This window comes from Martes martes, assembly GCF_963455335.1.
Source record: "Martes martes genome assembly, chromosome: 14".
NCBI lineage: Eukaryota > Metazoa > Chordata > Mammalia > Carnivora > Mustelidae > Martes > Martes martes.
Genome location: NC_137902.1, coordinates 84151395 through 84295573, shown reverse-complemented (window position 1 = coordinate 84295573; position 144179 = coordinate 84151395). Strand labels below are relative to the sequence as shown.

Genomic DNA, 144179 nt, shown 5'->3' with positions numbered 1-144179 from the left:
TGAGCCCAGTGGACCAGATTTCAGGCACTGAGGAGATACTGAGTCTGAGCTAAAATTGACTGGGCACCTAGACTTTTCTTTTTTTTTTAATTTCTCTCGAAAGACACAACCTAGGACTGTCTATCTCTTAGGTCATCCTAAAACTGTGTTCAGTGCTGTTTGGGGAACGCCCCCTTCTCCTCTGGCCGGTCCCCCACACCCACACGACTACGCCACCCCCAGCTCTTCCGTCTGCCACACCATACAGTCTGTGACACGAGCTGGAAGTCTCCCACTTTAACTGCATCGGACACCCTGTACCGAAGCGTGGCGTCAGAGCCCACAGTGAGGGGCTCAGTCCTGCAAGACTGCCCTCCTCTCTCCCTCCTCAGGCACCGATCGCAAGTCCAGGTTGTCACCTGTGCTTCTGAGCAATCAGCTGTCCATCCGAGATTCCCGCCACCGCCTCCTCAGGTCCCATTGATTTGCTAGAGCAGCTCACGTGACTCCAGAGAACTATTTACTTCATGTTTCCCAGTTTATTACAAAAGGATGTGGTAAAGGCTAGAGATGAGTGTCCGGATGGAAGAGGTGCAGAGGGCAAGGTATGTGGGGAAGGAGGCAGGACACACCATTCTCCCCACACCCCCCGAGGGGTTGCCTACCAGGAAACTCTCCAAACACTGTACTCTGGGGAATTTGGCGGAGGGTTCCTCAGGTAGGCATCATAGATTCTCAGCTCCATTTCCAGCCCCTCTCCCTTCTCTGGAGGATGGAGGGTATGGGAGATGAAAATTCCAAGCTTCTCATCATAGCTTGGTCTTTCCGGTGACCAGTCCTACCCCAGAGTCCACCCAGAGTCCCCTTCATTAGAACAAAGACACTGCTGTCCCCCAAGAAATCCCAAGGGATTTAGGAAATCTGTCAGAAGTCTGGGTCAAAGACCAAAGATTAGAACAAAAGATGCTCTTAGTGCTTTTATCGCTTAGGAAATTACCAGGGTCTTAAGAGCTCCATGCTAGAAACCAGAGGCAGAAACCAATATATATATTTTCTATTATTTTATAAATGCCATGTTCTCACTTTATGGAAAATGATTGTCTTTAAGCCAACCTTCCCACAAACCCACACAATTTCCTATTAGTAGCATTTGCAGAGTGTTTTTTTTTCCCTTTGCATACAATATCCTCCTAAATGTTATAATAAATCATCATGAATGATGACAACTCATCATTGGTGACTGTCTCGTGGAGTCACTCGGTAGGGGTGGGAGTGCCCAGCAGTGGATCCCCTGGATCGCAGTAGGGATACAAAGCTTCCAGGGAAAGAGACGGCCCTCCGAGACCGGAGCCTAACTCGTGGGAACACGCACATCCTGACATCATCGTGGAGGCGCGGGTTGTGGTTCCGGAGATGGGAGTCTTAACCACCCTGTGCTAAACGGGCTCACGAGACACATTGATGAATGTTGTGAATCCACAACATTTACAGCACTTCCTCACGTAGTCTGTACAACATAAATGCCATTGAAGTTTTACTAGCTGATGTTTCTATCTTGTCTGCGTCCTTCAGAATTGTTTCAGTATGACTCTCATTAGGCCTAGAGAGTGACCCATATCCATGTAGGAACTCACAGTGAGCACGGGGTTGGGGGGCAGGCTATGATGGGGAAGGGTGGGCAGTGGAAGAAGGACTGCTCTCAGATGATGCCAATAATTCTATCCTGAATCTTCCCAAAGAGGGCGGGCCTCTATGAATGAGAAAGAACGGAGGGGTCAGAAGGAGCCGGTTCACAATGGAGACTCACCTTCCCACAGATAGCCCTGCTGTGGCTGGACATACCAGATGGCCAGAGCCTGATAACCCTGAATACTCATATCATATAACAGGCATCCTTTGCTGGAAACGAAGGACACGAGGGCCCTGGGAGAGCGCGGAGCCGTAAAATAGGATGATCTCCAGCTTTAGTTGCTGCATCGAAAGCCACCCAGTCCACCCACATTGGGCAGTCACATCAGTAAAAATTAAACTCTACTGTTGCAAACCTCTGGCATCGGGGGTTTCTTTGTTTGTAGAGAAACTTGAATTATCTGAACCAATACAGGAAACTAGCAAACCCGTGCCTTCATAAGCTTAGCAACTTCTTACTGTTTTCCCATACCTGATCATTGGGGTTGGAAGGTTGGGAACCAGGAGAAAAGAAAGGATCCTATTATATTATTTCAAATGACACCGTTGCCAGATAACTCAAACATTATGTACGTGACTGTGGATGTCCTCAGCATGCTGTGTGATCGGCCAGAATATAGAAAATACAAGGCACTCTCAAAATTGGTCTATTACAGTTGAAAGCACATTGACATACGAGCTAAAAAATATTTATGTCAAACAATTTCAGCCTATGTAATATCCTTCACAAATCAAGGGTAATTTCTAGAATAGCGTAGTTATAGGACTCATAGATTGTATTTTGCTGCCAGCATATGAATCACTTCCTAAGCAGGTGACAGAATTTCTATTCATCACAGTCTACCACATGAAAATAACAGAATAAACTCTGCAGAGGAATTTAGAAATAGGCCATAATTAACCATGATATAACCCATGCAATAAAATAATAATGAATGCAATCAAACGTAATTTTGATCGTTTGAAGAAAAGGCAATTGAGAGCCAAAATGGTTAATAATGCTCCTTAAAGAAACGCTCCTTAAAAATAAGCATCCTAATGCTTGAGGAAAACAGAGTAAGGACGTTATTGAAAATATATTATTGCTGGGGACAAATACGGAAAGTGAAGAATGTTCAGAGCAGAATGATTGACAGTCAGCCTGTTTTCCTTTCCTTCCTTGACTGTGTTATAGGAACGGGGATCCAGGATGATGGAGTCTATTTTAGTAAGTGGGGAGGACGGTGGCCAAGGTCAAGTGTTCTGGAGGCAGACCGCCCTGGTTTCCATTACCTACTAATTAGATAGCCTTAAGTGGCTTCATTCTCTCCTTGCTAAGCTGCATCCATAAAATAAGGACCATCAGAGTATGTATCTCCCAGGTCTGTTGCAAATATTGAGTAAGATAGAATTTTAAAAGGAATTCCACAGCAAATTAGCAAAGAGTAAACTCAGAAAGAAATCAACATAAATACAAATCCTGGAGACTTGTAGCGCCCTGGGACCCACAGCAATGAGTCAAGTCTAGACTAATCTGAACACTGAAGGTGAAGATTGTAGCACTTGGGACTTCGGAACATTGCAAAGCAGTTTTTCCCCTTCGTCTTGTTCTTCAGTGTCGCTGTGTTAACCCCCTTTATTATGAATGAGAAAACAAAGTCATAGGCAAGTTAAGTGACTCCACAGATCCCAAGCCTTGTTAATAGCACAGGATTGGAAACCAGCTCTGCCGGTTCCTATTAGCCGTAGCAACACTAACAGGAAGTATAATTCTGTGTGGTTAGTCACACAGAGATTGTGTCACTGCAGAAATTCAGTAAAGCACCCACACTACACACTCCAGGAATAAGGCAAAGCTCATATACACAGGTTTTGGGGGACTGGTGCTTTGGAGGGGGTGTGGGCACAGAGCCTCAGAGTCTAGAGATTTTACTGGGATGTCATTACTTAGACAAGATTGATGGAACCACTGGTCATGTGATTGAGCTCAATCTCCTGGAGGACTTTCAAACGTCTAATCACCTGCCTGATCTTTCCGGTGACCAAACTGCGTCATGATCCTATTTGGGGCCCATCTCCAGTCAGGTCATGAGTGTAACAAGGATACTCCTTTGACTCAGGAAATTCTAGAGTTTTTGAAGCTGGGTCAGAACCAGAGACAAAGACCACACACATCCTTTGTCACAGCACACTGGATTTCTTTGGCCAACAGATGATCGCTCCTCCATATAATTCCCTCTCGAAGACCAACACCCCAAGTACCCTGAAGGAAATTAATTACTGATTAAGTCAAAGGAATGATTGGGGCGCCTGGGTGGCTCAGTGGGTTAAGCCGCTGCCTTCGGCTTGGGTCATGATCTCAGGGTCCTGGGATCGAGTCCCGCATCGGGCTCTCTGCTCAGCAGGGAGCCTGCTTCCCTCTCTCTCTCTCTCTGCCTGCCTCTCTGCCTACTTGTGATCTCTCTCTGTCGAATAAACAAATAAAATCTTTAAAAAAAAAAAAAAAAGGAATGATTGCCCCTGATAAGCCTTTTTAAAAAACCTTTTGACGTTCATCACTTAGACAGTCTGTACTGACATCAGAGGGTCCGTGTCATTTCATAGGTCCATCTGAGCCCTTGAGAAGAGCTCTCAGTAAGAATTCTCTCTCCTCGGGCTGGACAGTTGGTCTCCTCGGAGTCAGCTTTCCAAGGGCAGCCCTGCCAGGTAATCCCAAAGCACAGACACATCATGGTAGACAGATTTCATGTCCTTCATTACTCTAGCTTGTATTTTCCAAATTTTCAGTAATAGACACAAATGATTTTATAAACAGGAAATAACCCAGTAAATAAAAGAGGAGTAGCCCACACTAAGGAATAAGCATCCATACAATGATACTATGTAGCAATTATGAGGAAAGCAAAGAAGTCCAAAATACAGTTTTACATAAAAATGTCAAGCCTGGGATGCCTGGGTGGCTCAGTGGGTTAAGCCACTGCCTTCGGCTCAGGTCATGATCCCAGGGTCCTGGGATCGAGTCCCGCATGGGCTCCTTGCTCAGCGGGGAGCCTGCTTCTCTCTGCCTCTGCCTGCCTCTCTGCCTGCTTGTGTGCTCTCTCTCTCTCTCTCCTTCTCTCTGACAAATAAATAAATGAAATATTTTTAAAAAGCCAAGCCCATATATTAATAATTACTAGCTTTAAAATATGTATTTATCCTTACACATACATATAGAAATCTACATCTCTTTATTTATGTATTTATATACTTATATACACAAATAAAAGCTATCTTTACAGATATATACACAAATATATATCTAACCAATACCTATGTACACATATATATAAAATATATACACATAAATATATAAAGGTTAATAATGGTGCTTTTGGTAAGTGATCTTGAGAGAGCTGAGAGCATGGAGAAGGATTTGGGCTTTTCACAACATACCTCTCTATAGGTTTAGTTCTTAATATACATGCAAATATGCCTTTTCATAAAGTTTTCTGTGGGTCAACGGTAGGCAAACTTATGAAGAGGACAGAATTTAAGTTGCTTAGTTTGAGGACCTCAAGGGGCTTAGTAAAGTCATATTTTGCAATAAGAAGCAGGAGAATAAGAAAAAGGAAGAACTCAGGGAAGGGCAGGAAGAAGGGAGAGGACTGGAGGGAGGGTTGGAGGGAGAAGCGGCGGGCCTTCCTTGACTGAGTGTGTAAAGTACACCGTGTATAACCTGACAGCACTAGCGTTGCCCTCTAAAGATTTTATTTATTTATTTTGATGAGAGAGAGAGAACATGCACAAGTAGGGGAAGCAGCAGAGGGAGAGGGAGAAGTCGACTCCCCACTGAGCAGGGAGCCCTATGTGGGACTCCATCCCAGGACCCTGGGATCATGACCTGAGCCAAAGGCAGACGCTTAACCGACTGAGCCACCCAAGTGCCCAGCGTCAGCCCCGCCCAAACCAGTCTACCTCCCTGGACATTACACAGAAGTCACTAAGGTCATTTTTTTGCATCAAGTATTCTTGTAGTCAGGGAGACCAAGAAGTTACTAATCATTGTATAACAACTTCTCCTCTTTTTCTCTTTTTCAAAATCTTTAAACCCATTAGCATAGTAACATGGATTGAATCACAATGCAATGGCGAAATCTGGGGTCACAGAATGAAAGGTGGTTTAATATTGCCTCCTAGGCAGAGAATTTTGTCTTGATTAAAAACTGGTGATTTAAAGTTAGTTTTAACGTTAGAGGATTATCGTTATAGAGCTTTAGAACAGATAAATGTTCTTCAGTATTAAATGTTTTAAAGCATTATACCTAACTTTTATATAGAACACTGACCTTTGTACCCATCATCAATAAGTGAAAATTGGAGGACAATTTCACTTGATAGTAACAATTCCGAGAAGATGTCAGACGATTTCTTTAAAACCTACATCAGATGAAATTTTTTTTATCATGTGTGTTAATCTGAGTTTAAGACATGTTGAGAGTGGGGAGAAAGATTAACATTTGTTGCAACCGTTAAAAAAAATCCATTTTTTCAAAGAAGGGAACAACAGACACTTGAAAGAAGACAAAATGAATACGTACAAAGAAATAAAGGAAAGCTAAGCCTCATTAATTCACAAATCTAAGGAAGTATGGTAAGTAAGTTACATATCGAGGGAATAACACAGTTTGTTGGAACTGTTTTTAACCTCCAAGATGATGGACAGGATACAGACAGTGAATAATACAGTGGTAAAGCCCGACTTTAGAGATTCAGAGATTCTGGGCTGAAGAAAGAGTAAGAGGCTACATTCGAGGCTGATACAAAGTTGCCAGTTGACCCTACTCTGCATCCTCCGGGAGCTCTTTCTTCTTCTTACTGGGGGCTGAGCAAGGTGGTCATTGCTGGGCTTACAGAAATGAAAACATTGTAGCTCTTCAAGGAACTCAAGAGTGAAATGAGACAGACAACTAAGCGATTTCCATTTCACCGTGGGCTTGCTCTGGTCAGTGTTCGGCAGCAGACGACAGAATCCGCTAGTGCTCCCGTAAGCAGGAAGAGATCTATTGGGGGGCGTTCCCAGTCTACACACACTCACCCGCAGATGAGTAGAGTCTAGTGGAGCTTCTGTGAAGACGGTCCCCCGCCATATCAAGAAGGTGCAGAACCAGGAAGCCCTTTGAGGAATTGGGAGCTCCCCAACCACTCAACCTCCACCCGCCCCAACGAAATGCATATTCTGTATCTTGCTGTCGCCCCCATATACACTCTGGAACTGGGGCTCACTTCTCTCCATGAAGGCTTCGCAGAACATCTGAGGTCTGAAACAGGATATGACAAGAGAGTGTGCCCTACTCTCTTGGGGAGATGGTAGACATTCACACATACGTGTCTTGACCTTCTTCTCTCCAGGCTTTGGCCAGCAGTGTGTGTGTGTGTGTGTGTGTGTGTGTGTGTGTGCGTGTGTGTGTGTTAAGGGTGAAAGTTTTAGAATGATCAGCTCAGTCTAAATTTTTAAAAAAGTTAAAAATTTTTATTACCACTTGGTAAGTAAGGCCCAGTAGGAAGACCAAATTTTTATAGAGAGTCTGCCTATCTAAATCAGAGCCTTGGTGTAATGATGACCTCATACAAATGTCAGAATATCTCTTCTTCCCAGTGCCTGGCTCAGAGGGAATGCTCAAGAAGGCATTTTAAGGTGCCTCCCACATGTATGGGCCATCAAATGCAGTTCATTTTAGAAGTGAGTGAGTCCTTAGTCCCTGGGCTTATCTGCGGAGAGTAAGATTTTTTTTTTTTTTTTTTTTTTTTGGCTTAGTGAATGCATTAGTCCAGGTGCTGGGAGAAGTCAATGCCAAGATGGGATTAAACATTAAGGACTTTATTAGGGCCGCACCCATGAGAGGAAATGGGGAGGGAGCCCTGAAAGTCTAGGAAGGCTGTTTGACCACAGTGAATCCAACAGAGTGAAGCAGAGAAGAAGGGAAGGTGCCCAGGGCCATCTAAGGAAGGTTCAGTGTGCTACTGGAGGTCCTCAAGCCAAATCAGTATCTGGAATGTCTTAGCTCCTGGCAATGGGCCTGCTTGGTTGTTCTGGGGGCTCCAATGACTGGCTGAATCGGCAGCTTCAGGGCAAATGCAGTTGTCGGTTTCAGGGCAAGAGCAGCTGGGAGCTTTGATCGGTTAAAGCCCCAGTGGTCAGAGATCTGTGAGATGCCATCTCATGATCCATAGTGTATATAATCCCTCTGCCTCAACAGGTAGCACCAACAATTCCTATAGCATGGCTTTGCCAGGTATGACTATTTTATAAATATATTGTACTTAAGGTCGATAAAGGGGACACATTTCTTAGGAAGATTGGTACTATTTAAATACACACTCTAATCCTCCTGTTTTAACTGTTCTGTCTGAGCCCAGCCCCTAGAACGTCACAAATTTACCTTCTGTTGAGTAGTTTGACATTCTGATGCCCGTCTTTTTTTTAAGTCCAAGGTTCACTTCCTCAATTTATTTAATAAGCATCTCACATATTGTCTTGCCCCCGGCTAAGTACTTTTCGTGCTTCTCACGTAAACACGAAAATATGCGATTTCTCTCATAACCATAAGTACTTTTCCATGAGGAGAAAGGGTAGGAGAAGCAGGAATAATTCTTTGAAAGGAATCACCAGGATACCTCAAGTTCCTCATCTCTAAAATGGGGGACAGAACATCTGCTTTATCATATTATGGGAAGGATTCATTTTGTATTAGTCAGAGTGAGATACCAGAAGCCACCCCAGGTATTTTCATTGAAAGGGGTTTAATACAGGGAACACAGTGCTTACAGTATTGCTGGAAGGAGCCTCCGGACAAAGGGCTGGTAGTCCTCCCTGGTAGCTTCAGGATGACCCCACCTCGCTGTAATCCTGGGACAGATCAGAAACAGCCCGCACCGGGGCTATCGGCTCCAAGTGACACGGGACTCGTGGGGTCACAGAGGCACGACTGGGTTCCTTCTGCTGAACTGCACTCCAAATTCATGTCTTGCACAGGAAATAATTAATGTTCATAAGGAAAGTACCAACTTTGGAGGACTTCACTTCTTTTAAAAGATTTTATTTATTAATTAGAGAGAGAACAGAGAGCACAGAAGGAGAGGGAGCAGCAGGCAGAGGGAGAAGCAGACTCCCTGCTGAGCAGGGAGCCTGATGCAGGCTCGATCCCAGGACCCTGGGATCACGACCTGAGCCGAAGGCTGATGCTTCACCGACTGAGCCATCCAGGTGCCCCTTGAGGCTTCATTTAAATGTGTTTGCTTTTTCAGATCATGGGTTCTAGGAAATTTCTAAATCCCTCATGAACTTTGAGACACCAAGGTTATAATATCGAGGCACAATCATTTCAGTTTTCAACTTCAGTGAATTTTGTTTGAAGCGTTAATACTGAAGTATTATACAACTGGGAAGCACAGACTCCCCTCCTGCAAACAAAACACATTTGGGCTTTTGGGGGGGGGATCTAAATATATTATTAAATTGAAAGTAGAAATGTAAATTTTTGAAAATTGTAAATAAAGAATTAGAATAAGAAAAGTTTCCCTATTGAGCAGCTTGGTTGAAACCATTTTTATATTTTTTATTTAAAATCATGTTACAGGGACACCTGGCTGGCTCAGTTGGTCAAGCGTCTGCCTTCAGCTCAGGTCATGATCCCAGGGTCCTGGGATCGACCCCACATCGGGATCCTTGCTCAGCGGGGAGCCTGGTTCTCCCTCTCTCTCTGCCTGCCGCTCTGCCGACTTGTGTACTTTCTCTGTGTCAAATAAACAAATAAATAAAATCTTTTAAAAAAAAAATAAAATTATGTTACATTTCCTTATCAAACACTTTTCCCTACTTACGTAATCTGTTTCAGGGAAGAATTTTCCATTGGAACCAGATTTGAGCAAAAATGCCATTGTTAAAGCAAACGGCTGTTTCCAAAAATAGTATTGTTACATTGATACATCATTATTGGAAAACTTCCAATGATTTGTTTCCAAGCAGTGGAAAGTAATTTCTTTAGGACGGAGAGAAGCAGTCACCTCGTGTTGTATTTAATGTAAGAAACCCTGAAAGGATTTTTTTTTTTTTTTTTGCCCCTCTTCTCTGGACAGAGGGGAAATAATTTTCAGGAACTCCGTGCTCAGAAGGGAGACTGGATTTGTTATGCAAGCAAAGCCTTCCGCAACAGAGGCGCGCGGAAAGGTTTCCTGGGTGTCCAGGAGAACAAAGATCGTTGAGCATTGTTTTTGGCATTTGGGGCATCTGCTGGACTCCCGGTCTGCCCGAACATAGACACTGCTTTTGCCCCCCGGGGCAGAGGCCTCTGCATCCTGGTGTGCGAGCCCCACCGGGAGGCCAGGCCTGCCCTTGATGTTGCTGCACGAGGTGTCTGTGGTCGTGGGGGGAGTGGTGGCCAGGGGTGCGGAGGGTCCTGGGAGAAAAGCAGTGCAGATGAGGCCAGAGAGACAAGAGCCCTGCAAGCCGCCTGTGGCTGAGCAGGGAGGGGGGTGTGTGCAGATCTCATCAGAAAGACACTGCCCAGCCCCAGGGTTTTCTAAGCTGAAGAGCAATCTCTCAGAATGTGCATTTAGAAAGGTCAGCTGGTGGTCAGCAGGGCGAAGGTTGAGGGAGAGGCTGGGTGCAGACGGAAGTCCAGTTGTGGACGCTATGCCAGGTCTGGGGCGCAGGGGCCTGGGTCACTGGCTACTCGTGGACGGTCCCAAGGACAAAGATGGGGGTCCTCACTTGGGCTGAAGACTGCTAGAGGGCAGCTGGCCTGCACGTGGAGGTGGGGGTCCCCACGCAACAGGATGCCAGGTGGGCACAGCGTGAGGGCGTGAGATCTGCGGTCTGGAGGGCACGTGTGCCAGCCTCTGTGACCAGTCCCCTGCCAGCGGCCCTGCCCACCAGGGTCAGGATGGCTGGGCGCTCCCTGCCCTGTCCCTGTGTGACCGTGTCAGCCCTCCGCCCGTCCTCATCTCCGCCACTGTCAGAGGCAAGACCCGCCCCCCTTTACAGTCCACTGATTTCTTTACCCTCCCGGCCTCAGAGCCTACGTTAACGTGGAAAGCAAACAAGGAGGTGACGTGGGCTGATTCATTTGCTCATGGTTAGTACTTCCTTCTCCCCATGACACGGGATGTCTGGTGTTGGTGCCGGTGACCTTGACCCACTGCTCCTGCATGGTTGCTCCAAGGCCAGGGCACTCAGCAGGACACGCAGTGGGGACAGCCGTGGGGACGTGCAGGGCCGCGGTGACACGGCCAGGCCAGCAGGGCGGCGGGCTGTGGTTCTCACAGGTAAAGCTCCCTTAGTCATGAGACAAGTAGCGCCTTCCCAGACGGCACCGGGCGACCGTCCGGGCCCAGCCCCCTCCGGCTGTCTGCCGCGCTGACACAGGGGAGTGGTGAGGTTTGCAGAGGAGTGACTCACTCAGATACGACTTGATCTAAACCGCAAGTGTGTGATGCATTAACGTGCCACCAAGTCTTACACCAGCCGGAACACGCTCCTGTGGGCCTGTCTTCGGGAGCCCCCTTGGCCCCTGTGTCCTGTGCTTTACAACCGTCTGCTCACTGGCCCCTGGGTTTTGGGATCGCTGCGGCAATGGGTCTAGAACAGATTTTTCTGCCTGATGTCCCTGAATGATCTATCAGGGGCCACGGCGGTGCTGGCTCCTTCTGTGGGAAATCAGGAGAAGGTTCAGTGTCGGGTGTGTGCCGACGGGGCCAAGGGCAAAGGGCGCAGTCCACAGGAGTCAGCACAACCGTCCTCCCGGCACTGGGGAACTCTGAGCTCCTTCCGTCAGCAGCACCGGGATTCAGCGCAGGAAATGGGTCCTTCATTCAATTTTATAGAAAAAGCACAGCCTCAAGAGCTAGGACCCGGAGCAGCTGTCCCATCCATCACGCTGACCCTCAGGGGAAGCTGTGGGTCAAGGGGACCGCTTCAGTTTTCCATTCTGGGGCTCCGTTTGGTTTGACAGCAGCCTTAAATGTCAGAACAAAACAGGGGAGCGGGGGGACTGAATCAGAATAGCTCATGGGGTGGGAGAAAAGGTCATCACCTAAAAAAAAAAATAACCACAGACCTGAGCTGTCTCCTCCTACCCAGAGAGAGCAGGGCCGGCGTGTGGTCGTCAGGAAACTCTGAGAGCTGGGAGGCCTGAAGCCGGGTTCTGGGGTGGGCGGTGGTGAGAATCAGCACTTCGCAGCTCCAGGCCCCACTGGGTCGGGGACGAATGGACCAAATGGACGGCAAGCCAGCCTCCGAGTGTCCCCAGCATTGTAGACTCTGTCTTCCCACGTTGCTCACCAGGCTGGGCATGATCCGCTTGTCCTTACTTGTCACAATGATTTTCGGTGTTTTTGTTTCCAATGTGGGGCATATGTTCACATTTCATAGCACTCAAGAGTGACTCAGGGGAAAATAGGCCATCCAGCCTGGAATGTTCCAAGCTGTCCACGAGGGTCCCCGCAGACCGGTGCATGCAGAAGGCTGAGGACCAACTGCATAGGAACCTGGAGGAGCATCAGGGAGTGAGAGGAATGCGATCTCGTCTCCAGGGAGCACACACTCGAAGCAATATGGGAACCGATTTTTCTTTTGAGGAAGACTTTCTTAGGCATCTTTAAACAAAAAGATTCTATTTATTTGTTTGAGAGAGAGAGAGAGCACAACTAACGGGAGGGGCGGAAAGGGGGGGAAGCAGGCTCCCCACTAAGCAGGGATCCCGACTCGGGGCTCCATCCCAAGACCCTGAGATCATACCCTGAGCCGAAGGCAGGCACTTAACCGACTAAGCCACCCAGGCGTCCCTCTTACGCTCTTGAAGCAAGAACTCTTGCACCATCTTGACTTTACCTTTTTGGTGCACGGGAAGCAAAGCAACAGTGTAGCTTGCTGGTTTATAAAGAAGCCTCATTTCCACTTGTCTTGGCTCCCCCGCCTCCAGTGGAGATAGCAGGGATGCTCCCTCTCCTTTCTGGTCTTCCGCCGGCAGCCCCCGTCCACTCACTGAATGGTGGTCCCACTTGCCAGTTTCCAGACACGACTTTGCATCATAGCCAGGTCCCTGTAATGTCAGGAATTCTGGACGTGTTTGGCTGGAGTCAGGAGATTGGGGCAGGGGGCGGGGGGCAGGCGGGGGGACACAACTCCTGCTGACTGAATCTCCATCCTTGAACACCCACCTGGGTCTCTATCCATCAGCCTCCAAGAAACAGAACTTTCTTAGAGTAATTTGGACACTGTGGATACCTTTCTTACATCTGATTTATAAAACCAGCCAGCCTCAAGCTCACAGACCGCAAAGTTAGAGGAGACTTCTTCTCTGACTCTTCTGCCCAGCAATGGATTTAGGACTCCCTGACCCTTCAGCCCAGCAATGGATTTAAGGATAGAATTTTCTCAAATAGTACTTTTTTTTTTTTTTTTTTTTTTTGCCAAATGCCTTTCCCTGTAGGAATTCTATTTGTTATATTGTCCACTACACCACAAGTCTTGCTACATTTTACATGGTGGAGAATTTAAACAGCGATTGCTTGTGGTGGAGAGATGGGGGGAGGGCAATGGGGAAGGGGAGGGAGGTGCTCATCTCAGATACTGAGACAGTGGGAAGGAGCCACATAGTGTCCTACAGAAGAGACACCCTTGCTTTGAGTTTCCCTCAAGAAATACTCATTGATCACCCACTGGACCTGGGGAAGAAATGGAGAAGCCAAAGCCTTGCTTTGTGCAGCTCATGTGCCATAGGGAAGATGGAAAACAAACACGTAAACAACGATGCTTTTTTAAATTGCAAAAAAGCAATGAAAGGAAATGAACAGTATGATAAGATGGGAGTGGGAGGAGACCTTCAGGGAAGATGGTACCAGAGCGTCTGCGTGAGCAGGAGGTCAGTGGGCTGGAGCTGGGACAAGGAGGCCAGAACCGAGCCAGCCACACAAAGATCTGGGGGGTGAAGAGGGCTCTACTGGTTTTGGTTTTGTCTTTATTTTTTTCCCCCACCGGATTTAAGACACCACTAAGAAAGAAAAAAAAGCAATGTGATTATCATTGCAAATCACCATTGATTGCAAAACATGTTTTGATTCCAGAGATATTACAATGTGTTAAAATTTATGTCTTCTCATCAGGGTAATACACCAAAGCAAGAGCTCAGAAGTGAAAAAAGGCTTGGCTGGTTGGAGCGACTGAAAAAAATCTGATAGGTTTGTAGCTGGTGAACTGAAGGAGAAAAAGGTTTGAGGTTTCAGGAGGTAAAAGAACAAATCTTGAGTTTTTCGCTTAAGCATAAGGGTATGATGCTGATGCCCCCTGCTGAGACAGGAGAGACTTTGAACTTGTCCAGACGTACATTTTAGACTGATCTTCTATATCTTAAGTGGCAATTAAGACAAGGCAGGTTAGAAGGAGATTTAATACTCATTTAAACCTCAAGGCTTATAAAAAGGCTTTTGTTCCATGACTATCACGAAACCAGGGGTCCATGAAATTGTTAGCTGAAGAAATTGAATAAGGTTAATGCTGCTTTTTTAAATACATATTTTTATATCATCTGCATACTGTGTCACCATAATCAGTAAACTGGTAAAGGGCCAGAAAATGCTTCTACATTACTTTCCTTCTGATAGGAGGTAGATGGAATTGGTATGTCATCCAGAAAGCCGAGTTCCTCCAAGATTTACAGTCCAGTTTCTCTGACAAACTATTTAAAGTGGTGAATTTTTCATGGAGGCCGCTGACCGGCGCAATCATTGGGTCTATAGAGCTGTTTATAGCAAATGGCACGGCGTATCTTCTATCATTTTCACGCTATGACCTTCCCAAAAGGCACTTGGCGATGGGAAATGTTCCCTACAATTATATAGATGAAAAAAACTGAAGTCTGGTTCCTGACGACGTGTGCAGGTACTGGAAGGGCTGGAAAGTGAACCAGAGCTCTCCAGCTGCAGCAACGGCCTTCGGCCCCCGATACTGAAGCCCCTGGTTCTTGACCACCTGTTGGCATCATCCCACCCCCAGGCTCGTTTTGTGTTTCCTACAGTGAAATCCAGGGTAAGTCCCTCCCCATGCTGTACTTTCTTAAATAGATTTTGCTACCCTCATTTGCTCCCGCCACCACAAAATGACAAAATGCAACCAGGCTCAAGGTCGCCAAAGCCCCATTTTAGGTCAGAATGAAGGTTGCTACCCTGTCTTAGAAATTGATCAGTCTCGCCCTTTGAACGTTGTTTGTACAGAGGTTAACCGTCTTGCTCTCTGCTTCCAAGTACTCAGGCCAAGAATGTATTGTTTTCATCCCTAGGAAGTGTTACAGTGTTAATTTTCTGGGAAAGACGAAGAGAAAGTGCTTTTTCATCCGTTAATGTACATTCAGCCAATAGTTTTGAAGCTTGGATAATTATCAGACTTCCTTGGAGGATTTTAAAATAATGTCTGTTACTGCCTCTTTTTTTTTTAAAGATTTTATTTATTTATTGACAGAGAGAGAGAGAGATCACAAGTAGGCAGAGAGACAGGCAGAGAGAGAGGGGAAGCAGGCTCCCTGCTGAGCAGAGAGCCCGATGCAGGACTCGATCCCAGAACCCTGAGATCATGACCTGAGCCGAAGGCAGAGGCTTAACCCACTGAGCCACCCAGGTGCCCATACTGCCTTTTTATTATATTGAAATCTCTATATTTATTAAAGTGGATCCTGCAGGAGCGGGAAGAAGGGGAGAGATTTGATTTTTCTAAGCTCCCTAGTAATTCTGATGATTATGCATTTGGGAAATGCAGCCTTGAAGACTCCTCCTAAAACGATTTCAGCTGTTCTCCGGATTAAGCCCCTTGACCCTCATCCAGCTCTCCCCCCTTGGAGTCTTCTAGAGAACATACTATCCCATCCGTCTCATAAATTATACCCTCTTCCCCTCTTCTGGTTCCTTTGTAAGCATTCACCAGGTTCCAGTCTTCCATCTTTAAAAACAACAACAAAAAAGTCTTTCGACCCCACACTTCTCTCCAGCTAATCTCTTGTTTTCATCAGAAAAGGTTTGCTTTTCCACCCCATCTCCAGTCCTCTAACTCCTAGGTTCTGCTCACTGCCCCTTCTGAGCTCCACAAAGTCATAGTCACTACCCTTTGCTGGTAACTGGATGCACCCTTTTCAGTTTGTATCTTCCCGGGCTTCTTGGCGTCCATAGCCGTCAGCCTCTGCTTCCATTCTAGAACTCTACTTGCTTGGCTTTCACGAAGACACATCCCTCGGTTTGGTTTTGTTTTTATAGTTGTTGTTTTGGACACCGCTTCTCAGAGAATTGAACGTTCCCCTTCCTATGGCCCTTAAAATTGTGTTTCTTTTTTTTTTTTTTTTAAGATTTCATTTATTTATTTTAGAGAGAGAGAGAGAGGGGGGAGGAGCGGAGGCATAGGGAGAGAGAATTTCAAGCAGAATCCCCACTGAGCTCAGAGCCTGACGCGGGGCTTGATCCCACAACCCGGAGCTCATGACCTGAGCCAAAATCAAGAGTCTGACGCTTAACTGACTGAGCTGCCCAAGCGGCCCTAGAATTGTGTTTCTTAAAGGAAGTTCTTCAGCTTACCTGGATCAGAATCACTGCAGGTGCTAATGAAAAATCTGGAATCCTAGACTTACCAAAGCAGGATCACTGAGAATCTGAATTGTTAGCATACATTTTAGGTCAGAACCTCCCAAACAGCCTGCCACAAATGAATTAAACAAGATACAGATACCCACCCCCCAGCTTACTAGTGGCTGCTGACAAACGCCACAGGCCCTGGGCTGGTTGTGCTCCCGCATGAAGAGCTCCATTCACTGATCCCAGGTCTCTTACCAACAGGATCATTGCTGTGGGTGCCAAGACGTGCAAAAGTTTGGGAAGCACCGCCCTGGGCAATTTTTATGCACAGTCAAGTTTGAGGACCACTGCCTTTCATGTTGGTGTCCCTTGGGTTCTCCTGTCTGGACCAGCTTCTTTCTCTACTGCTCTACGCGCTAGTCCAGGACAATTCCATCCACGCCACAGCTCCAGCTCCCATGGCCACAGATTTGCCTGGATCTCTTGTCTGAGACCCACACGCCTAAATGCCTTTTGGCTGATACCTGGGAAATGTCCCAAGGGTCCCTCAAAAGCAGGCTGTGTCGGCCCGGGATGAAAAGCGAGCCTCCGTATGTCCTATATCAATGCATCTGGTCTCTAGTCTACGTTCCCAGGGCCTAGTAAAATGCTTCAATTGTTAACAGTTGAGATGAAACTGTGATCGTGAAGTCATTTATGGCAGGAACTTCATTTCTGCAGTTTCAATCTATCTGTCCTATTACACTTCACATAAAAGATACTCAATAAACAATAACTTCCACCGGAACCTTTTCTGAGTTAGCATAAGGAATCAGGCAAGAGATGGTTTGAGTTAATCTCTCCCACTTAGGAGCCATGTGACTTTAGATAAGTTATTCTATTGTTCTGATAACTGGGCTTTTTTAACTTGAAAATGGAGGCAAGAGCTTACAAAGCAGCCAGCAAACATGCCCGGCATATAGTAGGTGCCCAATAATGATTAGGGTCCTCTCCTAACATGTGCTTCAGGAGGCGGACATCAACCCCCTACCACGGAAGAGAGAAGGAAGAATCTGTCAAAAGAACATTCTCAAAGCCGTCTGGGAATCAGATAACATATGTAAATTATCTAAGCGGGGCCTGGCACATGGTAAGTATCTTTCCTAAATGTAAGCTTAAGGCATATTTGTTGCTGAAATAAAGTTATTTTAGAGTTGCTAAAAAAGTCACTATCCTCATTTCCACATTTCTAGACGTGAATACATCATTACAAGTTTTCCGCTCCCCACGTAGCTTGCTTGTCTTGGCCATGTATACAGGACGCTTTTCCCAGACACAAGAAATAAGGCGGGATCCGACCTGGCTTCTGTTCATAGCCTGACAAAATCACTTAATAGCAAAATATAAAAACCCACCGGGAGGAAAAAGAACAGTACAGTGTGAGATGCAGCCATACCACGTCGGGGAAGGGATTAGGGAAACAAAGGATTAGAAAACGTCGAGATTCAACAGCATTACTCGGAGCAGTTTTGAAACAGCAGAAGAGTCTAGAGACAGATATCACGTTGGACCTGGCGGGTGGTGGGGCGGAAAGAAGGAGGCAGGAAGAGAAAATGGGAAACAGCAGGGTCAGAGCTCTAACTGGCATCAGCAGAGACACAAAGGTGAAAGCTGGCACCGGGACCGCGTACCAGTAATGAGAACACCAGCTGACCGCCGTCAGAAGTGGGCGCCGAGTTAGTGCCAACGATGACAGCATAAAAGAAAGCGAGGGGAACCTGATGGGGCAGTAAAACTGAAGTCACGCAGGTGAGCGTGCAGCCGAAGACCCATTCATTCATTCACGCACACGCCATTTCCATAGGAATACGGTTAGTCCTTACTGTGCGGTGGGCGCTGGGCTAAGCGTGGCACCCGGGACTTTGCTGATAAGACACAGAGTTGAAGGGTTTACGTGGCATGTTCTTTTCCTCCTCCAGAGCAGGTCTGTTTTCCCCTAAATACCTAAAAGGAATAATAAACATAAAAGAAGAAGTTACAGAGTATGGCTCTTCTGAGATGCCACATGCAAAGCAGCTTCTAGAACACCAGGACCTCCTAAGAGGATGCTTCTGCTTCTGTAGCAGCCACAGGACTCTGCGTACGTCCTGATGTGTCCTGCGGCGAATCACAGACGAGCGTATCTGTGCTCTGAAGAAATGAGAGGAAGGTCGAAGGAGACCTGCAGGAGGTCGTCAGTGTTTGGTCAGTATAAGGTAAGTGGGAACTTGCAATGTGCTAGAAGGTTTTATACTGACCCGCAACTTTGAAAGAGAATGTAAAAATATAGTATTGCTCTCAGGAACACCTGCTTTGCAAGAGAACTTGTCTGTTAAGTGTTTATAGCTCTATGTACTTATGCATCCAGACGGGACACATGGGGTCTCTGGATCGCATGTCAGACTGTCGCTTGTAGAGCATCTTAATGGCATCGGTTCCCACGGCCTGATTTCTCATGGGCTGACATGACCGAGGTCTGATGTCCCCACATAAGCAGGTTTGCACCATAAGGGCAGAACCTTGAAACTAAGGCACTCTGAGCTCACGTGTAGGTGGCTGGCGCATCTGTTCTTACTTTCCTGTTCTGGTGGGATGGGGGAGGGTAGGTAGGCAGAGTGAGACAGAGGGAAAGTGAGAGAGAGAGAGAGAGAGAGACCTTTGCTCTGGAATGTATGCAAGCACTCTCTGGGAAAGGAGAGGAATGTTCCTACTTTTTTACTTACCCACTTTAATGTAAGCAAATGGCTCCGTAGGAGAAAACACCTTAAATTCTCCAGAACAATACACGATCTCTAACTTCCGAGGTACATTTGTCATTCAAGCATCCTTTAGTCCAAGTGGCCAGGAATTTTTGCGCAGAAGACTCTGACTGCGGATAAATAGGAAAATGTTCGTGGCGAGTGATTTCCCAGCACTAAAGAACTGATGTGTCTTAATGCTTGAATAAATTGTATTGATGATCTGTGATCACACCTATTTTCCAAATATTTCCATTTCTAATGCATCCGTACAACCTTCCCTTCATACCCTTTATTTACGTTGCTCCCTTCCCACACCGTGGTTCACCACCTGTTCTTCCTAGAGCTGGTGTTTCTGCAATGGACCCCACGGAACTCGAGGGAAGCTGGGATGTATAGTAAAGGAAGGGCTTCTCTCTTTGAATCCCACCCCATTTCATTACCCAAATATCTGTAGTTTCACTTTCATCGGTTCTATTTATAGGGTGATTCCACATTTTAAAGATACTTTTTATATAGGGTGCCAGGGTGGCTCAGTGGGTGAAGCCTCTGCCTTCAGCTCAGGTCACGATCTCGGGGTCCTGGGATTGAGCCCCACATTGGGCTCCTTGCTCAGCGGGGAGCCTGCTTCTCCCTCTGCCTGCCACTCTGCCTGCTTGTGCTCGTTCACTCACTCTCTCTCTGGCAAATAAATAAATAAATAAATAAATCTAACACACACACACACACACACACACACACACACACACACACCCCTTCTCACCTAGCTCTAGATTCTTTGCGTATTTTCTCCTTTTTTTCTAAGTGTCTCATAGTTTTGTGTTTTATCCTTAAGTCCACATTCCATTTTTAGTTAATCTTTGTGTAACTGTACAGTTATGAAACTTATATCAATATAGTTTTTTTGGCCTCAGGGTATCAATTGCCCCATTTGTATTTGTTCAAAAAGCTGTATTTCCTCAACTAAATTATTTCTATACCTTTGTCAAAAGTTAGTCATACTAGGGTCGGCCTGGGTTCTCTACTCTGTTTCATTGATTGATATGTCTGGCCTCTATCAGGACCACCCAATTCGACTGGCTGTGTCATAAATCTTAAAGAATCAGGAAGATTGATCCTTTCCATTTCATTATTTTTCAAAATTGGTTTAGCTTTTTAAGTTCCTTTTCATTTCCATATAAATTTTTTTTTAATTTTTTAGAGATCTTATTTATTTGGAAAGGGAGAGCCTGCACCGGTGAGCGGGGCAGGGTGGGGGTAAGAGTGGCAGAGGGTGGAGGGACAAGCAGACTCCGAGCCCAGTGTGGACACCAATGCAGGATTCCATCCCACCACCCTGAGACCAGACACTTTAACTGATGAGCCACCCAGGCGCCCCTCCATATAAATTTTAGAATGATTTCATCTGCATCTACAAAATGTTAGTTTGGGATTTGGTAAAAATTTGAATTAAACTTGGTTATCAGTTTGAGGAAAGTTGACATCTTTACTATGTTGATCTTCCAATCCATGAACATGACATATCTCTCCTTCTAGTTATATCATCTTTAATATCTTTCATTAGCTTTTGTAGTTTTCAAAATACAAGTTCTGTACATGTTTTGTTAGATTTACATCTAAATATTTCACTTTGAGTCAATTATAAATGGAATTGAATTTTAAATTTTGTTGTTTATGTGTTCATTGCTACTATATAGAAATACAATTGACGTTCATCTTATACCCTGTGACTTTGCTGAACTCATTAGTTCTAGATTTTTTTTATTGTGATAAAATATGCATAACATAAAATTTATCATTTTAACCACACTTATGTGAATAGCTCAGTGGCATTAAGTACATTCACCATCACCACTATCCATCTCCAGAAATTTTTCATCATGCCAAACTGAAACTGTAGCAATTAAATAATAACTCCCCATTCTCTGCCTCTGTGGGCAACCTCTTTCTATATCGATAAATTCAATCATTGTAGGTACAGCCTGTAAGTGGAATCATACACTATTTGTCTTTTTGTGTCTGAAGTATTTCACTTAGCACATCTTCAAGTTTCATCCGTGTTGTAGCATGTGTTTGACTTTCTCTCCCGTTTCCTTCTTTAAGCAACCTAGATGTCTGTATTATTTTATTATACAAAGACAAGTCCCCTATAATACCAGAACACATGGACATTTTCCTTCTGTCCTTAGGTTGAACTACATCATTGCCCAGAACTTTGAAGACAAACCAACCATTGGTTACTTTTTTTAAAAATTCAATTTCTTTTCTTATTTCTTTAAAGATTTTATTTACCTATTTATTATTTTAGAAAGAGAGAGAGGGAACACAACTGAGGAAGGGGAGGGACAGGAGAAGAGGGAGAGAGAAAATCTCAAGCAGATTATGGACTGAGCACAGATTTTCTTGAGCAACTACCCTACTGTATTTTACATCAATTATGCCATTTTGCATTCTCACCTCCAATTTACAAGGGCCGCAATTTCTCCACATCCTCACCAACTATGTTGTTTCCTATGAGTTTTTTGCTTTTTAAATAACTGCATCCCACTAGGTGTGAAATGGTATGTCATTGGGTTTTGCCTGCATCTTCCTAATGCCTAGTTATCATCTTTGCATGTGCTTGTTGTTCGTTGGCATATCTTCTCGGAGAAATGTCTAGTCAAGTCCTTTACCCATTTTTCAATTTTATTTATTTATTTATTTATTTTTAAAGATTTTATTTATTTATTTGACAGACAGAAATCACAAGTAGGCAGAGAGGCAGGCAGAGAGAGAGGAAAGCAGGCTCCCTGATGAGCAGAGAGCCCGATGCGGGGCTCGATCCCAGGACCCTGAGATCATGACCCGAGTCAAAGGCAGAGGCTTTAACCCACTGAGCCACCCAGGCGCCCCTACCCATTTTTTAAAAATTGGGTTGTTTGTTTTTTGTGATTGACTTGTAGTTCTTCGTATATTCTAGATATTTATCCCTTATCAGGTATGTCATATGCAAATATTTTCTCCATTCTCTGTGTTGCCTTTCCACTCTCTTGACAGTGTCTTTTGATGCACCCAAGTCTTTAATTTGAAGAAATTCAGTTTACCTATTTATTTTTTTGTTGCCTGTGTTTTTGGTGTTATAGCCAAGAAATAACTGCCAAGTCCAATGTCATGAAGCTTTTCCTGTTTTCTTCTAAGATTTGTATAGTTTTACCTCTTACATGTAAGTCTTTGATCCATTTTGAGTTAATTTTAGTATATGGTGTCAAGGTAAGGGTCCAACTTCCTTCTTTTGCTTTTGAGTTCTAGAAAGTATTTGTAGATTCCTTAGGATTTTCTATGTAGAACATATCATCTTCAAATAGAGACAGTTATGTTTTTTCATTTTAGATACTTAGGCATTTTATTTCTTTTTCTTGCCTTAGTGCACTGGACACCAGTATGTTGTCCAGAACTATGATGAATAAAAGTGGTGACAGCAAACATCCTGGTGTTGTTCTCAATCTTAGGAGGGAAGTATTTGGTTTTTCATTATTAAGCATACCATTAGCTGCAGGTTTTTTTTTATTTTTTTGTATATGCTTTTTTATCAAGTAGAGGAAGTTCTCTTGGCTGAGACTTTCTGTTTTTTCATTTGTTTCAAGTGTGTTCCTAATTGAGTTTTATGATGGCTGCTGTAACATCTTTTTCAGATAATTCTAACATCTGTGTCATGTTGTCATTGATGAATCTTTTTTCATTCAGTTTGAGATCTTCTGAGTTCTTGGTGTGAGTGTTTTTCAATTAAAACCTGTACATTTTTGTATTCTATAATATAAATTTTATTTAAACCTTCTGTTTTAGTTCACTTTCTCTGATACAGCTTAGGCAGGGGAAGGTGAGGGACACAGCCCTGTCACTCACAGGAGGGGGTACAAGTTCAGGTTTGCCATTTGGCTTCGCTGACACCTGAGAGGAGGAGGGCTCAAAGCTGCTTCTAGACGGGGCGGGAATTCTAGCTTTCCACGTGGTCTCCACTGACGCCTGTGCGAGTGGTCTGTTACCATGGGTGGTGATTAAAGTCCTGACCTTCTCCTAAGTCTCCTCTGACACCATCCCAGCAGTAGAGGGAGGGGCACCTGTCAGGTGGAAGTCAGGCTCTACTGATACTGTCGGAGGGGAAGGAAGAGGGTGGGAGAGAAGGCTCACTACTTCCTGGTACGCCGTCCCCAGCCCCTCTTCTTGCATTACCTGGGTGACAGCATTGGGGGTACCTCACGATAGCCTATGAGGAGTGAAGTCTAGGCTTCCCAATCTGCCTTTGCTGGTATAGATGAAATGGGACCGCAGTTCTTCTCTCCCCGGGATGTTTGCTTGCCGTGTCATCCTGGCTCCACTGTTCAGTCTCCTGTGTCACTTATATATAATGTCTAGTGTTGTAATTAGTGAGAAGAATAGGGAGAAAAAATATTCTATTCTATCTTCTTGGATACAAACTCTTTTTTTTTTTTTTTTTTTAGATTTTATTTATTTATTTGACAGAGAGAAAGCAAGCACAAGTGGGGTAGGGAGGGACCGAGGCAGAAGGGCAAGCAGACTCCCCACTGAGCAGGGAGCCCGACACGGGGCTCCATCCCCGGACCCCGGGATCCTGACCTGAGCCGAAGGCAGACGCTTAACTGACTGAGCCAGCCAGGAGCCCCCATGTCTTCCTGGATACAGAATTCTAATTTTACTTTTACTTCCTAAGAGATTAGATCTTAATTATTCCAACCACAGAAAAAGACATGATAATTACGTGGTGTGATAGAGGAGCTAGCTAACTCTTTAACAGCAGTAATATTGTAATAGGTAAAGGTGACACGTCAACACGTTGTACCCCTTAAACTTACACAATGTTTACATATCAAATACATTTCAATTAAAAAAAAAAAAAGACAAGAAGGGAAGGCAAAGCCGGGGACGAGAAAAATGGAGCTTTATTATAGACTTAATCTTCAGACCCCCCACAGAGCCTGTGGCAAAGCCTCCAAAGAGCTCCCACCGTCTGAAGATTCTGCCTCATTTTAAGTTATGTCACCCTGTGATTGTGAAAGTGTCAGACCTCCTCAGGAGGTTGTGAAACAGTCTAAACTTGAGAAAAGAAAGTCATGTCAGAGATGTTGAGGAAATGAGCTTCATCTGTTTAAAAAATCAAATTTGTGGGGGTATCTGGGTGGCACAGTCAGTTAAGCATCCCACTCTTGGTTTTGGCGCAGGTCATGATTTCCAGGTTGTGAGATCGAGCCCTGCGTCAGGTTCTGTGCTCCATGTGGAGTAACAGACTCTCACTCACCCTCTGCCCCTCACCCCTACACTCACTCTTTCTTCTTTCAAACAAATAAATAAATCTTAAGAAAGGAAGGAAGGAAGGGGTGACTGAATCAAATTTATGGCCAATTTAAGCAGAGGTCAGCATGGAAGGGCTGTGAGCAGAAGTCGTGAGGGGTCACCTCAGCATTTCAAAGGGCTCCAAATGTCCTTAGCGTCTCCCCTACATTTATCTTTTTGGCTTACCTTTATCTACAATACAAGCGTATCTCCTGCCCAGATACTGTCTACACATTGATCCTAAAATGTCTCTCTAGATTTTGATAATCACAATGAGATTCCCCCCCACTTTAGACTTCCTTTAGCTCAGGTCAGACACTGAGTTAAGGAAAGTGGGTGTGACAGTCCCAGCTCTGCCTCCCTAGGCTGCAGAGTGACCAGGCCACGTTGGACGTTCTTCCGTGTGTCAACAAAGTGAGTTCACGGCTCCCAGGGCTTTCAGGTTCCTAGGATAATGAGGAGGACATGTTACCGGCTCACCTTATCGAGCACCCTGAGGCAGATGCCACGGTCGTTCCAAATCTTGGCCTCGGATGGAACTGATGTGGTTTGAAGAGCTGACAGAAACCGCAGCCTTCCGTTCTGCCACGCTGGAGTTTTCTTCCGAAATAGAGCATGGTGACCCATCTTTGAACACCTCATGGAAGCACGTCTCAGCATTCTGCGGGGAGAGGCAGAGGGTGGTGATGAGGGGGACCCCTCCTCTCCCATGACAGGAAACTGGAATCACACAGAAGCCACTGTGGCTTGGAAGCCAACACGCTCCTCTCCATCGCAGCCACGAATCTGTAGACCTGATAACATACTTTGAGCTTCAAGTTACATGGGGAAAAAAAAAAAGATACCTGTATTTTGCTTTACCGAAGGAAGGCTTACATGTATTTATTTTTAAAGATGTATTTATTTATTATTTGGGAGGGGGAGCGGCAGAGGAAGAGGAAGAGAGAAACCCAAGCAGACTCCGCGCTGAGCGTGGAACCCGTCCCGGGGCTTGATCCCACCAACCTGAGATCAGGACCTGAGCCGAAACCAAGAGTCAGTCCCTCAACTGGCTGTGCCACCCAGGCGCCCCAAGGCTTACATTTCAATAGGTAAATTAGCATACTCTAAGGGTATTCGATGACAGTTTTATTGCCTTCTCTTGGAAAAAAACTTACTGTAATGAGAAGTACGAAGGGTACAGAGATCAGAGAGTTTTTCAGAAAACTGAGTAATGCCTCCCTTAGGGAGAAAAAGGTGACAGTTCTTTGATTCGGTTTCCAGGAAGTAGATGCGTTGGAAGAGCTCATCAGATCTAAAGATGGAATAAAGTAAACTCCAGTTTCTTCAGCCTGGAGATGGCCACGTCGTCATCAACACTAACGGAAAGAAGCCTTTAGGCAAAATATCACTTAACTCTAAATGTGTCAGCTCAGGGGCGCCTGGGTGGCTCAGAGGGTTAAAGCCTCTACCTTCGGCTCAGGTCATGATCTCAGGGTCCTGGGATCGAGCCCCACATCAGGCTCTCTGCTCCACGAGGAGCCTGCTTCCTCCTCTCTCTCTGCCTGCCTCTCTGCCTGCTTGTGATCTCTGTCTGTCAAAAAAAAAAAAAAAAAAAAATCTTTAAATGCGTCAGCTCAACCAACACCCCACCAGTGTCTACTTCTATGGATAAAGTTATCTTGGGATTTTTGGAACACCTTTACCTCCACCGAGACAGTGACATTGACCTATGACCTATCTCACGGAAATGCCGCGGGCGTTAATTACAATACAGTGCATGGACGCGCTCACCATCCATAAGGAGACTTAGATCTTGTCATTTTTCATGCAATGAACGCTGCGCTCTACTACGTAACATGATCGGACTCTACTTTTTCGGTTGCGATTTGGGCAACCAACAAACAGTTCTTGGTCTGCGTGTGCTTTTTCATCAGCCAGGGTCCCGTCCATGCTCTACATGGAGGAAGACCTCTGACGTCAATCAGAAAACGTGACCCAGTGTCCTGACGTCATTTATTGTACTTCGCACAACGCCAGCTAGAAAGAGAACAGCCTCCCGCGTCTGCATGCTCGCCGCCTCCCAGCCCGCTCCCAGCTCTCAGCTAAGCGAGTCTGACCTCCCGCGCTGGACGGGATCCTCCTATTCGCCAGCCTAGGACCCTTCAGTCCCCTTCAGTCGCCTCTCACTGTTCCTAGGCCACAGATGCCCCAACCCTGCCGTTACTGTCTCTGCTGGGGCCACACTCTCCTGGGATCAACTTTATTCTCCCTTCCATGGCTGGACCGTCAGCCCCTCCTCATCCACGTAAGTGAACTCCTGGTCCTTCTTGACCCCTGACTAGGTCAAATCTGTCTCAGAGGCTCCCAGAGCCCTCTGCATCTTTGTTCCCGATGACCCTGCCCAGTTGCCGCATTAGTCGCTGGTCCCCGGCCGGCTTCCCTGGGAGACTCGCTCGGACACCCTGGAGTCCATTTGTGAGCCCCTTGCTGGTGAGTGCTTGCAGGGGGCTTGCTGCGGCGACGATGGCCCTTGGAATGTGTCCCCAGTGGCACCAGAGTGCTGGGCCTTTGAACCTGGCATTGACTGTCATTGGGTAGACTTCAGCACAGAGATGCCACCTTGGGCAAGGCAGCGTTTTTCAGCAGAGGACAACAGGGGAAGGACTCAGCAGTGGGCCGTTAGCTGGTGACACTGCAGGCACAGGGTGGGGGGGGCAATGCCTCGGCCCTGGAAGGGGCCCTGGGTAGCCCAAGACAGTGTCCACTACAGCCAAGGTGTTGTTGGGTCCATGCCTCTCTGGGCCCCCATAGTGCAAGCTTCTGAGGATAGCGTCCTTTGGTTGTGCAAGTGTTTAGTGAAATATACTTGGTAGAGTCCAGGATCTCAGTGAACGCTTGTGAAAGAACAAACGAGTCCAGTCTGTGTGACCAACCTTCCAGGTTTGCTCAGGACTGTCCCGGTTTTGGCGATGAAAGTCCTACGTCTCAGGAAAACCATCAGTCCCAGGAAAACTGGGGCAACTGGTCACCCTACCCCTAATATTCCTGAGTACTTTTATTGACCCTATACAGAGATGACAACTTTGGGCTCACCTTGCCGACAGTCTGTTTGGTAGGGATTGGCTGGAATTCTGTCACTACTCCGTTTGCTCTTAAATGAGGAGAGAGACTTTGACTTTGCTTTAGGTTTTTCGCTCGTAAGACTTAAGTCCCACCATCCCTTTTCGACATCGAGCCTCTGGTTTCTGACCTACTTCTGGACAGCATTGGCTGTTCCTGTAACCCAGCAGGTCCGTCCAGATTCCTAACCTCAGGATGTGCTGGTTTAGTTCAACTCGTTGTCACTTCAACATCCCTCATTCTCTTTCCACTCTCTCTCCATTCATTTGAAAACTCAGGGTTGGCGTGATATGTTGTCTCACGTTAGGGGCTGCTTTCCGAAGGAACAACTCTGTCCTTTCAACACTGCGGGCTCAGTGGGAATCACAGGCTGGCCTGGATCAGGGAAAGAATGATCCAGGCCAAGACCTCGGAGAGGACAGCGTGGTTTGTGTCGCCCTGTTGGGTCTGATCCACTCAGAGACGTGAAGGGACAAAGGAAAGCTTGGGAATTTACTTGGAAAAAAAATTGCAAAGAACAGCATCAGACTCTCTCCCAGGTCGGTCCCCAGTTAGGACATCTGATCTCTGTAATCCTTTCCAATGCAGGCTCCTAGGATAAAATCTGAAATGCAGAGGTCTTGGGTTTCTCGGCAACTAGGATATTTGGCCTCGCTGGGACATTTCGTTTTCACACTAAAGATCAAAACAATTAAAATAAGAATATCCCCGCCTCACTTCAAGGCTGGGTCTCTGACCTAAATGTCACCACCTTTCAATAACCCCCTTTATCTGTGCACTTCACCAAATAACTTATTTTTCTATCAATTCCCACTCCTTAGGAACGTATCTGATGGGAATTTAATTCATTTTGATTGATGATGCTCCTGATGAATGTGGAGACCACTGGTCCTCGTTCCATTCTAAGGAGGGATAAATCCAAGTGCTACAGAGATGAGTAGCCAGTCCGGTATCACGCAACACACAGATCTAGAATTTTGAGAGGAACAAGACACCTCCTGATGTCTTGGTGTATCTACAGATGAAATACACTGTCTTCCTTTCAGGGATGTTCACCTACAGATATCCACTAAAAGAAAGAAACTCAGAAACATTGCCCTACCGACCAACTTTAAGGAGTGTTCGCCGGAGTGCATATTTGTACTACTGTTTTATGAAGACGCAGTTGGGAAATGGTATGTAAATTTAATGGAGTAATTAAGACTAGTCATTATCAAAGCATCAGTGTGCAGGAAGGTTCCTGCAAAACTACTCTAGCGCAGACAGTTTCGTCTTTCTTTGATGATTCAGACAGCACTAGCGTTTCTGCATAGTCCCAGCGTAACTGTATAAGCATTGATTATCATGGTGCAGCAAGAGCCAGTTTAAAAAAAAAAAAATCCTAGTTGCTAGCTTGTTTGTTATTACCTGGACAGAGCAGGTCATAAATGGCCGCATTTAAACAGACACAAGAGAATGTTGTTTCAGAATTACGTGGGACACTCTCTCCCTCGTGGTAACTGACTTGAAAATGATCTTTCCTGGGATCAGGTCTCACGCCACCTCTGAAGTCAGGACCTAGGTGGGGGAGAAACCTCTAAATCTGGGTTTACCCAGGCAGTCATAGCACTAACACTTAGCCTGTGGGGTCTCTTGGACAGAGACATGATTTTGGAATTGGATACATTTGACAAATAACCTTCACCAGTGAATGGGGTGAGATAAAAATAAAATGTGTCGTCTAATGTATTACTATAAAACAGCTGTAGATGCAATGGGTTCTGTAATTAGCCATCATTTTTACCGAATTAGCTTCCTAAAATTAAGACTCTAGCCACATCAAAATAAAATAAATTGGCATTAGATATCACGTGTATGTAAAACTTGAATTCTATGCAGGATACAAAAATATATTTAGATTATGGCTAAAAATTTCAGAAGATACAGGTAGACATATGTCTTTTGTTTCTGATTATTTATGTATACGATTTAAATAGGGCTCAGTCGGTTAAGTGTCTGCCTTCGGCTCAGCTCATGATCTCCCCGTGTTGGGCTCTGTGTTCAGTGGGGAGTCTGCTTGTCCCTCTCCCTCTGCCCCCTGCCCCGGGCAAATAAATAAATAAATAAATAAATAAATAAATAAATAAATAATTTTTTAAATAAAATAAAATGTTTATCCAACCCACCATGTAATAGACGTTAGGACCAGCGCTCTGCCACTCTGGGTCTCCACCCCGAGAACCTCCCGTCTCTTTATCCCACTCCAGCTTTTATAAAGCCAACATGTCTACCTTGTAACTAAATCCAGTGTCCCTTTTTTTAGCCCATTTGGAGCTTTCTAGCAGTTGGCACTTTGACCATTTTCTGTGTCTCGATACCTTCTTTCCAGATGTCAGGCACCGTACTGGTTCTTTGCACACGTCATCTCATGTAATCTGTGTGAAGGTCTGCATTACACCAACCCCAGCATAATTATCAAACGAACTCATCTTCCCTTCTCAGCCTGTACTTTAATTATTCTTCTTTATTTATTTGTTTGCTAAACTGCTATGAGATAACTGCTTTTCAGCAACCCCCTGCCAGTTGGAGACCTCCACTGTAATAACCCATCATTGTCAAGGCTAAACTCCCTCCTTTCGCTTTCTAAGTCTTTCTGTAACATCATGCCTCTGAGCTTCGTATCAGCTCTGGGTTTGAAAGCTCCCAGTTTGCAAATTGCTGTTACGGGCACAGTAAACTCTGACTAAATACGATTTTCCTTATCTGGTTTCAATTTTCCCTGTTTCTGGATTTTTGACACCATCCACCCCAACTCCCAGGGACCACTTCCTCCGTGTTCACGATCGTTTTCCACCTGCAAGACCCCACATAGCATTGGAATTTCATGACCCCGTATTGTTAATTGACGTGTGCTTATTCTCCATGTAAAAAACAGGTGAATTCCTTGAGAAGCTGTACCATATATCGACTTCGACAGGACTAGGTAGCATTTTGTCTTTTAGGAAAATGCCTAAAATTGTTTTTGTCTAAAGATTTATTTATTATTTTGGAGAGAGAGAGTGTATGTGAGTCGGGGGAGAGGGGCAGAGGGAAAGGGAGAGAGAATCCTCATGGAGACTCCCCCTGGAGCGTGCAGCCCCACACAGGGCTCGATCTCCAGACCCTGGGATCATGACCGGAGCTGAAACCCAGAGTCAGATGCTTCACTGACTGAGCCACCCAGGGCCCCTAAAATCGGCTTTAATGGTAGCAGCTAACAGTCATGAAAATGTTTGCTGCTAAGTGCCAGGTGCTGGTTCCTTCCCTTCCATTTATCGTCTCCTTCCACCACTGGAAATACCCCCTTGTGACCCTTGAGCTGTCACACCCGCAGACAGCCCTTAGGTTCCCCTGCTCCCACAAGAACTGGTTCTTTTCAGAACCAGACCAGGGGAGAGCTCCCCCTTCACAGTTTCTTTACACGGACTGGGGTCCCCGTGGGTGATCTGGGGAGGGGGGTGGGGAATGTTGAGCCACATGCAAAAAAACTGGTAGCGAGAGTCCAAAACTTAAGGGTGCAAATGATGTCAAATTATCTTGACTTTTTCACACACTCCTCGGCGATCCCATCTTATTTGCTTATAAGTAAAATAGGTGTTATATTTGGTTATTTATAGTTTGGCCATCATACTAATTTTCAGTCACTGCTTATAATAAATTAAAAAAAAAAAAACCACAAAACAAGTCTAGGCTCTCAGATGATTTTGGAAGCTGACATTGGATTTTTTTTTTCTTTGCTATAACAACAGTGTATCACTTATGCAGCAGACTCTCCATAGCATCCTTCTTTCTCCTTAGCTCACAGGCAAAACGGTCAGGAGATGACACACGCGCCTCTTTCCAGCAAGGTGGGTGCTCCGAGTGGGATTTACCGACATGGAGTCCCACACGCTCAGTGCGTAGAGAAATAAACACACATGATTTTTACCATTTTACGACCAGGGTGATCACTTGACCTGTATTCTGCCCAACATGCATAAAACGCCTCTTTTCTTTCTGCCTTAGATAGAGTGATAAAAACTTGAGAAAACTCTACAGAGAAAACTATAGCCAGAAAGAAACCATTTCAAATGCAAGATATTTGGCTCTTTTTTTTTCTTTCCTTCCTTCCTTCCTTCCTTCCTTCCTCTCTCTCCTTCTTTCCTTCCTTTTTTAAAGTTTTTATTTAGTTAATTAAGAGAGAAAGCAGGGGGTAGGGGTGATTAACAGAGGAACAGAGAGGGGGAAGGGGAAGGAGCAGAGGGAGAGGGAGAAGCAGGCTCCCCGCTGAGCAGAGGGCCCCACGCTGGGCTCGATCCCAGGACCCCAGAATCATGACCTGAACCGAAGGCAGACGCTTAACTGTCTGAGCCACCCAGGCACCCCTGTTTGGTTCTTTTCTTAAAGTCCCTCCACAATGATCTGAAATATGTCCTCGGTGGCACAGCCACGTTCCTGCAGACTGATGTGTGGGGCTTGTCCTTCTCTGGCCAGTGCCCTTTCCTAGGCATCACCAACAGGGTCATGTGGAGTCAACACCGGGCATGGCCTGGGGCTCTGCTGCTCTCTATCTCAAGACAGGGGAGCCTGGGGCAGCCTGGTCTCTTTCTCAGCTCCCCAAATTCAGAGGGAGCAGCCCAGGGGAAATGGTAAGATCCTGACTAATTAAAAAAAAAAGAAAGTCTACTGTTTTACTTCATTACAGAGTTCTAACCACTAGTTCACATGCCACAAATTATGCAGTGACCTTTAAAATCTGGCTTCGACACTGCCCAATGGGTGGCAACAAGCTTGGTCCCAGTGTTATGGTCACACTGTCCAAAACTGCAGTCACCACGTGGTGTACCAAGTTGGTAGCAAGGGCACAGAGGAAGGCTTTCATTATTCAAGGGAGTCCATAAAAAAGGGCAAACTTCCCACGTTAATGCAGCAATTTAAAGCAATAATGTTTACACAGAGCAAGAACAAAGTAATGCAAGAGTTTCAGGTAAAGTATGCTGATGTCTCTGAGTACCTACTACTTCATTGGTAGGTAGGTTAAATATCTCCCTGCCAATGGACTCGGGCTTTCCAGCCATTGCTCAGAAACGGAAATAAATAATAAATAATAATAAATAAATAAAATGCATGATCATATATTTATATATATATATAGTCACAACATATAAATAATGGAAGAGGATTAAAAAAGACCCTCAAAACTTGATTTCCCCAACTAAAAATAAATAATGTCTAATTCACTTGCCGGAGATTTTAGCAGTCAGGTAAAATGATAGCAAGGCTATACACTCATGAACTTGCTACCTCATGTTGGAAAATGAGATGTTTAGCCTAAGCGAGTTTTTCGGACAACGCAAGTTCTATCTGAAAAACAAGTCTCTTCATGGGGCGCCCGGCTGGCTCCGTCGTCGGAGCATGTGACTACTTATCTCGGGGCTGGGAATTCGAGTTCCATGTTGGGTGTAGAGATTGCTTCAAAATAAAATCTAGGGGACGCCTGGGTGGCTCAGTCGGTTAAGCCGCTGCCTTCAGCTCAGGCCATGATCCCGGGGTCCTGGGATCGAGTCCTGTGTGGGACTCTCTGCTCAGTGGGGAGTCTGCTTGTCCCTCTCCCTCTGTCCCTCCTCCCGCTCATGCACACAAGCCTCTCATAAAATCTTAACAACAACAACAAAAGAGTGTGCTGTCCTGGGGGCTGCTTGCCCCTCCGGGGAGGGCTGTGGAAGGCTGTTCTTTTGTTCTGCGTCCGAGTCTGTCTTTCATGTCAGGCTCCTCTCAGCGCACTTGCTAGGTTAGCATGTGGTTCTCAAAGCAGGTGGCACGGGGCCCACAGACCCACAAACCACACACAGGCAGCTGGGCAAAGTTTTACCGATGTGGAAAATCCATTGTCTCCATTAAGTATTCACACTTTCACAATCTTGCTGGCCTGAGCGTGCCCTGACGTTTCACTCAGAACGGAAAAGCCCGCACTTAAGGGAGAAAGTTGTCAGGTTCTTGGAGTGTTTGGTCATTTTTTTGAAGTATGCAAAAGGGTGGTCAGGCAGCAAACTGTCCCCAGACTCTGAGTGGCCCAGGAGGCCAAGGGGGACGGTACAGGAACTGTGGATGCTTTTCCGGGAACGGGGATACGGTGCTGAGTTGGGTCTGCCTGAATGATTGCACAGCGGGTACTGCCAACGTGCACCATGCCTTTTAGTATTTTGCCACCTAAAAATTACGAGAAGGGCGCTCACTCAAAATCTGAGAACTCCTGGGTGGAAGAGCTCCCCTTTACTGTCGGGGGGGTGGAAACGAGAGGGGGTTGCTTCCTACTAAATGTGCTTCACCACCAGGCTGCAAAGATACTTAAAAACGTTTTTACTTGCTTCTGGGCTCCTTACTGTGTTTTCAAAAGCTGAGTTTGCCCAACAGCTCCTATTAGATAAGTGAGATGTTTGGAAAAATGTCGTCAGCAAACAATTTCCTGTTTTGCCTTCACAGAAAAGGCTTGGATGTACCAAATTTCCATCAAGTAGAACTCTCAGAAAATAATACACCGCTACGGGGAAAACTCGGTATGTGTGAAAAGAGACAGATTGAAAACTGTACCCGGCAGAGTCAAATGCATGGTAAGGTCTGTATGATTTCCGGTTCAGCCCTGTAAGGCAGTTTTGAGTCTCTGTCTCTGAGTGAGAGACAGAGAATCCTCGGTTCCTTTCCAGGCCACGCTTGTGCCAACTTAAAATGAACTCTTAAGCGAATACCTGCTGCTTTTAAGAGGTACTACTGATAATTTTAAAGGGTTAAAAAAGCTTTGCATTGAATATTTCAGTATTTTGCCAGATTTGTAAATACCTCCCTGTTCACCTTCCGGAAGGCTTCCCGAAGGCTGTAGAGTGTGGGCACGAGTGTTTTTCAGGCAAGAGAAGCAACCCCCCGTCTTACTGATCGAGTCATTCCCATTTTTGCCTTAAGTCACACCATACCATCTGTTCAGAAAACATCCCCTTCTCCCAGCCACTCATCGCCCTCTTTGACTTTTGAACAAATCACCTTTTAAATCCCTTGGGGGCGTGATTCCTGCAGAGACCAGCCTCATAAACGGAGTCCTCTGGGTCCAACTTTGTCTGCTCTATTTCCTGTTTTAGCTTTTGGAGACTGCTCCCAGCCCTTGCGCTCCACGGCAGCTGGGAGCTGGAGAACCCTTCCTCCGTCAACACTGGTCCCTGCTCACACTGGGTCTCTCTGCCGCTCCCAAATCCAGATGCCTGCTGGGCGCATGTGACTTTAAAGTCACACACGGGGGTCCTCTCCTTGAAAGACAAAGGTTTCTGCTGCTTCTCTGAGGGCATTCGGTAAGGATTCTTAAGAACTCAATCTAGAAGGGCGCCTGGGTGGCTCAGAGGGTTACGTGTCTGCCTCTCGCTCAGGTCATGATCTCAGGGTCCTGGGATCGAGCCCCGCATCGGGCTCTCTGCTCAGCGGGGAGCCTGCTTCCTCCTCTCTCTCTGCCTGCCTCTCTGCCTACTTGTGATCTGTCAAATAAATAAATAAAATCTTTAAAAAGGAAAATGAAATCCTAAAAAAAGAACTCAATCTAGAACACCCTTGCCCAAGAGCTGGATCCTTGCGCTCATCCCTGACGCATCACTCCGAATCCCCTTGCTAGTCTCACCCCCACCGCCGGCTTCGTCCTCGCTCACCTTCAGCTAGAAGGTTCCAAGGTCCTTTCCCTGCTGCCCTGGGCTCCTCCTGCCCCCCCGCAGGTCCTGCTTCTCTGCTTCTGTTCTCTGATTGACAGCTGGCTCCTCCCCCAGGACCACAGAGCAGCATCTGCCCAGTGGCCAAGGATGAAAAGCAGAGCACAGGACGATACTCGGCCTCACATGTCGCATCCCGCAGGGCGCGGGAGGCAAAGGTTGCTCCCATATCTGCGTGTCCCCCCTTCCCATTAGAAACAACAAAGGCACTGGGAAGGGCATTAAGGGTTAGTGCCTTCTCTGCAGATTCATAAAACTATGCTTTGAAAATTAACTTGACCCTTGCACGACGTGGTGACCTCCTGATTCAGAATCCTCCCTTTCTGCTCTATCTCCTTCTGCGTCGTGTGCCCCTCTCTCCGATTCGTCGCGCACAGCCATTCTGTTCCCGCGCAGAACATAAAGACACACTCTCCCCGTGTAAAACCCACGGCTTCTGCGGTCTTTATCCTGCGACACCCTGCGCTGTGGTCCCTTCGAACACTCCAGACCCTGTCGTGTCCTTGACACATGTCCCTACCCACTGAAGAGTCTCTAGTCCATTCCTTACCCCGTCACCAACCCCCACCTAAGAGCAGTCCCCACTATGGAGACGGTCAGCGTGGGACACACACAGAAATGTGTTTACGGGTAGCGTCACCCAGATCCAGAGGAACAGAACACGTACGGACTCCAGCACTGGGAAGGGGGGGTCTACTGATGGCATTCCGGGGGGCCTGGGGCGGCACGGGGGCTCTGGAGCCGAGGTACTTCCTTCTTAAGGCTGTGTTGCTCGGAGGCCAGACGGGCTCTCCTACAATAAAGACAGGCCAGCAGCCAGCAGCACCAGGCTGATAACAGTGTGCCCAGGGTGGCACGTCACGGAGGTATTTCCGAGCGAGCTCCCCAGGGCTCAGTGATCTCACAGGGTCTTTTTCATTTCGTCTTCGAACGCTCTTAACAGTGTCCTGTGTGCACCATTTAAATGCAGCCTGAACGGCTTCTGTAAGGGAGTACAAACGTCATGTGTACACAGAGGAAGGCTTTTCTTGATACAGTAAAACAGAGGATTGAGACCAGCTATGACTTTTATTAATTTCAGCTTGTAAATGTAAAAACTCTCTGATTAATTTGACAGAATCTGTTCGTTCCGGGTGCCTAGGTTCATGTCCTGGGCTGTGCAGACCAGGTGACTACAAATCACAGCGCACTTTCAAAACAAAGTAACTTCTTTTACGAACCGTATTCTTCGTGAGCGGTTCCCTCCGGAGAAAGGCTTACGAACATGTGAGACACAGGTTACCGTACTCTTACAAAGGGTGGAAACATTTCTTGTAGCAGAATCCTAGAGTAACTCACTCTCAAGTGTATTGTTCCCTTATTTTATTGCAGCGACTGGATTCTTGAGTACAAAGAGAAATCAAAAGGAAAAATATCTACAATCTTGGGTTAAGAAGGATGCTGGGACCCGGTGGCTAAACCGTACGTACAAGATACAAACAGGTTTATACTTGTATGTACACAGTTAACGGTTGCCTAATCATTATAAATAGTAGGTTTAAGTTAGACTCTACAAAAATAATGATTTGGGATGGGCACATGCAAACAGGTACACATACACTCATTTATAAAACACATCTCTATACTTCTCTTTTTTCTTGCTCTTAAATATAAATGTTGCTATTTAGCCTTTAGCTAAAATGATTTAAACGCAAATCCCAAAGTCCCCGATCAAAAGTATAAAACCGGCTTCTACCCACAGCAGCACCCTTCTTCAGGTATCCTTACCTATTTGTAAAGTCTAGGTAATTTTGTCACATGTGAATTACAGGTACGTATCCTGTTTCCTCAGATATCACTCCTCCAGAGTAAAAGCTTGCTTTGTTCCGTTATGTTGTTTTTTTGTGGTGTTTTGGTTTTGTTTTTTGTAAATATTTCAAACAGTAGATATTTGTTAAAAGATCATCTTGGCCTCTACATTCTCATACAAATAATGAGACAAAGGCTCTTTCTCCCTGCCCCGGCCCTGGTGCTCCCGGGACAAGGCAGCAAAGCCCTCAGTTGCCCGCGGAGCCGTCGGGGTGGGCAGAGGACTGCGGGCCCACAAAAGGCTCGTTCTGCTTCCGATCCTCCTTCGGGCCAGCGGCCTGGTCGGCGATGGAGGAGAAGGACAGCTGGTCGTGCTCTATGATGTGGACCCGATCCTCGTCCTTGTCTTTCTTCACGTAGAACATTTTTCTGAATTTTTTCAGCTCGTGGAGCTCACAGAAGGTTTCCAGAACTACCAACATGGCAATGAGGCCAAGGAGGAGGTAACCTGGGTGAGAAGAAAGACAGCGTCTCAGTGGGACCGAGTCACACATGACTTCAGTGGTGACAGGGACAGTGTGCTGTTGAACTAATTCCCCGCCACTTTCCGAATCGCTAGGAATGTTCTGAGGTTCGTGGCTCCAAGAGGGACCACCCAGAGAAAAATGAAGAATGACTTAACGTTCTACACACTTGGGATTATTCCAAATCAGGGTGTAATTTCTGAGAAAACAAGAAAAAGCTGGAGTTGACGTGGCATCGTAAGGAGATGCCACATCCTGTATTCACCCACACCCCAAGGTGACCTGCAGGGAGAGGGCTCTCCACCTCTGCTCCACGATCAGCGGCTCTCAAAAAGGTCACCAGCGCCTGGGTGGCTCAGTCGGTGAGGTGTCTGCCTTCGGCTCAGGTCATGATCCCAGGGTCCTGGGATGGAGTCCCGCGTCGGGCTCCCTGCTCAGCGGGGCATCTGCTTCTCCCTTTCCCTCTGCCTCCCCAGTACATGCTCACTCTCTCACATCCTCTATCTCGAATAAATAAATAATATCTTTAAAAAAAAAAAAAAAAAAAGCCAGTGACATGTCCCAAAGGTTTTTGATTGTCACGAGTGCTCGGAACAGAGCTTGCCACCTTCTTAAGGATTCAATACTTTCATCAGTTTTTCCACTAAAGAGTAACAAGTATTGCAGTAGAAATTACGGTTGAAGCTAGATGAGAATCCCTCTGAGAATGGAGGCTGACACGAAACCGGTCTTCGTGTGGCGATTCGCACCCGACCGGGATCCAACTGCGCACTAGCTGTCCGTGACGGGACAGTCATTTGGGGGGCATGTGGACCACTCACTGATTAACTCCACCAGCTTCTTACTCTGAAATAGAAGATAACCTGTTGATTCAGGTCACGTGCTGTTCCTTGAATTCAGTGATGGGACAGTGGTGACTTTGAGTGAGTTCCAACACATTTAAAATCGGTTTCCAGGAAATAAAAAATTCATCACGGAAAGGAACAGGGAAGTGAAAATGAAAACTAAAAGTAACAAATATCCCAATTTCATGGCCCAGTGGTAAAACACTTGCAGAGGATTTTCAGAAAATAAGTGAACCAGCTACAATGAGCAGCATAATAGGAACAAGGAGGTTGATTGTTTCAAGAACGCAGAGAGACACGGCTCTAGCATCCTGAGAGCCTGGCTGTTAAGTTTTCATGATAACATGGTGTATTTCTGTAACAGCAATAACGGGGATGCTGGGTGGCTCGGGCAGTTAAGCGTCTGACTCTTGATTTCGGCTCAGGTCATGATCTCAGGGTCCTGGGATGGAGCCCCGCATCAGCTCCCTGCTCGGTGGGGGTCTGCTTGGGATTCTCTCTCTCCCTCTCCCACCCCGGCTTGTGCACGGGTGTGTGCGCTAAGATGAATAAATAAATGTTAAAATAAGAAATGGCAATGACGTTGTTGGACGAGTTGACAATTCCCTTCCTTTTCCTTTATGCAGTGTTTAGTCAAGCCCTTGAACGCTGACAAAAATAGCCATGGGGGTTTCAGGCAAAAGCGGTGGGATTTTATCCTATTCATAATCTAATACACTTTTGGAATATTCATTTGCTCTGTTCAGCACATATGCTACGTAGACCGTCTAAAGAAAGCTGGTTCATGGACGCCTGGGTGTCTCAGTGGGTTAAGCCTCTGCCTTCGGCTCGGGTCATGATCTCAGGGTCCTGGGATCGGGCCCCACATCGGGCTCTCTGCTCGGCAGGGAGCCTGCTTCCCTTCCTCTCTCTCTGCCTGCCTCTCTGCCTACTTCTGCTCTCTCTCTGTGTCAAATAAATGGAAAAACAAAACAAAAAAACTTAAAAAAAAAGAAAGCTGGTTCACACAGAAACAAGTGTTAAGATGATCGGCAAGGATTTAGCATTATATGAAAAATTGAGGGAGTTCAACATTTGGACAGAATTTATAGGTGACAGTGAACACAAGAGACAAGCAGCCCTAGCAAACGCAATCGCAGAAACATTCAACTTCTCGAAGTCCTAAAAATCCTACATTAAAACAAGGAGGTAATAGTTTACCCAACACATGAAAAAAAAGTTGAGCTAACATTTATCGGAGCTACTAAATCTGCCACAAAAACAGCCCGCAGGCTGCTGACCCACCACCTGGGAGGGCCGAAACCGCTGTGCTGGGATCACTGTGCTGAGAGTGCACGCCCGGAACGCCGTTTGCAAAGGGCAGGGTTGGCATGTTCTGTGTGTCCCAAGAAAGGGATATTCACTTTGGGCCAGCAATCCCACTTCTTGGATCGATATCCAAGTAGAAAAAATATAAACATATACAAATATTTACTAGAGTGTTGTTTGTAACGTCCCCCAACTGGAAGCAGTCGGAACAGTCAACAACAGAGGCCTGGTTAGATTACCGTAGCGCCAGTGCTCAAATATGCGGGGGACAGTACAAAGAATTATGGTAACTACGGGAAATTGGAGCTCGTGCTTGTAACTATTTGGTAAGCATTTCTGGAACTTGTGTGGTAGCCGGGCACTGTTCAGAGCACTGGGGTTCATGACTGAGGTCTCTGTCCTGGGTGAGCCCCTGGTTTAATGGAGGTGTTAAAATATACATAATTCAACTAAGCATCTTGTCAGGTTGTGACGACAAGACAGGGCCAAGACACAGCATCTGACCGTCGCCTGAGTTCCTCCTGTGATCTCCTGGGAAACGTGACATGAGCCGCATCTTGAAAAATTCTTGAGACGGCAGAAATGAAGACTGTGTATGTATTATTATGCAAAACAGAAGAGGTTCTTGAAAACAGGTTTCTAAGTTCTCGATATCGACATCCAATTTAAAAAAATTGCTTAAAAATTACAAACCACTGGCCATCTGAATTTGAATGCCTACTTTCCACATCCAAAATTCTGAAAATCGTTCACATATATTCTAACTTCTTTGAGAAAGAACCAGATGGACAAATGAGACACACAACCCTTTTAAGATTTTCCCGGCAAACTAAAGAACATGATTAATAGAACAGGCTACATCCTAGCCCTAGTTTTCTGGAACTTAAAATATTTAATAAAAGCAGGCCAATTTTTTTAATTAAAAGCTGGCAATCCGGTATATTCTAGGCGGTGCATTTTTACACTGTAATTTACAATGCCTATTACGTTATTGGTAAGAAATTGATCAGCTATAGCATTAGTCGTTAGTAGGAAATTGATCAGCAGTTCTAAGGTACCTGGAAAAAATAAGACTCAGCAGTAAGAGTTTTGCACAAAGAGCTTGACAATTTATCAATCAGGGCTCTTACGAATGACACTATTCATTGGAAGGTGAGGTGGGGCATGGAGCAAGGAGAGGCCAAAGGGGATGGGGCCTGGGGTCCCCGATACTCACACGTGATCCCAATCTTATAGAGCTCCCTGAACTTCTGATTGTAGCCTTCTCCAGGAACGTAGTCCCCTAGGCCGATGGTGCTCAGGGAAATGAAACAAAAATAAAAGGACTCGAGGAAGTTCCAGTCGTCCTCCAGGATGGAGAACACGGCCGCCGGGATGAAGAAGAAGCAGGACACGGTGACAAAGCCGAGGAGAACAGCGTGGACGATGGCCACCACCTGCTTGGAGAAACCCCAGCGGACGTGGAAATAGAGGACAGGCCTGCGGGTGACGTGGATGGTGACACGCTGGACCACCGCCGTCAGGAACAGGAGGGTGAACGGAATGCCGATGACCGAGTAGATGATGCAGAAGGCCTTTCCTCCGTCCGACAGGGGCACCGTGTGGCCATAACCTGCATGGGGAGGAGGTAAACTGAGGTGAGGAGGAAGGGGAGGGGGCAGAGCACACATCTGTCAACTCGTGTCTGCCTGCCGCCCGCCCCAACCCCTTCAAACCTAGGCAAAGAGTCAGAGCTCGGGTCTGATCCTCTGAAGTCTCGACGGGAGCACTGCACCAAGGATGTCACTGCCCTTGGCAAAATCAGACCGGCTCTTTTCCTCACATCTGAGCCTGGTTTTGAACCTGCTGTCAGGCTGAGACAGAAACACTGTGTGCTGTCCGAGACCATCAGAGGACACGCCTCCTCCCCCAGGCTGATGTCCCCTTGCCCTCACGCCCCCCCCCCCGCCCCTCAGGGATCCTCGTTAGTACCAAACACCAGTCTACACCCGCCTCCACAACAAACCGCTCATGCACTGTTCTAACGGGGGTGGCTGGACTGCGGGCATGTGAAGGAGACTCCAGGAAGGTGCAGACGTCGCCAAAGGAAAATGAAGATTCAGGCACACCGAGCCACGGGACCGAGGCTTTCTTGGCTAACGGCATATTCGGAAACTGTAACTTTCCCCCCTTGTCATTTCCAAAGGCTCCAAGATGCCATAAGTTCCCCCGAACAAACATTTAAAAAACACGTTAGGCCCCCATGGTCCGGACCTACGTCTGTCTGACTTTCCACCAGGTCTGAATCATCACCAAATTAAGCCATTCCCCGGACTCTTCATCCAACAAGGGCCAGCAAGAGAGAAGCCACGCGGCCGCGGGTCGGAGAACCATGTTTAAAATTTCACGAGCACTTCGCCCCACAAGGCCTGTGGTAACACGCCTGAACAAGTTAGTTCAGGAAACAGGCAACAAAATGCCTGTGTGTGTGCGTGTGTGTGTGTGTGTGTGTGTGTGTGTGAGAGAGTGTGAGAGAGAGAGAGAGAGAGAGAGAGAGAGAGAGAGAGAAACTCACATATGTGATTAGGATTAAAATGTGATTTCTAAACCAGATTTCTCCAGCATAGCCTCCTTAAAAATAAACAATTCTGAAAACCCTTCCACTGTGGATCCCCATTTTCTCGGCTTTATGGCAGTCCGTGGGGTAGGGCCCAGGGACGGGTGGTCAGGGAAAGCCTCCCCAGGGGTTCCCAGGGATGGTGTCCGCACAACAGCCGGGGGTCATCTGCCGGCCCGGGAGGCCCTCGGCTGATGAATGCGCTCCAGGGAGTCCCAGAAACCTGCCGCGACTGTCTGCAGCGTGCACAGCCCCATGTGCCCCTTTCCGGGATGAGATCCTGGAATCTTAGATTCTTGAAAGGGGTTCAGAACGGTGGCTTTGAGCAGCCGTGCTCACCCAGCTGCCCCCGCCGTACCGTGCCGGGTTCTGGGCACGGCTGCCGGGGAAGGGGCTAGGCGAGGAGCACTGGGAGAAGAGGAAGGATAGGGGTGGCGGGGCCAATGATGTTCCCACCGCAGAAGGAAGCAGGAGAAATGCAGCTGGTGACCGCGAGGCCCAAGTAAAGCAGCCACGTGGCAGGAGCCAGGGGAGAGGCGAGGCATCAGGAGGGATGTTCTCGTGGTCAGAGATCTCCGGAAAGGACATTGCACTTGACCGTGACGAAGCCACTGGAAAGTGATCACGAAGTTGGTGTCAAAGTACGAGGAGACCACAGAACTCAAGCGGGGAAGCCAGGGAGGCCTTCCACCGGGGCGGGAATTTTGGAGAGGAGTTGAATCAGCCAGATTCGGCAAAAGCCCATAAGTCCATAACTTCATTATGCTTTTTGGTACTATTTTTTATACATTTTCTTTTCTACAAGCGGAATACACCAATTTCCTGCGGCCCACCTCTGCTGTGCCATCTGTTCCAATAAATGACACGATTTCAGTTCTACTAGGAAAAAAAGTAAACAAATGTCCAGTTTTAAAATATTTTAGGATGTAATTTCTACTCTCAAATGACAACAGCTCTTTCCATTAGAGTGCTGACTCTTCATTGACTAAAATGCAGATAATCATGATGAGACTCTAAACCTGTCCCCTGCAGTAATGTCTTTTTAAATTTTTTTAATTTTTTAATTATGTTCAGGTAGCCACTGTATAGTACATAATTAGTCTTTGATGCGGTGTTCAGTGATTCATTAGTTAAGTATAACACCCAGGGCTCATCACAGCACATGTCCTCCTCAATACCCATCAGCCTGCCACCTCTCTCCTCACCCTCCTCCTCCCTGAAACCCCCAGATTGTTTCTCGGGGTCCACAGTTTCTCATGGTTCATCTCCCTCTCCGATTTCTCCCCCTTTGGATTTCCCTCCCATCCCCTGTGGTCCTCCATGCTATTGCTTATGTTCCACAAAGGAGTGAGACCATACGATAATTGTCTTTCTCCGCTCGACTTATATCACTTAACATAATCCCCTCCAGTTCCATCCACATCAATGCAAATGGTGGGTATTCAACCAATATCCCCGATGAACATGGGTGCCAATATACTCAACAAGATCCTAGCTAATAGGATCCAACAGGACATTAAAGGGATTATTCACCAAGACTAAGTGGGTTTTATGCCTGGGATGCAAGGGTGGTTCAATATTCACAAGTCAATCAACGTGGTAGAGCGCATCAATAAAAGACAAGAACCATATGATCCTCTCAACTGATGCAGAAAACATTTGACAAAATACAACATCCGTTCCTGATTGAAACTCTTCAGAGTATAGGGATAGAGGGAACATTCCTCAATATCATAAAAACCATCTTCAAAAAGCCCACAGCAAGTATTCCCATTGGGGAAAGGCTAAGAGCTTTCCCCGTAAGATCAGGAACACAACGGGGATGTCCACTCTCTCCACTACTGTTCAACACAGTACTAGGAAGTCCTAGCCTCAGCAATGAGACAACAAAAAGAAACAAAAGGCATTCAAACTAGCAAAGAAGTCAAACTACCCCTCTTTGCAGCAATGCATTATAAAAATGCATAAAGCCAGTAATATGTTCCCACTAAGAGATTTAAAATCACCAACGTGCAAGATGACTCACTGAAAGCCTGTTTCTTCTCCTGAGGTTACATAGATAATTCTGGCTAATGGAAAATAAAAGTGTTAAATTTACATTCCACTGGTATCGCGCCTACACTTCCGGTGCAGGCCAGACTGGGAACTAGCCCCTAAGAAGAGCGTCCAGCAATTCTTTTGCAACGGACAGCCCTGACTGCGTCCGACGGAAGCCTTCAGTGCTACTGAATTTTAATGAAGTGGTGAATAATTTACTCAAGTGCAGTCAATTGAACCCCCAGACGAATCACAAAGCAAGGCTCCTCTTTTAAAACCTTCTATTAAAATCCATTACAAACCGCGAAGAATGTTGCAAAAGAGTAGCAAACCTTACATAGCTGGTGTTCTCTGCTGAACCTGGGCCTTCTGGTTTTTCTGGTATTTAAGTCCTCCTGAACAAAGTCCAAGACAGAAAACCTTTGTGGGCTCCTACTCAGGTCATTAGAGCAAGTCACCGACGGGCAACTTCTTCCCACACACGTTTCTGAGAGAGGGGCAGTTGGTTGCTACGCCTCTGGTTGTGATCCCGCCCGTATAACACAGACTGTCATTTATTTACATTATTTAGCATGATCTAGTACAACATCTACACTTCCCACTCAGTTCGCTTGATACCTGCTCAAAAACCATCTACAACAGAAGCTCAACCCCTGAAGTCGAAGGCCAGTAGAGATATCGAAGTAAATTACGATGTTTCCTCTCCTGTACAGCAGAGTGTAATTTGCGATCCTGGGTTCCCACTTACTCCTTATCCCTCTCCCACTGAGCTGTGAGCCCCTGATGGGGAGGAAATCCTGTCCTCCTCTACTGTGAGGCTCTCCCGGCCCTCCAACCACGGTGCCATCCAACACACAGGAGGGCGACAAACTCACTGGCAACGAAGAGTCTTCTGGTCATGCCGACCTTGCTATTTTCATCGTGTCTTTTGGTTGCAGTAAATTTTCGTTCCTAGGTTTCAGTACGCGGTTACCTTCCAGACACCCCCCACACAACAGGTCTCCGTAGCTCCTTGTTTTACTGCAACACTTTTCAAAGACTCGCACGTGGGTGAACTCTGTTCATCCCTTCCATCTGGGTCATGGACAGGACAGGGAACGTCCAGCTTCTCTCACTTTGCTTATAACGGAAGTTGTTTAGGAAGGTGAGAAAACCGCCAGCTCCCAGCAGAGGCCATCCCCAGGAGTCCACACACCCAGCTCCTGGGTGGTATTTGCACAACGGCGCTCACTTTCTGGCACAAGCATGGAGTGCACAGACTTGCAGGGAGGACTGGCCCTCTGTCCTGCCGGCTCCCCTACCCGCCTCCTACCACCCGGGCCCACTTTTATGTGGGTAGGTTTTTGCTAATAGTGCTGGGAACACTACCATATTTTTTCTCTTGGCCTTCTAGAGTCGACACAGAATCTTTCACAAATAAACAAGTCCTTTGGCTCCAATGATTCTGACTCAATAGGCAGTTTTTCGTTGTATTCTACTTGTTGCTGGCTGTGCCGAAGTACTCAACCAAAAATATTTCATTTTTCTCATTTTAAACTTTAGGTAAGGAGTCTGGCCAACTTAGGAACTCCTATTATGGATGCTTTCTTTCGGAAGCATTATCCATTTCCTGCAACTCTGAAACAGGTACTTTTTCATTCTATGTCCCAAATAAATAAATAATACTGTCTCTCCATCATTTAAAATTTACTTTCATTTATTTTTAAAAATTTATTTATTTATTTATTTGAGAGGGAGCGAGAGTGAGCATGAGAGAGGGGGGCAGATGGAGAGGGAGAGAGAGAAACCCAAGCCGACTCTGCATTGAGCGCAGAGCCCAACACGGGGCTCGATCTCACCACCCCGAGATCACGACCTGAGCCAAAACCAAGAGCTAGATGCTTAACTGACTGTGCCACCCAGGCTCCCCCCCACCCCCCCGCCCAACCCCATCATTTTTAAGGACATATATCCCCGCAATGTCCTCTCTCACGCTAGCCTCTCTGAGTAATTCTTGCAAGCCAAGATCCGCCATGAGGCCCTGCTTCACAAAACGGAAATGCGGAGGAAGGCGTGCACTCAAACGATCCATCCTCCTTTCTGCCATTCCCGATGAGAGGCCAGTAGGACAGCCCAGCTTCCAACCCACCTTGTCTTCCCGCGTGAGCCTAACCACATCATTCAGTTTTAATCTGGAACATTCGCGGGAAGATACTCTACGTCACGGTAGTAGACTGGAAATAGTCGGCCAAGGGCATTGTTTGCTAATTGTCATAATTATACGTGTGCCCTATGGAAAAAAGCAGGTAATCATCCCCACCTGCCCCCACCAGCTTGTCCAACTGTACCATCTGCTGAGCACTGTGACTTACGGTCTTCGTTAGGTTCCTAGAGGCAGGAAAAGGGAGCTCACGACCCACTACCCAATATGAGGCTATAACCAAATTATGTCACATTTTTAGTACAGCGTTCCCAGAATTCCAAGCAGTTGCATTTCTTGTGGTTTCTACGGGAAGGAACAGGCCAGGCAGGGTACGCCGGCTGGTGTGAGAAGTTTCAGCGTTGGGGCAGAGATGTTGTCCCTCGTGGCCCAGCATCTGGCCTTGGGGTCACCAGGGCAGTGGGACAGTAGCTCGGAGGGTGAGAGGCCGAGAAAGGAGGAGCTTGGGGGCGTGGGCTCTGGGTTGGTCGGGTTGTATCTGGAAGGTGGGCTCACAGGTAAGCCCTGTTTTCTCTAGGACTGGTTGACCCTGGGAAGGGGGGGTTCCTTCAGGAGCAGCAAGGCCCCAAGAGGTCAAAGCATCAAAATAAAAAGACAGAATACAGGAGAACAAAGCGGGAGGCTGGTTCTGGACAGGCATGCGCAGAAGCAATACCGAGCCTCCGGGGCCTGTTGTATTAAGCACCCCAGGGAGCATCCAGTGACCTGGATACAGGCGCGGGGAGATGTGCCGGACAGCATTCCGGGAAGAGGCACAGCACATGGCCCGTGAGTAACTGTCCCTTCGATACTCTGAACTCCTAGAACCTTTACGGTGTCCCGGTGTTTGTTACTTGTTAGCTCTGGCTTCCCCTGAAGACCTGAGCAGAGTGTTCCAGAGAGAAAAGCAGGGCGGTGGGTGGGTGAGGCCCCAGGTGGTGGGCAGGGGCAAGATCGGCACGCAAGTCCCTCTCTTACAGAAAAGGAGACTCTAATTAGTTTAGCGAAGTTCAAGCAGGCCAGGGAGGCAGAGCTGAACCCTGTGTTTACCAATCTTTTCAGTCGGGGCCCAGCGGCTGTGGCGAGGAGGAACAAGGGAGAACAGAAAGGGGGTGGCGGCTGATTCCCCAATTACCTGGGAAATAAAAGCTGGAGAAATCCCTGGTTGTTTCCAAGGAGAGGAACCCTCTAAGACAGATGAGACCTAGGACAAGGACCGCAGCGCTCGGCTACCTTACGCTGGGACCTCCAGAAACTCCCCGGACCTGGTGACCCAGTGGCTCCGGGCCAGGGACAAGCTACGGGGACAGAGCACTGACTTGTCCCGATCCCGGCTGGACCTGAGACTCCCGTTTTCTGGTTCACGGTTGCCTTTGCCTTGAGGTCACTCCCAAGATTTCTTTCCACTTTCGAAATTTCATCTAAGTGAAATCATTTCTGATCTCCTGGTCCCGATCACAGAAGTCAGGGGCTTATCCATCCTCGCAGTGAGTGCAGGCCCCGTCACCTCCCACAGACACGAGCACCTGTGCAGAGGCGACAATGCCGTGGACGGGCCCGGCATTCCCATACCAGCTGCTACTGGGCACGCGCGCCCCGGACAGCAGTCCCTCTGCGTCCCCTGCGGAGGGGTCGGCACACGGGCTCGGGTACACACTGCCACCCACCTGTATGTCACACAGGGACCCACTGTTGCACCGCTGGGACACCTGCAGAAACAGTGAAAACAGACTCAAAGTCTGATCACTGCGGAAAATGGCACAGCCGAAGAGGCACCCGTTAGATTGTTTTTCATTATTTCATTTTATTGTTTTTCATTATTTAATTTTATTTCCCTTCTCTCCCACTCCTGACCATTTCTTAGGAATTCTGGCAGCAGGACAACCAAGCGAAGCTGAAGAAAGCAACAGAACAGTGGGTCGAGCTTTTCCTAGAGCCCCAATATTTCAGACAAGGCTTCCCGATCTATTAACTGAAGCGGTTTTTCCTCCACCTGCCACTTCGCTCAGGTTTGCCTTCGGGTCTGACATAATCATCCCGCAGCCATGACCACCATGGGGTTTAAAAGAGATCCTAGTGGAAAGGCCTCCCAGTGATGCACTCTCAAAACAGGCTTTTAAGCTTCCTGCTGTCGGCATTTCTCCCCGGGCACAGATGCTGGGCAGACAGCTCAGGATTTCAATTTCTTTTGCCCTGGGAACAGTTGGGCACCTTGCCCTGTGGAAGACAGGCTCAAAAGGTTAATAGAGAAAATGCTGGATGACAAGAAGACACACCATTTACTTGACGCTGAATTTCCGCCTCCCACCCCTGCAGATCATCAAGGGAGATCTTGCCTGGCCCAAAGCTTGACTTCAGATTAGAAGAAGCCACAGTGGTCCCCAACTGCCACCTGGTGAAAAGGGGTGGGGGACACCTAGACATCTGCTGAATCCAACCACGGTTCCATGCCTCTCTTTATAGGGTCTCAAAACAGTGATGTTCCAAGGGTTCTAGGGGCTCTGGGAGGAAAACACAGGTGTCCGCCTGGCTTGGTGGGAAAATCTCCACGTTTTTTAGAGGGAGAGAGGTTCCTGAAATAAAGCCAAAAAAAAATTTTTTTCCCCCTTTTCCATCAGAATGTAAAGACTCTGAGGCTCGAACTCTGAGAACACCGGGAGGAAGGTGCAAACAAAGGCCACACTTGTCAACTCAGCAGAGCTTGGGGAACAGGAGTCCGATTTCCTAGACGGAGCCCTGGCTTTGCTCCCCACTCGCTGTGAGGCCCCGGGAAACTTTGTGTCTATATCTTCCTCATCTGTCACGTATGAGTCATACTTCCTACCCTCATGGAGGGGTCCACGAGGTTTACATAAAATAACCCACATGAAGCAATTAGCACAGACGCTGGTACGTCCGAAGGGCGGGGAAGGCAAACTCCTCTTCTGATGCCAAAAAACATCGCTAAAGGAATCATCTCGACAATAAGTCTGCTCTTTCGGGCGGGTCACACTCTTTCTAGGCACGCTGGTTAGAAACTGTCTGCACTCTCACCTCTGTTCTCTGCACACATGTTAATTCTCCTCACATCCTTCAAGACCACTTCTTCCACACCGATGGCTGAAGCAGTTCCTGAGGGTGACCGGAAACCCAAGAACAGCACTCAGGGAACAATCGGGTATAGGAACTTTGTGGCCACTCCGCAACTGGGGGGTCCACTAATGACGCCAAGAGAAAGATCTAGACTCCCTTTCAGGTTCTCATTCCCTCCAGTGTAAACTGATCCAATATGGTGGCCGTTCACCACAGTCCCATTTTCATGGGGAGACACCAGCAGATTCCAATGAACAAAGGCAGGGAACACTACAGGTCCCCTCCCACAAAACCCCTCCACTGGGTGTGGCACATTACACCAGAAAGAGGCACAGAAGAGTTACACCACAGGTTATAAACTCGGGGCAATTCCAACCCTTTCTCCTTTAGGTCCTTGAGCAAGTCATTCGTTGAAAGGTTTGCCAGAGTCAGATGCAACACTATTCTTGAAGCTGCAGTCAGCTCCCTTCTGGCAGCTGAAAAATCACATGATGAAATACTCAGGTCCTTCCTTGAGTGGCAGAGCACAGAACAAGACCGAGTCCTAGGCCTTAAACACCGTTGTGAGGGGTACCCATTTGCTGGGCACACAAAGATCTACCCGCTCTACACGAGAGCAGACAAACGACATCTGGGCATCTCTAGTGGGTCTACATAACTCGACCTCCCCCACTCTTCCCCATGCAAAACACCCCCAGGACTCCTTAGGCTAATGAACGACCTCTCTGGTCTAGTTGTTCAGGTACTTGCTGAGACAGACTGAGAAGAGGAGATTCCTAGTCAGTCTTTTTTTTTTTTTTTTTTAGATTTTATTTATTTATTTGACAGACAGAGATCACAAGTAGGCAGAGAGGCAGGCAGAGAGAGAGGAGGAAGCAGGCTCCCCGCTGAGCAGAGAGCCCGATGCGGGGCTCAATTTCAGGACCCTGGGATCATGACCTGAGCCGAAGGCAGGGGCTTAACCCACTGAGCCACCCAGGCGCCCCCCTAGTTAGTCTTTCAAATGATGAACTCAATTTCCCTCCACCATCCCTGATTAGAAACTTCAGCCCCTAGAGGGAGGATTCATCAATAAGAGCATTAACCACATTCTCCAGGTGTTGAAACACAACACTTTATTCCTTCTGAGTGTCTGACAACTGACAGACCTTTCCCTCTATGGAATCTTGCTGCTTGGGGCTCTGGGTTATGGCCCAATCCGGGCAGGGCCCCCTTCAGAAACAACCGTGAGTGGGGTCTTTATGCTGGGAGGCCGGTAGCTGGTGTGTTAGATTCAGAATATATACAGATCATGATTTACAGACCGAGGGGCCACAAGCCGCCCATTCGGGGCTGGCAGGGCGCTCCCTCAGCATCCGAGCTCCTCCCTGGGGAAGCGGACACCATAGGGGCGTTTTGGTGAAAGGCACAGTTTCAATACACTCACACAAAAGGACGTGAAGTCACAAGATTTATTGCCTACAGATCCCGGAAACAGGCAGCGGGACTCAGCCAGGGGTAGGGCAGTCCTTCACCCCAGGTCGTGAGGGTGAGAGGGACATAAAGCAACGTAGCAAGTAGAGGTCCCTAACTTTTCATTTTTTTTCATGGGGTCAGACTCTAAGTGGTTGGTTGGTCAGTCAGTCTGTCAGTTTGTTTGTTTGTTTATTTTAGACAGGGATATAGAAAGAGAAAGAGCGCGCATGAGCGAGGGAGAGAGGGGCAGAGGGAGAGAGAATGTCAAGCAGGCTTCACGCCCAGCCTGACATGGGGCTCGATCTCACACTCCCGACATCAGGACCTGAGCTGAAATCAAGAGTCGGCCGCTTAACCATCCGAGCCACCCAGGCTCCCCTCTAAGTGGTTACTTTCAAAGGTGCCCCAGGAAAAGCAAAGTGGGAACCCGGGGCAGGAACCCTAAGTTCAGGTCCCTATTTAAATGTCCAGACTTGGTAGGAGCAGGGTTGAATTCCTGTCAAACGCGTGGAAAGCTACTCAAAGCAGCCGTTTTCTCTGCAGACTTGCGCAGGTAGAGGCCCACCTTTCTGCCCTGGCCCCGGAGTAAAGGTGGGGGGCAGGGCCACCTGCACCCACCAAGGACATGGACCTTTGTTCCCGGAAGCCACCGAGACTTGGGGGCCACGTCACCCCAGCACCGCCTTGAAAAAATGGACTAATGCGCTAGGAAAAAATAAACAGGTGGGGGAGGCATGTGGGACAGATGAAACAGGACGGCAGAACGGAGTGCGGGCAGCTGGCCTGTGGGTAGAGGGAGTCCTCATTACACAATTCTCTAATTTTACAGGTTTCGTAATAACTATAATAAAAAGTAAAAGCGTCGAAGTGTTGAGACTTAGAAATGCGGACATTAATAGCTTTTCATCTAGACAACCTCTGAGGAAGTCCTGGACTTTCTTTATTCCTTAAAATCCCGCTTTTACAGTCAATACTAACAAGGGCGCCTGCACGGCTCAGTCGTTAAGCATCTGCCTTCGGGTCAGGTCATGATCCCGGGGACCTGGGATCGAGCCCTGCATCGGGCTCCCTGCTCAGCGGGGAGCCTGCTTCCCCCTCTCCTTCTGCAGTTCACCCTGCTGCGATCTCTCTCTCTCACCCTCTCTCTCAAACAAATAGGTAAAACCTTAACAAAAATAAAACTAAATAAAAGTATAATAAGATGAAGCAGAACCCCGAGCGACAGCACTTACATACACTCTGGTACAGCCAAATGCGATTTTTAAATTTAACGCCTTCTAACCCTCTAACGGTCCCATCATCTCCTCAGCCAGAAGAGCTGAAACCCGCAGGGGCTCTGTGAGGCCGCGCACTCCTGGGTCCCGGGCAAGGCACTGAGCACAAAGAGTCAGGGGTTTCCTCACAGCCTTCCCAGGGGCTTAAAGCGAGTCAGCTATCGGCTGCCATGTGCGGGACAGAATTCTTGGGGTGCACCTGCCAGGCTGCTACCTTTTTTTTTCCCCCAAGACTCCCCAAGAGTCACCAGGTAGGGCTGGGAACCACTGATCTACACCCTAATGACTCCCAAATGTACTTGCTTTCCCCTTTTCCCGAGCTCCAAATTCATGCCGATTACCTGATTCAAAATCCCATCTGGGATGTGTTACACGCACCTCAAAATTGTTGGGTCCACAAAAGATTCCTTGATTACGTCACGTAAGGGACCACCTGCCCCCACCATCGCCCCTTGCCCTGAAAACCGCAGCCCAGACCAGCCTCTCCCCTAGTTTTCCTCATTTCAGTTCTACTATCTGTTTAGGCCAATATCAGCTAGATTTTCAAAAATTCCTCTTTCCCTTGTCACTAGCATCGAATCTATCAACAAATCCTATTGGTTTTACTTCCAAAATATGTTCTAAATCAGAGCACTTCTGTTTTAATCATTCCCATGCCTGTTAACCCAAGCCACGTGACTTCTCCCCGCGTGACTGGAAGGAACCCACTCCTCCCGCCCCCTCTGCCCTACGCCGAGTCTGGGAGACACCCGTGCTGGTCTCCTGTGGCTGTCCCAACCAACCACCGCCCGTGCGATGGCTTAAAACAACAGACACGTGTGTGTCACGGTTCTGGGGGCCAGAAGTCTGGAATCAAGGTGTCGGCAGGCTGCTCTCCCTTCAAAGGCGCTAGGGGAGGGTCCTTTCTTGCCTCTTCCAGGTTCTGGTGGCTCCAGGCTTCAAGGAAGGTGGCTTCCTTGGCTCGTGGCGGCATCACTCTGCTCTCTGCCCCCAGCTCCACTCGACCTCCCCTCTGCACCTTCTCCGCTTCTGTCTCATTCAAGGACACTCGTCATCGCATCTCGGGTCCATCTGGATAATTTAGATGATCTCCTCTCAAGATTCTTTTTTTTTTTTTTAAAGATTTTATTTATCTATTTGACAGACAGAGATCACAAGTAGGCAGAGAGGCAGGCAGAGAGAGAGGAGGAAGCAGGCTCCCCGCTGAGCAGAGAGCCCGATGTGGGGCTCGATCCCAGGACCCTGAGATCATGACCCGAGCCGAAGGCAGAGGCTTTAATCCACTGAGCCACCCAGGTGCCCCTCCTCTCAGGACTCTTAATGAGAGCTGCCTGGGTGGCTCAGTCTCGAAGTATCTGCCTTCGGCTCAGGTCATGATCCCAGAGCCTTGGGATCGAGTCCCGCATTGGGCTCCCTGCTCAGTGGGGAGTCTGCTGCTCCCTCTGCCTGCCGCTCCCCCTACTTGTGCTCCCTCTCTTTGACAAATAAATAAACAAAAATCTTAGGGAAAAAAAAGATTTTTCATTATATCTGCAGGGACCCTTTTCCAAATAAGGTTTGGGGTTAGGACATCCCCACGAACTTGTGGGGCTGCCACCAACCCACTACAACACTGTATTTTTTAATAATGAAAATTATATCCCATTACTCATTAGATCAAATTGCTCCAACAACTTTTCATTGCAAGTGCGAGAAAGAGAATGTGAACTTAAATTCCTTGCTATGTTTTCTAAGGCTCTATAGGATTTGGCTCTTGACTAAATTCTGTGACCAAATTTTCCCACTACTATCTCCCTCCCATACTACCCTGTAGAGACACCAGCCTTGTGTGTACTCTTTAGAAAGTCCAACCTCCAACCCCAGGGCCTTTGCACGTGCTGTTCCCCCCACCCCCCGACTTCCAGGACTGGTACCTCCACCTCATTCTGGTCTCAGACTCAGTATCACTACTTCAAGAGCAGGCTCCCAGGTAGCTCTCTCTGAAGCAGCTCTACCCCCTCGCAGTCACCGAACCCCACCATCCTACTGCAGTTTCCAAACATCGTCTTACTCAGTTTTGTGCTGGCTGCCTCCTCGGCCAAAATGGAGATAGGGCCCTTGTTCGTCTTGTTTACTGCTGTGTGCTTACGCGCCTAGAAGAGCTGCTTTGCCTGTAGGGTGCCCTTACTACGAATCTGTTGGCCATGTGAATCAGGAGGCTATCTGTTTGGGGAGCATCATAAAACCCCCTGAGACGGTGAGTTTAATTGGAAAGAAATGTGAAATACAGCATAGCTCTCTGGGGACTGTGGATCAGGAAAACGAAGCCCAGCAAGGGAGGAAGGGCAGTGGTTAAAGGGAACTCACTCTGGGAAAAGCGCTAAAAATAGGAACTCATCAGAGAAAATGGTGCACCATGGAAGGAAGAGTAGAACTGAATCATAGAGACATGATTTCCAGTCAGCGTGCAGCGAGTGGGCCATTCTCCAACCCCAGAACTCCCTACAAGCCGTTAAATTTCAAATAATACTAATATGCACCTCCCGCCCCCAAACCCGAAGTCCCCAATCCATACATACTCCAAGCCCCCACCTCTCTCATCAAACCCAGCCCTCCATTCCCGCCCACCTGGACGGACCACAGCTACCTCTAACCCAGCACCCAGACGGACCGGGCGGCTGCCGCACCTGCATTCTCTAGGTTAGAGAACAGCTCCACTGTGCACCCACCAGCTGCCTAGGAGAAACCCCCAACTCTTTGCCCCCACCCCCCAACATTCGAGCGAACGCCAAGAGCCACTGACTTTGGAAGAATTTCCCCAATTTATTCCTTCTTCTCTATCACCCCTGTGATGTCTTCGATGAGGCCTTTATCATGTCCCCTGTACAAAGAGCTCCTGCTCACTTTTCTCCTACTCTGCCCACCCCCCCGCCATCTCTTGCCCCTCAGGCGTGAAGTCTCTGGATGGGCTCCCATAGCAGGTGACACCCCAGAACCCAGAAGCTGCACACTTCCCTTCCTTGCTGCCCCAGAAGCCGGGAGCCGACTGTCTGACAGAGACCCGGCTAAGGAGCTATGAGTGGGAATCCACTAGAGGGAAGCTGGTCCAGGGAAAGCTTTGTTTCTTCCTGCCTTTATTACAGACAGCACATCTGGAGCTGAGCGCCCGTCCTGGGACTCTCGGGGCATGGCATGAGTGCGAAAGCCCCCCGGGATGAAGGGACCAGCCAGGCTGAGCGGCTAGACCAACTCCAGCAACTGCTCACAGCCAGACCTTATAGCCAGAGGGAAACTGTACCCCCCATCAATGTAAGCCACCACAAACTGGAACTTTGGTTGACCAGAGCTGAAAGCAATCTTAACTAGCACAGTGACTTGTATAATCATGATCAGTTTACATGTGTCTTTAAGATACGCTTGACCCCTGGTGCTCTTTGCTTATTTCTCTAACTCTGGAACCCGGCACAGAGCCTTGCGGGTGGCAAGCTCACACAGCCACGAGAGGCTGGGGGCATTGCGCAGAAGGAAAGCAGTCCTAAAAGGCTGTTACCAGCAGACACGAGACAGACCTGACCTTTATTCTCAACATTTTCCCAGAAAACCACCTCCTTTGGAACAATGTACAGGGGTACCCCTCCAAGAGATGAAAAATACATATGTAAAATGTAACCAGATTTCCAGCATGGGGAAATTAGTTCACGTGAACAGAACCTAACTGTTGAGGCCAATTCATTTTACCACTAACATGTAGCTATAATTAATGACTTCCATGTCTGCTTTATCTTTCAATGGAGATGAAATTAGCAATATGATAAGTCTGTTGAATTCAGGCTAATCACTAGGTCAAAAGCAAGGCTGGGCTTCCCAAAAGTCCCTAAGACGGTTCAGCAATAAGAATGCCCATTATGCCATTATTCTTTACCTGATCAGCCTATAATAAATCGGTCTGAGTTAAGCCCACACGGATATCCTGCAATTGCGATTTCTTATAAGTGTTTCCAGGCCTTTTGGAATCTACCCGTGGTGCAAAAAAAAAAAAAAAAAAAAAAAGTTATATTTTATCAAAGAACTAGTTTCCAATTTACTTAAATGTTACCAAAAATGTTTAACGCCTCAAACAAGTATCATATGGCTTTCTCTCACTGCTGCTTCCCACACACTCCGGGGATTACAGTCTTTCTGTTTGGAGAAGAGAATTCGCAACTCACATCTCTCTTTGGATACATGTGCAAGGTCCCCTCTGCAGAGCCTCACTGGGAAAATGAGAATGTTGAAGTAATAGCGGTGACCCCCAACAGATGCTTAATTTGTAATCTCTCTTTTCCATTCATCCCCCAAACCCCAGGTTAGCAATGGCATAAAGCAAGAATGAGGCAGCAAGAGCCCCGCTGAGGCCCTCGATCAGGTACATTCCAACCTGGACCACGTGTAGGATGGAATCACCATTCGGTACCGCTTTGCAGAAAGGAGTTTTCAGGATAAAATCCAGGAGTAAAACATGAAAATCCAAACTGAAACCAAGCAAACATGCGAACAAACCACAGTGTCAAATTCACGGGATGACTGATAGCCTGCTGTTTTTTAAAAACCGGACAGCTTAAAAAGCACTGAGACCCCTCTCCGGATTCCCTGGGGAGGAAGATCCGGTATTCGACCCAAACACACAGAGAATGTTCAGTGCTTTGTCAGACGTTAGATTCTTCTAACTTTAAAGATTCTTGGCAGATAAGTGAGCAGGAAGTTTGATGGTCCCACTAGGCAACACAAAACCGTATCTAAGCCCAAAAAGCAGGAGTAGAGTTTGACTGCGTTGGCTGTGATGTTCAGGTCTCTAGGCCACACCCATGAGGCGCCAAAGGCTTCTGGATTCTTTACATGCTGCAGGTTCTTCAAAGAAAGAGGTCCAGAGAAACGCTCCTCTTATCTTATGAAAAATAAAGATGTGGAAACAGGAAGAGAGCATCTTAAAAAATGCAAAAAACCGCTCTACAGAAGAGAGAAAGAGGAGGGTTAGCCCACTCTTTGCTCTGGTCCAGATTCAGGGTCCTATGAATGCAAAACGCAAATCCTGCATATTCAACTCAAATCCTGTATATTCGCCTCTTCTCTTGGTGCCTCAAGACTTGAGCCCAGTCGTGGAGCCAACAGCCACGCGCGATACACACGTGGGTGCAAAACTGAGGGGAGAAGGTTTCGGAAGCCTTCTGGGCGGAGGAAACTAATTATCACCGGGCTTATGGTGTCCTTTCCCAAACAGCAAATGGCATCGTTTGTTCTCTGGGCCGTTACCCTGGGGTAGCAGGAAAAACCTATCGGCCACTTCTGTGGACACACACGCACCCGCATCGAGCCAAACGTAGGCAGCACAGGCTGCTTGGAGGAGTCATGTGAATCCCTCGCTTTCTAAAAATATCCCGCTCTGGCATACAACGCTACCAAGCATGGCTCGACTTAGTCATCGAGTGGCTGCAGTCATCTGTGGCTGCAGAGCTGGAGTACGCATCACACCAGGCGCTGCCCCGGCTGGGTCCCCTGGCCCCGCACCTGTGCCATCGGGCAGCCGGCCAGAAGGGACCGTCAGGAGACCCTCACTGGAGGAGGCTCGGGGGCCGGCAGCTCCAGAATCGTCACAAAGCTGCTGCACGACGGTGCAGCCCACAGGGCTTTGGTCCCATCTAAGGAACAGGAAGCATTCTCGCGTGTGCAGAACCATCGCTTCTAGAGCTGATCCCTTCTTTTCTTTTGTTTTTTGAAACTGATCATCAAACACACACATACACGCCAGAGAGAGAACAAAGTCACTTTTTCTCTTCCCCTAACCCACAGCTTTGTGTGACATCAGGGAACAGCGGTTGTGAGCTCTCCCGTTTAGGGCCGGCACGCTGCAGAGTCAGGAGGCAGTGGAGGCCCGCGGGGTCCCCCCCACTTCAAGCACGTCAATCAGACACGCCGTGGGCTTTCTTCTACTACGTAAGACACGTCAGCTAACAGCGGTGGAGAGCCAAACCAGTACTATACTAGCCTTGAAAAGCAGTACTCCCTTCAGATAAACAACCCAAGGAAAGAGTAAACCCATCATGGGAGAGAGTCCGGCTTCTCTGGTTAGGCGAGGGCAGATAACCCTTTACGATTCTGTTTTCCTGAACCTTCCATCAAGCACTAGTTTCTGCAATTTGCATGATAAATATAAAATATCATACTTAGTACTCACACTACCTATCTCTCCCCTCCCCAACACATGTTGAGACTCTACGGCCCCTGCTCTTAAGGGCCTTAAATGTTGAGTCTAATCTGCCCAATAAATAGAACCACCCGAAACGTAAGATGAATTTCTTGCACCTCCAACGACTGAATTGCATTTACTTTTAATCCAGAGGCTCCCAAAAAAGACATGACACTCTAAAAAAAAAAAAAAAAAAAAGAATTCCTATGGTGAAGGTTTCATACCGATGAAAATCTCATCACTGGCCAGGCCCTGGGAAACGCGCCACTGTCAGGAAGATCCCACTTGAAAGCGCAGTCGTTCTGTGTTTCAGGAAAGAGAAACACGTGCCGCCAAACGGAAACTTTGGTTTGAAAGAGCTCAGAGGCCAGTTTGGAAGCAATGGTGGTGAAAACTGAGATGGGCAGAAAAACTGGCGAGGTAGATCGGTGCGTTTTTCGAACTCCTTTTGTATCCATGTCTCCTTATGCTGTCCTCTCACCGAGAAAGCAAAGAAACCCACACAAAAGAGCTCGCACAAGAACGCACTGGCCAGGGCGCCTGGGTGGCTCAGTGGGTTAAGCCTCTGCCTTCGGCTCAGGTCATGATCTCAGGGTCCTGGGATCGAGCCCCGCATTGGGCTCTCTGCTCAGCGGGGAGCCTGCTTCCTCCTCTCTGCCTGCCTCTCTGCCTACTTGTGATCTCTCTCTGTGTCAAATAAAAAAATCTTTAAAAAAATAAAAATAAATAAACTTTATAAAAAAAAAAAAAGAACGCACTGGCCCATCCCTGTACCTGTGACAAAGACCCCAGCCTTTCTCTTGGGTTTCTGACGCCAGCTCTCCCCGGGAGCATGAGGCCCCAGACCCCCTCACCCAGCCCAGGACGCAGGCCAGCACGTCCGCCTGCTTTCCATAAACGCTGTGAACTCTCCTGTCTCATATAATCACACCGACCCTTCTCCCGTCCGCCACTTCCCTTGCAGATGCCACCCATTTTTCTGTTCCTTAGAAACCAGTACCGACCTGCTGCCTTCAGTTCATCACCTCTCTCTCTCTCTTTTTTTTTTAAATAGACTTTATTTTTTAGATCCGTTTTCGTTTCACAGCAAAACTGAGCAGAAGGTACAGAGAGTTCCCATATACTACCTGCCCACACAGGCATAGCCTCCCCCGTCAGGAGCGCTCCCAGGGTACATCTGTGACAGTGGGTGAACCCACACGGACACACGATCCTCGCCCAGAGCGTCCGTAGTTGACACCGGGCTTCACTCTTGGTGCCCTATGGTCTGCGGGTTTAGACAAATGCATAATGACATGTATGCACCACGGGAGTGTCACGAAGATTGGTTTCACTGCCCTAAAACTCCTCTGTGCTCTGCTCATTCACACCCCCCCACACCCCACCCCTGGTAACTGCTTTTTTTACTGTCCCCGTAAGTTTTGCTTTTTCCAGGACATTATCGTTGCGATCTATATAGTACAACAGCCTCCAGCCTGCCTTGCTTCCCTTAGCAGCAGGCACTGAAGGTTCCTCCGAGTCTCTCCAAGGCTTTGCAGAGCATTTCTCTTTAGGGGTGAGTAATACTTCATTCTGGGTGGACCACAGCTTATTTACTAACCCACCTCCCGAGGGACACTCTCCTTTGCTTTGGAATCTAACTCAGACTGGGCTTTTACCCCCACCAAGCCACGACCTGCCCTTGCTAAACCTTCATGGCGGTCTTGGCCTTCACCTACTGACCCACCGGTGGCATCTGACACCGCTCACGCATGCCTCCTCTCAATGTCTCCATTATTTTCTTTGTAAGGTTTTATTTATTTGTCAGAAAGAGAGAGTGTGCATAAGCAGGGGGAGCAGCAGGCAGAGGGAGAAGCAGGGTGCCCGCTGAGCAGGGAGCCCGACGAGGGGCTCAGTCAAAGGACCCTGGGAGCACGACCCGAGCCGAAGGCAGATGCTTAACCCACTGAGCCACCCACGGGTCTCAATGTCTCCATTACTGATTGCTTGGCCTCTGGGCCATGGTGGTCACCTGGCTTTCCCATGACCTCACTGATCGCCTTCCCAGCTTCTCAATCAATCCCTCCTCTTTCTGACCCGTGATGCTGCACTGCCCAGACCCACACATCCAACCATCGTTTCAGTCTCCACTTGGCTGCCCAACCCCCCAGACATCTAAACTTACCACGTCTCCAGGAGAGCTCCTGGGTCTCCTTCACCACCTCCCAACCTCCTTCTCTGGGTTTGTCCCTCTTAGTCTGTGGCACCTCCATCTCACTGTGGTTCACGCTGAAAACCCTACAGTCAAGCTCTCTCTTCTTGGTTCCTTGCTTTCACCTATATCTAATCCATCATTAAATCCTATTGGTTCTACCACTAAAGGATGTCCAGAATCTATCTGATTCTCACCATCCCTGCTCTACTCTTGTGGTCTAAGCCATGGAAATCTCTCTGAAGACCACACTAATGGTCTACCAACGGGTCTCCCTGATCTGTCCAGCCTCCTATACTCTGTTCCCCAAATAGCAGCAGAGCGACCCTAGAAAACAAGTATTACTCTCTGCTTCAAATCCTCAGGTGGTACTCAGTCTCTCACTCATAGTGAGACCCAAAGTCCTTATTATGGTCCATATGGTCCTGTAGGATATGACTCCCACATCACAACTCTTGACCGTCACTGGCAATTATATTATTCACCCAGCTCCAGTCACACTGGCCTCCGAGCTCCACAACAGGCATACTCCTGACTCAGGGCCTTTGCGCATGCTGTCCCTGCTGCCGGAATGGTCTTTCCTCAACTATCCATTTGGCTGGCTTACTCATGGACTTCAGGTCTTTATTCAAAAGCTGCCTAACTCAGAGAAGCCTACACAAGCCACCTTATGTAAAATATCAACGATCCCCTCGTTCAAACCTTACTTCACCCTTCCCTGCTTTATTTTTTCCCTCAGCATATATTTTATTCACTTATATTGCTAATATCGTCATTCTTCCCTTCTAGGAACTAGACTCCACGGCGGGAATCGTGGTCTACATTGTTCCCGGCTGTTCCTCAGCACCTAAAAATGTGCCCCGCACAAGAGAGGTGTCTGAAAACTGTTTTATACAGGTACTAAAGAATGCATGAGTGAATGAGAGAGTAAATGAATTCCACTCGGCAGAATCAAATCCATAGCTTAATCTTTAACAAAAACCCCAGCTACTAGGTTTGGTGCCTCACTGACATATTACTCACCACATCACATGGGAAGAAGTACCAAAATTTCAAATAAAATACACAAAGCTGTGATGTTCTAGTGGCTCAAACTTCCTATGTTATTCAACCACTTAAAAGCACGAAAAGCAACAAAAATGTGATGGTCTTGGAGCCAGGTTCCCTTTGGGCAAGGAGTACATTTGCTCTGTTTAATCCCATATTTAAAGCCTAGCAGAGGTTGGCTCACAGTGGGAATTCAAAAAATATTTGTGGCTTGAATGAACACTAAATGTGGCTTTTGTTTTGGTCAGATGTCATCAGTTATTGAGCAAACTGAGCATGCTAGGCTGAACACACCCTCAGGGGTACAGAGGCCTACTCCCACCCGTGCCCATATGCCTGTAAAACATTTCTATGGAAAAGATTTTTTTTCCACTCAAAGGCTGATAATTGCTATTAATCATATTAAAATGGCTCCTGAAATAGAGGGGGAAAAATGGGTATTTACCTGTCAGCTATCATGAGAACTACAGTTTTGGAAAAGATTTTGGTTTTTGTTTTTTGGTTTTTTAATTAATTTATTATTTTTTAAGATTTTATTTTTATTTATTTGACAGGCAGAGATCACAAGTAGGCTGAGAGGCAGGCAGAGAAGGGGGTGGAGAGCAGACTCCCACCGAGCAGAGAGCCCGATGCGGGGCTCGATCCCAGGACCCCGGGATCATGACCTGAGCCGAAGGCAGAGGCTTTAACCCTCTGAGCCACCCAGACACCCCAAGATTTTGGTTTTTTAGAGCAGTTCTATATTCACAGCAAAATGGAGCAGAAGGTACAGAGAGTTCCCATATACCTCCTACCCCCACTCCTCCACAGCCTCCCCCCTCATCACCACCCCCTCCGCTGTGGGGCATCTATTATAACTGATGGACCCACAGTGACACAGCATCATCACAGAGGGCCCACAGTTTCTCTTGGGGCTCAGTCTTGCTGCTGTACGATCAATGGGTTTGGACAAATGCACAGCCACATGCATCCATCATCACACTATCATATGGAGTAACTTCACCATCCTAAAAATCCTCTGCGCTCTGTCTACTGCTCCCTCCCCCCACCTCAATATAATTCCATCTTAAAGCACTGGCCTATACAATGGACAGATTAGACCAGAAGACTACCTACGTTCACACCTTCTCTTTTTGGAGTCGGGCCAACTCCAGTAGCAGTGAAGGTGATAACATGTCAGTTTCACTTTGGAAGGAAACAATTGTTTCCTTCCCTATTTAAAGGGTTCCATCTGGATGAAATGACCACTTCATATGCAGATACATGAGCTGAATCAGGCGTCTGTCTACTCCCAGGAGATGATGAGCTTGATTTTCCTTCAGCTTTTCATTAACTGATCTGAAGGAAGCATAAGTACAGGTTCATCAGCCCCAGGAGAGTTTTCTGGTGATCCTTTCACCAGATCGGAACCCTCACAGAGTCATGTCACCATGGGCAGCTGTGGCCATCACCATCCCATGAGCCCTATTTCTACCCAACACCCCGCACCACACCTACTCAACTCTCTCAAAATCTGTCTGACTCCCTCAAAGTCCTCCCAGGACTGTCAGAGCACTTGGACTTGAGTCCCTATTCTGCCACTCCCCAGCGGCTTCCAGTCAAACAAGACCCTCGCGGTCTCTGGTCAGTTTCACAGCTGTAAAACCCAGTGGATGGAGGTCTGCTCTGCTGTCCACACCAGACAATCCAAGAAAGGAACGGTGGTGAGAGCAGCTGGAAAGTCTCCAAGCGGTATCGAAATGCAAATATTCTTATGGAGTGTCATTTCTCACTGTCCCCTCTTTATATGATTCATTGTCAGGGCCAAACACCTGTTGTCACGATTTCTCGCACCCAGAAGAGTCCGTGAAACAAACGGGACTACGTTCTGCTGTGGACAGAGGAGTATTCTAACATGTCCCCCCACCAGCCCCTCCTAAAAGCCACGATGGTTTTCCCTCAGTGCCTACCATTAACTATTCGGTCATGGGCCTCTTGTACCCCTCCTTTCCTATCATCTCCCCAAACCTCAACAACAAACCAAAAAATCCCCCCAAAAACAAACCACGGCATTTTAGACCCTGGAAACTATCAAAACTCGTCTCCTTTTCAGACCGTCTCTAAACGCTAATTTACTATTTTATAGGGTGTTAGTCAAGATTTTGGACAAATTAGCACCACAATTTATTCTTCTATAGAGAAAGAGCAAATAGGACTCTAAATTCTCTCTTACAAAACTGGCAGTTGAAGGAACGTATAAAGTCAAGTATTCTTACATTCAAGAATATTTCTCGAATTCGTCAGAAAAACAAACACAAGGTTTAAATGGGCTAGCAACGTTTCCCAAGTACAATTATGCTAATCTGGCTTTATTAATGTACTGACCTACAGGAAAATGCCCTGGGGAAATGCCCCAAAATCTACACTCTAATGATGTTTTCTTCTTAAAAATGTCAGGTTTTTTGTAACATACTTTTACTGTTTCATACCTGCCAGAGGATACAAATGACAAGTCTGTCGAATATAGGGTAGATTTCTAAGGGTCAGGGGATGAACCAGCATTTGCTACAAGGCTCTCCAGCCCTGCTTCTCAAGGATCTCACCGCTACTGTCGTACAATTCACACATTAATCAGTACCATTTTCGCGGAGATGACATATGGGATCAAACCAAAGTCAACAACGGCTAACCTAGCCTCTACAGGGACCCACAGGCAGCCCAGCCACAGAGCAGGTGGACACGAGACACTGGGAAGCCAGCTTTCTTAGCACTTCTGGGAAGAGAAAGTACAGTCTCCTGGCTCCTGTCTTTAGAGGAAAAGGCTGTTTCAGAGTTGAGAAGCTGTCCCCAAGGAAGTTCTGAGAGCTGACTTGCAAGGGAACCTGATGAGGGGGAAACGCCAGAGGCAAAGTAGAGAGGCCGGCCAGGAAGTGCACCCAGGGCGCCTTCTGGGAAGGGGCACAAACCCAGGATAATCAGAAAAGCGTGGCCGTGCCCTTGAGATCGGCACATGGACAACAGAGGCCCCCAATTAAGTGAAGGACAACGAAGCATGTCCGGTGCTGGCCCGCAGCATGTGGTCAGCGAGTGGTAGTAATTACTGGAATCACGGACCAGACCCCTGGTGAAGTCCAAGCAGCATGCAGGGGACACGGCATTGCCAGGAGAGCCAGCAGCAGAGTCTGCACTGATCTCGGAAAAAGGATAAAAATCCAGGACTGGTAGCATTATGAAAAAATGCACCCTTCAAGCTTCCTGTCCATTAACTGGCCTTACCCCCCTACCTGGTCAAAATGACGACTACAACGTCCTCTGTGACATCACCTGGTAATCTGGTTGTTTGCACGTCAAAACGTATTAGCTTCAAATTAGAGTTGGTATGTTGGGTGGGGGCGGCGGGGAGAAGAAAAGGAGAAAACAGGGCAACTCCGGCCATGAGAAGTCTTCATATCAGGAAAGCAATCATTCCTTTGGGCAGCAGCCTTTGAGGAAGGAAGAGAACATTCCCTGAACTGAATGGGCAGAGCACGAAGTCACCGGTGCTAAGAGGCTCTTCAGCCAAATGTCATCTTCACACCAAGCAGAACACAGAGCAGTGTTTTCCTTCTGGAATGAGCCAGCGGCACACACACGCAGCAGCAGAGAACGAGGGGGATTTCCCGTCGTGGCGTCTTGGGCAGACACTGCCTGGTTTGGTCTAGGGAGGTCCCCGGTGCCTCTTAGGGCCGAGGACTCTGTAGGGACCAGGGCAGCCGTTTCTCCAGCCCCAACCAAAGGGCACCAAACCAGAAGACAGTCTCTGTTGCTAAAGCTTCTAGAAGGCACAACTCTCTCTACCTCTCCATTTAACGGGAAATGGGGCACGACCTGCTGGGGAAAAGGTAGACCCTATGGGCATTTCATGAGCGCGAACGTAGGAAAAAGCCCAACATGTGAGAACATCAAGGATGTTTCTTCCGGAACACACAGCTAGACTCTAGCCCAGCCTCATCGCACCGAGGAAAAGACTGGAAACAAATAAATGGTCTCACTCTGCACCCCAGTACACAGGAAGCACGCTGATCGTCAATAACCATCACGCCTATTAGAATTACTAGTTACCAACCAGACGTAAAAATACGACAGACTATGCATGATGCCTAATTCTCAGGGCCAGGTCTCCGTTTTCAAGAAAGCATGCTAGAATGGAAGGAAGGGTGACGTTACTACGGGTATAATACTCAAGCTACTCTAAGTGTTTCAAGTCAGTCTTTTGGAAATACCAAAGCTCATCTGTATCAGTCTTCTACGGGGTTCTCTATTGCTGTGAGAGTGCACACGACCCAGGAGCCTTGGAGTGGGGGGCGTGTCTGACCCCAAGATTTACAAGAACCGATGCTCAGAGCTCAGATGGCAGGTTTTGAAGAGATTAAAAAAATCTGATTAACTTTGCTTTGCTCGTCAAACACGGCTCCCGTACCGGTCTATGTCTCAGATTTGCTTATGAACTAGATCACATACTGGTCCAACTCTCAGGTCCTCTGGGCAAAAACCTTGGCTAAAAGAACCACCTGTGCACATGTCGGTTCAATATGGACCTAGTGCTCGAGGCTACACCATTCAAACAAGGCGGCAAGGGAGGAAGAAAACTCTGTAGGTATGACCGTGTGTGCAGTTAAAACAACAACAACAAAACCCACCTCTAATGAGAAAGAAAATAAGATGATAAATTTAAGGATTTACACTAGGGGCGCCTGGGTGGCTCAGTGGGTTAAGCGTCCAACTCTTGATTTCAGCTTGGGGCATGATCTCAGGGTCGTGAGACTGAGCCCCACACTGGGCTCCACGGTGGACATGGAGCCTGTTTAAGATTGTCTCCCTCTAACTCGGCCACTCCCCCCAATTTAAAAAAAAAAAAAGTACGCTAAGTGGTGCCCTTTGCTCAAAGCATTTCTGAGTGTGATACAGCAGTTTCATCATCCCAGTTTCCCCATGAAGTCAGAACAGACCTGGAATACTGGGCAGCCTTAGGCAAAAAAATAAAAATCCTGAGAGATTAAAGAGAAACCAGACATCCTTATCCTGGGTCCAATGCACTAAGAAATTACCTTGAGCAATTACAAAATGCAAAGAACTATATTTACAATACGTGCTCTTTGAACCCCAAAATATTCACTAAGTTATAGTCTGGCCACTCGGGCATTGGGCTACGATGGGGTTTTAGCAGGTCAAAGAACTGACTTAGAGCAGATGAAGAGCAGGAACATGATACAGGCAATGGCTAGTCTGCTAGAACTTTCTCAAACCACTCAGCAATGCCCATTGGTAACGAACTGAAATCCTAACTACAAATCACGTCCACAGCCACAGCCTCAAGGGCTTATTCATCATGTCCTGGCCGAGTCCCTGAGAAAGCAGGGCGGAGGACCCAGCTCCCCACAGCGCCCCGGGGCCCCCAGAAGCACACCCAAAGCCTGGCATCTGATCAGCCATGCCTGTGTGAGGAGGAGAAGGGGGACAGAACCGGGGCTTCTTCCCTTCCATGCTCCCTGCCACATACACACCTAGAAAGAACTTAGAGTCCTGTTTCCAGCAACAACTTGGCTTCTCACCCGGGCCTCAGGGTGAGGCTCGGCGTCCTGGCTCAGAACGTCCTGCTCTGCCAGCCCGGGGTCATCTCTCTTATCCCACAGCACCTCAAGGCCCCGCAGGTCCCGGTGATGCCCGCCCAGGCGTCCCATGGGAGGCCTGCCCTTGGCTCTCCCCACCCCACCCCTGCAACTCTGCCTTCCCGCCCCGCTGTCCTCTGGGCCGTTCTTGCCCTGTCCTCGCTCACTCCTCCGCAGGCCGGGCGGCTTGTGGGCGAGCCACTACGGCCAAGGCCTCGGAGCCAGGCTGCCCGACTCCAGCCTTCCCTGTTTCCAGCCCCGGGGGCGGAGGGCCGCACTGTCACAGCATGGGTGGGGAGCTACGTGGCTCCCTGCCCTTGCTGAGTCCAGGGCTTCCCATGGTCGCGGCCCTCTGCGTCCACCTCCACGCCGCGTGGCTGCCACGGGCCAGGAGGGCGCTGTCCACGCGGCTGGGACCCTCACACTCTGCGGTGAGGTCGGGCTCGACTCCTGTTCCGTCCCAGCTGCTTAGCGTGACGCTCCCTTCCCTCACTGTCCTCTCGCCCCCACCCCCCCCCCCGCTGCTTGTTCGCCCGAGCCCCCACCTCCCCGCACCCTTCACCCCACACGGGTCGACCCCTCCAAATCCTGGAGCTGCTGCCAGGGCCCCACTCAACTCAGCCGTGAGCTCTCCCTGCGTTTGATGGTCTGGTCTCCGCCGCCGGTCTGCAGGCTTTTCAAGGTCAGGGCTCATCCCTTCCCAGCGCTTTGTATGTGTCCTCACCTGCTGGGCACACGGCAGGCAAGTCCACCTTCCAGACACCAGAGCCACAGAAGCTTAGAGCCCGCAGAGGATCCTTCTCGGCCCTTCCATCAAGTCGAGACGAAAGGACTGAACTCTGCAGACCTTACCAGAGAGTGTGTGCAGCTAACGACTCGCGGGGAGAGAATCCAGCCCCCCCCAGTCCATAGGCCGATGCTGCCCCCCAGCCCATAGGCTGATGATTTTGCACCTCTAGTGTCCACCAGCCTGCACTTACATCCCTGGGCCATATTTCTTCAAGTTCCCCAGAAAACATTTCTAAGTGACATTTGACTTAGCCTGTATAGGGCTGTAACATTCCCCCTAACAAAGAAGCCATGATTCTCACTTTTCACTCAATCAGGCCGTACTTTTCAGTATTAGTTCAGTCTGGTGTCATGACCATCCTACTCGAGGGCAGCATTCCTTGGCTCCTGAGGGAAAATCCACCCCCACACCCCCACTCCCACCCCCCCTGGTTATGAGGGGACACTGCTCTGTGCCGTTCGTGCCCTCAGCTGGCTGTGTGCAGGGGCTAGGACACCGAGGAGTGACAGCGCGGAACGGCAGAAGCAGCTGCCCCAGGCACACACGGCCCCGCCAGGCCGCGGGAGGACACAGGCTGGCCAGGGCGGGGAGGACCACCAGCACCCAGGACGCAACTGGGCGACGGGGCAGGAGGGAAAACCCACAAGCAGGTTCAGGGGCAAACGCGTCTCTTCAGCCTCATCGGGATTACCTTCACCCATCACAGGTGTTTGGCCCGAGCTGCTGGAAGAACAAACGTAGATTTAGGTCACATTCCAGAAACTACCAACCAACAGCACTTTGCTTTTTTTTTTTTCTTTTGTAATTTTAGTTTTGTTCTTTCCACCTTTGTTGGTTCAATTTTTAAACCTGGGATGCATAGCAGAGTTGCTCCATGGGCCCCGCCTCGCGGATGACAGATTGCCGGTCCACACAGCAGGGCTCCTCCCTGCTGCTCCCGGGTGTGAGCCCGGGGACCGCCTCCGCCCCCTCCCACCCCCTCCTGCGGAGAGGTGCACCTGTGCAGGCTGCCCCTGGGCGGGGCTCCTGTCGGCCCTGGGGGGCAGGTAGGCTGGGGGGTAGATAGGTCAGGAGGCGGGGGTCTCCTCTCTGGCTCAGAACTCGGGGAGGCCAAAGCAGGACAGCCTCTCCGGCGCCTTGAATTAACCTAATCCCCGAGCCACAGTCCTTAAATAATTGAACGCCTGGGTAACCAGTGTTCAAACATTTAGAGAATTTTCACTCCAGGAGCGTTTTAACCTTCCAGTTCTGGCGTCAAACGGTCGGCTCTCCCTCCTGTTGGTCACAGGCTCGGGCGACATCAAAAATACGGCATCTGGGACCCAAAAGGCACACACCTCAGATCCTCAATCGAGTACCTGGGAGCCATGTTATTGGAAGGGGATCATTTCAAACGGTAATCCAGCAAACGTAAAGCCAAACCGGAGAGATGAAAAGTACTCAGGTGGTTGGCAGAGTCACATGATCGTTTCACCATCTGTTACAAACTGTAAATGTGTCTCTTTGAAGCTGACGGACCTCCTGATAAAATGCTTAGATCAATCCTTCATGGGGAAAAAAAATTATGTTTTTCTTATTTACTTCCTAAAAACCGAAAAGACCCATGCTGATTCCTTGGCAATTAATGTTAGCTGCTCCTAAAAAAATGCACAGAAGATACTTATTTACCGTTATTCTTTGGACTATATATAAGGCAAATTTTAAACTGAACTATTATGTCAAATACTAAATATCCTGTTGTTAAATTTAACAAAAAAAGAAGCAAATCCTTCTCTTCCACCCACCCCCCCAGTTTTCCATACAGACTTATATAATAGTAATTTAGAAATTTAGATACTCTTTCTCCACCTGGAAGTTGAAGTGTTTTAAATGACTACATATTTTAAATATATATATTTTTGTGTGTATATGTGTGTATAAAATTACTGTATATTTAGTGTTCATCAAATGGCAACTCGACCCAGAAAATTCACCTGCTCCATCTGGAACACCTTTTCCTTCATCTCTACCTACGGACATGGGATTTCAAGGCCACGCTCAGATAGCACCCCTCAAAAGCTTTCTTAAACTCCGCAGTAGGATAAATGGTGCACAGGAGGTAAGCTGACATCACAGCTGTTCCAGGGCAAGCCTGGCCCTCATGAGGCCACATCAGAGTCTGTGCAGCCTCGTGTGGACCCCAAATACCCAGTAGCGACCTCAAGTCTGACGTGCCCATGGCTGAGCTCCAGATCCTCCACTGAAAACCCGCTCCTTCCCTGGCCTTCTCTGTGTCCTGGTACGTAGGACTCAGACCAAAAACCTTGCACTCAGTCTTGATAATTCTTTTCCCAACACCTCCTATCCAGTCCATCAGCAGACCCTGTTGGCTCCACCATCCATGTGTATCTGAAATCTGACCAGCTCTCCCCGCCTACTTCCACCACCTGCTCTAACAGCCACCCACGGGCCTCATCTGGGGCACAGCAAATGTCCTGCTTTGGGCCCCAGCTTTCACCTTGTCCTCCGACACTGGCCTGAGTGAACCTGGTAGAACAGTGGGTCCGATCACATTACCCTTTCCCGCAAACTCTCCCAGGGCTTTTCACCTCACTCAGAGAAAAGCCCGAAGTTCTGCAGTGGCCGAGGACATGCCACCCCATCTGCCCCCTTCCTTCTCCTTGACCTTGTCATGTGCTCTCTTACTCAGCGCCAGCCACGATGGCTTTCTAGCCACACCTCCAAGGCGGGGACTCTGTTCTAGAACAGTTCCCCAGACAGCGGTAAGCTGGCTCCCTGCAATTCGACCCCATTCTGACGCCATCGACTTGGAGGCGATGTCAGATCCCGCAGGTGAAGGGCTCCGTCCCACAGGACCGTCCCGCTTCACACGCCTGTCAAGTCTGGGTGGTCAGCTGTACTTCTGACTTGGCCCCCCGCAAATCCAAGTTTCTATGATCCCTGTGCTGGAATCAGTTAATTTGCTAGAGCAGCTCACAGAGCTCAGGAAAACAGTCCGGTCACCAGTGTATCATAAAAGGATGTAGCTCAGGAATAGCGAGAGGGAGAGAAGTACATAAGGAGAGGCTGGGAGGGTCCCAAGTGCAAGAGCTTCTGTCCCTGTGGAGCTGGGCGTGTGTCCATCTTCCAGTGCGGATCTGTTCGCCAACCTAGGTGCTCCCTGAACCCCGAGCTATTGGGATATTTATGGAGGCTCCCTCGTGATGACACAACAGAGGCTTAGCCGCGTTTCCAGCCCCTCTCCCCTCTCGGGCTGATGAGAGTGGGGCTGAAAATTCCAAGCTTCTCATCATGGCTCGGTCTATCTGGTGATCAGCCCCGCGGCCGGAGGACAGGCAGAGCGGCCTTATCCAACAGAAGACTCTCCTGGTGCTCCAGTGGGGAACTCACAGAGGTTTCGGGAGCTCTGTGCCAGGAGCAACAGGGCGGAGACCAAGATGTGTCTTCGATTATCTCCCACTCAGTCATCTCATTTACCATACGTCGTCCTTTCTCCCGAGCCTAAGTGCTCAATAAATATTTGTTCAAGAATGCATGCCTCTCTCCTTTTTGCGGATTACTCAGGGCCTTCCGCAGGTACGTGCGTACACAAGGCCCTCAGACAGGGCTATCTCGACGGAAACACCTGCAGCAACCACCGGAGCAACGTGAGCCTGTTTCCTTATCAAGACAGTGAAATGAGATCCAAGGTCTCCTGAAAACCAGTAAGAGCTTCAGAAATGTCCTCCTTTTACAGAAGAGGAAATAGATTCAGACACGGGAAGAAACGCGCCTTCCTCCGCTCGTACTGACATCCTACTGAGCGCCAGGAATGCAGCACGAGGCCAAGACAGCGCTCATTCGCGAAACCTCTCTTTCGGGGAGACAGACATGAAAACGAATCATTTCCATCCAAGGTCCTTCCTAAGTGCTATAACAGAAAGAATGGAATATTCCAGTATAAGCTGGTGTCCCGGATGTCACGGGGACCAGCAGGCAGAAGAGAAAGAGGAGGGACCCCCCCTCCCTGGGAGGACAGGAAACAGAGCCCGCCTCTGTGCAGCCCCCAGGCCTGTGGGTGCCCAGCTCAGCCTGCCCTAGGGCAGGCTCTTCCCTGGGATTCGAGCGCCCCCTCCTCAGTGCACACTTGGATGAAAGGTGTCACCTTGAGTAAAGAGCTTAACTTGGGTCCCCGTGCCACCTATGCATTAACAGGGGACGATCCCTATAATTCGGCCTTCCGCCCTTCTTCTTCCTCCTTCCCTTCTGCACCCACAGAGAGTAGCCACCAACTCTGAGGACAAGGAATCCGCCCAGAATGAATAAAGACGTCAGAGCACGAACAGAGTCTGGGAGACTAGAGGACACCCCCAAAGTTGCCTGCTTTTTCATAGGGGGCAAACCCTCACCTCCCACCGGTAACAGACAACATGATTGCGGCACGGTCAGCACAGAAGTTCGACATCCCAGTATCCCATGCATTTGGCTCCAGCTGGGATCGAATGATGTGCCTTGAGAATAAAATCTAGCACAGTGCAATTCTAGCCAAAGAGAGGGTAGGACAGAGACCGTCTCTCTGTCCCTGAAACCGACTTGTAGGTAGGTGAACCACATGAAATCTCTGTATGGGTCAAAACAATCAAGCACCGACAATTTCACACGTTCCAAACTTAGCGTCCTCTTCTGCGCTGCGGAGGGCGGATGCTCTCCCCGCCAACAGCAGTCCAAGGAGCAGCATCATAAAACAGCTTGTCCTGAAAGGCACCAGATTTCCCACTAGGTTACTGGGACCATAGAAAACTACATTCTTGACAAGATTTACAGTTAAGTCATAAAAGCAAATGCGTAATTTCTTTCGCGTTGTCATTTATAATGGCAACAGTATGTTCCAAGGGTCATAAAATAGGCATAGATAACAACAAGTTTATAGTTTTTGAAAAAAAACAAAACAAAACCCTTCAAAATGCTGAAGAACTGATGTTTTATATAAAGGGATGGGCTTATACAGTGAGTACCAGGACACAGTCTATCACTAGGTGGAAATGTTCCTAGGATTTATTACACATTTCTCTGCCTTCCTAAATAGAGACATACTGAAATTTTATTCTTGGTAATTCAGGGTTATCAATTATTCTGCTGTGTTCTCAAATAATGATGTCTTATTCTTGCATATGAAGTTGTTGGTTGCAATGGCAAAGACATAAAAATTCTGTTTCTTGGGGCGCCTGGGCGGCTCAGTCGGTTAAGCGTCTGCCTTCAGCTCAGGTCGCGATCTCAGGGTCCTGGGATCGAGTCCCACATCAGGCTCCCTGCTCAGCGGGGAATCTGCTTCTCCCTCTTCCCCTGCTCCTCCCAAGCACTCCTGCTCTCTCTCTCTCCCTCTCTGTCTCAAATAAATAAAATCTAAAAAAATTTTTTAAAAATTAAAAAATAAAAACTGCTGTTTCTTGTGCTCCTATATTTGTTTTTGTTTGTTTCAGTTCAACAACAACAACAAAAAACCCACACAAAACAGTACTTCTGTGTTCATTTACTGGGCTTCCATAAAAAAGTACCAGAGCCTTCCATAAAAAAGTACCAGGGGCTTGAATAACAGAAATTTATTTTCTCAAGGTTCTGGAGCCTGGAAGTTCAAGATTAAGGTGTTTGCAGGCTTGGTGTCTTCTGAGACCTGTCTTTGACTTGCAGATGAAGCCTTCTCATTGTGTTCTCATTTTAGCTTAATCACTTCTTTAAAGGCCCTATCTCCAAATACACAGTCACATTTTTTTTTTTTTTTAATTTGAGAGAGAGCACACAAGCAGGGAGAAAGGCAGAGAGAGAAGCAGCTCCCTGCTGAGCAAGCACCACACCCCCCTTCCGGACTCCATCCCAGGACCCTGAGATCATGACCTGAGCGGAAGGCAAATGCCTAATGACTGAGCCACCCAGGCACTGCCACAGTCCCCTTTTGAAGTACAGGCGTGAGGACTTCACCATATGAGTTCTGGAGACACACTCAGCCCATAACAACCTCCTATTGCTAGACACCACGCAAATTTCAAGCTCTTAACCCAGATACATCGGGATTCAAATCAAGGCTACCCCACTTCTAGTTCTGTGACCTAGGTAAGGTCACTTAATCTAAATTTTAGCTGCCGCCTCTGAAGTGAGGATAATGACACCGATACCTAGAGACAGGTGTTTATACATAAAGTGGTCAGTGCAAGTTGGTTTTTCAAAATATCACTTCATTTTTCTGATTTTTGAAGTATTTGTCTTTTCAGGACCTTTCCCTTAGACCTGCCCATAGCTGAGCCTTTCCTTCTTGTATCTGTTGGGGGCTTCAAAACCAGATGACTAAATTTGTTAGAATTAGACATAAAGGCTCAAAACCCAGCCCCAAGGCTCTCCTGTGAATAAAGAACGCAAACTTGAGCACGTGGGACTTCAGATCTCTTGCAGCTGACGGTGCGCTTGTCTGTTTCTTGGCATTTCTGTTCCACATACAACACAACACCTGCCTCTCACTTTAGATGAGGCAATTCTAACATGAGGTGTGGCTTTGTCAGCATTTAAAAAGAGGGGGGAGGGGCAGTGTCATCCTATGATAATCATTTGCTTAGGAAGTGGTTGGGATGGTAGCAACTAATTTAAAAACTTCATACCCCTGAAAAAACAGCCCAAGGAAGTCTCAGATGCTAAACCGTCTTCTAGAAAGTTTTCCAAAAGGAAGCAGAGCACTGCGCACCCCTGACTCAGAGCTCCTTCCAAGTCTCATTCTAAAAGTGGGGTTCGGCAAACTTTTTCTGCAAAGGGCCAAGCAGTGAAACGTTTAGGTTTTGTGGACACACGTGGTTTCTGTCACAAAGATTCAACTCTGCCACTGTAAAGATGTGGCCCAGAAACCATCATCTGCCCACCGCTGTTAGCTTCCCAAAGTTCCATATGGATTTGCTGCAAACAGTTACCCATTTCTCCTAAGGAAAAGTCTGAAAACTCAGGGTCAACCTGGCACCCCCATTTCTTTCTCCCACCTTCTCTTTCCTGAGAACAGCCAATGCTGTAGCAGCTCCCTGCCTGACTGAACCAAAGGCCACTGCAAAACAAGCCAGATTGAGTTCCTTTCCTCAGCGCTTTATTTTTATTTATTTATTTTTTAAGTAGGCTCCACACCCAGCACTGAGTCCAATGCAGGGGACTCAGGGCTTGAACTCACCACCTTGAGATCAAGGCCAGAGCTGAGTTCATCAAGAGTTGGACACTTAACCCTGCTAAGCCACCCAGGCACCCCTCTGAGCTCTAAAGAGCTCTGAAACCTCTCGGTAAAAAGGGATAAGGCAGCGTCCCGATACAAGGCACCAAGCTGACAGCGGACAACAACCGGGACCAAGCTATCTTGGACCCCTACTTACAACACAGCAAAAGGAAGAGCCACCTGAGAGTCACCCGCCCACAAAACTCTATTTTTACCAAACATCAGCATGAGAGAACCCTGCTTAAGGGGATGAATAAAGAAGCAAACGTACAGTACACAGACATGACAAATTGTTCCTCATTATTTCTTACTTCCCAAGTGTCACCTACATGTCCCTTCATCCTTGAAAAAAACAAAACAAAACAAAACAAAAAGCAAAAAACAAAACCACAGTATCAAAGTTATATGGGAAATACCTCAGTCTACAATGCCTCCTTTTGTTTTTATACAGCTCTCCCCTCTGGAAAGGTAAAAGGGTACGGCGCTTTCCCCTCCCATCCCACACACATCCCATGTCCATGTTGCTGTATCTTTCTTTAATCCAAGAGAACTAAAGAGACACTTGGTTGTTTGAAATCATTCGCAGGGTCCTTGGCGGAGCAGAGATTCAAGTCAGCATCCCTGAATCACCCACCTAAGTCTTCTTCCCAAGGGACCACAAGACTCGACCAGTTCCTCCCAGGAATGGGAGCCGGTACTCTCTGAGATGAGAACATTCTGCCCTAAGCCCATTCGCGTTCCTGTGTTACAGCGATTTCTACCAAGAACAGCAACTCTGTGATGCCCACCGTTAAGGCTCTGGGCAAGCAGGGGCTGACTGTACTGAGAGACTGGGGGACAGTGAGCTCAGGGATTTGCCATCGACAGCGCTGGGAGAGTTAAACAAACAAACAGAACCACAGCATGCCTTAGAGCTCCCTGAAAGAGAAGCATGGACCACAATTCCGCTTCAAGTTGTCTGGTAGTCTTCCAGAAAACATTTTTCTAGTAATGAAGCGGACGGGCTTCATTCGACAAACCATCTGACCCCCCGCCACCACACCAGTGTGCTGCTACCACCTGGGACATCAAAAGGTGCCAGATCCTGGGTCAACACAAAAATGTAGAAAATTCTGAAGCTTACCGGAACTCTATTTGAATTAATCAAGTCAATTCTACCAATGACAAAAATTCATTGATTTGCTGACTTTACAAACCAAGAGGCACATCTTTCATCTAGTGTATCCTTAAGTGCCCCTTGCACCGATTTCCTAAGTGAACTCTTGTTTTGCATGAAAACAGACTTTCCTGGGAACTACAATGTAATCTGAATACCAATAATAAGACATCTATACGCACCTTTAAAAAAAAAAAAAACCAGGAACTCCAGTTTTCCTAATTTTCAAAAAGGGAGGCGAGGGAACCTGGGAAGTAACTCTCAATTCAAGATGTAAACTCCTATTTTTGAGATTTAAATGGCTTTAATTTATTTAATTTAACGTGGTGAGATTAGGCATGAGCTGTGTCAGTCATGGAAAAAATCCCACTCGGTAAAAGCAAACACTTAATATTTTTCTTATCCTGGTTCTGTCTTTAAAATACCAATACTTAGAATTCTAACACTAAAAGTGATAACGTTTACTCAACATTGTGACCCAGTTCTAGACCTTCGGTAGCGGGTGGAAACTGCCGCAGAGAATGAATGATTTTCGATTGAGAACAAATGTACTTCAAAGGAAAAGCATGGTCACTTAAGGGATGGGAGGATGGGAGCCCGACAAAGACGATGGAGGCAGCCCTTGTCCAAATAAAAAAGACTGGTGTTGGCAAAGTGGGAAAGATAGCACTCTTGATTCGCAGGAAGCTTAACACAGTCTCTAAAATATCACAAAGCAAGCTAGAATTGTTCAGGGCGGTTTGGTAATGCACCCCAGACTTCCAAATCTTTGTTTTACAGCATTTATATGGAAAGTGTACTATTCGTACCACTTATTACCAAAACACTTTGGGTTTAGCCCAAAGGGGATTACAAATAAACCCTGGGAGGCACCGGGCGGGTGGAGTGAAGGAAGAATTGTTGCCACACAGAGTTGATTCACCTGCTCCGGAGGTGGGGGTGGGGCGGGCCCGATATCCTAGCAGGGGTCACACGGGGCCCGGATTCCAGGACTGCCCTGGTAACTAGGAAGTGCGTGACCTTGTTCAAGCCAAGGCCAACTGCTGAAAGATTCCATCTCCTGGATAAAAAAGGGGACTTCGCTGAACGTTCTTTGAGATACTTTCCAGGGCTCAAATATCAGTTTATAAATCTCTCCAGCCAGGTGTGTGTGCCTCGCTTAGCCGCAGGGAAAATCCAGCCTTCATTCATCTAATCCCGGGCAGTAAGGGCGCCCCGGGGCACGCGCCGGCCGCGCCCTCACCCCAGGACGCTCCTCCATTCCCGAGCGTCCTGCGGGGTGAGCAGGGCGGGGAAGTGTCGCTGCGAAGTTTAAGGGCGGCCTCGCACACCTGAAGTTGAAAAAACTGCTGAATCAGGGTGCCCCCATTTCGCCAGACCCGAGGCGATCGGATGCTCCCTTCCCTCACCCCTCCTCCGACTCCGAAAAGAAACCGGATCCGCCAGTCCGCTCAGAGGTCACCCGCGAAGAGCAGGGTGATGTCACCCGGCTACCCCTACAACCGCTCCCCAAAGAGCAGAGAGGCGAGAAATCTATGCATCACCGGGACGGGGCACCCTCCGGAAGGTGACCCCTGAGCGCAGCCTCGGCCCTGCGGGGTGGGGGCGGAGGACGGAGCGCGCGCTCGGAGCGGTGGACGGGTTCCAGCACCCCTCGCCCCGCCGCGCGGCGGCCGGGATGCTCCCGATCCCCACCGGACAGGCAGGGGCAGCGAACCGCGGAACCCGGGACGCAGCCCCCGAAGGCCCCCTGGACACCCCGGCCGAAGGCTTTAGGGACCCTCCCCGGAGTTACACGCGGCGACACCCAAGGCGCGTTCTGTGGCCACCGCGCCGGTTTCCGGCTCTGGAGCCCGCGGTGCGCGCCGCGGGGGGGCCGGGGGGGCCGGGGGGGCGGGGCGCGGGGGCAGGGGGGCCGCGGCCGCCCGCGCGGCGGGCCTCTACCTGTGGTGGAGAGCACGGTGCTGGCGAAGAAGAGCGCGGAGGTGAAGTCCCAGTTCCAGTTGCCCGAGGCGTTGCTGAGCACCGACACGCCGTAGTTGCTGGCCTCCAGCACGCGGCCCAGGAACTGCTCGAGCTGCTGCTCCGACAGGCACTCGTGCTCCTCCAGGAAGCGCCGCTTCAGCTTGCGCAGCTCCTGGCGCAGCAGGTCCTCGTAGGGCAGCTCGACCGACGAGAAGACCACGGCGCCGAAGACCAGGTAGAGCAAGTAGCCGAGCACCAGGAAGCCGAAGCACCAGGCCGAGCGGTGCCGCTCCACCAGGCGCACGCACGAGCTGCCGGCCAGGGACTGCAGCATCTTCCCCCGCCGCCGCCGCCGCCGCCGCCGCCACAGCCGAGGCCCACGCCGCAGACCGGCCCGCGCGCGGCCCGCCGCCCCGCCGCCGCTCGGCCCCGCCCCGGCCCCGCCCCGGCCCCGCCCCGCCGCCGCCCGGCCCCGCCCCCGGCCCGCCCCGCCGCCGCTCGGCCCCGCCCCGGCCCCGCCCCGCCGCCGCTCGGCCCCGCCCCGGACGGCCCCGGCCCCGCCCCCGGCCCCGGCCCGCGCCCACTCCCCACGCGCGCCCGCCGCGCTCCCCGGCGGCCGCGTCTGCCCGCGATTGGCTCGCCCCAGAGAGGTTTTTCTTCCTTCTTTTCCCGTTTCCCCGCCATATAAAAGGCCCCGATGATGCGGCGCTGACGTGGTTGCCGGCTCAGGTAACCCGGGAGCCGGCTGAGACCGCGTGGCAAACTTGGCCGGACCGCCGGGACAGGGCGCGCGGCCCGGGCGCCCCCGCCCATCGCGTGGTCCCGCGGAGTGGGCGCGCGTCGCTGGCGCGCAGACCCCCGTCCCGCCGCCGCCCCAGGCGCCTCCTGCTCCCTCCCGGGTTCTGTAACCAAGGCCCGGCGGACCGCCGGCGCGGTGTGACCGTCTGCGTGGCAGCGCGCTGGCTGTCCCAGCCTCTGCACCCACCCCACACCTCCCACCTATTTTGCCTTAATCGGGGCCTGTATTACCAAAGAGCGCGCTCTGGAATCCCTCCTTCGTCTGCCGTATTGGCCCAAGGCTCGAGCAATGTGGTGCCAATGGTGATGGTGAAAATACCAAAACCCCAGGGTTGAAAGGCACCTTGGGTCACAGAGATCTACCCCCCCCGCCCCGCCCACCTCCCGCAAAAGAATCGGGGAGTAGAGTAGAGTTTGGGAAAGTCACCTTTCTGAACTCTCGCTGTTTAAAACGTGAAGACGGAAGCAAGTTCCCAGTGTGCCAACTAACAGAAGAAATTCAGCTTTCCCGAGTGTTTCTTTTAAGGTGGAAGGGGAGATGAACCATGAGAGACTATGGACTCTGAAAAACAATCTGAGGGTTTTGAAGGGGCGGGGGGTGGGAGGTTGGGGGAGCCAGGTGGTGGGTATTAGGGAGGGCACGTATTGCATGGAACACTGGGTGTGGTGCAGAAATCAATGAGCTCCGTTACACTGAAAAGAAATAAATTAAAAAAAAAAAAAAAAAAGGTGACAGGGTCAGTGAGCCACCTGACCGTGGAGGAGAGAGAAAACCGGGGCACCCTTCTGGAAAGGCAATATGGCAATACTTTCCCAGAGCCTTGAAGTGTTTGTGCTTCAAGGTGATTCCGTGATGTGTCCTAAGAAAAAATAATCAGGTAAAGATTTATAGACAAGGCTATTCATATATAGTACATGGCTGTTATTATATATGCAATACATATGCATGTGTATTTACGAAATGAGTAAGAATCGGAAACAATCAAAATGTTTCAAGTACGGGAATGGTTAAATAAATTATGGTATCTCTACAGCATAGATATCATACAGCTGTGCAAGATGGATCTGAAGACTGTTGAAGCCTACACGATCTTATGTATTGAAGATACACAGTCTTATGTACAGAATCTCAAATACATCAGCTGGCTCCCAACAGTCGTCTTTGAGTGATAGTGGAGTACATAGGTGACTTTTATTTCTTGTACATTTTTGTAGTTTTCAAATATTCTGCAGAAATGTTTTTTTTTCCATGCAGTCGATCTATTTGTCAAATACTATTATGTTTTACAGTACAAAATACAAATATTTTACATATTTGAGATTCTTCCAGCTAAACCTGACCTAACTCATGAGCTATACTAACACGGTTGCTATTTTCAGCCAGTAAATTCTGAGGTAGCTGTTTACTGACAGCCTGGAACAGTAGGCATCTGGGTTATGCTGAGCCTGACAAATCATTAGAAGGGTTCTTCAGATGACTTTGTCATTGTCTCCTGTATTTCACTGCTCTGACTTAGACTCTGCCCGGGGTCCATATTACAACTGAGCCAGGAATCCCAAATACTTTTTTTTTTTTTTAGTTTTTATTTATTTTTTTTATTTCTTTTCAGTGTTCCAGAATTCATTGTTTATGCACCACACCCAGTGTTCCATGCAATCCGTGCCCTCCTTAATACCCACCACCAGGCTCACCCAACCTCCCACTCCTTGCCCCTCCAAAACCCAAATACTTTTAAATCATATGTTACCGTCGACTGGAGCCTGGAGGTGGGGGTGGGCTGAGGAGTGCAAGTATTTCTGTAGTTTTGGCTTTCAGAGTGGGCCTGAATCTTGAGGACTGAGGTCGGCTGCCTCCCTTCCTCTTCTCGGCCCACTGCTCTGGGCACGTTGTTCACCTGTCATCAGAGAAATTAGCAATCTCGGCAATGTCCAGCCTAGGCCTTCTGTCCACTGGCTACTTCCCTCCTGTGACCATGTGAGCCGGAGCTGACGTCTCTGACACCCCACCCCCACTTGAGCATGGCGGAGGTCAGCCCACGCATTTCTCAGAAAAAATTCGGAATATGGAAGAAACGCCGAGGAAAGGATGAGGATTCACAAGAGGGGATCGAGGGTGCGCTGGGAGGGAGTGTGTTGGATGCGAGAGGCGTGGGACTGCTTTCTGCTTTGGTGTTCACGTTAATCGACATAATTTGGAGACAAGTGACCAAGCTTTGTGAGAAACAAATCTTACGCTTGGCACAGAGCCTTGCAAGTTACTCAGACATAGAGATAATGATGTAAATGATCACTATTGTGCCGTATGATAATTAGGCATAAATGGCAAGCAGTTTCTGTGAATAGGTTTAATTCTCTCAACAGGGTAAGATGATGAGAACAATTTGTAGAAATGGTAGCTCCATAGGAAAGTCTTTCACTTTCAAAAAGTGAAATTCACACACACAGTGTTAGGGAAACCCAGCCCATCAGCAGCAAGTACAAAATATTAGCGTTCACAATTCCTTTCCTGGGTTTATACCCAAGAGAGTTGAAGGTGGAACGTGAAGAGGCATTTTGCATCCATGTTCATAGCGTTCTCCACAATAGTCAAGTGAGGACGCACCCAAGTGTCCATCAACCGATGCACGGATTAGCAAAACCCAGTATGAACTTACAATGGAGTATTTTTCAGCCTTAAAAGAGAATGAAATTCTGATGCATGCTACAATATAAATTGGACTTGTGGACACTTTGTCAGGTGAAATAAGTCAATCACAGAAGGATGAAAACTGTATGATTCCACTTACATGAGAAATCTAGAGTAGTCAAATTGACAGAGACAGGAAGTAGAGTGAATTGTGTTTGCCAAGGGCTGGGAAGAAAGGGGTGTGGGGAGTTAGTGTTTAATAGGGTGGAGTTTCAGTTTGGCGAGATAAAAACAATCTTGAGGATGGTGGTGGCACAGTCACATGAATGTGCTTAATGCCACCGAACTGCACACTGAAAAATGGCCAAGACAATAAATTTCATGTTATGTGTCTTTTACCGCAATTTTAGATTATTTATTTTTTTTATTTGACAGAGAGAGAAATCACAAGTAGGCAGAGAGGCAGGCAGATAGGAAGGGAGAAGCAGGCTCCCTGCTGAGCAGAGAGCCCGATGTGGGGCTCGATCCCAGGACCCTGGGATCATGACCTGAGCCGAAGGCAGAGGCTTAACCCACTGAGCCACCCAGGTGCCCCTCTTTTACCGCAATTTTAAAAAATGTTAGTGTTTGGGTTGACAGGAGGAGGGCAGTTTCTTTGAGAATGGACTGAAGCTATCCCACTAGCCGACAAGCTTCAGGCTGTATCCCTGATGTGGGTCTTTGAAGTAGACATCCTTCCCTCCCGGAGAGTGTTGGGACAGTCTGGGGAGTAGGGGTGCCCAGGACAAGGTATGGCCCATGCACCCATGAGATATGCCTGTCTGATGACAGGTCTGGAAGCTCAGCTTGGAGAAAAGGCAGGGGTATTCCAGGCATTTGCCCGGAGGAAAGAAAATTTAGGATGATCGGATACTGCATGCAGAGAAAAAAAGTATGCGAATTTACTTTGTGTGTCTTCAAAGGGCAAAGCTTAGACTAACGGGCAGAAGATACGGGGATAGGGCTTAGAAATCACCGTAAGAGAGAACGTTCTAATTATGACTTGACTACGAATGGAATGAGCTGCCTCTAGAAACGGTGAGCTCCAGCCATGAGTGTCCAAGAGGAAGGCAAACCATCACAAATTAGAAAGATACGATGGAGAACATTTAGCCTATTAAAGTTCTTTCCAAGTCTGAGATTTTGCAGGTGCAGCATTTACAAGGTTAAGTGTGTGGGGAGGAGAGGCGTGAAGCCGGTGACATACAAACTTGGCCCCCTGACAATTGCGGATGCCTCACCAGGAATCCCAACATGCTCCAAACCTTGAGCCCCTAACTCCTGGTCGTACCACGACCGCGTGTCAGGGGACCCCAACAGAGTAGACCCCTACTCTGTCATCTTTGGCAAAGAGTGTCACAATGTCCCTTTACTGTGGTGGGAGGTGTCCATCCCGTGAGAAATGCAGACCAGGTGCAGCCTGGAGGTGGGGTCCGGTGGTAGAGCAGCAAGCACCAGATGACCTCCCTTCAGGTCCTCCTGCCCATGCAGGCCTGTGACACACGGTCTGCCCTGGCCTGGGCGATGCTCGTAATGTCCCCACTCTCATCTCTATCTCTTGACCATGCCTCCGATCCCACTTTCCCTGTGAGTGTCAAAACAGAATGGATCCCTGCTCACCTCTTCAACATGCCTTCCGTGGGTGCAAGAAATAAGGAAAGAAGGGGAAGGAAGATGGGGGCTCTCCTGGAAGCAAGAGATCAAATAGAAGGGGGAAAAGTTGAAACTCAAAAAAAAATTTTTTTTTTTTAGTTAAAAGAAAAGCTGTTTTAGAGAATGTTCTATTGACATCCGCTGCTCTACCCTGCCATGCACACTGGCAGCCTGTTTCCCACCCCCAGCAGGACTTACCTCCCCCACGGTCCTCCCACGGTCCCCCCACTGTCCCCTGCCTCTGAAGTCCTGCTGACCTGAGCAGTGGTCACCCAGCACTTTAGCGTTGTCCAAAACTAGGTCATGTGTCCCAGCAACGTGGAAGGGGCTCCCCCAGGCTTAGTTCTTCCTTATCTCAGACTATTACAGTGGGGACGTGTACAACCCTGACGCCGAAAAAGAGAGAGAAAGAAGAGTTGGGCAGTATCTTTTTTTTGCCACCTGCAGCGGTCCGGCCTGGGTGCTGGTTATCACCAGAACCCCCACCCCCCCACCAGGTGACAGCACGTGGCCCAGCACCTGGTTCAGCTTTTTGACCGCTTGGCACGATGCACTTCACAACCTGTTGTGTTCGCACGCGGGGCACCGAGTGTCTGCCAGGAAGCTTTCCAAGGAGTGTGGCTTTATGGCGAAGGTCAGTGGCTTAGCTTTTCAAGAACCTGCCTACTCAGAAAATCTTCAGATCTGGGGACACGGAGATTCCCCCGCCCAATGCCCCTGAACTCCAGGGCCAGGATTCCAGATGAATCTGTAAACGTTCACTCCGCAGCGTCTGAGTTTGCTGTAGTCTCTCCCTTCCAACCTGGAATAGTATAATTCCTCCCATATCACATACCACTTCCTCTTAAAATTTCCTGTATTGCAAGACCTCATCCAGCTCTGTCGTTTAGGCCACCTTTTCAAACTATCTAAATAGGGGCTCCTGGGTGGCACAGTCTGTTAAGCATCAGGCTCTTGGTTTCATCTCGGGTTATGATCTCAGGACTGTGAGATCGAGCCCCGCATTGGACTCTGAGTATCAACACAGTCTGCTTGAGGTTCTCTCTCCCTTCTCCCTCTGCCCTGCCCCCCCAAATAAATAAATAAATCTTAAAAAAAAAAAAACTTATCTAAACACACAAAATCCCCCTCCCCTCACAATCTCCCCCCTGAATACATGCTACACACATGATCTGTTTGAATCTCCAGGTCCCTAACATACCCCTTCCAGGTGTCACTATTTTTGTGAGTACACTTGACCCTTGAAGGCTGTTCAAACTTTGTATGTCCACTTATGTATGGATTTTCTTCTCTACAATGCAACACTGTACATGTATTTTCTTTTCCTTATGATTTTCTTAATGACATTTTCTTTTCTCCAGCTTACTTCATTGTAAGCATAGAGCATATAATACATAGGACATATAAAATAGGTTTTAACTGACTATTTATGTTATTGGTAAGACTTCTAGTCAGTAGTTGGCTATTAGTGGTTCAGTTTCGGGAGAGGCAGAAGTTATTTGTGGATTTAGAACTGCGCGAGGCATTGGTGCCCTTAACCCCAGCATTGTTTAACTGTCAACTGTAGATGCTTTGTCTCTCTTTGAGACTGTGTACTCTTAGGAAGGATCCCTGTGTCTCTTAGTTCTGTGTAACCTTGATAGCAGTTGGTACAATTTTTTTACCTGATGTATGCACCATAAATCCTTTTGATTGTTTGATTAATAAATAATCACAATGATTACACATTCCCCAGGCAAGAAAACTTTGTTTAGTGAGAAATATTTTTAGAACCATGGTCAACCGCCCTGTGGTTCTACAGTAAGTATTTGTCATTGCTTTCAATGTGAGGAAGCTGGTTCTTAGCACAAGGACCTGCGTGAGGGGCCCTAGACAGGGAACTGATTTATTTTGGGGGTAATTTTGTTCTATCAGATTTTAGGATTTTCCATATATAAAGAAGACTTTCCATGTTCTTCTTCCTTCAAGGGAAGGCAACGGTTGTCTATTAGACTTTAATTTTGAATGTTTACCCTTCATATCACCTTCGAAATGAGACGCAATAAAACACAACACCCTCTTACAGATTCTAGAAGGAGCAGGATTGTGGCCATGACCATACCCCTAACATGACTGATTGGATTACGATAGAGCTTGAACCAAAGCTGGTCAACGTCTACCAACCAGATTCACTGCAATTATTTGAAAACCCAGTGGAGATTCTCAGGCCGTGGTGGGTGCTGTGGCTGAAAGGGATCAGGTGCAAGGGGCGAAAACTGCCAGCATGAAAAATAAGAAAGAAAAAGACAGAAGAGCAAGCTTTCGTGAAATGAGAGAGGCACAGGCAGAGAGTGTAGATTGAGCAGGAAGTAGGGAATGAGGAAGCCAGGTAAGACAGTGCCCCCCAAATGCTCAGCGGTGCAAAGGGACGGACAAGAACAGAGTTAGAGGAACATGCAGAATGTTATCTGTTATTTTAAGGTGAGAGAGATTTTAGTACAAAGGCACTGGAAACAATCAAGAAAGGTGCTCTGAAGTGGAGCAGGAAGAAAACCAGGGGAGGACGGTGACCTGTAAGACAAGGGAGGAGAGAGATTAACGGAGAAAATACCAGAAGGGTTGCATGCTGCAGGAGGGCACACAACGGGAAGAGTGAGATGTGCCCACCATGGAGCTATTGGGAACTCTATCCCGTGTAGTTCTAGAGGCCCCGGGAGCTACTGCTCCCGGCTGGAGAGTGAGGTGGAGAAGTGAACAGCATAAGCCCAGAACATTAGCTCCAGCTAGTCTGTGGGCGGAAAGGGAGCCACTGACGGGGGTGGGGATGGTTGTTGTGTGGACTTGTGTTCTTCAGACCGGAGAGACTCGAGCATGATTGTGTACTGGGGGGAAGGAGCCAATGGAGAAGTGGGGTTTAAAGCAAGAGAAGAAAGAAGAAACATCTGATAAAGAATAGTTCCAGAGGAAGTCGGCACGACTGCGATCCATCGCATGGAAGTAGACAATGAAAAAGAGAAAGCAAGTGGTGGGACTGTTCATTCATTTACTTACTGCTCCCTTTAACAAACGGAGATTGAAAACCCACCGGTAGCAAGACTGGTGCTAGGCTCAGAATGGAATGTTGAGGAACAGGATTATGTTTCTTGTCTTAGACGTATTCAGACGAGAGAGTCAAACGTTAACTAAACAAGAAGAGAACGGTGCAGGGAACTGTAGGTGGATAACAGGGAGGTCTGTCTGCATATGGGAATCAGAAAGGCTTCCCTGAATCTGTGCTATTTGAGATGCTGAAAGATGATTGGAATTAACTAAAACAAAGAGGTGGGACTGAGGGAGGATCTGGAACTAGCGGGAAAGAGCCTATGAAGCTGGTGGGGCCAGATTACCCGGGACCTTGCGGGGCAGATTAGGAATATAGGACTTTTTCTTAGAATCCAGGGAAGGGTTTCCAGCATACGAATTTACATTTCCAAATGGCCACTTTGCAGGGTGAAGAATGGGTTTGAGTAGAGCAGGAGTGGATGCCACAGAACCACTGGATCAGGAAGGAGTGTTCCAGAAAGCAAATGATGACAGTTTACCTCTATGGGTAAAGGCAGTAAGGGCAAGGATCACTGTTCTGTCGCCTTAGCACCTAGAGCAGGATCTAGCACAAAGTGAGAGCTTGTGGAAATGAAGATGAATGAATGAAAGAATGAGTGAATGAATGAATGAATCAATCAATCAATGTAAGCAGAAGGCCATAGACTTGAGGGGTCTCCAGGATTTGGGGTTAGACTGAGTGGGTGGCTGAGTGGGTGTAGGTGGTAAGAAAGGCATCAGGTTTCTAGCTTGTGGGCAGAAATGGTGGTGGCACCATCAACTGAAGTTGGGAGGAGGATCTGGTTTGCAAGAGAAACTCATGATCTCAGTTTAGGACAAGCGGAGTCTGAGATACTCTTCAGATACACAAGGAAACATGTCCCACCACGCAGTCGCATATACAAGCTTAGATCTCGGTGAATTCTGGTGGAGATGGAAGTCAAAATGGTGGATTATCCAAAGTAACATTCATCTATGGAACATTTCTAGAGAATGACATTTCCGTCTTTACAATGGAAGCAAGTGACTGAAGTTTAGTAAAAGGACAAGATTATTGGCATAAAGAAGATCTAGAACATATAGATGTTGCTTGCTGAGTGGGACACGTGGATGTCTTTTTCTTCACGGGCTTAACAACTACAAAAAGAACAAAGAGCCGTGATAATAACTCATCACCTGTCTCTACCTGCAATGAGAATCAAGGAAAATAATTTTCACATACATATATAACTGAGCACTACGGAAAAGTAAGATATGGCTGCAATGAGTTTTCACAGATGAGCTATGTTAAAAGCCCCAAATAGTCAGATGATGAAAGACACATTGTGAACTATGTTGGATTCTTCAAAGTGTCTTCTTGAGGGAAGTCATTCTTCAGCTAAGAATTCAAATTCAGATGGTAGATACAGACCCATGTTTAAAAAAAGAAAGAAGGAAAGAAAAGAAACTAAGAAAGAGAGAAAGGAAGAAAAAGAAAATATTTGAGACAAGAATTAGCAAGCCACAGATTAACCTGAAAATAAACATTTAGTTGAAGGCAGACTGTAAAAAACAAAGTAGAAATAAAAGGTATACGGATTGACCACTGTTTTCTTTTTTTTAAATGATCAAACGTGGTTTTATTCTCTACAGAACATTTTTGTCTATCCCTTTCAGTATGAAGCAGTATCAGCATCTATTTTATTCCGGAAAAGAGGACATAAATGGAAACATCAGATGTCAAAGTCATAGGAAGAGAGTGCGCAACACATACGTGGGTATGGCAAGCTCGGCGGATAGATCATCATATCAAGAGCTAACATCAGAGCTGAGCGGTGCCCGGACCAGCCCCTTGCCCAGAGCAAGCCTCCCGGTCAGCCTCATTGGATTTCGGTGAAACCCAAATCCCATATCTGGCTCTCTGAATGCACTGGGACACCCAAATAAAAAGGCTTTGTGTTTCTTCCTCGTGGTACCTGAGCTATTCCCACAGAATTTGAAATTAGTAACACTGTTGTGGTACCTTTCTGTCCTTGCAAGAATTCAGAGTTTTGCTCTAGTATTTTGTTTGCTTGTCCCTTACTTGCTTTTAAAGCAAAGCTGCTGTTTCAGTGGCCACCCCCCGCTGACCGGTGGCCACCTACAGTGACACACCAGGACCCTAAGGACAGACCCTGAGAGTTTTGTGACCGTGAGCTATTCCATCAAACACTAATCTAGGCACTGCTATAAAGGGACTTTGCAGATGGCATTGAGGTTACTAGTCACGTGACCCGAAAACAAGGAAATTAACCTGGATTGTCCAGTGGGGCCCTGGGTCATCACGGGAGCCCTGAAAATCAGAAGAGGAAGGTCAAAGAGTCCATCAGATAGAGAGGTGGTGAGGCAAAGGAAAGGTCAGGGAGATTTGAAGCATGGGAGGGACTCACCAGCCAGGAACCACTGATGCTTCTAGAAGCTGAGAGCAATTCTCACCTGACAGCCAGTCTGGAAAAGGGTACCTCGGCCAACCAAGACACGAGTTCTGCCCACATTCTTCCCGAGCGCCTCCTCAGCACAACCCTGGTGACAGCCTCGGTGGAGCCATATGAGACTAGCACAGGAGGCTGACCCAGGCCCAGAGCAGCTAGCTGTGTAAGGTTTAAGAAGTTGTGTGACTCCGTGAGTCCGTTTCCTCAGATGGAAACAAGGGCAGAGTTAATGTGACCTCACGGGGTTGGGAAGCATTTGTATGAGGGGGTGGTTTTGTTCTGCAAGACTTAACGTAAGAAAACGTGAAAGTACTTTGTAAACCAAGAGCTGGTATCGAGGTGCTGGTTACCACTAAGGACAAAGTTGTTGCAAGTGGCAACATTTCATTTTTTTTTTTTTAAAGATTTTATTTATTTATTTGTCAGAGAGAGTGAGCACAGGCAGACAGAGAGGCAGGCAGAGGCAGAGGGAGAAGCAGGCTCCCCGCTGAGCAAGGAGCCCGATGTGGGACTCGATCCCAGGACCCCGGGATCATGACCTGAGCTGAAGGCAGCCGCCCAACCAACTGAGCCACCCAGGCGTCCCATTTTTTTTTTTTTTTTAAAGATTTTATTTAGGCAACATTTCATTTTTGATGGCTGCATAGTATTCCTGTGTGTGTGTGCGTGTGTGCATGTGTGTGGCATCTTCCTTATCCATTCATCTGTGGATGGACATCTAGGTTCTTTCCATAGTTTGGTGATTGTGGACATTGCTGCTATAAACATTCAGGCGCACGTGCCCCTTCAGATCACTACATTTGTATCTTTAGGGTAAATACCCAGTAGTGTGATTGCTGAGTCATAGGGTAGCTCTATTTTCAACTTTAAGGGGAACCTCCATACTCTTTTCCAGAGTGGCTGCACCAGCTTGCACTCCCACCAGCAGTGTAGGAGGGTTCCCCTCTCTCCGCATCCTCGCCAGCATCTGTCATTTCCTGACTGGTTAATTTTAGCCATTCTGACTAGTGTGAGGTGATATCTCACTGTGGTTTTGATTTGTATTTCCCTGATGCCGAGTGATGTGGAGCATTGTTTCATGTGTCTGTTGGCCATCGGGATGTCTTCTTTGCAGAAATGTCTGTTCATGTCCTCTGCCCATTTCTTAATTGGATTATTGGTTCTTTGGGTGTCGAGTTTGATAAGTTCTTTATAGATTTTGGGTACTAGCCCTTTATCTGATATGTCATTTGTGAGTATCTTCTCCCATTCTGCCGGTTGTCTTTTGGTTTTGTTGACTGTTTCCTTTGCTGTGCAAAAGCTTTTGATCTTGATGAATTCCCAATAGTTCATTTTTGCCCTTGTTTCCCTTGCCTTTGGCAATGTTTCTAGGAAGAAGTTGCTGCGACCAAGGTCAAAGATGTTGCTGTCTGTGTACTCTTCAAGGATTCTGGTGGATTCCTGTCTCACATCAAGGTCTGTCATCCATTTTGAGTCTATTTTTGTGTGTGGTGTAAGGAAATGGTCCAGTTTCATCCTTCTGCATGTGGCTGTTGAATTTTCCCAACACCATGTGTTGAAGAGACTGTCTTTTTTCCATTGGATATACTTTCCTGCTTTGTCGAAATTGAGTTGACCATAGAGTTAAGGGTTCATTTCTGAGCTATTTATTTATTTTTAAAGATTTTATTTATTCATTTGAGAGAGTGAGAGAGAGAGAGAGCATGAGTTGGGGGAGGCACAGGGGGAGAGAGAGAAGCGGACTCCCCGCTGAGCAGGGAGCCTGACTCAGGGCTCAATCCCAGGACCCCAAGATCAGGACCTGAGCTGAAGGCAGACACTTAACTGATTGAGCCACCCAGGCACTCCTGCAGGTGTCATTAGGTCGAAAATGCTTCTCTTATAGGCAGCATATAGATGGGTCTTGTTTTTTTAATCCATTCTGCCACCCTACAACTTTTGATTGGAGCATTTAGTCCATTCACATTCAAAGTAATTCCTGACAGATACACAATTATTGCCATTTTATTACTTGTGGTTGTTTCTTTACTAGTTTGTACTTTTTCTGTAAGCCTAAAATTATTTCAAAATGAAAAGTTAAGAGAAAAAGACTAGCAATATTAAGTGTTGGCAAAGATGTAGTGTCTCTGGGAGTGTCATTGCATTGTTGGTGGGAATATGAAATGTTGCAATCAGTTTGGGAAACATTTTGATACTTCCTCATAGAGTTAATCATGCCAATTATCCAGTGACCAAGCATTTCTATTTCTGCAAATATTTCAGAAAGATGAAAACATCATTGACTAGAGTTGAAAACACTGTGTTGTATAACTGAAATTTGTTGAGAGGAGATCTTTGGTATTCCCACCAAAAACAAAAACAAAAATAGAAACCAAAACTAAATATGTCAGAGGCTGGATGTGTTCATTAACTTGATGGGTGGAAGCACTTTATAATGTATACGTTTATCAAATCATCACCCTGTGCACTTTAAATCTCACCGTCAGGGATGTCTGGGGGGCTCAGTCCATTAAGCGTCTGCCTTCAGCTCACATCATGCTTCCAGGGTCCTGGGATCTAGCCCGGAGTCAGTCTCCCTGCTCAGTGGGGAGTCTGCTTCTACTTCTCCCTCTAACCCTCCTGCCCCCATGCTCGCTCTCTCTCTCTCTCTCTCTCTCAAAGAAATAAATTTTTTTAAAGATTTTTTAATTTATCTGACAGACGGAAATCACAAGTAGGCAGAGAGGCAGGCAGAGAGAGAGGAGGAAGCAGGCTCCCTGCTGAGCAGAGAGCCGGATGCGGGGCTCAATCCCAGGACCCTGGAATCATGACCTGAGCCGAAGGCAGAGGCTTAACCCACTGAGCCACCCAGGCACCCCACAAAGAAATAAATTTTTTAAAAGTCTTTAAATCTTACACTTTTGTCATTTACACCTCAACAAAACTAAAAAAAAAAAAAAAAAAAAAAATGAGGAAGAGCTCTTAGAAATAAAGAAGGAGAAAGTCCCCAAAAGGCTTGTTTTCAGATGTTTGTCGTAGCTTTATTTATAATATGATTTGTTTAAATTATATGAATTCATACAATGGAGTTGTCCCCAGTAATGAAGGAATGAACCCTTGATACACACAGCAGGATGCATGAATCTAAGAACAGTATGTTGTGTGAAGTCGTCAGGCACGAAAAAACATGTCCTGTATGGTTTTGTAAATATGAAACTCTAGTGGGTGAAAGATCTATGGTGGCAGCAATCAGATTGGTGGCTGCTGCGGTGGGAGAGAGACGGATTGCAAATGGCAAGAGGAACTTTCTGGGGAGCTGGAAATATTTGTATGCTGCCTGGAATGGTGGTTACACAGGTGTATATGCTTGGAAAAGTTATCACCTGTATGCTTAAATATGTGAAGGTTACTGTATGTAAATTACACTACGGTAATGATTTTTTAAAGTGAAATGAAAAAGATGTGTTAAGTATGTACTCTGTTTCATAAATAAGGTGATATTCTGGGTATTTAAGAATGTTGAGTCCCTGTCCGCAACAAACACACAGGTGGGAGGATAAACAGACGGAGACAACACACTTGTGTGAGGAACGTGAGCTTGGACATTGGTCCGATCGTCTAGGTTCAACGATCATTTCCCCCACCGGTTCTTAATGCAAACTTTGTAGAATTATATGAACTTCCTAAGCCTTGGCTTCTTCTTTTTCTGTAAAAATGAGAATAATAAAGGTACCAAGCGCTTGGAGTTGGGAAGATAAACCAGACATTGCATGGGAAGTGTTTTGCGCACACAATGTGGGACACGGAACAAGTGCTCTATAAATCCTTCCACTTGCTGTAAAATTGCATGGGGCAGACGCTGCATCTGTTCTGCTCCTGTGGAAATCTGTAGAATCTTTTATGGTGCCTGTCATGGGGTAGATGTGAAATAAATATTTGCGACATTAATAAATGGGGGAACCAGGAGGCAGTCAAGGGTAGGGAAGGGAGAAATGGGGGCTCAGGGTGAGGGAGGGTTGCTTGACGGGGGGAGTGGTGGTTTGCTTTGTCTTCCCTTCTGGGGCATCTTTCTTCCCCTGGCCAAGCACCTCCTCCTCGTCCTCTTCTTCTTCTTTTAAGATTTTATACATTTATTTGTCAGAGAGAGAGAGAGCATAAGTTGGGGGAGCGGCAGGCAGAGGAGGAAGGAGAAGCAGGCTCCCTGCTGAACAAGGAGCCCGATGCAGGGCTCAATCCCAGCACCCTGGGATCATGACCCAAGCCAAAGTCAGATGCTTAACTGATTGAAGCACCTGCGTGTCCCTGGCCAAACTCTTCTTAGAGATGGTTCTTTATCTTCAGAAACATCATGCACATTTCTACTGTCTTTTGGCTCAGATCCAGCTCTCTGCCTGAAATGACTGTCCCCTCTGTCACCCCGCACTTTAAGCCCTATCGCTTCTAAAAAGGCTTGCTGAAGCGTCTGAAATTTCTGACCTGAACTCCTCTAGCGCCGTGGGACGTCATTCATTTGGCTTTGAAATTCTCACCTTGCAAGGCACCGTTTCATCTCTTGGTCCCTTCCCCTTGGCTGGGGATCTCTTACCAGATGCTGTCGGGAGAAGGAGACGGAGGGAACGGCAGGCAACGAAAACATGTGCCGTCTCCTCCAGAGAGCGAGTGGGGAGTGGAGGGAGCTTGCGTGACTTCTATTTTATCTGGGAAGTAGGAGGTGAGATAATCTGCTGAGTATGACGCTGGGTCTGAGGAAAGAGATGTCGGAAAGCGAGGTGAGGGAAGGAGCAGAGGAACAAGCCGACACGTCGTGAGAACGCCGTCGAGGTCGGAGACTGTGTGTTTGTGATGGCCTCATCCGTTCAGTTTGCGTGATCTGGAGCAATCTTTGGTTCTCTGAGTGACGTAAAAGTAGAGTCTTGCTAGGGGCGTGGAAGGGTGAAGGAATAAGAGGAGTGAAACTTTTCCCCATAAGGAGATGAGTTAAAATGATGGGCCATGGTGGGGCGCCTGGGTGGCTGAGTGGGTTAAGCCTCTGCCTTCAGCTCAGGTCATGATCTCAGGGTCCTGGGATCAAGTCCCGTATCGGGCTCTCTGCTCGGCAGGGAGCCTGCCTCCCCCCTCTCTGTGCCTGCCTCTATGCCTGCTTGTGATCGCTCTCTGTCAAATAAATAAATAAAATCTTAAAAAAAAAAAGGGGGGAGAGCAAGTTGTAGCCACAACAAAGGAGACTTATTTCAGAAGCGTGGAGTGAGTTCTAGGTGACGACTATCTCTAGGTTTTCACCATTGCCCACACGGAGGGAAAAACGTTGCTGGCTGAGCTGTGAGTCCGGGATTATGTGTTTTGACGTGGAAGACATGCCAGACTATGCTGGGACTGGGGTAGACGAGGAGACGACCATGCCAAGAGCAGAAATCTCCAGGGTTTCAGGAGGGCGTGGAGGTTCATGGCTAATAAAGATGGTGATCCCAGGAGGAAGCACTGCTATTAGGGCTAACCCCCCCCCTCCCCCCGAGAGTCCTTTTACTGAAGAGGGAGATTGACTGGAAATTGATTTAGGAACTTGAGAAGCATGCTGATCGCTTCTCCAGCCCTGACATGGAGTAAAATGAGTGGCATCCAGCGAGGGCTGCCGGGAGTATGCCAGGAGGACCAGGCTGGCCAGGGGGTGGGGTGGGCAGAAGGTATTCTACGGTTGGGATAAAGGAGTGGGTGAAGTGGCTTTGGTAAAGGTCCCAGAGGCAAATGAGAAGTTTTGCACGAGGAGAGGAGCACTGGGAATTACAGATAGAGGAGAAGCCCGGAACGAACTACAGATGAGAGCACAAAAGAGGATGGATAGGCAAAGGAGCCTACTCTTCTCAAGGTGACCGGAAAGACGGAGAAATGCCGCAGAGCAGAATTAATTGGTCTCAAGCTTTCAAAGCAAACTGCGATCCAAAGCAGGTGCAGGTACAGCTGAAGCCCAGGACCGCATCGCCCTGGCTTGCGGTCAGCCTGGCCACCAGGCCATGCCTCCTGCTTCCGTTCACCTCCCCGCTGCTCCCTGGATGCAAGAGCATGGTCACCTTCAACTTGAGAAATACTGTCCGTGGTAAACCAAACACCAGACTTCCCCGCTTGTTACTGACCCCTGAGTGTAGGTTGCATGCTAGCTGTTTTCATTCTAGAATGGCTATTCACTTAATTTCAGAGCACTTTTTTCTTTTTACTTATTTTTAAATATTTTATCTGAGAGATTGAGAGAGAGAGAGAGAGAGCATGAACGGGGTGGTGGGGGGGCGGCAAAGGGAGAAGCCCACTCCCCGCTAAGCAGGGAGCCCGACACAGAGCTTGATCCCAGCACCCTGGGATCAGGACCTGAGCCGAAGGCAGACTGAGCCACCCAGGCAACCCATCAGAGCACTTTTTTCCTTTTAAATACCTCTTACTTTTTTTTCCCCCCGAATTACATTTTTCCCCACTTGTACCCAGTGTTTTAAAGTTTATAGATCATTCCCATATAAATCATTCATTAGAGTAACTTTCTTAGAGTAACTAAGTAGGCAAGCCATTATTATCCAGTTTTTCCAGATGAGTAAACTAAGAATTTGTGAACTACTTTTTAAAAAATTTTTTTTATTTTATTTATTTTTTATTTATTTTTTAAAAGATTTTATTTATTTATTTGACAGAGAGAGATCACAAGTAGGTAGAGAGGCAGACAGAGAGAGGGAGGAAGCAGGCTCCCTGCTGAGCAGAGAGCCCAATGCGGGGCTCGATCCCAGGACCCTGGGATCATGACCCGAGCCAAAGGCAGAGGCTTTAACCCACTGAGCCACCCAGGTGCCCCTGTGAACTACTTTTTAAAGGGCATCTTCGTTCAATGGCTTTTCAGTGTTTTTGAGGTCTGTTCTTTGAAGGCAAAGTCACGAAATGTATTTATAAGACTCCTCGGAAACATGCCTACATAATAATGATGATGTACTTGGTGATATATTTAAAAATGAAACCTAAGGGCTTGGTAATAATAGCTTCCTGTCACTATTACTTTGTCATCTTTCAAGGACTTTTGAATCACTGAGACATATTTGTTCTTTGCTGAAAACCACATAAATGGAGACGCAAGTGACAGATAATCAATAATGAGAATGATTCAGAGAGGTGGCTGCATTTGAAACAAGGAGCATGTTTAGTGTCTATTTAAGACAACGGCAGAGTAGTGGCTCAAAAATGAGTTGTAGATTTAAGTTAGTGGCCTTAAGAGTTTTATAATTCTAAAAGACAGCCTTTTCTTTTTTCTTTTTCTCCTGAAAGATTTTATTTATTTATTTGAGAGAGGAAGTGAGAGAAGGAGAGAGAGCCCAGGCAGGGGGCAGGCAGAGGTCGAGGGAGAAACAGACTCACCGCTGAATAGGGAGCCTGATGTGGGACTCGATCCCAGGATTCTGGGATCATGACCTGAGCTGAAGGCAGACTCTTAGCTCACTGAGCCACCCAGCCACCCATGACTGCCTTTTCAATCCAGATTTTTCAATGGCAGAAACCTCCCTGAATGAGCAACTCGGAGAATAGAGGTGGCACTGACATGTTTGGCGATCAGGGAAAGGGAGGCTTTGGTAATGGCTTTCAATTTTATCAAAACCAACTTGGCCAGAATGATAAGAAGTCAAAATGCCAAAAGCATCTGTCCCTTTAGGTGAAACAAATAAAGATTAGGGATTTGGCATAGAAATCATTAAAAACTTACAATGATCCCACATTTTTACTTGGGTTTTCTAATAAGTATTTAAAAATACTGTAATAGTACTTTAAAAAAATTCAGTTGAGGGACACCTGGGTAGCACAGTCAGTTAAGCGCCTGTCTCTTGGTTTCAGCTCAGGTCATGGTCTCAGGGTCGTGAGATCGAGCCTGGTATCCACTGCGCTCTGTGAGGAATCGACTTGACATTCCCTCTCTTTGCACTCCTCCCCCCTGCTCTCTCTCTTTAGCTCGAATAAATAAATAAATCTTTTTAAAAAATTCAGTTGAATCATGTTAAATTGCTGTTGTTAGTAAAATGATGGTCAAATTCAGCAATTTCATGACTCCTATAGTACTACTTATCTAAAATATAAGATGGTTAGAATCTACCCTGTGAATGACACACAGTTCTCTGTGGGAGTCTTAAAAAATAAAAGCTTCTGTTCACCTTCTTGGTTAATCTCCTCTTTTCTCTTCGAAATAGGTAACTCATAAGGCCCAACTATACTCCCCACAAACCTACACTTCCACTTTTGATCCTTGGGGCTGGCATTCCTATCCCCACCCAGATCATGTTCTTCGAATCATTTCCAGAGGAAAGAGACTGGATCTAAGTCCCCTAGAGTTCCTCCCCAAGAAAGTGGTAATCCAGCTTCCATTAATGAATACATTGTTGCTCTTATGAATTAAGCACCCATAGTGATTTCAGTGGTAAATAAACATTAAAAGTTATTAAAAGTTATGTCCTCTCCTTCATTGCTTTTTCTAGAGTTCAAAGTGAACAAGAAGAAAGTATTCTTTTTTTTTTTTTCTCCACCAGCTCTATATTATACCCGGTTTGGGAAATTAAGTCACAGCATTTCAAATTATATAAAAATATGTCCTGTGGTCAGCTAGACCGTGTCATGAAAAGGGGTTACACATATCTACGCACCAGGAGATTAAGGAAATATTGCCATGACAACTTTGATGCTGAGTTTTTAAGTGTAAATTTCTCATTTGTGGAATTACAGTTGCAAAATGGCTTGTACAGAAAGTTGGTCTCCTTCATTAGAAGCAACAAATTACCTTCCCGTTTTACTAATCAACTGCGTTAAACTTTATTCTAAACTGTGGGTGAGATTTGCCTTCTTTTAAATGCTAGCTCTACCAAACGGGACATTTTCCAATCAAAGCACCATTGAAAATACTTAAAATGCATGTTGCTAGGTGTGTTGGTTTCACTCACGAGAGATTTTTCTGGGAAAATAAGTTAAAAGCAGTGGACCCCAGAGAACATTTTGCCTTAGTTCGATGTGACAAGTTCAGCTTGCTCTTTTTAACCGCTAAATAAAAAGATAATGGCAATCACCCTCACACGTGTATTTCTCTACAAAGTTAACAGTGATAATTTATATAAAGACACAAACATTTGGCCAGTTGTCATCACCTCTGGGTGTGTTTATAGTTTTTGTAGTACTTGTTACCTTCATCTATTCTCCCTCGCCTCACAATAACGATCATTCAAGATTTCTAGCACGTTTTGGCATTAATGGTGGATTAGGGATTTTCTCTAGAAGAGGTTCCCTGGTGAGGTAGGGAAATAAGGTCAGGAGGTCTGAGACAAAAATCTAATACAGACATTCAACCGGGCCATGCTTTCAAACCAATCAGTGGGCAGATTACATGTCATGAGAGACTCAAATAGAATGCAGTGGAAGAGTGGTCTCATTTTTCTCGAATGCATTAGAAATACTAACAAATAACAGAAGTATGGCTAATAAGACTTCTAGTCCTTTCCTACAAGATTATATATTGATTGATTATCTATAAAGGGATAATATGTCTTTCTATATAACTTGCATAAGATATACCTGTACACTTACATATATATATGTGTATGAGTGTGTTCTTTTAGTTACACTGACAGAGAGGAGATTGCTTTTCCTAAATATTTTGTTCCAACCCAAAACCCACTTCACTAATGTGCATTGGACCTAAATATAATTGTAATTTATTCTGCGATTGTAATTATACCACTATGATCTATAAATTCCTGTCTGAACTTGTCAAGTGGGCAGAAATTTTGAAGTGAAATGTCATTTAGGAATTGGATTTAGACAACCCATGAACATTATATTAAAAAATTCTGCTATGAAAACCCAATAGAAATATAAACCGTGAATAAGCATGAAATGATAATTAGATCACTACCAAACTGAGCTGGATTTCAAGCAGGCACTTTACTGAACTTAGTCCAATTTTTCTTACTGTCCTCTTGCTGTCTGCTTCAACTCAATTAAATATTCTTTGAATTTTACATAAATTTACATTAAAAAGTTAGTCATAGCTAAGAAGCATATTAATAGCTGTTCAATTTCACTTTCAGCCTAGATTCCGTCCCCCTTCCCTGTAGTTCCTTATATAACAAGCATCTGAAACACAAGGCACATTTACAGCACACACAAAAATAAACTCAAAGTGGACTAAAGATCTAAATGTGAGACCTGAAACCATAAAAGTTCTAGAATAAAACATAGGCAGTTAAAGTCTTAGACCTTGTCATTAGTGAATTTTTTTCTAGATTTGGCCCCTCAGGTAAGGGAAATAAAGGCAGAAATAAAACATTCGGAATACACCAAAATGAAAAGCTTCTGCACAGCCAAGATAGGGAAGAAACCTAAGTGTCCGTGGACAGATGAATGGATAAAGAATGGACTATTACTCAGCCATAAAAAGGATATGCTCTCGCCATGCAAAACAACATGGCTGGACCTAGAGGGTAATATGGTAATCGAAATAAATAAGACAGAAAAATATCATATAACTTCACTTACATGTGGAATCTAAAAAACAAAACCAATAAATAAATAAACAAAAAGCACAAACAGACCCATTAGTATAGACAACAAATTGATAGTTGCCAGAAAGGGGGAGGGTATTGGCAAAATGGATGAAAGGGAGTGGGAGATACTGGGTTCCAGTTATGGAATGAATAAGTCACTGGGATGAAAGGTACAACATAGGGAATACAACATACAACATAGGGAATACAATCAGTGATACTGTCATAGTGTCATATGGTGAGACATGGTAGTCACACTTATGGTGAGCAAAGCATCAAATATAGAGTTGTTGAATCACTATGTTGTACACCTGAAACTAATGTAATATTGTGTGTCAAATATACTTCAAAACATACACACACATACAAAGGCACAGAACACATTAAATATAAAAATAATATTTCAAGGGCACCTGCGTGGCTCAGTGGGTTAAGGGTCTGCCTTCGTCTCAGGTCATGATCTTGGGGTCCTGAGATTGAGTCCCGCATTGGGTTCCCTGCTCAGTGGGGAACTTGCTTCTCCCTCTCCCTCTGCTCCTCACCTTCTTGTGCACTCTTTCTGTCAAATAAAAAAATAAAATCTTCAAAAATCCCCACACTACATTTCAACTAGTTCAAAGAACTGATAAGAACTGACAGAGAACTGATAAAGACTGACTTACATGGTCACTAGCTTTATGACAGAGGAGCCAAGGTAATACAATGGGGAAGAAAAATAGTTTTATTAAGTGATACTGGAATGTCTGGATGTCCATATTAAAAAGAAAAATGAACCTCAACTCATCTCTTACCATACACAGAAGTTGATTTGAGATAGACCTTATGTCTAAATGTAAAAACTAAAATTATAAAACTTATAAAGTAAAACAGGAAAATCTCTTAATTACTTGTGGGAAATGTTTAATTTTATGTTTAATTTTGCTTGGGTAGGCTATAGTGCCAGATTATTTGGTCAAGCAAATGTTTAAATGTTTCTTTGAATATATTTTTTAGATATAATTACCATTTAAGTCAGTAGATTGTGTGCAGTGGCACCTGGGTGATCAGTTAAGCATCTGATTCTTGGTTTCAGCTCAGGTCATGATCTCATGGGTCATGGAATTAAGCCCCAAATTGGTTTCCACACTCAGCTTGAAGTCTGATTGAAGACTCTCTCGCTCTTCTCCTCCTCACACTTGTTTGCTCTAGATTGTGTGTAAAGCAGATTACTCTTCATAATGTGGTGGGTCTTGTCCAATCAGTTGAAGTCTTAAGCGATAAAAGACTGAGAATCCTGGAGAAAAAGCTAATCTACCAGCACCTGTCCTTCAGACTCAAAGTGCAACATAAACTCTTTCCTGGATCTCCTGCCTGTCAAACTCCCTTACAGACTTCAGAGTCGCCAGCCTCCACAGCTCTGTGACTCAATTCTTTGAAAGAAATCTCTCTCTTTCCTGTATTCCAGTACAAGAAAAGGTGGAGGGAGTGAGAAATGTGCACATGCAATGTTTTAAGGTCCAGACCTGAAAGTGGCAGTCTTCACTTCTACTCTCTTGCCATTGGAGAATTCATAGTGATAAACATACTCCCAGAGGCACAAGTGATGGTGATCTCCACAGGCCCAGCTAACAGTCTACTATGGAGAAAGGAAAAACCATATTTTTGCAGATACCTGGAAGTCTCCACTACTTAGGGACACTAAGCTGAAAATCTTAAATTTTTCAAAATTTTAAAAATAAGTTTTTTTTTAATATTGCATAAGTAAGGAAGTGTTTATAATATGTATAAGGTATAAGGAGATACACTCAGCACCCAAACTTAGCAAAGAGACCATTAGCACTCTCTTGGAAGTCCCTCCCACTGCTTACACTGTGATTCAAGTCCCTCCCACATGCAAAATACATTCATGGTCTCCCTATTCCCTATGGCCTTGTCCTGTTATAGCATCTGCTCAAAGTCCAGAAATTCATTCAAATCATCCAATTCAGGGTGGAAAAGATTCCTGGGTGAAATCCATCTGTGGGCCTGTGGGAGCTAAAGAGCAAGTTATCCGACCCCAATACACTGAAAATATAATTGTGGGACCCACGTAGGGTAATAAGTATAGACATTTCAGCCCAAAGAGTGAGAGACTAGAAGGTAAAATGGAGGCCTTACACCATATGAACTCTGAAATAGGGCAAAAGATGAATTTTTCTTGATTAGGTCTCCAAGCCTAGGAATGATTCTTTGCAGCACTTGGCTTGACTGGTTAGGCTCTTGGCTCCACCCTCTAGCCTCATGGCTCCACCCTCTGGGCTCTTGACTCCTCCCTCTAGGCTTCTGGCTCCACCCTCTGAGTCATCCTCCCTTATTCATGAAATACAGTAGCTGTTTATAATTGAATAATATTCACAGCCTCTTTCCTATCAGTTGGATTTTGGGGATCCAACATCCTCCATTTCATTATATTCTCTCTGTCCCTTTTTGTACCAAAAACCCACAAATTTTTGCACAGTATTTTGCTGAAACAATTTTTCTCAAGAACTTTGTAGACTCTGCATTGATTTCATGGAGTTTCACGCCATTAGACAAAATCCACACACACAAACTTTGTTGAGATAAGGCCCTCTCAGTCTTTAGCTTCTGCTCAGATGGCTGAGAGCCCCGCAAGCTTCATAGATGACCTCTGCTTTGTTTGAGAGGATCTGTGAGGCACACCCTGGACCTCTTGAAAGGGCCTTTTGTGCCCTCTTGACCTTCCTGTTGTTTAGCAGAAGTTGCCCTGTCAGTCCCACACAAAACCTTTTCTCCGTGATGTGTTTTGGCAGCCACTGTGACATCTGGCATCATCTGGAGAGGCTGAGAATTTTAAAAAATCCCCCAGTCTTTCTTCTTTTTTTGGTGAAACAGTTCTTTCCTCAGTTTATCTCTCTCATTTTGCATTTGCTCACAAGTGGAGGGAGTGGAGGCCAGCCGTGAGCTTACCCAGCTGTGACTCCAAGGAGGTGGTATTCTCAGCCTGTCTCAGTGGGAATTCAGAACGAAGGAACATTTTCCAACCCCCCTTACATGGTCAGTGTAACTCTGATAGAAAACTAGATGAGGACATTATAATAAAGAAAAATTATTATGCCAACATTCCTCAGGAACGCAGATGCAAAATGATAGCAAATCAAACCCAGCATTGCATAAAAAGAATAATTTATCATGCCTGAGATGGGTTTATTCTATGAATTTATAAATCAGTCAATGTTTTGACCATATTAATAAGATAAAGAAAAAATTCGAATGCTCATTTCAATGAACCCAGAAATATGTTTAATAAAATCCAACCCCATCCTATGACAAAAACTCAGAAGAATTAGGAAAAGCAGGAAATAGCCAGAAAGGTGTTCCAGGAAGCTTATCCACAAAATACCCAACACTGGGGCACCTGAGTGGCTCAGTCAGTTAAGCTTCCGCCTTCTGCCCAGGTCATGATCTCAGGGTCCTGGGATTGAGGTGTGCAATGGGCTCCCTGCTCAGTAGGGAGCCTTCTTCTCCCTCTCCCTCTGCCCCTCTCCCTGCTTGTGATTTCTCACTCTCTCTCTCTGTCAAACAGATAAATCAGATCATTTAAGAATAATACCCATCACTAAAAAATCCCTTAGGGGAAGGAGCAAGATGGTAGAGGAGTAGGAGACCTAATTTCATCTGGTCCCAAGAATTCAGCTAGACAGTTATCAAACCATTGTGAGCACCTACAAACTCAACAGGAGATCGAAGAGAAGAGCAGCAATTCTAGGAACAGAAAAGCAACAACTTTCTAGAAGGTAGGACATGCATAGAAGTGAATCCAAGGCGACATACGGGAATAGAGACTGCGGGGGGAGGAGCCAGCTCCCAGCATCTGGTAGAGCAGTGGAGCACAAAATCAGAACTTTTAGAAGTCTGTTCCGTGGGGGGACATTGCTCCAGAGGCTAAGCTGAGGGTGGACCCCTCATGGGGACAGTGTGGTCTCAGGACCCATGGGATCACAGAAAGACTGGGGGTGTCTGAGTGTGGCAGAGCTACCAGGCATTACAGCAGGGAAGCTGGCTGCAAAGACAGAGTCAAGCAGTGGGCTCTCAGCTCGGGGTTACCTTAAACCATGATCTGAGGCACAGTCATGTCACTACTCTTTGAGCAAGTGTCAGATCCAGGGAGACTCCCCCACTTCCTCCACCAGGAGGAGTGGCGTGGGAGTGCACGTCAAGAATCTGCTGGGTTTGGAAACTCCAAACGGGGCCGTGCACCAGAGATAGAAATACTCAGTCACAGGCTGGGTTAGCACGGAGCATAGCCAGAGACCAAAGAGACAGGAGGGATTGACTGCTTTTCCCTGAGGGCGCACTGAGGAGTGGGGCCCCGAGCTCTCAGCTCCTATGGGCCAGAGATTGGGAGGCCGCCATTTTCATTCCCATCCTCCAGAGCTCTACGGAAAGCGGAAAGCGTTCAGGGAACAAAAGCTCCCAAGACCAACCTGACCAGATTGCTTAGCCTGGCCCCTGGCAAGGGCGGTGCAATTCCACCTCAGGAAAAGATGTTTGAGAATCATCACAACAGGCCCCTCACTCAGAAGATCAGCAAGAATATCCAGTCAAGACCAAGTTTACTGATCAATGAAAACTTCAAAACAGCAGTGCTAGCGGAATAGACCACGTAGAATTCATGGATCCTCCCCCCCCAACCATGATTCCTTAGTCTTTCGAAGTTAAATTTTTAAAAGTTTTGTTATTTTCTATTTTTTGAATGTTTTCTATTTTTTTGAATATTTTTTCTATTTTTGGAATGTTTTCTCTTTCCTATTTTAACCTAGTTTAACTATTTTATCTTATCAATATCTTTAAAATTTATTTAATTTTCATTTTTATAATCATATTCTATGCCTTCATTGTATTTAACCTTATTTTTTTGTATACATGTAAGTTTTTCTTTCTTTAAAATTTTGGGATACAGTTTCTTCTAACAGACTAAAATATACCCTAAATCTAGCATATGGCTTTGTTCTAGTCTCCAGCCTGATCACATTCTTTCCTTTTTTTTTTCTTTTTTCAACCAACTTCTTATCAATTCCATTTTTAGAATCTTTTTAAATTTTCTTTTTTACAGTCATATTCCATCCCTTCATCATGTTTACCCTTATTTTATATATATTTTTATATATATATAAATATATATATATATGTATATGTTTTTCTTTCTTTAAAATTTTTGGGAGGCAGTTTCTTCTAACAGACCACAACTTCCAAAATCAAGTGTGTGGCTCTGTTCTATTCATGAGGCTAATCATGTATTTTTTCTTCTTTTCTTCTCCCCCTGGTTTCAGTTCTCCTCTGATTTGATTGGTGTATATTTTTCTGGGGTCACTGTTACCCTTTTACTATTTTGTTCTCTCATTCATCTATTCTTCCCTGGACAAAATTACAAGGCAGAAAAACTCACCTCAAGAAAAAGAAAAAAAAGGAACAAGAGGCAGTACTGATTGCTGGGGACCTAATCAATGGGGACATTAGTAAGATGTTAGAACTAGAGTTCAGAGTGGCAATTATAAAGCTGTTAGCTGGGCTTGGAAAAAGCATGGAAGATACTAGAGAATCCCTTTCTGGAGAAATAAAAGAACTAAAATCTAACCAATCTGAAATCAAAAAAGCTATTAATGAGGTGCAATACAAAAATGGTTGCTCTCACTCTGGAAAACAGCATGGAGGTTCCTCAAAAAGTTGAAAATAGAACTACCCTATGACCCAGCAATTGCACTACTGGGTATTTACCCTAAAGATACAAATGTAGTGATCCGACGGGGCACGTGCACCCGAATGTTTATAGCAGCAATGTCTACAATAGCCAAACTGTGGAAAGAACCTAGATGTCCATCAACAGATGAATGGATAAAGAAGATGTGGTATATATATACAATGGAATACTATGCAGCCATCAAAAGAAATGAAATCTTGCATTTGCGACGATGTGGATGGAACTAGAGGGTATCATGCTTAGTGAAATAAGTCAACTGGAGAAAGACAACTATCACATGATCTCCCTGATATGAGGAAGTGGAGATGCAACATGGGGGGTTAGGGGGGTAGGAGAAGAATAAATGAAACAAAATGGGATCGGGAGGGAGACAAACCATAAGTGACTCTTAATCTCACAAAACAAACTGAGGGTTGCTGGGGGGAGGCGGGTTGGGAGAAGGGGGTGGGGTTATGGACATTGGGGAGGGTATGTGTTATGGTGAGTGCTGTGAAGTGTGTAAACCTGGCGATTCACAGACCTGTACCCCTGGGGATACAAATACATTATATGTTTATTAAAAAATAATAATAATAAATAAAAAGATTTTTAAAAATGGTTGCTCTTACTGCTAGGATAGATGAGGCAGAAGAGAGAATTAGTGATATAGAAGACCAAATGATGGAGAATAAAGAAGCTGAGCAAAAGAGAGATAAACAACTACTGGGCCACGAGGAGAGAATCTGAGAGGTAAGTGATACCATAAGATGAAACAATATTAGAATAATTGGGATCCCAGAAGAAGAAGAAGGGGGGTGCAGAACGTATATTGCAGCAAATGATAGTGGAGAACTTCCCTAATTTGGGGAGGGGAACAAGCATCAAAATCCAGGAGGCACAGAGAACTCTTCTCAAAATCAATAAAAATAGGTCCACACCCCATCATCGAATAGTAAAACTTACAAGTCTCAGAGACAAAGAGAAAATCCTGCAAGCAGTTATGGACAAGAGGTCTGTAACATACAACAGTAGAAATATTTGATTGGCAGCAAAGTTATTCACAGAGACCTGGCAGGCCAGAAAGGACTGGCATGATATATTCAGAGCAGTAAATGAGAAGAATATGCAGCCAAGAATACTATATGCAGGTAGGCTGTCATTGAAATGGAAGGAGAAATAAAAGCTTCTGGGGGGTGGGAGGGGAGAAAGAAGAAAAGAAAGAAAGAAAGAAAGAAAGAAAAGAAAAGAATTTGCAAACACCAAACCAGCCCTACAGGAAATATTGAAAGGGGTCCTCTAAGCAAAGAGAGAGACTAAAAGTAACAGACCAGAAAGGAACAGAGACAATATACAGTAACAGTCACTTTATAGGCAATACAATGGCATTTAATTCATATCTTTCAATAGTTACCTGGAATATAAATGGGCTAAATGCCCTCAATGAAAAGACACAGAGTATCAGAATGGATTAAAAAAAAAAAAAAAAAAGAAGGAACTCATTTTAGACCCAAAGACACCTCAGACTTAAAGTGAGGGGGTGGAAAACAATTTAACATGCTAATGGACATCAAAAGAAAGCTAGAATGGCAATCCTTATATCAGACAAATTAGATTTTAAGCTGGACTATAATAAGAGATGAGGAAGGACGCTATATCACTCTTAAAGTGTCTGTCAAACAAGAAAATCTAACAATTTTTAAATATCTTTGTCCTTAACATGGGAGCAGCCAACTATATAAACAAATTAATAACAAAATCAAAGAAACATATCAACAATAATACAATAATATAGGGAACTTTAACACCGCCCCCAATCACTGAAATGGACAGATCATCTAAGCAAAAGATCAACAAGGACATAAAAGCTTTGAGTGATACACTGTACCACATGGACATCACAGATTTATTCAGAATAGTCCATCCCAAAGCAACAGAATACACATTCTTCTCCAGTGCACATGGAACATTCTCCAGAATAGATCACATCCTGGGTCACTAATCAAGTTTCAACCGGTACCAGAAGATTGGGATCATTCCCTGCATAGTTTCATGCCACAATGCTTTGAAACTAGAACTCAAGCACAAGAGGAAAGTTGAAAGGAACTCAAATACATGGAGGTTAAAGAGCATCCTACTAAAGAATGAATGGGTCAAGCAGGAAATTAAAAAAGAATTTAAAAATTCATGGAATATGAAAATGAAAACACAACTGTTCAAAACTTTGGGACACGCCAAAGGCAGTTCTGAGAGGAAAGTATATAGCAACACAAGCCTTTCTCAAGAAACAAGAAAGTTCTCAAGTACACAACCTAAAACTACACTTAAAGAAGATGGAGAACAGCAAATAAAGCCTAAAGCCAGCAGGATAAGAGAAATAATAAAGATCAAAGCAGAAATCAATGAAATCAAATCCAAAGAACGGTAGAACAGATCAATGAAACTAGGGGCTGGTTGTTTGAAAGAATTAAAAAGATTGATAAACTCCTGGCCAGACTTAACAAAAAGAAAAGAGGAAGGACCCAAATTAATAAAATAATGAAAGAAAGAGGAGACATCACAAACAACACCAAATACACTAAATACAAACAATTATAAGAAAATATGAGCAACTATATACCAGCAAATTTGACAATCTGAAAGAAATGGATGCATTCCTAGAGACGTATAAACTACCAAAACTGAACCAGGAAGAAATAGAAAACATGAGCAGACCAATAACCAGTAAGGAGATTGAAGCAGTCATCAAAAATCTCCCAACAAACAAGAGCCTGGGGCCAGATGGCTTCCAAGGGGAGTTCCACCAAACATAAAGAAAAATTAATACCTATTCTGAAACTGTTCCAAAAAAGAGAAACAGAAGGAAAACTTCCAAACTCATTTTGTGAGGCCAGCATTAACTTGGTTCCCAAACTAGACAAAGACCCCATCAAAAAGGAGAATTACAGGCCAATATCCTTGATGAACATGGACGCAAACATTCTCACCAAAACACTAGCCAATAGGAACCAACAGTACATTAAAAGGATTATTCACCACCTCCAAGTGGGATTTATTCCTGGGCTGCAAGGTTCATTCAATATCCACAAATCAATGAATGTGATACAATACATTAATAAAAGAAAGAACAAGAACCATATGATACTCTCAATAGATGCTGAAAAAGCATTTAACAAAATACAACATCCTTTCCTGATCAAAACTCTTCACAGTGTAGGGGCAGAGAGTACATACCTCAATATCATAAAAGCCATCTATGAAAAACCCACAGCAAATATCATTCTCAATGGGGAAAAACTGCGAGCTTTCCCCTCCACGGTCAGGAACACTGCAAGGCTGTCCACTATCACAACTGCTATTCAATATTGTACTAGAAGTCCTAGCCTCAGCAATCAGACAACAAAAAGAAATTAAAGGCATCCACATCAGCAAAGAAGTCAACCTATCACTCTTTGCAGATGATATGATACTGTATGTGGAAAACCCAAAAGACTCCACTCCAAAACTGCTAGAACTCATACAGGAATTCAGTAAAGTGTCAGGATATGAAATCAATGCACAGAAATCACTTGCATTTCTATACACCAACAACAAGACAGAAGAAAGAGAAATTAAGGAGTCAATCCCATTTATAATTGCACCCAAAACCATAAGAGATACCTAGGAAGAAACCTAACCAAAGAGGCAAAGAATCTGTACAGAAAACTGTAAAGTACTCATGAAAGAAATTGAGGAAGACACAAACAAATGGAAAAATGTTCCATGCTCATAGATTGGAAGAACAATATTGTGAAAATGTCTATGCTACCCAAAGCAATCCACACATTTAATGTAATTCCTATCAAAATACCATCAGCTTGTTTAAAAGAAATGGAACAAATAATACTAAAGTTTATATGGTACCAGATAAAATCCTGAATAGCCAGAGAAATGTTGAAAAAGAAAAGCAAAGTTGGTGGCATCACAATTCCAGACTTCAAGCTCCATTACAAAGCTGTAATCATCAAGACAGTATGGTACTGGCACAAAAATGACACATAGATCAATGGAACAAAATAGAGAGCCCAGAAATGAACCCTCAACTCTATGTCAACTAATCTTCGACAAAGCAGGAAAGAATGTCCAACGGAAAAAAGATAATCTCTTCAACATACAGTGTTGGGAAAATTGGACGGCCACATTGCAGAAGAATGAAACTGGACCATTTCCTTATACCACACACAAAAATAGACTCAAAATGGATGAAAGACTTCGATGTGAGACAGAAATCCTTGAGGAGAACACAGGTAGCAACCTCTTTGACCTCAGCAGCAACAACTTCTTCCTAGAAACATTGCCAAAGGCAAGGGAAACAAGGGCAAAAAATGAACTATTGGTACTTCTTCAAGATCAAAAGCTTTTGCAGAGCAAAGGAAATAGTCAACAAAACCAGAAGACAGCCGACAGAATGGGATTAGATATTTGCAAATGACATATCAGATCAAGGGCTACTATCCAAAATCTAGAAAGAACTTATCAAACTCGACACCCAAAGAACAGATAATGCAATTAAGAAACGGGCAGAAGACATGAACAGACATTTCTGCAAAGAAGACATCCAGATGGCCAACAGACACATGAAAAAGTGCTACACATCACTCGGCATCAGGAAAATACCAAAATCAAAACCACAGTAAGATCCCACCTCAGGCCAGTCAGAATGGCTAAAATTAACCAGTCAGGAAACAACAGATGTTGGCGAGAATGTGGAGAAAGGGGAACCTTCCAACACTGTTGGTGGGAGTGCAAGCTGGTACAGTCACTCTGGAAAACAGTATGGAGGTTCCTCAAAAAGTTGAAAATAGAGCTACCCTACGACCCAGCAACTGCACTACTGGGTATTTACCCCAAAGATACAAATGTAGTGATATGAAGGGGCATGTGTACCCTAATGTTTATAGCAGCAATGTCCACAATAGCCAAACGATGCAAAGAGCCTAGATGTCCATCAACAGGTTAATGGATAAAGAAGTTGTATCATATTAAATATATAATGGGTATATATCCATAATGGATATATATCCAGCCTTAGGTCCGGCTCCCTGCTTAGCAGGGAGCCTGTTTCTCCCTGCTCCCCACCCCCACTCAAGCTCTCTCTAGCTATGTCTCTCTCTCATAAATAGATAAAATCTTTAAAACAAACCACTCAATGCCTAACAAGAAATTTAATGAAGTATGTTATGATAGACAGAATATGCACATCTAAGGATGTCCCATGTCCTAATCCCTGGAACCTGTGAATATAAAACCTTACATGGCCAACGTGTCTTCACAGAAGTGATGAAGGACTTTGAGATGGAGAGGGTAATCTGGATTATCCAAGTGAACTCAATATAATCACATGGGTCCTTAAATTAGAGAAGGCTTCCTGCTACGGTTAGAGAAAGGGATATGAGGATTGGAGCAGGACCAGAGAGAAGCTACACTGGCTGGCTTTGAAGATGGAGGAAGGAGGCCATGAGCTAAGACATTCAGGAAGCCTCTGGATTCCAGAAAAGACGCCTGCATGAATTGTCTCCCAGAACCTCCAGAAAGAACATGGCTCTGCTGACACCTCGATTCTAACTCTGTGAGACCATTTTGGACTTCCGACACTGGGAACAGCAAGGGGATTTGTGTTGTTCTAAGCAAATAAGCTGTTGCGTCTGTAATAATTTTTAGAGCAGCAATAAGAAACAGATGAAATATAATGGTACCATTATTGGTGTGCTGCTGTAATAAATGCCTAAAATATGGAAGGGGCTTGGGTATGGGGCAGTGGGTAGAGCCTGGAAGAATTGAGGAACATGGCAGAAAAAGCCTAGATTGCCTTGAATAGACTGCCAGTAGAAACATGGATGTAAATGACTTTGTTGGCGGGAACGCAAAAAGAAGTAAAGAGCATCGCAGAGAAATCCTAGAATTCTAAAGACTATGTAAATCATCCTAAATAGACTGCTGGTAGACATATGGACGTTAATGGTGCCGCTGCTGAGGGCAGAAAGAAACGAAGAACATGTTTTTGGAAATGGGAAGAAAACAGAACCTTGCCAGACAGGGGTAGAATGCTAAGCTGAATTGTGACCTAAAGTTATGTGGAAGGAGAACTTATAAGTGATGAGCTTGGGTATTAACGGGACAGCTTTCCAAGGAAAGTATGGAAGGGGCAGCGTGGTCTCTTCTTCTCACAGGAAAACGTGAGGTCAACTGAGGAAGAACTATTAAGCAAAATGAAATGACTTAAAAACAAAACAAAACAAAACCTAAATCTGTGCCTGACTATAGGAGTGCTGGCAACACTGACTCTTCTTTGGGCCGCCATCTTGTTCATGCGCCCACAATCACCTTCCTCTGAGCTTCATGTTCCAGGCCACTTGGAGGTTAATGTTTGCCCTGACTGGAATGCAGGAAGGCTCGTTCTGAGCCTCCCTCCGTTGTCACACAGGTGGTGCCACTTTAGATAACCAGTAGAGATGACTGGGGCATAGATGATATCACTTTGACCTCACCACGTAACGACCCTTTCACCCCCCAACAATGCCCCGCACTCTAAAAAACCTGTAGGTCCAGATGAGGGCAGAAGAAGAGCTGCCTAACGCCTGGATCACTTGTCCCTCTGATCTCACCCCCCACCCCCATCACTAAGTCACCCGGAAAAAAACTCCATAAATGGTATAGAGGGGCTTGTGTTTTTCCATCTCCAAGTACCTCCCTACTCTGGAGGATACTTCACTGTCCTTCCTCTACCTTCTAACACCTGATGATTTGGGAAATTTGGTTATTCCAGATTGGAAAAAAAAAAAAAAAGCTGGAATTTGGAGATTTGGAGGAAAGTGTGCTCTGGTGTGGAAGCCAAGAGAGTAGCTGGACAGCATTTTGCTAGTGCCTGGGAGAAAGAAAAATCTCGGTAATCAGTCATATGGAGAATTCTCTGAAGGGATTGGGTATGTGGCTCGTGGATCTCAGCCCTCTCAGCAGAACCTAAAAATAGAGGTGGACTCATCTAGAAAAGATTGGTGGACGAGCCTCTTGTCTAATGAGATGGTTCCCTGTGACCCATGTAGGAGACCCATAGGTTCTTGAAAATTTTATGCCCCCAGAAAGACTGCCATCTTGGACCAAAAGGGACGTGAAGTGAAATGAAAGAAAGCTATCAGACTCTTAAAATTCTACAGACAGAAAACAGGCTGGTAAAACTACTCAGCTTCTATACAGGCCACCTTTATTAAAAAAAAAAAAAAAGGCTCAGAGGGCAAGAGCTGAAAGGCCAGAGAACAAAACCGGAGCCCAGAGGGCAGAGCTATGACCCGTGAAGGATTATTTCCAGGACTTAGACCTCATGTTGTTTTCCCAGCTGGATTTTGAGATTGCTTGGAACTGAGGATTCCTCGTTTTTTTTCTTCCTCCCTTGTCCCTCCTCCCTCTCCATCCTTTTTTTTTTTTTTTTTAAAGATTTTATTTATTTATTTGACAGAGAGATCACAAGTAGGCAGAGAAGCAGGCAGAAGGGAAGGGGGAAGCAGGCTCCCTGCCGAGCAGAGAGCCGGATGCAGGGCTCGATCCCAGGACCCTGAGACCATGACCTGAGCTGAAGGCAGAGGCTTAACCCACTGAGCCACCCAGGTGCCTCCCCGACCCCCACTTTTTTTTTTTTTTAAGATTTTTATTTATTTATTTGACAGACAGATTACAAGTAGGCAAGAGAGGCAGGCAGGGAGAGAGAGGGGGAAGCAGGCTCTCCACGGAGCAGAGAGCCCGATGTGGGGCTCGATCCCAGGACCCTGGGATCATGACCTGAGCCGAAGGCAGAGGCTTTAACCCACTGAGCCACCCAGGCGCCCCCCGACCCCCACTTTTAACAGGAATGTCAATACCTAGTATCCACGCCTGTGCCATCTTGCATTTGGGGAAAACAGAACATTGTCTAGTTTCACAGATCTAAAAATGGAGAGGAAGTTTGCCCAGGATGGATCAGAGCCAGACTCTCACCCGTATCTGATTTAGATAATGTGGATGAGTTTTGGACTTTGGAGTTGATGCTTTAATGGGCTGTCGCATTGGGGCTTGTTGGGATGGGGTGGACATATTTGTCATGAGGGATAGGTGTGCCTCTTTTAAGGGTCAGAGGTGCACTTTGGTGGTCTGTGTGGCAAGGAACTGAAGCCCCCAGCAAGAACGAAGGCTGCCGACCTCATGAGCCTGCTTGGAAGTGGCTCTGAATGACGACCTCCTCAGATGACTAAACCCTCATGAGAGACCCTGAACCAGGGCCACCTCACCAAGCTGTGACCCAATGTCTGATCCTCAGAAACTATCGTGAGATTAGTCCCATTCGTTATTCAAAGTTGCCAAGTTTTAGGGCAATTTGCTAGGCAGCAACAGATAACTGATATCCTTATTTAATAATTTTATTTTAAAAAATAAAGCAAGAATGACCCCAGTGCCCATCAGTTGGTGAATGGGCAAACGGATGTGGTGTATCTATACGAGGGAATCCTATTCAGTCATACAAAGTGGTGAGAGAGTGTGTATGGTGCACTATAGGTTAAGGCTGAAAATGTGCTGAATGAAAGAAGCCAGACAAGGGGCACCTGAGTGGCTCAGTGGGTTAAGCATCTGCCTTCAGCTCAGGTCGTGATCCTGGGGTTCTGGAATTGAGTCCTGCGTTGGGCTCCCTGCTCAGTGGGGAGCTGGCTTCTCCTTCTCCCTCTGTCTAGCACCACCACCCACTGCTCACGCTTGTGTTCTCTCTCACTCTCTATCTCAAATAAATAAATAAAATCTTAAGAAAAAAAGAAAGAAGGAAGGAAGCCAGATTTAAAAGACTCCCTACTATATGACTCCATTTACATGAAATGTTTTGAACAGGCAAATCCATGGAGACAGAAAGTGTATTAGTGGTTGCCAGGGGCTGGAGGGGGGGATGGCAGGGGCTGGTAATAGGTACAGGATTTCTTTTTGGGGTGATGAAAATGTTCTGGAAAGAGGTGGTGCTGGTGGCTGTAATCATTCTGTGGGTATACTTTTTAGTTGCATTGAATTCTGCACTTTTTTAAAGTGTGAATTTCATGGTATGTGAATTACACTGCAATTTTAAGGAGAAAAGGGAAAAAGGAAGGCAAGGAGAGTCTTACAATAGGTGGACGTAAGAGTTAGAATTGTTAGCAGTGAGGATATTTGTTTGTTCGCTTTTTGACATACGAGACAGGCAGCAGCAATGCGGGAGGCAGAGGATGTGACGGGGGAGAGAGGGAGTGTTTCCTTCGTGACATTTAATCAAATGGAATAGTATGCCTCCATCACAAAGGATGAACACCCAACTTTTGTATCAACATGGACGGGACTGGAGGAAATTAGGCTGAGTGAAGTAAGTAAAGCAGAGAGAGTCAATTATCATACGGTTTCACTTATTTGTGGAGCATAAGGAATAACACAGAGGACATTAGGAGAAGGAAAGGAAAGGGAATTGGGGGAAATTGGAGGGGGAGACAAACCTGTGGACTCTGAGAAACAAACTGAGGATTTTGGAGGGGCGGGGGGTAGGGGATTGGGTGAACCTGGTGGTGGGTATTAGGGAGGGCACGGATTGCATGGAGCACTGGGTGTGGTGCATCAACAATGAATCTTGGAACACTGAAAAAATAAAATAAAATTAAGATGTTAAATAAAATAAAATAACTAGGGGTGCCTGGGTGGCTCAGTGGGTTAAAGCCTCTGCCTTTGGCTCAGGTCCCAGGGTCTTGGGATCGAGCCCCACATCGGGCTCTCTGCTCAGCAGGGAGCCTGCTTCCTCCTCTCTCTCTGCCTGCCTCTTTGCCTCCTTGTGATCTCCATCTGTCAAATAAATAAATAAAATCTTAACAAATAAAATAAAATAACTATATGTATAAATAAAGACATTTAAAAAAGGGGGTAAAGACTTGAGCAGTTTGAAAATAACTGTTTGATGTGTGGTCTTGACCACGTTCTGAGACTGAGGCCGAGCAGCCGTGCTTTTATAAATCTTGCAGAAGTAGAATAAATGGTCTCTGCCATCAGTGTATTTAACACCCACTTTGTGGGAGAAAGATGAACAAAACAAGTAACACAATAGGGCACCTGGTTGAGCACAACGCTGCAGGATGCAAACTATAAATCTGTAGAAACGTCGAGAGAAAGACCAAAGAAGACGATTGGAATCAGTTCGCCTCCATTCCTTGTTACTGTAATGAGTTTCATGTATTTATCGGAATCCATGGGACACAGAGATCTCCATTGTAGTAGCGACTGACCCTCTGATCCCCACTGAATTCAAATCGAGTTGCTAAATATTAAAGTAAAACCAAAGTCTGAGCTTAATTTTTCGAGAAGGAATATATGTTCGTAAGGTGTACAGAAGTTCAGCAAATACGTGACTCCTCCCTTATATTTGGTCATAAAGTCCTTGAAGTCTGGATTTTGTGCCCTCTAGTTTCTAGCAGTGCTTTACACGTGGTAAGCTGGTTCTTTGGTTACTGAATCCCGAAACCCGGGACTGTCTGGGCTTTACTCACCATCATTTAAATACCATCCTAGGTATTTAGCGTTCCAATGAGCTCCTTCACCAAATTGCTTAAAATTTTTCTCTGCTTTGAAAACTGTTATGTCCTGTGAATACTACAAGTTATATTTAGCTGCACTGACTTAGAAGAGTCAAGATATAAATACTCTGGAAATCCTGGAGAAGTAGAATCCTTCGGAGAACATAATTCTGATTAGATCTCAGAATGTTTTCTACCGCCTCGCTCTTAAATATTTACATTCTGGCATACCCCCACATTTCCTTCCTGGTCAGGGAGGACCCAGGGTTAAAGCAAAAACAAAACAAAACAAAAACGTGCAAAGGCAACTCATTATGGGAAATTTCAAATGAACCTAAACCAAATTTCCTACCCCCTATTGTGATTTTCAAGCCTTTCTGATTTCTGTTGTATTTCTTCGTTATACTTATATTCTGGAACTCACTGTTGAATATGGGAGCCGCAACCTGGGAGATGTCCAGTGGAAAGCCTTCTTGAGAGGTAGGATCTCATGGTGATTCAGAGCCAGGATACCAGAGCAAGACTCCAGTTCTGCTACTTACCAACTTCTTGGCCTTAATGGTTCTGTGCCTTATTTTTCTTATCTGTAAGATGGGGGCAATAATGGTGTAACTATATCTTAGGGTTGTTTGGGGGATTAACTGACACCACATAAAGCACTTGGGGAAGGATTTGTACATAGTGGGAGTTATGTAAGTATTAGCTATTATTTATTACCATTTTTGGAAGCTGCAGACCAATAGAACAATCTGGAAATCTCTGCTCCAAGGAACTGAAGTATTGATCCTGTAGCTCTATGTTCCTGGGTGAAGCGGAGGGGCTGCGAGAAGGTTTGGAAGTGTATTTCTATCCTGTAACTTACACTTGATTCCTGGTAGTGTTGAAACAGTAGAGCAGCAAATATTCGCCAAGGTACACCATTCATGGAAAGCACTAAACGGAGTGATGTGACCTATGAATTTCTTCATCCCTCATTCTTTTATTCCCTCTTCCCTTTTACCTCCACACCCTCCTTCCCCTTCCCCTCGCCGTTTTCTTCCACCTTCCTCCATTTCTTTGATTATAATCTCTTAAATCTGTGCTAAATTGCTTTCTATAGTGAAACTGGGAAATTGGGAGCCCCTCAAAAATGTAGTATCGAAAGCACATTTAGTCTGATGGTATAACCAGGAAATTAAACCTTGAAGTTGTTATTCTGCCTTGAAATTATTTTCCTGACTCTTAACTGTGGAAAATGAGCGGTCTGCTTTAAACCGGGCCACATTTGGCTACAGAGGAAATTGCTTTTCTTTCTGAGATTTGCAAATCTGGATGCACTTAGTATTAAAGTTCGTCATTCCATCCAGATTTCCTACAGGCTGCAATTCAAACAGAACACATACCGTGTAGGCTCTCTTTTATGGCCAGATTCGCCTCCTTACACACTGTCATCCCAACTTGCTCTCGTTTTAGGATTTTTGAGATCCACTGTAGGAGAGTTTTTCTTTGTATGTCAATAGTATAGTTTGTATTTTTTTCTGGACTTTGGCCCCTTCCTTCCTTCCTTTCTCCTTTTGTTCTTTTTGAGAGTGAGAGTGAGAGCACCAGGAGGGGTAGGGGGAAAGGGCAGAGGTAGAGGGAAAGAGAATCCCAAGCAGCCTCCATGCCAAGCGCAGAGCCCCACACGGGGCTCGATCCCACCACCCTGAGATTGTGACCTGAGCCGAAATCAGCTTAATTGACTGAGTCACCCAGGTGCCCTTGGACCTCAGTATATTTCTGTATACTTGCAACTATAGATGGAGACTAGTATTAGCAATGAAAAGGACAGAGAAAGACCCATTATAAGGACATGAAGATTGAATTTAGGATGTTATTTCTTGGTTTTGGAATGGCGCTGGGGTTTGAGCGGTGACCTGTCATTGTCTTATTCCCGGCTCTTCTCCCACAAATGGAACACAGAAGCAGTTACAGTGTGACCAGAAGAAAAATAAATAACTGGCAGGGAGTGATCAGTTGTAATCACCATGGTAACCCAGGAGCCTGCAAAAGGGGAAAATACAGTCATACCGCCGCAGTGCCTCTTACGCATCAAACAGGCGTTAGTGACCTCGCTCCAGGAACGATAACAGAACCTGATTCATTCCATTCACTCCCTCAATACTTTTTTGAGAGCTTCCTGGGGTGAGGGCAAAGCTCAGAAGTGAGCTAATGGGTTAGAAAAGATAAAAAAAGAAGCACTTCCTGCACTTAGGGACTGTCCCTCTCGTTCACTTAATGATGGATTTATTAATTTCTTTGCGGTTTTCCATTCCAATGAATGAGCCCAACTCGATTCTGTAAGCCCAGCTCTATTCTGCTGGACACTAAGGGAGCAGAAGTAAGAGAGTCTCTACCTGCGACAGGAAATGAAAACAGTCTGACACGTTGTATTATTAAGTCCTAAAGGTTTTTTGTTCTTTCTATTCTTGTTTTCAGGTCTATCTTGCCTCAAGGGAAGGGCTGTTGTCTCATTCATCTTTATATTTCCAATGCCTGACGCTGTGCCCGACACATGGTAAAGATTCAGATTCAGTAGTATATTGAAGGAACAAACGCATTTCTCCAAAAACCCAAGGCTACCTCTGAGCAAACATCTTATTTTTTAGGAACTATGCCAGTACTATGCAAAATTGAAAGTGTTCCCTGGCTTTTATGTAACTACTCTTAATAAGAAATTAGAATAAAATATTCGCAAATCTTTGACTGTGATCATCATTTGTTATCTGAAATATCTCATTTTCTTAGGAACAGTTATGAAGTCTGGAAGTCATAGAAGCCAGAAGAAAGAGAATCACAACTCCCATTTAATCTCATAATTGTCCTTCTGTAATAGTTTAATAACATGTTAATCAGTTTTGCCTTGGTCAAGTACTGCAAGGTTCAAGAAAATATACACTGAGTCCTGAACATAGGTAAATCTACAAAAACGTTTTTTAAAAGATTTTATTTATTTATTTGTCAGAGAGGGAGAGTGTGCACAAGCAGGCAGAGTGGCAGGCAGAGGCAGAGAGAGAAGCAGGCTCCCCACTGAGCAAGGAGACCGATGCGGGACTCGATCCCAGGACCCTAGGGTCATGACCTGAGTCAAAGGCAGATGCTCAGCCACCTGAGCCACCCAGGTGTCCCCAAAAAATGATTTTTTGCTTCCAGTTTCTGTACAGAAATCATATTGATTTTTTAAAGAAGATTTTGTTTATTTACTTGAGAGAGGGAGAGAGCGAGCAAGAGAGCATAAGCAGGGGGAGGAGCAGAGGGAGAGGGAGAAGCAGACTCCCTGCTGAGCGGGGTGCCCCACACAGGGTTCAATCACAGGACCCCTGGGATCATGACCTGAGTCAAAGTCAGATGCATAACCCACTAGACCACTCAGGCGCCCCTCTAGGATACCTATTTGTAAACTTCTTTTATATAAGAGAAAAGTAAACTTCATCTTGTTATTTTGTACTATCCTATGTGGACATATATAATCCTAACCAGCATAGAAGTTACAGATCATCTGAGGCTGTGTCATCTTCTTTATTTCAAATGCTATAAGCTTGAAAAATTTTAAAAAGACAAGGTCTTTGTTTGCAGAAACATAAGCCAAAAAAACCATGTCATCCCTGCTTTATATTGAAGTAAGATTAAATGTCCCTAGAATGTAGTATAAATTCAACAATGTTTCCCTTATGGCTATACTTTTGATATTTAAAAGGAATTTAAGTAATTCATGCAGTAAGACAAATGATCACTTGTGATTTGCCATCCGTGGAAACTAAATTTGTATTGAGTCTGATTAAAGGGGATTACATTTCTATTTGAACGAACTTTTAAATGGTTTAATTCATTCTGATGTGTCTTTTATATTTCTGTGAGATAAGAAAGAAAGAAAGAAAGAAAGATTGCCAAAAAAAATAGTCCATTGAACAACTTTGATTAATTCTAAAAAAAATTCTTTGTTCCTTGACATTAGACAATCTCAAAAAATAATTCTCAGCAGGTTAAGAACGTGAAAAAACAAACAAACTGTCATGTATATGGTCAAATGAACTTAAAGGTGCCAAGACCACTCCATGAGGAAAGGACAATTTCTACAAATGGCGCTGGGAAAACTGGAAATCCACATGCAAAAGAATAAAACTGGATCCTTACACCATATACAAAAATGAACTCACACTAGATTAGAGATCTTAGTGTTAGAAGTAAATCTATAGAACTCCTAGAAGAAAACAGAGGGGGAAGTCTTCATGCCATTTGATTTGGCCTGGATTTCTCGGGTACAACACCAAAAACACAGACGACACAAGCAAAAATAGGCAAATCATATCAAATTTAAAAACTGTTTTTACATCAAATTTAAAAATGTTCTGTGATTATATAAAACTTAAAAGCTTCTGCTTTTAAGGACACAATTAACAGAGTGAAAATGCAGTCTCTGGAATGGGAGAAAATATTTGCAAATCATGTATCTAATAAGCAGTTAACATCCACAATGTATAAAGAGCTATAATTCAACAATCGCAAAGAACAAGGACCCAATTTTAAAAATGGGCAAAGGATCTTAAAACAGGTTTCTCCAAAGATGTTATGCCAACGGCCAGCAAACATATGTAAAGATGCTCAACACTATTAATCTTTAAAGAGATGCAAATGGAAACCACCATGAGATACCACCTTACACACATACAAATACTTGATGATTCCACTTCTATGAGGTATTTAAATTAGTCAAGTTCATAGAGACTGAATGCAGAGTGGCGGTTTCCGGGGGCTGGGGAGTGGGGGAACGGGAGGCTGTTATTCCATGGGTATAGAGTTTCAGTTTTGCAAAATGAAAAAGTTTTGGTGATCTGTTGTACAATGTAAACATACTTAACGTTGCTGAACTGTACACCTAGAAATGGTTAACATGGTAAGTTGGTAAACATGTTTTCTTTTTTTTTTACCATAATTAAAAAGAGCAATAAAAAACACCCCCAAAGAGACACAAAATTATAAAGAAAAAATTTCAGACATATTTTGCTGTGACATAAGAGCGTTTGGCATTAGGGTGTTTATTCTGAAGTTGATTCACAGGTAAGGTGATTGGTCTTAAGTGGGTAGAATTTGTTCCAGTTTTCTGTGCTGACACACCTCCTGGTGTCCCTTTGGGCTCAAGTTGTTCCATTTCTATTCCTCATCTTCTCACCCTGGTTGAACTGCCACATTTAGCTCTGGTGGTTTTGTAGAAAAGAGGTACTGACAACCTTCAAAGCAAAACAATTCTTCACAACAAAGAAAATATCGCAAAATGTTAAGCTTGTATTGATTTGTGAAATTCTGCAAATGGAGTGCCAGATTTGAAGCCAGCCTTCAATCTCTAATAAATTCAGTCCTCACGGGTCATTTTGACCACTCGAGCAAGCAAGTCAACAACACCTCTTGAGTTCCACTAAAGAATTCTGATTTCTTAGAAATAATTAATACAAATGACTGTTTTATCCATATCTTACTGTCTTCAAAATTCAATCACTCTTTTTTCCCAAACTTTCTTTGGCTAGTTCAGTTCCAGGGTTTTTGTTTCTGAATGTCTCCAAAATTCACTGGGCTTGCGTACCCAATGGAGTTCATAAATGATTGGTATAATTGGCTGAATGCTGCATCATTACATGTTAGTTGCTCTTGTTTGAAAGCTCTTTGAGAACGAGAATGGCTTTTGGTATTTCTTCTATGACTCTGCTGCCAACACAGTGTTCAGGACATTGTCATGGGACCATGCTGTTGTTTCTGCATTAATAAGGAACAGTTACCCCTCTTCCAAAAATGTCTTGGTTTACTCATAAGCTCTTTGGTATGAGGGAGATATTAGCCCGGTTTTACAGAGTATGGATAGGCATCTGGGGAATGTTCCTTCCAAAGACGTTAGTCATGAAGCACTCATGCCTTTGTGCTTATCTAGTGCTTATCTCAAAGTCCATTCCGGACTTTTCCAAGGTTTTGGATCTGCTACCAGCTTGCTTCCTGTTGGCTTCCAGATTCTCCATCCAACAGGCTGAGGTTTCGTCTTTGCTAACTAACTGTTAACTCAATTGTCATCACGGCTAACCACTTTCCCATCACTTTCCCATGTTCTAAAAGTGGGTGAGTACATTGACCCCTTTCCCTTGTCTTATGTATGCCTTTGGTTTATCATTCAGCCGTTCATGTTTTAAAAACTCCTTGGTTGTCAATGTAGCAGGAGGTCGGGAGGGATCGGAGACAAAGACATGTTTTCTATCCATCACATTTAACCGACCACCTCCCTGGGCCTTTAGGAAGAAAGTAAAAGTTAAACTTGAGAGCCTTTTCTATCCAAGAAAATGTGGTGCGGCCATGGAGTCTCATTGCCAGGGGATGAGATCTTTAAGAGATTCTTTTGCCCTGATGAGGATTTTGCTCTAAATTCAGAAAGTGGTGCCGAGCTTCGGTAGAAATTTAAGAAGTACGGAGGCCTATGCCTCAGACACCTTTACTACGGATTGGTTTCTTTTGTCTCTGAATTCACATTGGATTTCTATCTTCCAGCCCAGGGCAGTCCAACCAAACTGTCTGAGGTAATGGAAATGTTCTTTATCTGTGCGCCCACTACGGTGGTCCCTAGCCACATGCGGCTATTGAGCACTTGACTTATGACTGATTAATAAAACTAAGGAACTGAACTTTTGATTTTATGTAACTTTAATAACTTAATGTTAAATAGCCACATGTGATTAGTATCTCGTGAATTGGAAAGCATAGCTCTTGTTTTTAGAGTATGATTTGTCATTCCCTAATTATTTCCCTTGTGTCTGTCTGCCTTGTCACTCCAAACAGATTTTAAGACCCTAAAGATAGTGACCTGCTCAGATGATCATCTTAGCTCACAGTTCAATAATGGATAGCACAGAGCTGGACTATAAATGGGATTACTGATTGATTTGATTATGATGCATAGAAACAACTACAAACTTGGAGTCTAGAGATCTGGTTCTGATTCTACCACAAACAAACTAGACAACTTTGGGAAAAGTTATTAATTCATTGATTCATAATCATGGAGCCTGAAAAGTAAAAAGCTTCAAGGAATTTGCTATCAATTGTGGTAGTCAGGGTTCTCCAGAGAAACAGAATATATATAACTGATGTAGATCTATATGTGTATGTATATGAATTATACATAAATATTATATAAATATGTATTTGTATACTATGTATTATACATGAATTACATACATATGTGTGTGTATATATATAAACATAGATATATAAATACATGTACATATTTATATAAATATATATATATTTAGAGAGAGAGAGAGAGAGAGTTATTTTAAGGAATTGGCTCACATGATTATGAGGGCTAGTAAGTTCAATATCTGCAGGGCAGGCTGGCATCTACTCAGGGAAGAATAGATGTCACAACTTGAGTCCAAAAGGAGTCTGATGGCAGAATCTCCTGTTCTTGGTGTCTCTTAAGTCTGTGTCTCTTAAGTCCTCCAACTGATTGTATGAGGCTTACCCATATTATGATGAAGAGCCTACTGAAAGTCTACTGATTTATATGTTAATCTAATCTGAAGAAAAGAATAATCATGCAACATCTAACCCAAAATATCTAGATACCTTGGCCTAGCCAAGACAATTCAGTACCACCCCCAGTAGTATTTGAGTTGTCAAATTGTGCAAATATGTTGCTCTTATGGGTAAATGAGAGTAGCCATTCCTCCCTCTCAGCTTTGCATTTCTGATACAATTGAATGGGTGAGAAAGGAATACTATTGAATGGGGCAGTGGCTTGTTTGGAACACCTTTGAGAATGTATGCTGGGAAAAGTTTGGATCTAGTATTGGAAAGGTCAAAGAAGGAATCTGTACCTTGTATTGCCCTCTTTGGAGAAGTTCAGTACTTGTTGGCCTCAGCTCCTTTCTGAGGAATTCCCTACGTGTTGGTCAACATTCAGCATACCAAATGCCCTATTGTCCTAAAAGGTGGATTTGCCATGTCTGATAACTCCCTGAACCAATCAGGTAACTTCCTGAATCAATCAGATCTTTTTAGGGTGGGTGAGGAGGAGGTCGAATGTTCCATAGAAAGAACACAACCAGGGGCACCTGGGTGGCTAAGTTGGTGAAGCATCCGACTCTTGGTTTTGGCTCAGGTCATGATCTCAGGGTCATGAGACAGAGCCCCATGTTGGGCTCAACACTCAGTGCAGTGTCTGCTTGAAACACTCTCTCTACCCCTTCCCCCACTCTAAACAAATAAATAAATAAATAAATAAAATCTTAAAAAGTTAAATTAGATTAAAAAGAAAGAACATAACCATTAGTGGAGTGGACAAATGCTGAATGATGCCTAGAAAGACAGTGGGAGGCAAAGAGCAGTAGAAAAGATGATAAGTAGAAATCATCAGGAAAAGAGAGGGACAGTACGGGAGAATAACTAGAAATGGAGTGGCTGAGTCATGGGGATATCAAGTATGAAAGTTCTGACCAGAGGCTGGTGGTCATTGAAAACACTTCTAGGTAAGCTGGTCACCAAATTACCTTCTAAATTACCTAAGAATATCTGGTGTCCACTGTGTTTCTTACTTGCCATTGTCCTTCTGTGGAGCTGACCCACAGACTGCTACCTTGTTATAACCCAAGTACCTCAGTGTTCCCTAGCATCCTAAAAAATAAAACCAAACAGAGAAATGAACGCTGACTTCATCAGTCTCTCTGGGCTCACTTATCCCAGCTGCAGCATTCTGGGATGGAACCAGATCATCTTTGGATCAGCTGTGATTTCTATTTTGACACAAGGTAGTATTAAGACAAGGTGGATAGTTCACACAGCAATGCCCCAAGAATATGAAACAAGAGAGGTCACCACAGTGTGGAGTTGTCATTCCCAGCTCCGTGGGGAGGTCACTGGCATAAAAGTGTTGTCAAGACGTCTACCTGAGCCAGCATTTTACCGGAAGCTTGAAGTGAACAGCAGATGTCAGCAAGCTCAATCCTTTTGCGTTACTGTCACTGTATAATAACCTTTTCTAAAAATGTGGGTTTTTTCATCACCAAAGGCAAGGGAAGTAAAGGCAAAAATGAACTATTGGGACTTCATTGAGATCAGAAGCTTCTGCACAGCAAAGGAAACAGTCAACAAAACCAAAAGACAACTGACAGAATGGGAGAAGATATTTGCAAATGACTTATCAGATCAAGGGCTAGTATCCAAAATCTATAAAGAACTTATCAAACTCGACACCCAAAGAACAAATAATCCAATCAAGAAATGGGCAAAAGACATGAATAGACATTTCTGCAAAGAAGATGTCCAGATGGCCAACAGATACATGAAAAAGTGCTCAACATCACTCAGCATCAGGGAAAACCGCAGTGAGATATCACCTCACACCAGTCAGAATGGCTAAAATTAAGCAGTCAGGAAACAACAGATGTTGGCAAGGATGTGGAGAAAGGGGAACCCTCCTACACTGTTGGTAGGAATGCAATATGGTACAGCCACCCTGGAAAACAGTATGGAGGTTCCTCAAAAAGTTGAAGATAGAGCTACCCTATGACCCAGCAATTGCACTACTGGGTATTTACCCTAGAGATACAAATGTAGTGACCCAAATGGGCACGTGCACCCGAATGTTTATAGCAGCAATGTCCACAGTAGCCAAAATATGGAAAAAACCTAGATGTCCATCAACAGATGAATACAATGGAATACTATGCAGCCATCAAAAATGGAATCTTGCCATTTGCAATGACTTGGATGGAACTAGAGGATACTAGGCTAAGCGAAGTAAGTCAATCAGAGAACGACAATTATCATAGGATCTCTTTGATATTAGGAATTTGAGAGGCAGGGTGGGGTGGTCGGGGGGATTGGGGAGGGAAAAAACGAAACAAGATGGGATTGGGTGGGAGACAAACCATAAAAGACTCTTAATCTCAGGAAACAAACTGAGGGTTGCTCGGGGGAGGGATAGGATAGCTGGATGAAGGACATTGGGGAGTATATGTGCTATGGTGAGTGCTATGAATTGTGCAAGACTGATGATTCAGACCTTATGATACAGACCTGTATCCCTGAAGCAAAAAATACATTACATGTATTAAAATATATGTATTACATGTATTAAAACAACAAACAAAAAAAACCCCACAGGATGTACAACATCACAAGTGAACTCTAATGAAACTATGGGCTTGAGATAATCATCACTGGTTCATCAACTATAGAACAGGGTGTTAGTAACCAGGGAACTGGGGGGATGGGGTATATGTGAGAACTCTGTTCGGTTCTTCCATAAACCAGAATCTGCTCAGAAAATAAAGTTTATCAATGAAAAAAAATCATTAGTTGAAGAAAATGTGGGGTTTTTTCAATTATAAATATGTATTTATTGAAAGGAAACATAAGGGGAGGAAAATAATAGGACTCCATTACTTAGAGGTAGCACTTGTTAATAGATTCAAGTATTTTCTCCTCCTCAGGCTCTTTTCAGTCAACCTTGAGTCATAAAATGTTTTCCTGTCATTAAATGTTTCATGAAAATTGAACTTCATAGCTACACAGTATTATATCATATGGATATACTGAAAAAGTACCAATTCTGTTATTGAAATTTCACTTATTTTTCAATACATTCTGACATAAATCTTTATGTACATCTCTGATACTTTTTTCGGATGACCCACTGAAAACAGATTCTGGACTTTTATAAGATGTTTCACACCCCCTGCTAAACTGTCCCCTGGAGCAGTTGTACTACTGTATTTACACTCAGGTCACTGTTAAGTATTATTTATGCCCCTCCCCCCCAATTTTTGTCAAACTGCCAGATTTTTGTCAGATATGAACTCTTATAATTTGTATTTATTTTTTTAATTTATTTTTAAATATTTTATTTATTTATTTGACAAAGAGAGAGCACAAGCAGGGGGAGCAGCAGAGAGAGAAGCAGGCTCTCCGCCGAGCAGGGAGCCCGATGCGGGGCTCCATCCCAAGACCTTGGGATCATGACCTGAGTGGAAGGCAGATGCTCAACGGACTGAGCCACTCAGGCGTCCTACAATTTGTGTTTCTTTAGTCATTAGTGACATGAATCCATCTTCAGATACTGAAAGGCCTTTTAAATTTTTCCTTTCATGAATCTGCAAATCATCTGCCCATTTTTCTAATGGTACGTTTATTTTTTCAGGTTGATTTTAAAAGCTCTCTCTCTATGGATGTTATCATCGGTCCATGTAAAGGTAAAAAACAAAACACAAAACACAACCCTGAATTTTCCCTGTTGCTAAAAAGGAAAAAGACTTCCCCCATCTCTTTTTTTAGAGCATTTCCTTGGAAATGACTTCCTCTATTCCTTTGATGTGTATGTAAATCTTTGTAGAGGCTAAACAAGCCAGCCTGGAGCCCTGTTTTTGCAATGCAAATATCAAGGAAGAGAGTGCCTCTAACTTCCGTAACCTGGGCACAATAACCCGGCCTCTGGGCTCTGGGCTTTCTGCCTGTCTTGGGGTAAAAGAGGAAGTTTCCTTTCTCTTCAGATAAAGACATAGAGGGCTACCTCAATTACCAGGTGAATATTTAACAAATGGTGTTTTCAGGGCCTCCTCCTAGAGAACCCTTGACCATAAATCCTGAGAACCTGGGAGTGATGGGTTTCACCTGCCAGGCTATAGACAAGGCGGCGTTCCTTTCTGTCTCTGTTACCTTATTAGCACATTCTCTGTGATGTGTGTCGCTGTCTGCTTGGATGTGAATTCAATAACAAATCTGTTCCCTTTATTCTGTATGGGCGTGGAGAATATTTCTCAGGATGGACTGGAGATTTCATTTTAATTTTTCCCCCAACAGTCATGATATATAGTCCAAGCTGATTTTGCATTGTGTTTGTTCTATGTGTTTTATGTACTCATTGGTGTGCAGTTGTCCTATTTGGATCTATCAATCTTTTTTTCTTATGCTTTCTTTCTGTGCTTTTACTCCCGAAAAGTTCTTCCTATCATGAAAACAAATATATGTTCTCTATTTTTTTTCCTTTGTCCTTCGTGGCTTTAATTCTTTACATTAAACACTCACTAAGTCATTAGGAATTCACTTTGGTGTATGGTGTGAAGTATATATAATATCATGTCCCCCCCAGCTCCCAATTCTACTACCAATTATCAGACACATATTTAACTTCTTCATTATGAAGATTCTATCTACAAGGATTATGGTTCGCTGACACGGTGGTGTGTAAAGGAAGCGACATCCAATCAGAAGACATAGGTCCTCAGCTCGGCTAAGACAACAGCCACCAAATGTGGGCCATTTCTTTGGCTCCTCTAATGTCTTTATAAGCACATGGACAAATGCAGCTCTGCCATATTTATGTGAGATTGGGCAAATTCTTCATCTTTTTGTGCCTCCGTTTTGTCATCTGTAAAATGGGGGTGATCGTATACATCTCTCACAGGATTACGGTAAGGATTAAATTAGTTAATACACATAAAGAGTTTAGAACAACGCCTGATACCCATAAGGACACAAAGGAATGCTAGTTAATGTGATTATAATCATCTCCTTAGTGACAAATATGCTTAATATGAGGGTATCTTTTCTTCTGGAAAAGGACCCAAAGCTTCAGTTTGCTCATTGTTAATTACTCATAGCTCTACGGTGACCAGGGACATGAAAGTACACAGTGTATTTGTTTGCTCAGGCACCATGGCAAAGCCCCACAGACTGGGTGCTTCAACAACAGACATTTATTGGGTTGGATCTGAAGGCCAGACGTCTGAAATCTAGGTGTCGGCGAGGCTGGTTCCTTCTGAGGGCGGTGCGGGTAGGATCTGCTCCAGGGCTCCTGGCATGTAGAACTTCCCGAAGGATTCTCCTGTGTGGCTCTGTGTCCAGATTTAGTACTGAACGAGAACCCACCCTAATGACCTCACTTTACAGAGATGACCCGTCTCCCCATGAGAGAAAGGCCCTATCTCCAAATAAGGTCATATTCTGGTGTTGGCAGTTAGAACTTCAACATGTGAATTTGGGGGGAACACAACCCAACTCGTAACACACGGTGACGTTGTCTGTGTGTGACAACAGCGGCAGCACCTGGGGGAGGCCGCCCCACAAAACATTCCCCGCAGCAGACAGACATGAGGCACGAGGAGAAAGGCACGAACAAGCAGATGACTCAGAAGTATTTCCACCTCAATTTTAAAGAGGCCTCCTCTTGACTTGAGGGGACGGCTTTTACTGGAGAAGCAATCACTCGGATGGTTTTCTTCCTCACCTTGCCTTTCGATATCTATTAACTAGGAATGAAATCCCACACCCGTGGCCTTGAAATAAAATTTAGAGGACATTAGAAACTTTTTGCGTCAAAACCCTTAGTAAGCCTTTACGTATCCAGGAGAAGGGTCCAGTGCCAACCTGATTAACAGGAAACATTTCTGTCTGGGCCGATTTCTCTTATTTTGAGAGCAGAGTGTGCTTGCATCGATTTGCCAGCCTCCGAGCGAGGAAGAATGGGGAAACAATGCTGTTGAGGTTTATTTTCTTCCACAGGCAGCTGTAAATCACGTACCGACCTTCGTAGTAATTACAGCATGTGACGATCTGAGTCCACGAAAATGCAATCAATTCCATGGCACTTTGGTATCCGCCCCGTGGCTTACCACACCCATTAATGGGGAGCTTGTGTGGAGAATTCGTCATGAGTGTGGATAGAAAAAGAAAACGTGTAGGAAGGCGAGCAATCCGCAGGACGCGGTGTCTGCTCGTGAGAAGGAGGGCGTTGGTGGCGCCGCTCACAGTCCTCCTCCTTCCCCTTTCCTTCTCTTCCACCTGCCTGTCCCCCCAGGGCTAATTTGGGACACCCACTGACCGCAGGAGGAAAGGAAGCAAATGGGAAGGTGGCAGGATGGAGGAGGGAGAAGTCGCTGTTAGGGGTCTGAGTGGCGGAAGGGACTGTGGCCTTCCCTTTCTCTGTTGTAAGTGACAGGCACTCCAAAGGGCAGTAATTTTATTTGAAGTTAGACCTCGGTTGGACTCCTACTCCTTCTGTTTATAGACTTCGAGGAGTCACCCAATCTCCCTGAGCCTTGGGGTGAATGATGCCGAACCCTGCGGAACTATGGTGAGGGCTGACATGACCCGACCGATACGGGGGCAGACAGCAAATGCCCGACCTGAACTCGCTGTTCATCCCCAGGAAGGTAGGGAAGTCAGTGAAATGACTGACCAATTCCTATTGTTAGGGTGAGACAACCGTGGTGCGCTCCCCTCGGTTGAACAGCCAAAGGGTTTTGTTCCTTGAGGGAAGAGGGAATGGGGGTAAACGTCATGGGTCAGAGAAGAAACGGCAATTAGAACGTGATCTCACCAACACAGGCTGGGTCAGGGGCTTATAACTACTATTGGCAAAGACATTTGTCCCTATTTTTAACTGTTAACAAGTAGATTATCAGAAAAATTCTGGGGGTGCCTGAGTGCTTCAGTCAGTTAAGCATCTGCCTGTGGCTCAGGACATGATCCTGGGGTCCCGGGTTGGAGACCGGAGTTGGGTTCCTGCTCCCCGCTCAGGGGGGGTCCGCTTCTCCCTCTCCTTCTGCCCTTCTCCACTGCTCACGTGCGTCTGCGTGTGTGCCTAAGTGTGCGCTGTCTCTCTGTCTTTCAAGTAAATAAATATAATCTTAAAAAAGGAAAAATTCTGAACTAATGGGTGGGCGGTTAATTTGCTATTCGGTTGTTATGAACAGAGGAAAAAGCTGTAACTTAATCACCAACCACCCTGGGGTTTCTTTAAAGAAGGATCTTGTGTTGCTGGTGTTCCACAGTTGCCTGGGACAGAGGACTGGGAGTGTGGGCGGAGGGCTGCTTCTGTGTGGAGGCAGAAAAGGGGTAGGCCGGAAGTTCAAATCCTGTCGTCGTTTTCTCCTCAGAGGCCAAGCGAAACCAGAGGCGGTTTGAGCCATTTGGGTGGCTGCTGGGAGAGAAAATGCAGTCTCTACAATAATCCGACTTGAATGCTTTACACTCTTCCCCAACACGTTGTATTTTAGCTCTGATTGTTTGCTTCCAAGTTCATCCTACGGAATATAATCTCTATTTCTCAATGTTTTCCCTGTAGGCAATTTATGGTCGACTTGGCTGATGGCTGCATTGCAGGTGTACTTTGTCCTGGTAGCCAGCACCCTGGAGGGGTAGTTAATCTCTTGGTCTTAAATACATCCAGTTCAAGAACACGTGTTGAGCTTGTACCGCGTTTGGAAGACGGTAATGGGCCCTAGAGAGGCAACTGAGACTCAGGGCACACTCCCTGGGATATCAGCCATCTTTCCAGGAAGCAGACGGGATTCATCACCCTAGTGGGGAAAGGGGGTGTCTGGAAAGGTTTGAATTAAAATTTGAAGGATGGATAAATAGGACGGGGAAGTCATTCTAGACTGAAGAAACAGACTGAGTAAAACCCGGAAGTCAAAAGTGCATGGATGTAACCGTTTAAGTCATGTTGTTAATAAATGATCGCCTCTTTATACGTTACCTTTCCAGCTCCGCAAAGAGCTTTGTTCGGTATGGCAAGGCCGGCGGAAGACATCTGGGGGTGGGTGGAGGGACCGCTCCCTGGTTCTCCAGTCCCATCCTGTAGCACCTCAACTGAACGGGAGTGGGAGCCAAGGAAACTGCAGACAATTTACAGGTGCTGTACTCTCTCTGGTTACTTGACTTTTTTTTTTAAACCATGTGATCCTGCATTCAGTCTTAACTCTGATTTTTAAAAGCTTAAATCAACAAGCCACAAAAAAGGGCAAAACTTCACCTTGTGTGGGTGATGGCCCACAATGATCAAACCACAACAGGCAGTGAACCTGGTATATACAATTCAGCGTTTCTCAAGTCTGTCACAGCGAAGGTTTCGCAGCTGGGTTGGCTGTGAGGCAGACCATCTCCAGGAAATGTCCCCCCTGTGCTCACTCCAGGTCCCAGGTCTCTGCGAGTCCTCTGGGAAGGAGACGGGGGAGAAAGAAAATAAACACTATTATTACATTTGTTCTCCTGGTGAACCCGAAATCCTCACTGGTCCACATCCTGTAGGAAATATCTGTTTTTCCAGTCTGTGGTTCCTAAACCCAAGTGTGGTATGTGATTATCAGTAAGCACCGTGGGTGATTTTCTGGTGATTCATTATCAGCAATATTGATTCACATAGGAGCTGGATTAGAAAAATATGGCATCATTTTCGACGCAAGTGAGAATAAGACAACTCATCTTTCTCTTATTTGTTCTCTAGGACAATATATTCCATTTCGCTTTCTTTTTATTGCTTCATATTTCAGAGAGAACAGGTCAATAGATCAATAAATGTCATTTTCTCATTTGCCTAAAATCACAAAGTGAGCACGGATTTCGGCACAAGAATGCACTGGGTGCCACAGCGTTAGGTACCTATTAACATCACAGCCCGATATGATAATATCACGTTCCATGACAAGAAATGATTAACTCTCCTTTTGATCCCTTTTCCTTCTAACAATTCTCTCCAGAGTTACTCCTAATTTTACAAGTGTAACCTAAGTAGAAATCACTACAAATGCTACATATGCGAGATTGACAACGGCAACAGATTCTTACCATGTTCTTCTGTCTTTGACAGTGGGGAGTGAGTGGGGCCCTGAAGACCTACTAATCACCGAACCCCTCACTTCACAGAGCCTCTGATGTCAGCAGAGAAGGGCCTGGCCCAAGGTCACACTGAGTATTTTTTAGCAGAACTGGAACTAGAGGTGGACAGTGTCCTGCTGATGGGAGCTGGGAGGGAGGGACGGGAACAAAAGAGACCCCCCCAGTGTGGACACGTGTTTTCAGCATGCTGTCCAGGAGGGGGATGAGAGGCAGCATAGTGAGGGAGGGGCAGGGAAGAGGCGCTATTGTTTTTAAGGTTGGTCCACTTAGTGGCTGAGGAAAGACGATGATGGGGGAGGCAGCAAAAGTCTAGGAGAGAAGCCGAGCAAGAAGGAGGTGACCGTAGAGAACACTGGAGGACGTGGGTCAGGAGCAGACAGGATGAGTTTGCAGTGAAGGTCAGACACCTGCCCGTCTTCCTTAGAAATAGCTAATAGGGGTGCCTGGGTGGCTCAGTGGGTTAAAGCCTCTGCCTTCAGCTCAGGTTATGACCCCAGGGTCCTGGGATCAAGCCCCGCATCGGGCTCTCTACTCAGCAGGGAGCCTGCTTCCCCCCCCCCCGCCCCCACCCCACTGCCTGCCTCTCTGCCTACTTGTGATCTCTCTTTGTCAAATAAATAAATAAAATCTTAAAAAAAACCCAAAACAACAGCTGATAGCTTGCTGAGCAGACGGGAACAGAAATCAAACCCAAGGGCGCACAAGGTCAGTCCTTAAAATAAATGATCAGGGGCGCCTGGGTGGCTCAGTGTGTTAAAGCCTCTGCCTTCAGCTCGGGTCGTGATCCCAGGGTCCTGGGATCGGGCCCCGAATCGGGCTCTCTGCTCAGCAGGGAGCCTGCTTCCTCCTCTCACTGCCTGCCTCTCTGCCTACTTGTGATCTCTGTCTGTCAAATAAATAAATAAAATCTTTAAAAAAAAAGAGAGAGAGAGAGATGGCTTGTTCCCATCAGCGTTTTTTTTTTTTTTAAATAAATAAATAAATAAATAAAAAATAAATGATCAGCAGCCAGGTCTGAGTCTGTGGTCCAACACTCGGGCAAAGGACACGAGGACGACACTGGATGTTGCTAGGTTATGCCAAGACCCAGAGGTGAGGCGCTCACAGCCACAGTCCGCAGAAGGACACACGGACACACAGGGAAGCCCAGAGGACCGAGGAGTTGGGGGGAGGGGAGCAGATAGAAGCAGGAACAAGGACACGGTTGCTAGAAGCGTCCAGCTAATTCTGCCAAACACTGTTTCCCTTACACGCGACGGACTTGTGTTGGGAGGACCACCCTGACGGAGCATTTCTGCATCAGAACCACCCTGCGGGGGACGTCCTCCCACGAAGCCATTTTTCCCCGTGGAGGGAGTCAGGCAGAGTGGACGTGAGTTACTCGTCCCAGCTCACAGCGACAGGATGTGCTGGGATGACACCCAGCTCTGCTCTGACTCCACAGCCTCAGACCCCCCGTGACTCTGCTTCCCAGTTCCACTCAGGTGGGGGAACCAGGTTTATTAAGTTGAACAGATTTCGCAACAGGAAGACAGGAGCAGCTTGCAGGGGGGAAACAAATGTGAGCATGGACGATCGGGGGCGTAAGTAACGTTACTCTGAGGGGTGCTTCCTCCTTCCTGTGGACAGAACTTATTTTCAAATATAGGTTTTATTCTTACTGAGGTACGGTAAGTCCAATGGTGCAGGAGACAGTTGCCATTGAAATGATGCTTCACTACAGGTCCCAAGAGAAGGGGGAACAGCTTGCCATGCTGGGTGGGGGTGGGCAAAAGGGGGAAGCCCCAGGGTCGGTCACAAGGCAGAGGGAGAGGGGAACGGTGAGCAAGAGCCTTGACCGTGGTCTCTTCGGGAAGGAACAGGAGAGGCAGGATAAGCAGGCTCGGGGTTGGCTAGTTGAAATAATTTCAGGGCTTCAGGGCTATCCCCGGTGGCCAGGTACCTGGCTCTGGGTGATGAGGACAGAGGATATGGTCCCGCGTGAGCGCCCCGTAGAGGAAGTTGGGGGGCGGGCTCCAGGATTTGGTTGGTTTGTATTTGGAAGCTGTACTGGGGGAGAAGGGCTAGTTTATATGTGGGAATTGGCCAACTCTGGGAGGACTGGTCTCCCCAGTGTTAGCAAGGCCCAGATGTCAAAGCGTCAGGACTACAGAAAGAAAAGTCTCCATCAATATACATATTTCCATCAACACAGCATCCCTGTCCTCACTGGAAAGGAAGTAGATTGTCCACGGGGACTTTGGAAGAACACTGGGCATGAATTTTCTCTTCCTCCTCTTTCCCCCTTGGATGGGAACCTGACTTCAGAGAACACTCCTACTTTCTGTCAGTCCCGAGGGAGGCTGGGCCACAGAGGCCTTGCCCTTGCGGTGGAGGGCGGCGGGCACCAGCACTGGGCGGAGAGCTCACATCGAGCTGTGCAGCTAGGTGTCAGGAAATCCACTTCCTTGCAGATCCAAGCTGCGTTCACCCATCCCAGCCTGCCCCGCAGACATCGCCTGTATTGGGTCACCTCTCTTCTTTGGTTCTGGCGAGGAACAGATGTATGATTATTACTGTGTCCTCCCCAGGACCTTAGAAGGGTGACGATTGCCACAGGAGGGAAATTGCTTTTGATCCTGATTACCATTCAGTCAAATGGCTGGGACCCCAAATACTGTTTCCACCTGTAAGACAAAAGAGCGAACTCAGAGAATCTTGGCCATGATGTGACTGTAAGGGCCTGCTTAGCCAGAGGGAGCCATTTTGTTGTTTATGCAGTAAACTTAGATTGACCCTGCCCCTCCCAGAGGAACTTACTTAAAAGCAAGTCTGGGAAACCAGTCCCAGGTAGCAAAGCCCAGATACAAGGGCGGGTCAGGCCAGGTGGAGACATCCAATCAGTGGGGTGTGCATACTGTCCCCCATGCTAACAAGGAGAGTGGGCCCTGCCTTTTGGGCACCAATTCTGACCAAGGTGATAGGCTAGTTCAAATATCTACTAGGATAAATTGAAATTCAACTGGGCACCCGTGTGTGACCTAGCATGACTGTGCAGTTTTCTCTGTGTGTTGCAATCTCATTGGCCACCAGTGTGTGGTCAGGCTCAACCACATGGCCTTTGCTCTATAAAAGTTAGTCTGTGAGGCTGGGCGGGGTCCCCTCTTTGTAAGAGACAGCCCCAACCAGTCAGTTTGATTCTCGATGCTTGGCGCAAAATAGAGCTTTGCTTGACCTTCGCTTTGTATCAGTCTCGCTCCTTTGATCACGGACCCATTATTGGGGGACCTATCGGTGACTTCTGCTAAGGTTTGGTCGTTGTGCCCTCTCTTTAAGAATGTGTGACATATTCCCTGGGAACACACAGCCTCACACTCTAAAAGGACCCTTTTTGTCCCTAGTCAGTTAATTTTGACAAAATTGAACTCTCCCGTCTGTTAGGGTGAGCACAGAGTAGGGTGAGTTTCTCACTCTGAACAATCCAGCAAAAAGCAACAATTAGCTGGGTCCTTCCTCTTGCTTCAGAAATCGTCATCCAATGACCAACTACAGATCCTGAAATCTTCATTATTCTTCCCAGGAAGCTTCTAGCATCTTCTATAAATTGCACTCCATCTGGGATGTCCTGACATGCCAGAGTTGTCCCAAGATGGTAGACTTTTCAATTTCGATGAAGAAGGTAAGAGGCAGAAAAAAGGGAAGAAATACGTGGTTGGCTGGTTCCTTCGTTACATTTTGTTAATCATAAAGCACTAAATTAACCCAGTGTTTGAGACAGATTTATGCACAACGAAATATGAATATAAGGGTCCATTTTGGTGACTTTTGACAAATGCGAGCACCCCATAAAACAAGGTGTAAGATCTTCCCATCACCTTTCGCAGTCTCCCCGCACACACACACCGAGGCAACTACTACCGTGATTCGTGTCAATGTAGCTTAGTCTTGCTTGTTCTAGGACTCCACCTGAATAAAGTCGAACAGCGTGTATTTGTAATAGCAATGAAATAAAGCAAAGGGAAAACAAGGGTAGAAGAAGTAAGATAAAATCTGGAGGATATAACATAGATGCTGAGCCCTTTGGTGTCTTTCCTTTTGTCTCCCTCTGTAGCAGCATTGATCATAGCCATGTCCTTCCCATGGCCCCGGCTCCAATCTGGTAACTAGGCCAATAGCAACTATGACATCATCAACCATTGTGAGCTCTGCTTTTGGGGGTTAATATGGAAAATTAATTGACTGAGATATTAGGTGAAAGAATTGTCATCAAAACTACTGTAACTCAACAAAAATAGGTTATTTGGCAAAAAAGATCATTTGATCCATTTGGAATGTTAAAATATCAAGTGAAATTAGTACATAAGAAAAAAGTAATGTTTCTTTTGTTATAGTTCTCACCGCTGCTGTATGAGATAATGAACTTGATATGTAGCTCTTTAACTTGTAATCTGAAATACTGTACTTGGCATGCACAATTTGGGTGAGCTATTTTCATCATAAGATGAAGCCATGTGAGATTTCCTTGACTCTTCTACGTTTCTAGTGAGCTTTAATTTGCAATCCCCTGAACACACTCAGTGCATTTTTCAAAATTGTATTTCTCAGTTTGAGAAGAAAGCTGTGCAGGAAGGAATTGATAGAAACTGTATCAGAAATACTAATAACTCCTCAGTAAATCTCAGATGTGCCACCACATCTCCTCATTATAAGTCTCCTCATTACAGAGCCAGAAACCAAACGATCTTTGGAAGTCTTCATGCCCAGAAAGCATGGAAAAATCCAAGACTCTGTTTCTTTCCATTGTACACCATGTAATGCTCTGTCTGCAGATCTTCTACAAGAACTATTACATAGGATCCTGCAAATAACTCCCAGCTCTGCAGTCAGGTAGGGGTTGCATCTGAGAGCAATGGCTGTGTGCTGGGTGATCCCATCGTCCGTGGCTGCTTTCCCCGAGCACGCAGTGCACAGCTCCACAATATTTTACCTTAGTTTCAGAACTGAAGTCCCTAGTAGGGAAAGCAGAAAAACCATGGGAACCATGCATCTCACTCCTATGCCTAGGGAATAGATAAAGAAAGCCTGGAGGAAAGAATGATGTGGGAGCAGATGACTTTGGTGACCAGTAAGGACAGTTCCAGAACTCCGAGCTCTCCCAATTCTGGCTCCCACTCTTTGCCCCTCTTCCTATGCTCGTGTACCCCTGTGCTCCCTAGAATCATCCGCCACAGCTCTCAGAGCACCTCACTTCGCACCACAGGCACTTCTCTCTACTTGTCCCTCCTTCTGCTAAAAGACAGTGTCTGCAAGGGCCACATTCTTTGTCCTGCATGTAAAATCATCTGGTAACCCGGTGCAGAGGACAGGATTTTTACAGGTTACCTCTGGAGTAACAGAAACCTAACCCATGGAAAGGACCTTGTAATTATGCACCTGTTAAGAAAAAGGATTTGGAGAAAAGAGGCACCTTCCAAGCTTATGGAGAATATCATCTACCCAGCCACAGGCAGACAAGCTCCGGGGGTGAACAGGCAGCCTACTCTGGCTATAGATTACTTGAAACACCTGAGGCTTTCAGGTTAACACCATCCTGAATGCTCAAACATAATTGTATTTTGTTTTCGATCCTAGAAAATGGTGAAATATCTTCTGTTAGGCAAGCTTCACCAATTCACTCCTTTTTCTTTTTTTACACTTTATTTTTTTTTCATTATGTTCAGTTAGCCACTATGTAGTGAATCATTAGTTTCTGATGTAGTGTTCAATGATTCATTAGTTGGGTATCAACACCCAGTGCTCATCCAGTTTACTCCTGATGAACGATCCCAGCCACAGGACCCACAATGGCAGGAAGCAAGTTCTAAAATGATACGACAGGGGGCACCTGGGTGGCTCAGTGGGTTAAGCCTCAGCCTTCAGCTCAGGTCATGATCTCAGGGTCCTGGGATCGAGTCCCGCATCGGGGCTCTCTGCTCAGCAGGGAACATGCTTCCCCCTCTCTCTCTCTGCCTGCCTCTCTGCCTACTTGTGATCTCTCTCTCTGTCAAATAAATAAATAAAAAAAATCTTTAAAATGATATGACAGGCAGAACATCGAAGCCAAAGATGTCTACACCCCAGTCCCCAGAATCTGAGAGTTCGTTGTATTACAGGACCAGGGAGAATTAAGGTTGCTGATTGGTTGACTTTAAATGAGACATCTGGATCCTAGGTTACCCAGGTGGGGCCAACGTAATCACAAGGAGGAGGCAGAGATCGAAGCGAGGTGCCATGAGAAGGACACAGCCTGTCATCACGTCGTTGGCTTTGACAGTGGAGAGAGGGATTTGGGGTCATGGGATGTGGCTAATTTCCAGCAGCTGGAAAAGGCAACGAAATGGATCTTCCCATTATGGCCTCCCAAAAGGAATGTGGTTTTGCCAACATCTTGATTTTTGCTTTGTGAGACCCTTGTCAGACTTCTCACCTCCAGAACCATAGGATAATAAAATTGTATTGTTTTAAAGCTTTTAATTTGTGGTAATTTGTTATAACAGTGACAACAAGCAAATCAGGTGAGATGTTGGAGCTAATGGCTCTACATAGGACCCCTGTGCCTGAAGCTTCTGTCCTGCAAAGGACACACATCGGCTCCCCAAGACTGTCCCCTGCAAGCTTAGAAACACTGCTTCACTATGTTTCTTCTTCTCCATTCCCTGTCACCATGTTCAGTTAAGCTTGCATCATCTTTTCCTTCAACACTTTCAATACCCCTTGAATTGGCTTCTCAGCTTTCCCGGCTTTGCTCACTCACCACCAAGCGCCATACGTCAGAAGGGGATCTTCCTACAACTACGTAACTGCCCTAGATAAACGCCTCCAGAGGTGCCCCCCTGCCCATAGGTAGGGGCCATGTTCCACATAGGGTCCGCCTCTGCAGGCTCATCTCTAAATAGCAGAGCCAAGAATGAAAACAAAGGCTCATGTATGTTATATGTAGATGTCATAAGTCAACTTATCAAACTGGTAAACAAAATATGTTTAATTCTCCTGCTTTAGAAATCCAGATTTCAACTGGGAATTCTCAGAACATGTCTGCACGGAGAGAGCGTACCCAGGCCCAAGTCCTTGACCTATGTCTGACCCTCTTCTCCCCTTAGCCCTGCTTGTCTCTTCCACCATGAGGGACCATGTCAATGCCAATTTCTACCTCCTTCCCAACCCTCTGCCAATAGCCACCCCTTGATTAGCTATTATGCCCACAATTACATGCCGCTGGGATGTCTGACCTTGGATGTGGATCCAGGGAAGGGACTCTCTAAGCCGTGAGAGCAGACTCCGCCAGCCATTGGGCAAGGAATTCTGTGGTCCTAAGTATCCAATCCTTGGTCTAGAAGGTGAGGCAATGGGTTTCAGGTGGGCATGTGCCCTTGGTCCTGTAGGTTTCTTCCCCATGGGGCAAAAGGTGGCCCAAGGAGGACCAGAGCACGATGTTCTTCCAAAGGTCTCCCCTCTCCAGCTCTCTAGCCATCTCCGTCCCCTCTTCACACCCTGTGCTTCGTCCTATCAGAATTATCGTCAGATTTTGTACCAATGTGATGTTTTCTCTGTGCATTTGCTCATGCCACGCCCATCTAGGGGCTATAAAGCAGCATATCGTTCATCTCCTTGAGCTGTATTTTCTATTTTCCGTATCCCCGAACTTCTCAGTGCACCAAGCCGTCGGTTAATTCCTGGCAACTGACGAGCTGACCTGATTTTGTGACATGAAAATGGAGGGCATTAATTGAATTAAAGAATTGAAAAGGGTCATGTTTTTTCATTAACAATGGGGAGAAATATCAGGCAGCCATGCAGAATATAATCCATTCAAGTGTCAGCTGCTTTCTCATCAGGTATGAAAACATTAGAAAGTGACAGTAATAAAGACAGGGTTCCGGAATGAGACCAGACACTCAGGTCAGTGAGTGGAATTATAGAGGAACAAAAGGTCTCTCCCGCATCATGGTCTCAGCATAGTGACGGGGGCCAATGTCGAAGGTGCTGTCATTGCTTGAATGCAATGTCAACAGTATGACCTAGGGACTGAGTCTCGGGGTAGGTAGTGGGAGTCCGGCTGGCTAGAAAAATCAGGGGGCCCGTCGTACAGCATTCACTTTGGTTTATATTCAGCAAGGCAGCATTTCCTTACTCCAAGAAGCTTTAGCATCTAATCTGGCCTTGTCATCTAAGCTGAAACACAGGACAAAGAGAATGAGATGAAACAGTAGCAATCCTATTGGTTTTTAAGATGTGGATTTCAGGGGCGTCTGGCTGGCTCAGTTGGGAAAGCATGTGACTCTTGATCTCAGGGTGGTGAGTTTGAGTCCACATTGGGTGTAGAGGTTACTTAAAAATACAGTTTTAAAAGTATGGATTTCAACAAAGAAACTGCCCTGTTTACCTGTAGAAGAACCCAGCATATGGAATGATGCCCCCACCCTAGGATGAGAGCTGAGCTTGTAAGAGAACTATGGAGTTTTAAGAATGTACAGGTGCATAGTATATCTTGTAAAATATCACAGAAAAGATCTAAGTGCCCACTGATGGACGAATGGATAAAGAATATGTACACACACGCACTTGTGTGCATACACACACACACACACACACACACACACACACACACACAGAGTGGAATATTACTCAGGCATAAATAAGAATGAGATTGTGCCACTTGCAACAACATGGATGGACCTAGAGGGTATTATGCTAAGTGAAATAAGTCAGGCAGAGAAAGGCAAAGACTGCATCATTTCACTACATGTGGAATCTAGACAATAAAAGAAATGAACAAACAAACCCAAACCAAAAACACACAAATGGACTCGTAAATACAGAGAACAAACAAACTCACTGCCAGAGAGGAAAAGGGGTAGGAGTATGAACAAAATGGATGAAGAAGAGTGGGAGGCACAGGTTTCCAGTTATGGAATGAGTAAGTCACTGAGATGGAAGGTACGACGTAGGGAATACAGTTAATGATGTTGTAGCACTGAGAAGAAACCAGTGGTCACTAGAGGGGAGGTGGGTGGGAGGATGGGCAAAAGAGCGGAGGGAGATTAAGAGGTAAATGAACTTTCAGTTATAAAATACGTAAGTCACAGAAAATGGAAAGTGGAAAACATAGCATTGGGATTATAGTCAGTGATATTGTAATAATTTGTGGTGGTGATGACTACAGTTAATGTGGGGAGCACTGAGTAATGCATAGAATTGTTGAATCAATATTCTGTAACCTGAAACTAATACAACATTGTATTAGTATCCACCCCAAGTCTCGGATTTAAATACCAATGTCACCACTTGTCATTTGTGCTACCTTGGATGAGTTTGAGAATTGTTTTAAGTCTCAGGATTCCTATCTTTAAAAATATACGTGAATTGGGGCACCTGGGTGGCTCAGTGGGTTAAGCCTCTGCCTTTGGCTCAGGTCATGATCCCAGGGTCCTGGGATCGAACCCCGCATTGGGCTCTCTGCTCAGCGGGGAGCCTGCTTCCCCCTCTCTCTCTGCCTGCCTCTCTGCCTACTTGTGATCTCTCTCTCTCTCTGTCAAATAAATGGATGAAATCTTGAAAAAAAATATGTGAGTTGGTAGCAACATCATAAAATTTGCATTTTTCCATTTGTAATCTGGTAATCATATTTAAATCCTGGGACTGCTATGAGGATTTCATGGAGTAATCTTCAGCTTTCAAGTCACGCAACAGTGCCTGGCGTACGGACAGCAGCTATGACTCCCTTCCTGCACTTTGCTCTTCACAACGTATTTGTTGATTTCCTTAGTTTATGACTCCAGCGATAGTTCACATAAAATAAAATAAAACACACAGAGGTGCACGCAGGTGAGATCAGTCAATTGTATGCAACCTTGTAACCACTGCGTAAAACAAGGTAACACTTCCTTCATTCCTCAGAAAGCTTCCTGTGCCCCTCGCTGGTAAGTTTCCCCACCTTCAGATCTCTGTTAACATCATCTGTTACTCTCACCCACCTCTGATGTTATATCAGTGAAATTATATGATATTCGCTTCCCCTCCTTTTCATTTGCCTGCTCTCACTGAATACCCTGTTTTTGCAATCTATTGCTGCATATATTAGCGGATTGGTAGAGTCTTGATTGCTAAGCATGAATATATTACAATATGTTTAGCTGTTTTCTTATTGACAGATTTTGGGTTATTTCCAGTTTGGGGCAATTATGTAGAAAGTCGCTAACATTCTTGTACAAGCTGTTTTGTGAGTATCTGTTTTCACTTATTTGAGGCAAATACCTGAGCACGGAGTTTCCATGTTGTAGGGTAGATGTGTGTTTAACTTTATCTATGCTAAACAGTTCGTTTTCTGGGGTGGTTGTGCTACTTACATCCGACCAATGGTATCTGAAGAGTCCACTCGCTCCACACCTTTACTGGTCTGTTTCTATTTTAGCCATCCTGGTGGATGCAAATAGTAGCTCATTATAGTTTAATTTGAATTCCCCCAACAGCTAATAATTTTGAGCACTTTCTCTTGTACTTACTGGCCGTTGATAAAGCTTCTTTCGTGTAGGGTCTTTTAGAGACTTTGCTGTTCTAAGAATTAGGCTGTTTGTTCTTTTAATTACTGATTGAGAGGGACTTAAAAATATGGTTTTGAATGAAAGTGCTTTGTTAGGTATATGCATTGAAAATATTTTCAGAGTTTGTGGTTTTGTGGTTTTGCCTTTCTCTTGTCTCAATTATAGCTTTTTAACTTTGTATAATCTAATTTATAACTTTTTCTTTTATGATTAGGGCTTCTTGGTATTTTGTTGTTGTTGTTGCTTTATAAGAAGTCCTTGCCTAAGCCAAGTGTGCAAAGATATTTTTCTATGCTTTCTGATGGAAGCTTCATTATTTAAGCTTTTACATTTATGGCAATGATCCATCTTGAGTTAATTTTAATTGACTTAACAAGAATTTTAATTGGGGCTCTTTATTTCTTGTAGTTTTTAAGGAAATTATATTAAATGTTTAACATAAGCTTTAGATTTCTTATAGCAGAACTACACACTGAGAACTGTGAATCACCTTCTCTATATTTCTGTTTAAATTGTGTTAGTTATTAGTCTAGTAATGTGGAAAACATCAACAGGGGAATCCAGCAGGCTGAGAATTGATCTTCTTGGCCCTGAGAATAAATTACCGTGTCTCCTGACAACCCGTTTGCTCTCATCAGGGAGGAATTGTCATCCCAAGGACTTTCTCTTCCAAATGTTATCACAAGGACATTGAAGTCATTTGTAAGTGCAAAAATAAACACGACAAACTCCAACCCCGATGGGTGGGAGGTCTTCATGTATAGAGAGATTATAATCCCATGACCATCACATCTTTGCACAGGTGTGAAAGAAAACTCTAGTGATTTCCTGCTCCAAAATTCCATTTTACAGATATTTCTTACTTGTGCTGACCCAAGGAATTACTTGTAATGAAATACCTTCATCATCATCAAAGAGATAGTTTCAGAGTAAAAGTTTAAATTCTGATGAAGCCGAATGTACCAGTTTTTCCCTTTACGGATCTTGTTTTTGTTGTCAATTTTTACCTGACCTCTCTGCCTGCCCTAAATCTTGAAAACAGTCTCCTTTTTTTCCCTCTAAAAGTTTCAGAGT

The 144179-nt window shown here is 45.8% G+C and overlaps 1 protein-coding gene across 1 annotated transcript; it reads right to left on the bottom strand.

The window, feature by feature from the left end:
• Nucleotides 1-36215: 36215 nt before the first annotated feature.
• Nucleotides 36216-78830, bottom strand: KCNK1 (potassium two pore domain channel subfamily K member 1). Its single transcript, XM_080822824.1, has 3 exons — nucleotides 78416-78830; nucleotides 40846-41241; nucleotides 36216-37460 (listed from the first exon to the last, which is right to left on the bottom strand). Exons 1-3 carry the CDS (start codon nucleotides 78768-78770, stop codon nucleotides 37201-37203), a joined length of 1011 nt encoding a protein of 336 aa, XP_080678950.1. The 5' UTR covers nucleotides 78771-78830; the 3' UTR covers nucleotides 36216-37200.
• Between the last annotated feature and the right edge of the window lie 65349 nt (nucleotides 78831-144179).

Coding starts and splice junctions, on each gene's coding strand:
- KCNK1 (XM_080822824.1), bottom strand. CDS start 78,770: ATGCTGCAGTCCCTGGCCGGCAGCTCGTGCGTGCGCCTGGTGGAGCGG. Junction 41,242..78,415: donor CACCGTGCTCTCCACCACAG/GTAGAGGCCCGC, acceptor CTCCCCATGCAG/GTTATGGCCACACGGTGCCC. Junction 37,461..40,845: donor CTATAAGATTGGGATCACGT/GTGAGTATCGGG, acceptor CTTCTCACCCAG/GTTACCTCCTCCTTGGCCTC.